The sequence below is a fragment of the Podarcis cretensis genome (assembly GCF_951804945.1).
Source record: "Podarcis cretensis genome assembly, chromosome: 11".
NCBI lineage: Eukaryota > Metazoa > Chordata > Lepidosauria > Squamata > Lacertidae > Podarcis > Podarcis cretensis.
The window spans coordinates 50,800,599-50,943,312 of NC_137180.1; the positions used below are offsets into that span (position 1 = coordinate 50,800,599).

The 142,714-nt window shown below is 44.5% G+C and overlaps 3 protein-coding genes across 16 annotated transcripts; all 3 read right to left on the minus strand.

Annotated features, from left to right (window-relative positions):
- Nucleotides 1-2,306: 2,306 nt before the first annotated feature.
- On the minus strand, nucleotides 2,307-17,921 carry SEC11C (SEC11 homolog C, signal peptidase complex subunit). Of its 4 annotated transcripts, none has more exons than XM_079995151.1 (8): nucleotides 17,820-17,921; nucleotides 14,259-14,312; nucleotides 10,732-10,841; nucleotides 8,717-8,866; nucleotides 7,445-7,564; nucleotides 5,872-5,929; nucleotides 5,330-5,406; nucleotides 2,307-4,428 (listed from the first exon to the last, which is right to left on the minus strand). In XM_079995151.1, the coding sequence occupies exons 2-8, from the start codon at nucleotides 14,298-14,300 to the stop codon at nucleotides 4,389-4,391; spliced, it is 597 nt and encodes a 198-aa protein (XP_079851277.1). In that variant the 5' UTR covers nucleotides 14,301-14,312; nucleotides 17,820-17,921; the 3' UTR covers nucleotides 2,307-4,388. The 4 variants fall into 4 exon arrangements, with proteins under 4 accessions (XP_079851277.1, XP_079851276.1, XP_079851275.1 ...); XM_079995150.1 differs by having other exon boundaries at nucleotides 17,794-17,911; XM_079995149.1 differs by lacking the exon at nucleotides 17,820-17,921 and having other exon boundaries at nucleotides 14,259-14,341.
- A 23,573-nt stretch (nucleotides 17,922-41,494) lies between these two features.
- LOC307226514 (O-acyltransferase like protein-like) lies at nucleotides 41,495-64,546 on the minus strand (the record flags this gene model as incomplete). The annotated part of the gene is made up of 15 exons (XM_079995210.1): nucleotides 41,495-41,931; nucleotides 42,934-43,076; nucleotides 43,609-43,792; nucleotides 47,536-47,665; nucleotides 48,188-48,301; nucleotides 49,779-49,858; nucleotides 49,968-50,133; nucleotides 52,195-52,296; nucleotides 53,503-53,605; nucleotides 55,158-55,328; nucleotides 56,212-56,438; nucleotides 56,549-56,687; nucleotides 58,497-58,575; nucleotides 59,514-59,653; nucleotides 64,489-64,546. The coding sequence occupies 15 exons, from the start codon at nucleotides 64,544-64,546 to the stop codon at nucleotides 41,809-41,811; spliced, it is 1,959 nt and encodes a 652-aa protein (XP_079851336.1). The 3' UTR covers nucleotides 41,495-41,808.
- Nucleotides 64,547-67,097: 2,551 nt separating this feature from the next.
- ZNF532 (zinc finger protein 532) lies at nucleotides 67,098-121,424 on the minus strand. 11 transcript variants are annotated; one of them, XM_079994699.1, is made up of 10 exons: nucleotides 115,507-115,588; nucleotides 115,102-115,166; nucleotides 96,683-99,049; nucleotides 84,136-84,317; nucleotides 81,852-82,028; nucleotides 78,920-79,082; nucleotides 76,159-76,437; nucleotides 72,626-72,738; nucleotides 70,817-70,964; nucleotides 67,098-69,497 (listed from the first exon to the last, which is right to left on the minus strand). In XM_079994699.1, exons 3-10 carry the CDS (start codon nucleotides 99,020-99,022, stop codon nucleotides 69,003-69,005), a joined length of 3,897 nt encoding a protein of 1,298 aa, XP_079850825.1. In that variant the 5' UTR covers nucleotides 99,023-99,049; nucleotides 115,102-115,166; nucleotides 115,507-115,588; the 3' UTR covers nucleotides 67,098-69,002. The 11 variants fall into 11 exon arrangements, with proteins under 11 accessions (XP_079850825.1, XP_079850820.1, XP_079850828.1 ...); XM_079994694.1 differs by lacking the exons at nucleotides 115,102-115,166; nucleotides 115,507-115,588 and adding an exon at nucleotides 121,170-121,424; XM_079994702.1 differs by lacking the exons at nucleotides 115,102-115,166; nucleotides 115,507-115,588 and adding an exon at nucleotides 120,076-120,184.
- Between the last annotated feature and the right edge of the window lie 21,290 nt (nucleotides 121,425-142,714).

Sequence of the window (142,714 nt, forward strand, 5' to 3'; positions counted from 1 at the left end):
TCTCTCGCTTGTTTGGTGGCAGCCATGTAGAAAGTGACAAAATAGGTGTAGGCTGGTTGTCTAGGGCTACTGGAGTACAACCGTTCCATGGAGAACGTCAAGAGATTTTTTTTAAAAAAAAAAAACAATTCCCATCTACCCCCCGATTTCTTCACTCAAGACTTAGGCCACTAGGCCTCCAAATTCCTGGGGCAGGTACTGTGCTTATGGCATCCATTTAAAATTAGTCCTGTTGGACAACCACAACCCTGATATCGACACAGAAGTAAAAAGTAGAGTTCAAACTATCAATGCCTTTCATCAAACATCTTTATTTGAGCCAGTGGACAGTGTGAAGAACTGAAGCTATGCTGACAGCCGTAAATGTCAGCCAAGTTATAACCTTGGCGTTTTCTTCCGCTTTGGGCAGTCTTGGCTAGGTCATGCTGTCCAAAATTTACCACCCAACCCAGGATTGCTTTCCTCTTGAAATTCATTCTCAGCTCAGGTAATGCCAGGTCCTCTGCTGATATCCGCAAGGCTGTGGATATAGGGAGGGGGCCCTCTCAAAAAATGTTCGGAGATGCATCTAGTGGAAAACAGCCTCTGGGAAAGAAAGGCACCTATTCAATAAAAAAAAAAATATTATTTTTTATTTTGGCCAAGCAAGAACTTCTGTTTGATCTTCTGTTTGAAGGCAGGAAAGTATTAAAAAGCCAGTGTATGCTTCAGCTTTCAACAGTATAGTTCAGGCAGAAGAAACAGATTACTATCTATCTGCTACTTTCTATACAAAGGATGGGGAATTGGTGGATTCCGTTATTGGTGAGCTACATCATCCCTGGCCACTGGGACATGTACTCAGGCACAGCATTATGTACAAATATATGACATAACTCCTGAAATACTATTTCTGTCGCTCTCTTAAGGTGTCCTTTTATTTTTTTTATTTTGCTGCTATTGCATTAACTTCCGACTGATATGCTCATTCTCTGCCGATGTTATAGACTGCACTTTAAATTTCCCATCACCTAGAAAACTCTGCTTATGGACTAATGGTATGATTAAATAAATGCTACATACACCATCAAGGAAAACAGGGAGAGTGAACTGGGAAGGGTTATATGACCTCAGCAAACTGCCAACTCGGAACTGTCCAAGGTCCTGCGATGAGAGAGTCCTGGTAGTAGATGACTCAGTCAAGGAAGCCAAGTTGCATGCAGCTGGGTGGGGGTTTCTAGAAACACCACGTTCTTCTGGATTTTTGACCATTTCAGATGCTATCCCCAAGGAGATTCTGACTCAACATTAGGAAGAACTTTCTGACAGTAGGAATAGCTGCTCGACACTGAGATGGACTCCCTCAGAAAGTAGTGCACTCTCCTTCCTTGGAGGTTTTTAAGCAGAGGTTGGGTGGCCATCTGTCATGGATGATGTCAGGTGTATGTGCAGGAGCCAGGCCCTGTGACCATTAGGACTTTGCAGGATTGGGGCCTTCCTAAGTTTGTTTTGAAGAGGCAAGGCGCGGCCTCACAGATGAGGCTGCTTGGTAACTGATCTCAGCTCCTCACAGCTCCTGGTGGCAAGAGCTGGGAAGGGTTATAAGGTCAACATGTCCCTTCAACTCTTTGCCACAGCACAGCAACATGTTCCCTGCCTTGGGCTTCCTGATCCTTGAACCTCAGCTTCTTGACTCCCTGCTTCTTGATCCTTGGACCCTTGACTTCATGACTCCTTGCTTCTTGATCCTCGGACCCCTGACTTCGTGACTCCTTGCTTCTTGATCCTCGGACCCCTGACTTTGTGACTCCTTGCTTCTTGATCCTCGGACCCCTGACTTCGTGACTCCCGGCTCTCTGACCCTCAGACTCTTGGCTTTCTGATTCCCGTTCCTGCTCCCACCGCACCATCTTGCCCCCGGTCCTGAGGTCCCCTGCCAGGACTTTGATCGCCTGTGAGCTGGACTGTGACAGATGATTTAGCTGAGATTCCTGCACTGCTCAGGGTTGGACTAGATGGTCCTTGGGGTCCCTTCCAACTCTACAATTATATGATTCTACTATAAGAAGAGCCCTACTGGATCCAGACCAAAGGCCTGTCTCGTCCAGTATTCTGGTGTCACAGTGGCTGACCATGTACTCAAGGGGAGTCCACAAGCAAGACTCTTCTGTGTCCATCCCCCCGGCCTAAAAGTACAGAAAGGGGAGGAGGGGAAGGGGGCTGTAACTGGGTTTCTTTTTGAATCATCACCATCATCAACCATAAAGAGCTAAGCAGAGATGACTCCAGCAGAAATGGGGGGGGGGGGAGAGAATAACCACAGTGAATCATAGACCAAGACAGCAAGTCTTTAATGATATTATTGCATAGCATGATAAGACAAATGAATGAGATGTTTTCGGGGCCACCACATTTATTATGTCCCATGTCCCAAAGACCCAGCTGAACTTCCACTTTTCACTTAACGCTTCTCTGCAGGTCCTTTCACACAGATGTTACAAATCTTCGTAACAGTGAACTTTCTTTACTTTTAAAGGCAGGCAGATTCGTGGAGCGGACAACATTTATAACCATGATTATGCAGAAAGGCAAAAGTATTCTTCAAGATTAAAAAAATAAAATAAAACCACGCACAAATATTATTCACATTGTTAAAGTGACTTCTCTAAGGCCATGAAGGGATCGCAAAAAGCCAAAAATGGGCAGGAGTGCTCTTAACATGGGAGAGTGTGAACAATCGGAGATTCTGAGCACCAATACAAAATGGCATTTTCCGGGAGAGATTTGGAACAAGCCACAACTGTTGGACAGGTTTAAATCACCCACAAGAAATCTCTTTACGCTACATTTCTGCAGGTCTATTAATTTCTACAGGTGAATCTTGGAGCAATCCATAATACTCGTACCTCAGCATCACATTCCACACTATAAAGCCAAAGTTTTGGTCCATAAGAGAAAAACTTGGTTTGGGTAATGCCTTTTATTTTACCTCGTGGATGCAACGTTTTGCCTTTCCTTTCCAACTCAGTCCTACTGCCTAGTTTTGGGTGACATCTTGCCTAACCAAGAGTTCCAGGTGACCCAAAAGTTCCCCACCTTTTGGTTGGTCCCAATCCAGGTTTTTCTCAAGAGATGGGCCTTGGCGTGTCCTCCAAACTATGGGATTCCTTCCCCTTACTCCTGAGAGAAATAGCAGTCTGCAGAAGATGTACACAACTGCATGTCATGTAGCTCAGAATGTGGTGTTTCTGGGTTGTTTAGTAAGCATGTATATTGATCCTCCTCACCCAGTGTTTTACTCCTGGGGGAAGGAGAGATCAGTGATGTACACTGACATCCTGAGATGCCACATCAGCTTCTCAGCAGGCTTGAGTGGACCTGATCAGTCTTCCAGAGGTTTAGGATCTCGTGGATCACAGACTGCAAGACGTGAGCTGCATCTGTTGCTAATTCGCACAAGGCGGTGTGGGTGTCTTCAAACACAGGAATGTTCCTGGTTGGTTACTGGTGACAATTTTCTCATGCATCTGCACCTTGTGTGTGGTCCAAGTTCTCATGGGCAGAATGATGCAGATGACTGCGCTACCCAGGGAGGAGCAGAACCAGCTCGATGAATCTGCACGGGGCTCTTCCTCGTCTATGACAGAATAACACAAGCTCATCTCAAGCCACTGAGAGCCAAGATTGTAAACCTGCTCTTCTCAGACAAGCCCAGTCCAGCAGATTATATATATATATATAATCAGAAGAATTGTGATAGGATGCTGGAATACTTGGTGAACCTACTTACAAGAATGAACTATGTGTGGCTTGACAAAAATACCTAGTGAAGCTCTGGGTTGAAGCAGCACAGGGAGAACCGCATCAATGGGCTTCTTAGCTAAGATATAACCAAAGGGAACTCAAGACTCAAACACCATTGAGTTACTGTCTAAAATGCTTCCAAGCAACCATATCCATGCAGTGCAGATCTGTTTCACCTAGATGGCCTAGTTCTGGAACGTTTAACCAGCCCCCTGCCCCACCCTGAGCGCTGAAATTTCCATGATATTGAACCCTCCCCCCCAGTCATTCTGCCCATTTATATGCCTTGCTGAAAAGCAACCGTGAAAACATGAAGAAACTCAAAACAATATTGTAAACAAAATACCAGTGGACAGTGTTTGTAATCCAGTTATAAGAACACTTAGAGGTTCGTTCAGATGCAACCAGTAGGACTTATGCACAAAAAAATGGGTTTTTAAGATTGTGGCACGGACAGGAAAATTCATTGGGACAGTATTGTCTGCGGACCATGAAATATTTTGTACAGACACAGGGACGGTTCAAATATATTAGTATCTCTTTGTATATCTACGCTCAAGAGTTGCGCAAGGCAGTTCCGTGTTCAGTCTTTTATGATTCTCGTTTCAGGAGGACATACGCGCCCATGACAGCCAGGAGAGCGTACTGCAAACAAAACATATAGATTACTTTGGTATCTAACATAACTCTTTGCATCTCAGATGTCAAAAATCAGATCCTGTTTCAGAATAAGTTTTCAAAATAGCACTGGCACCAGTTTCTGAAAAGCAAAGGATAGGCCGAAATTGTCTGCAATGTGAACGAACGTGGATCCCCAACTGGCTAATATCCCTTCCAGTGGAGTAATTCACTCTCGCCTGGTTCACATATAACACTAAACCATGGTTTATTAAACCATGGTTCGGCATTATGTGCAAATCCTGCCCAAAGCTTAACTATGGTTTGTAAACTGCCAACACCCATCCTTGAAAGTGATTCAGCCACCAGATTCTCACTAAACTACGAAGAAGCTGGAAACAGACCAATTTTGGAGAAGCAATGTGTTTCATTCATGGCTGGTTAAATGAACCATGGCTTCCAATTAGGTATAAACCCAGACTCTATGTACATCCCTATGTGTGAGTGAAGCTGCACTCATGACTGAAGTGAATGGAGCAGGAATTTTGGGCGCCACTGGAGGGCACATGGGGCTCTGAATAAGAGTGCATATACTTATGAATGTAGATGTATTCTTACTTGATTAGAGATCTAATATTTGACTCTTGGTGTGTTTCAAATAATGATTAAAACTGAAATCTAACGGAGTCACAGAACGCACAGTATTACCGCATGACTAATTATGTGTGGAAATTATATCTACAGCTATACAAAAGCAAGGTTTATTTTAATACTGCCTATAGCAACATTGTCGGGAATTTAAAAGCATTCTGTTGAGCAAAACAAAAAAGAATAAAAAGCTTATTTGTAAATGTGACACATGGCTAGTTTTCTCTGTGGTGTTTTGAGAACAGGAAAAATAAAAACACTGCTCTATTTGAATACTCACGCTCGCAAAAATTCTCCAACATGATCCTTGATGCAAAGCAAGATGCTGCCCTCAGAAATATGAAACGGGAATGATATCTGCATAAGGCGAACATTTCCTTGAGTATAGTTTTAAAAAAATCAGGGAATTGAAGCTTTGTACATTGACAGTCGTGTGCTAGGGACCTCTGCTTCACAAACTCCACTGAAATTAATAGGAGCTACACAACAAGACGATTGGTAGTTTTGCACAATTCCCATTCACTTTAATGATACTGGCTGTCGCTGCGTCAGCATTTGGTTTTTCTTATTTACCATCAAGCGGTTTATAAATTTTATGAAATAAATCCGCCAATGCATTGAACCCACTGTGTGCAGACCAAAATTATCCCATATCTGAAACATGAGCCTTTAGTGGCAAAAGGAAGTAGGCATGATAAAATCTTCCAAGCACAATCTTCTCTCTACCAGGGAATCTGTTCATGCAAGTTTGCAGACTGGTTGGCGAAAAAATTGCTTCTTTGCCAAAAAAGTTATTGGCCCCAGAGTTAAATCTTTACTTACCTTAAATTTTGGATAGTCATTCATGATTATGGTCACCATTCCAACATACGGCAAAAATCTGATTCGTGGAGGTTAAACAGAATAGCATAAAGTCATTTCAAAATAGCTCAACTTAATGTAGCATTTTATGCTTTTATTTTTATTTATTTTTTTAAGCCAGACCGGGTGCAAGCCTTAGGAGCTTCAAGTATCAGAATTCACCATTAAAGGAGAAAAAGGTTTCTAGCCCTTTTGGCTAGTATAGTTTGAGAATCTGACAGCTAAAACTGAAAAAAGTAGAATAAATAAAGACCAAAAACGAACAGTCCATTTGAATGTATTTAATGGCCTGGAAGTCAGGGTTCAGTTGGCCCAGAACAGCCCACATCCTCTCTCCAGAGAGACAAGCGCTGTTTTGAGCAAAATAAATGCACACAAGAAAAATAATAGTTTATGTAGCACTGCAGAAAGCTTTGCACGGTGCAAATGAGAGCGGTGTATTCACGGGCAAAGGCAAATACGGCAGTGCAATTAAGACGTGGCGTGGAAAGATTTTTTTCCACAGAAATCAGAAATTCTGACACGGGGGGGGTGGGGGGGGGACAGTCCACACAGCATGTTTAGCCTGGAAAAGAGGAGATGGGGAGGAGATAGGACAGCTACCTTCAAATATCTTAAAAGACTATCACATGGAAGATGGAGAGCAAAAGCTTGTATTCTCCTGACCTGGAGGGTAGGACTCGAACCAATGGCTTCAAGTTACAAGAAAGGAGATTCCAACTCAACATCAGGAGGAAGTCTCTGAGTGTAAGAGCTGTTTGATTCCCTTGGAAGGCGATGAACTCTCCTTCCTTGGAGGTTTTTAAGCAGAGATTGGATGAGCACCTGCCAGGGATGCTTTAGCTGAGATTCCTGCATCGCAGGGGGTTGGACTAGATGACCCTAAGAGGTCCATTCTGATTCTATGCAGAACGCCTCTGCTGCAGGGGTGGGAAGGAAGATGCAGCCCTCCAGGCCTTTCTACCTGACCCTCAGGAAAATCCCCAGGCTGCTCTCCTTACCAGCCCTGCTTTGAACCCTCCCTGAGTATTTTTCAATTGCTGAAATAAGTATGTGAATGCTGACAATGCCTCTTGCTTGACTGGGTGCAGGAGGGAGAGGGGAATGTGAGGATGTAGAACAGGGGTAGGCAACCCAAGGCCCGGGGGCTGGATCCGGGAATCAGCGTGTTTTTACATGAGTAGAATGTGTCCTTTTATTTAAAATGCATCTCTGGGTTATTTGTGGGGCATAGGAATTCGTTCTCCCCCCCAAAAAAATAATATAGTCCAGCCCAGCACACAGTCTAAGGGACGGTGGACCCGCCCACGGCTGAAAATGGTTGTAGAAACTAGACATTCATACAATGATAAAAAAATTATACTTTTTGCTCTGGCCGCTTTTGCTTCTGGGTCCTGCCTGCCCCCAGGTAGTAGCCTAGAAAGGAACGGGGGCTGTGATCTGAAAAAGGCTTCCCACTCCTGCTAAAGAGGTTTGTTCCACCTATTGCCCTTCATTTCAGGGGCAGCACAGCCCACCCTGCAGCCACACTCACCCTCGTGCCCTGCCGACAACATCCTTCTTCTCGAGCCAGTTCTGGCCTTCTTTATACAAGCCTCTGTCGTCAACTTCGTTATTGTCGCCCTTGGTCAGAAATTTGATGTTGCCGTTTTCCCTGCAAAAACAACAAGATGGCAAACGCGTTGTGGAGCCACACCTGGAAGTCGCCCATTAGACCGTTTGCAAAACAGGAACAGAACGGATAAGGTACCAACCTGCCCTTCCAGTTGCCTTTTAATAAATATCGAGACCTTCATTTCTGACTCTTACTGACAGATCTAAGCACCTATTTCTCCCTGGCCTGTTAATAATTTACTTTGGGCAAAACAAAGAGTTATCTGTTTAGTTACTAGATGCCTGCCCTAATGTGATTAAAGAGAAATAAGAGTGTTTCTTGATCTGGAAAACAGGCACCTGCACATGGGAAAGTAACAAGAAATTTGGAGTCCAAGAAAGAGGTCATTTCAATTCAGAAAAGCTTTGAGGGAATAGCAACCAGACTTACATTCTCTAGGCTAGAGGCAGCAGCCTGGGATTGTGTTCTGCCCATATATTTAACCACAACTCCCATAATTCCTGATCACTGGCCATGCTGGCTGGGGCAGAGGGAAGCTGTGATCCAAAAGGTCTGGTGGTGCAAACCACAGGGGCAAACTCCCTGGCTGAACCCCTCAGCACCTGCTGCTAGTCAGTGTACATTAAGTCTGCTAGATGGACCAATAGTGTGACTTGGTGTAAGGCAACCTCCTATGTTCCAAACATTGGTTTCAGCTCGTGATTAAGTCTGGAGCACAAGCCTGGGTTTGAACCACACACTAAGCCAAGCCATGGCTTAGCTCAGTACAGGGAAGCAGCAGAATGCCTGGCGATGAGCAAAAAGGCCATGGCCTCCTTTCCCAGAGCTTGCACATTTGCATTAAAGAACCCCTTCATCTGCAGTCCTCTGTGATAAACCACTTTATGGAGCTGATGTTTTAAAAAGCGGTTGAACAGCTGCAGAGTGAAAGAAAGTACTGTAGGTGCTTTCGAAACCCAATAATTTGGAGAGCTGAGGCTGACTGCATTGACAGCACTCATTCAATACATACATGCACCAAATACGTCCTTTTTTAAATTAAGGAATGTACATTTAGCTTCATTTAGCCCAAGTATTTCCTGCCCAGTTCACCCTCCCCATTTCACTTCAAATGCAAATCTCCATTCCTTCTAAGCATTCTGCATTCTAACAGCCAAGCAAGTGACAGCACTGAATTGTTTTTGCCATTACTTTTCGTGAACTTTGATTACTCTGTGTACAATCGGAATATCTCTGCCTTCGACTTTAAAAACCACTATTTCCCCGGCCCTGATGGGGTCGTCCCGGAAGTTTGTTAAGAACAGCAGATCTCCTCTGTGGAAGGCTGGCTCCATGCTGCCACTATAAAGGGAAGAAGAGAAACAGGAATTAAAAAGTCGATATCATTCTTCTGTTGGGGAGGAAGCTTGGTACCAGATTTCTTCTTATATATATATATTTTTAATATATTTTATTAAGGGTTTTCTTGTTTTACAGTGTAAGGGTAATGCCTCGTGTTTTTTTATTTTTTTTTTCCCCGTGTAACATTTTTACAAATCCATTTCATTTGTTGAGGCATTAGGGGGAGAAGAAAAAAGAAAAGAAAAAAAAAAGAAGAAAGGAGGGTGGAAGGAGGGGAGATGGATGGGGGTGGGGTGGGGTAGCGGTGTTTCTATTATGCTTAATGTATGTAGTTTGGTGTCAGCGTGCTTGTGTTGTTCACTTGTGTTCCTTTGGTGGTGAGAGAGGTTGGGGTTGGCCTAGGATGTGATTGTTTGTTTGTGATTGGCTGTGGTGATCTTTGTTTTTGTGTGTGAGTGAGGTGGGTGGGTGTTTTGGATCAAGTTAGCCATATTGATTTGTATGCTGTTGGTGGATTATTGGCATTGTCCTGTTGGGCTGTGTATGTGATAAAGGGGAGCCATACCGGGGTGAAGGTGTCTTCTTCTGTTTGTCCCCGTGTCAGTTTCAGTTCTGGTAACTAACATACCAGATTTCTTCTTTAAAAATTACTATTACAGTGGTAACTGAAGAAAAATCAGTTATGTTCACAGGCTATTGAAGCCATACCCTGATATTTGACAGGTGACGTATTTCACAATCCAAGATGCACTGTATCCCACAATGCCCAAATACATTTCAAATGTATTTGCCTGGAAACGAAATGACGACAAGGGTTAGTGTCTTGCAGGTCTCCCTTGGCTGTGAGACTTGGAATCCTTGCTCAACCTGCTCCCTGCCTTGCAGGACTCTTCCCACCTGGCCAGGGAGGGGAGGACCCTGACTGACTCCAGCTACAAAAGCTGAGGCTGCTGAAGAGACTCTTGGGCTGCAGTGTTGTTTGGGGTTTTTGTTGGGGGGGGGAGTGCTGATGTTAATTTTTTTTGCTTATTTATTTTGTTTAAATAAAAAAATATATGTGCAAATTGCTCATTTTGGTTGTGTACATCTTGATGTTACATTTGTTTATTACTACTTTTGTTGTGTTTGCAGTTATGTATTTTTTTATATGTTGCAAGCAGCCTTGAGCATGGTTTTAACTCTGGAAAGGCAGCGTACAAATAAAATGACTGACTGAGAGCATGCCATAAGGTAAAGGTAAAGGGAGCCCTGACCATTAGGTCCAGTCATGACTGACTCTGGGGTTGCGGAGCTCATCTCGCTTTATTGGCCGAGGGAGCCGGCGTACAGCTTCCGGGTCATGTGGCCAGCATGGCTAAGCCGCTTCTGGCGAACCAGAGCAGCGCACGGAAACGCCGTTTACCTTCCCGCCGGAGCGGTATCTATTTATCTACTTGCACTTTGACGTGCTTTCGAACTGCTAGGTTGGCAGGAGCAACGGGAGCTCACCCCATCGCGGGGATTCGAACCGCCCACCTTCTGATCGGCAAGTCCTAGGCTCTGTGGTTTAACCCACAGCGCCACCCACATCCCAGAGAGCATGCCATAGGCAGGGACTAAATCTATTTTTAATCAAGCTTATGTGATTTTTATTGTACTTTTTAATTTGGTTGTAAATAATTTTGGGACTTTTTTTTTTTAGTAGTACAGGATGCACAGGTTGAATAAACGTAACTAAGGATATACATCAGACAGACAACAGTTGCAGAAACCACACATCCTGGTCTCCTTCCAAGATCCGCAGATACTATTCTAGGAGAGGAATGCGGCATAAGCTATGGGTCACTCGCTAACCCAGCAACGGATTTGATGTAACATAGGCATACCTGAGCACAACAACGATAGGACTCTCACTCCCAGTGATAACAATAAGGCCTTTCCATATCATCAGCGCCGAAGACACAATCATGGCAAAATTTAAGACTTGGTAATAGAGCTGTAAGGGAGGGAAGAGACAAGTGGAAAGAAGCAGATCAAAAACCTGAGATTAAGCAAGCAAGCCAACAGATGCCAGCAGGGTCCTCATTTCCTGATGTTATAGCAGCACAGAATGCACTGGGCTTAAGAGAGATTGCTCCAGCTCAAGAGCTGGGAAAACTAGCTTGGGTGTGAATGGCAGAGCCCAAACACTTTTAAGGAACAAGGAAGCAAGCATGAAAGGAGGCGCCAGGGCAAGGGAATCTCCTGGAAAGAATGGACTCCAGTAACCCACATTTGTGCTTTTACAGCTCTACAAGTCACAGTGACCCCCACTTCTATGTTTGGGGAGGGGGGGAGATTATTATACTGCACAGAAACATAAATGGCCACAGCTGCTTGTCTTGAAAGAACCAAACCAATGCAGTCCAAACCTATTAACGGTCGAGACTGTTTGCTTCCAGGAAGGAAAGGGGAGGCACATTCTGAGATGTAAATACTGTAGGATCCTTTTATCTTCAACAGACACACGTCGAGCTTCTTCGACAGAGGTGAAGGCTCCCCAGGGCGCCGTGCCTTTATAACAGGCGGCTTGGCGGGGTTGCACAAAACAGGGCAATCAAAAACAAACTGCCGGGAAGGGGGGTGCACTGACCACAACACTGCCGCCCTCACCAGAGAGGGGGAAAGTAGATCAACGCAGAGGGGAAAGTAGGGCACTCAGATTTCACCTGCCTGCACAAGGCAGCTATGCAGTGCTCAAAAGGAACCCAAAGGATGGCCTCATTTCCTGGCTTCTTTCAGAACAGGTAAAATTGTTCAAAGGCAGAGGCTGGGGGGGGGGAGAGATAAAATAGAACATTTTTTTACCTTCACCCTCCATGATTTATTGTGGCCACCCAAAAACATATGTACTCTGCTCACAAAAGTTAAAATAATACAGTATTTTTTATAAAAAAATACACAGAGAGAGAAAAACACAACACAATATAAAGCAGCTGAGCTAGAGTTTGTTTGGACCCGGGATAAGAACATGGTGGCTGAAAGGGAGGGAGTGTTAGAAAGGAAATATTGATTTAGATTTAGATAAATTTATTGTCATTGTCCGTATATACACAGTATACACAACAACGAAAATCAAACACCCAAGACCGGATTCACATACACATTTGCACGTATCTCCAACACTCTCATCCTATTCAGACATAATCTATTAAAACATACATAATCCAGAATATAACACAACCTATTAGAAGCATAGCATAACCTATTTATAGATAAAACTTTTTATTGTTGTTACATTTTTATATGTAACCATGGGCTTTTGTAATATTTTGTTTACGATGTCTGTTGCATGATGTCTGCTGCTTCTTCAGTTTTTTTGGGTACCACCGCTTAGAGATATTTTAAATATATTAAATGGTATAGAAATTAAATAATCAATCAATATAAAACCACCCATTGGGTGGCGCCTAGTGAATTAGTTCCGTTAGCACAAGGACTTGGGCCTAAACAACTGAACCTTCCCTTCTCCTCTGCCCATACGCCGTCACCCCCCCCCAAAAAAAACTGTTCTTGAAGTTACCCCCAACCCTCCAGAGCAAATCTGGTGAGGGCTCCGAGAGAGGAGGGGGAGAGGAAGTTCTTTGCACAAAAAGAAAATCTTGCACTAGCAGAAGTACTTCATATTGACACCGTCCATTTAAATTATTGGTTTTTGTTGCTTATGCATTTTTACAACTTATATACACATCATACAATATCTATCATTTATCCCTTATCCTCAGACTTCCCAGTCCATCTCTCCATGGCATTCTTTTGTCGGTTGCATATTTTATTATTTCACCCATTTTTGTCTCAAATGTTCATCTATTTAGTGTTATCTGCTGCTTATATGTTCATTCCTACTTGTGGGTTAAATTGACTGTTGCACCCTCTAAGATACCGCCCACTGAAATTAATGGAGATGACTAACTGAGGTCCATTCACTTTCAATCATTCTATCCTGAGCATAGCTTAGTCAAATGCAAACATTATTTGGAACGGCCCAGTTCAATTCCTGACATGTCCAGGAAAAGCTGGGAATGTCCCTACTGGAAACTCTGGCCAGCTACTGCCAGTCAGTGTAGATAATACTAAGCTCAATGGTGCAGCAGCCTGACTTGGTGTTCCTATAAGTTAGCCCTTCCCTAGACTAGGTGCTCAAGTGGATCTGTGATTCTGACATGCAGTGAAGCAGTCATGCAACAGCTCTTGTGAGGCTCACCCCACATTCCCCATGACGCCACAAAGCTGACAAAAAGCTCCAGCCAAGTCGTGGGGAGTGAAATGTACACTTGGATTATATGCTGGGCAGGTGGTGGAAGAAGTGTCATAACTGCTTAACCTCAAAAAGGAAGCTCCACTTGACATACATTCTTAAGATACCAATTGGGTTGGATGAATCATCCTTTCATCAATCACCCACCCACTAGAAGAGAGACCGGAAATGTAAAAAAAGGAAAAGCTGCGTTCTACATCCTCTTTGCACACAACCCACAACTCTCCTCCATCAAAACATTCTCCTCTCAAGCACTTCCAGGCTTCCTCATTTTATCTCTCAGCATCCTGTATGCTGAAGGGGGGCGGGGTCCGCATTTATTTGCTCCTAAGACATTTTGGGGGCAGCTGTGAGGAGAAACAAACACAAAACCCCACTGATTTTAAATATGGAGGATGAAAGGAAAGAAACTGGAATTCTGAAGAGTAGAAAAACAAACCCTTTTCAGCTCTTGTTTTCCAAAATGAGAAACCTGCCATGGAATTCTGCTCAATATTGATCCAGAGTAGAATCCAATGTATAGTTTGGAATACATATACTGTACTTGTATAGTTAGCCGAGTAACAACTTAAACACGTTGCAGGATTCTCAGAAAATAGACCAGAGGCAATTGTATTTCATCCAGCAGAGCTTTACTGCTACTGAAGGCAAATGAGCATAATGGTCACAAATCCAATACATTCAGAGTTGGCACTGTCCGTAGGAAATCCAGTTGCAGCAGACTTAACTTAAACTTAAAATAAGACTAAACCTTAACACTATATACAGAGCACCACACCAGAAGGAAAAGAGCTTGAAAGAGGAAGTGAAGCCCAGGCTCCTTCTGGCCTATTATTATAGTCAGCATGACCGTGACAGAAGAGATAACAGAACCAGTCTAAGCAAGCTGTACTCAGTTTCTCGGAAGGAATAAGCCAACCATCATGAACCCCCAGTCCAACCCCCAACAAGACAGGAATCACAACTAAAGAATCCCTGATAGACCCAACCTCCATTTAAAAACCTCCAATGAAGGAAAGTCTACAACCTCCCAATATACAACTGCTTTTATAAAGGTTTATACATATATAGGTCTTGCAGGCAACAAGACAAACTGTAGTTGTGCTTTTCTTTTACCTGGCGCTTGTTCATTCGCCGCAGGTCACCAAATATATCCATGGTTGCAGCTTTCTGAGAAGCCAATAACAGAAAGAAAGAAGGAAAGAGAAATGTTATTCTTAAATTAGGTAAGGTAAGGTAAAAGGTAAAGGACCCCAGGATGGTTAAGTCCAGTTAAAAGCAACTATGAGGTGCGGCGCTCATCTTGCTTCAGGCTGAGGGAGCCGGCATTTGTCTGCAGACAGCTTTCCAGGTCATGTGGCCAGCATGACTAAACCGCTTCTGGCACAACAGAACATTGTGATGGAAGCCAGAGCACATGGAAATGCTGTTTACCTTCCCGCCACAGCGGTACCTATTTATCTACTTGCACTGGTGTGCTTTCGAACCACTAGGTTGGCAGAAGCTGGGACAGAGTAAAGGGAGCTCACCCTGTCATGTGGATTTGAACCACCAACCTTTGGATTGGCAAGCCCAAGAGGCTCAGTGGTTTATTTCACAATAATATTTATTATTTTCCATACATAAACATAGCAAAAGAAAAAATTAACAATAATAAAGGGAAAAGAGAGAAATAGAAAAAAGAAAAAAGTATATAGAACACAAAATAAAACAAATCATCACTACAATAACACTTAATTAATTAAAATCCATCTTCATAAACATATTATTTGACTTCCTCAAATCTCTTCCATCTGAATTTCTTAGTAATTATATGCAGCAGTTTCCAATATCATTATTTCATAGAACCATGTCACAGTCATAATCATATTTCAAGAGGCTCAGTGGTTTAGACCACAGCGCCACCCGTGTCCCCTTTTCTTAAACTAGGTTGAAGTGCAAAGCTGTGAATTCTACCAGGTGTATCTTTCACAGAAAGGATGTGGGCAAAAAGTATGGTTAGGTTGTAGTGAACACTGAACTGCAACCCTTGTTCTGGTATCAATTGTATGGGGAGACCTAGAATAAGAATATGTAACCTTTGGCCTTCCGGATCTTTTTGGACACCAACACCCATCAGCCAGCATGGCAAATGGTCAGGGATGATGGGAGTTGTAGTCCAACAACATGGAGGGCCACAGCTTCCCCAGCCTTCAAATACACCCCTAGCCAACTTTAATAAATTGTTGCTTTCAACTGCTCAAAGGGCATCACGGGCATTATCTAGCTGCAGTACTTACTGACTTACCTTTCAGGGAATCTTGTATCATTAGCCCTCATACTGTAGACCACCTATGCTAGTCTTCACCACCCTGGTGCCCTTCCTTCCAGATGTGTCAGACTACAACTCCCATCAGGCACAGCAAGCATGGCTGTTGGGAGTTGTAGTATGGCACATCTGGAAGGACACCAGCTTGGCAGAGGCGAGATTCAAACCACAGGCTTCCCAATTCATAACTCAGTTTCTTAACTACTACACTTCCCCTTTAGAAGCAACTAGTGATGTATGGAAGTGAGAGCTGGACCGTAAAGAAGGCTGATCGCCGAAGAATTGATGCTTTTGAATTATGGTGCTGGAGGAGACTCTTGAGAGTCCCATGGACTGCAAGAAGATCAAACCGATCCATTCTGAAGGAAATCAGCCCTGAGTGCTCACTGGAAGGACAGATCGTGACGCTGAGGCTCCAATACTTTGGCCACATCATGAGAAAACTCCCTGGAAAAGACCCTGATATTGGGAAAGATGGAGGGCACAAGGAGAAGGGGACGACAGAGGACGAGATGGTTGGACAGTGTTCTCAAAGCTACCAGCCTGAGTTTGACCAAACTGTGGGAGGCAGTGGAAGACAGGAGTGCCTGGCGTGCTCTGGTCCATGGGGTCACGAAGAGTCGGACACAACTAAACGACTAACAACAACAATATTTTCTTTAAGTGTTTGGTTTTTGGCAGAAGCATTTCATGTGTTACTTGACATGACACCAGGCCAGCAAGGCAGGAGGGTTGCTAAGGAACCAGAACTTCATACTGTTCAACAGATATATGTATGAAAACCTCACAAATCACACAATATCTGCTTCCAAAATTACTACAAAAGAATAATGCACCTTGCATGTAGTACAAAATGCAGACTCATTTCAATTTCCCAGGTTTGGGGTATCTTAACTGGAGGTGCTTGGTCAGCCTAGGACAGTATTAACAAGTCTGACAACATCTCAACAGGGGTTTTCCACGACCTGTTATTTAAGCTCCTTTTATCTGAAGATGCCAAGGACCGAGAAACCATCTGCCTGCAACACACATGCTCTGCCACTAAGCTCTGGCCTCCCCTATCCTTATAATCTAAGAAGTTAGCACATACTTTCCAACATTTTAAGTTAGCAGCAGAGAACTGCAGCGGAAATCACTTTGGACTCACACATCAAAGTTTGCAAGACTAACAGTTCAAGGATGTCTATCTGATGCCTCTCGAACCACACTAGGTATTCTTCAGCCTTTACACCCTTGCAGCAGCGTGTGGCAAGAGAGGGGGTGGCATGAACAATGTCCTCCATTGTCCCCCAGGAGACAGGGAAGCCACAAACTTGGGTGGCTTTAAATGAGGATTGGAAAAAATCCATGGAGGGGAGGGCTATCAATTCCTACTGGTCACAATAGCTATGCTTCACTTCCACAGATGGAGGAAGTAATGCAGCTACTGGAAACCACAGGAAGAGAGAATACTCTTGTGCTCATGGTTCTGCTCCCTGGTTTTCCACAGGAATCTGGTTGGATAATGTGAAAACGAGCTGCAGGACCGGATGGGCCACTGGCCTGATCTGGCAGAGCTGTTCCTATAGAGGAAATGAAAAACAACCAAGAGCAAAGGGTAGTGCATGAGACTTTCAATCTCGGGGAACTGGATTCGAGACCCACCTTGGGCATAAGATTCCTGCACTGCAGTGGGCTGGACGAGATGAGCCTCCTGGCCCCTTCTACCCCTACAAGTCTATGAGTTGCAAAAGTCTTCCCTGCCCACCCTTTGTTGCAGGGTGATGTCCAGACGCCATACGATGAGGCTGGAGAGTCAGAACCAACTGGCAGCCCAAAACAAAGCACCATGAGGAGGAGCAGGGGAAAGCAACACCCCACCCCCATATACGCTTGGGGTGCATCATGGAAAAGTAGCGTTGTAAGGGGACCACGAGGGTCAGCTGGTCCTTGCAATGCAGGAATCTTTTGCCTGATGTGAGACTCGAACCCACGACCCCGAGATTTAAGAGTTTCATGCTCTGCCGACTGAGCTATCCCAAGGACCAACTTTGGGTTGCAAAATAAAGCGACTGGTAAATTTAATTATTATTATTATTAATAATAATAATAATTCGTTTTTGAAAACAGTGCAAATATAGATATATAAGACTGCGAGCCCCCCCCCCCAGCCTCCACTGAGTTCCAAAAGCAAGCCTACTTATTTGCAACCTGGCAATTATACCCTTTAGACCCTCTATTTGTGTGTGTGTGTGTGTCCCCCCTCCTCCTACCAGCAGGTAAGGAGGGTCGCCAAGCAAGGGGGGCCAAGGCTCTGCTGGAAGAAGCCCCTCTCCTAGAGCCCCTTCCCCAAATGAGCCCCACCCGAGAGGGGCTCGCGAGACCTCTACTCACAGCAGCTGCCTCCTGCCGCCGCCGCCGCCGCAGACTATTCACATTCCCCAGAGCAGCTGGCCCAGGTGGGACAAGGCACAGGGCTCACGCTTTTTCGCGCAGGCTTCTGGGAATTGTAGTCCCGCCCCTTTCCCCTCTCGCGGCGATCCCGGTGCAGCCGCGGAGACCTGGGGAACTACGTCTCCCAGAATGCAGCTGCGCGTTTACTGTCTTGGCGGCCGCGCTAGTGCCTGAAAGCACCGATATTTTGTCACAGGGAGGGAGGAGAGTTGAGGCTTATTTTTGTATTCTATTTAAAAAAAAACAAAAACCAGCCACGATACAGGGCCTCCGCGCTGAACCAATTCGACTCGGGTTCGAGGGAAGCGGATTCGGGTGCTCGCGTCAGGCGGTACTTTGGACGGCTAAGCATTCGAGAGAGTCTGTTAAACCGTGGACGTCGTTCATTGGCGAGAGGGGAAAAGAAAGGGGCGGGGCTTAGAGGAGGTAAGCGAGCGGTAAAAAGGCGTGGCAAATTGAGCCGTCGCTGGGATTTGGAGGCGGGGCTAAGAAGGATGCCGTGTTAGAATGGAGATGCAGAATCAGCGTTACGGATATGAATGACGCTGGTGGAGGAGGCGGGGTTAGAGTGAGAAGGCGTTTGATAGTGAGGTGTCAAATATAAAATGCAAGGTGCTAGTTCTCAAACACGCTCACCTCCCTAGGCATGACCAGAAACTGCAATCTGGAGAGTTTTCTGTTTGGGCCTTATTCTCTTCCCTACATCGCGGGTGGAGAACCATTTTTTTTTCCTGTTCAAAGGCTAAAAACGAGTGAATTTCAATAAATGTGAATTTCGCTTTTGCACCAGCAGGTGGATTCTCCACATTCACACAACCCTCTTGTTAAGTTGTGGGTGAACATATCAGACGACACAGCCAGGCAAAAAACATTCAAGGGCGGGTGCAAAATACAACAGGTGAGGTGTATTGCCTGTGGAGAGTCCCAATGCCTGGACAGAGAAATGTAAATGTATCCCCCCTCAGTCTAAAGCTCTCTCACACACACTGACTGCCTACCATAGCTGTCAACTGTCCCTTATTTGGCGGGAAAGTCCCTTATCCCAGTGCCGTGTCCCGCTGCTGTCCCTTATTGATCATGTCCCTTAAATTTCCCGGGTTTCAAAGGAAGCAGCTCCTCTCCCTCCCTCCCTGCTGGCCAGGGAGGAGGGAGGCTCCAACTGTGTTGCTTGGCTGCGTTGCTCACCCAATAAGGAGTCTAAGAATGACTGGGGGGATGGAGCTTGCATGCCTTGTGCCGATCAAATTGGCCGCGTTGCCTGGGGACTCGCCTTTGCTCAGCGCTTCCCAGCGGAGAGGTGACGGTGGTTTCCCTTGCTGCATCCCCTTTGCCGGGTTGCTGCGCTGTGGGAACCACCGCTTAAGGCTTTGTTTGGCTGCTGGCTGGGCTTTCTGCCTTTGGCTCAGAGGGGCTCAGAAGTTGAACATACCTGTGCTCTGAAAATCCCTTATTTTGGCTGTTGATCCCTTATTTTCGAGGCTGCTGTCCCTTATTTTCAAATCTGTAAGTTGACAGCTATGCTGCCTACATCGTGTGCTTTGGCTCACTTGCAAGAGTTGTTTTGTTGCATTTCCTCTGGAATAAACTTTATGCAGATCATATGGAAAACATGGAAGGTGCCTAAAGAAGCCAGGGTGGCTATCTAAAGAACTTTTAACTGAGTTAAGATTAAAAAGGGATGTGTACAAAAAAATGGAAAAGGGGGGAAACTACCAAAGAGGAATTCAAACAAATAGCCAGCACGTGTAGACACAAAGTCAGAAAAGCTAAAGCACAGAATGAACTCAGGCTTGCTAGAGAGGTTAAAAGCAACAAAAAAAGGCTTTTATGGGTATATTCGTAGCAAAAGGAAGAACAAAGAAACAGTGGGGTCACTCAGAGGAGAAGATAGTGAAATGCAAACAGGGGACACAGAAAGGTCTGAACTCCTCAATGCCTTCTTTGCCTCAGTCTTCTCCAATAAAGAAAACAATGCCTGACCTGAAGAATTTGGAGCAAATGATTCAGCAGAGGAAACACAGCCCAGAATAACTAAGGAGATAGTACAAGAATACTTGGCTAGTTTAGATGTATTCAAGTCTCCAGGGCCAGATGAACTGCATCCAAGAGTATTAAAAGAACTGGCAGATGTGATCTCAGAACCACTGGCAGTCATCTTTGAGAATTCCTGGAGAACAGGCAAAGTCCCGGCAGACTGGAGGAGGTCAAATGTTGTCCCTATTTTCAAAAAGGGGAAAAGAGAGGACCCAAATAATTACCGCCCAGTCAGTCTGACATCAATACCAGGGAAGATTCTGGAGCAGATCATTAAGCAAACAGTCTGTGAGCACCTAGAAAGGAATACTGTGATCACCAATAGTCAGCATGGATTTCTGAAAAATAAGTCATGTCAGACTAACCTGATCTCGTTTTTTGACAGAATTACAGCCCTGGTAGATGAAGGGAACGCAGTGGATGTAGCCTACCTTGATTTCAGCAAGGCATTTGACAAGGTGCCCCATGATATTCTTGTAAAGAAGTTGGTAAAATGTGGACTTGACTATGCTACCACTCAGTGGATATGTAACTGGCTGACTGACCGAACCCAAAGGGTGCTCATCAATGGTTCCTCTTCATCCTGGAGAAGAGTGACTAGTGGGGTGCCACAGGGTTCTGTCTTGGGCCCGGTCTTATTCAACATCTTTATCAACGACTTGGATGATGGACTCAAGGGCATCCTGATCAAATTTGCAGATGACACCAAACTGGGAGGGGTTGCTAACACCCCAGAGGACAGGATCACACTTCAAAACGACCTTGACAGATTAGAGAACTGGGCCAAAACAAACAAGATGAATTTTAACAGGGAGAAATGTAAAGTATTGCACTTGGGCAAAAAAAATGAGAGGCACAAATACAAGATGGGTGACACCTGGCTTGAGAGCAGTACATGTGAAAAGGATCTAGGAGTCTTGGTTGACCACAAACTTGACATGAGCCAACAGTGTGATGTGGCAGCTAAAAAAGCCAATGCAATTCTGGGCTGCATCAATAGGAGTATAGCATCTAGATCAAGGGAAGTAATAGTGCCACTGTATTCTGCTCTGGTCAGACCTCACCTGGAGTACTGTGTCCAGTTCTGGGCACCACAGTTCAAGAAGGACACTGACAAACTGGAACGTGTCCAGAGGAGGGCAACCAAAATGGTCAAAGGCCTGGAAACGATGCCTTATGAGGAACGGCTAAGGGAGCTGGGCATGTTTAGCCTGGAGAAGAGGAGGTTAAGGGGTGATAAGATAGCCATGTTCAAATATATAAAAGGATGTCACATAGAGGAGGGAGAAAGGTTGTTTTCTGCTGCTCCAGAGAAGCAGACACAGAGCAATGGTTCCAAACTACAAGAAAGAAGATTCCACCTAAACATTAGGAAGAACTTCCTGACAGTAAGAGCTGTTCGACAGTGGAATTTGCTGCCAAGGAGTGTGGTAGAGTCTCCTTCTTTGGAGGTCTTTAAGCAGAGGCTTGACAACCATATGTCAGGAGTGCTCTGATGGTGTTTCCTTCTTGGCAGGGGGTTGGACTCGATGGCTCTTGTGGTCTCGTCCAACTCTATGATTCTATGATTCTATGATATGGCCCCCGCCGGAGTTTGGCTAACAGATTTGTGGAGGAGCTGATGGTGAGCGGGTGCTTTACTTCAATGGGTGGGTTTAGATCAGCAGTGGGGAACCTGTGATCTCCCAGGTGTCCGATTCCAACTCCCATCAGCCCCATCATCTAGCATGGGATGATGGGAATTGTAGTCCAGCAAGATCTGTAGGCGTCAGACAGCTATTTAGTCCATTCCAGCTACATTATTGCATGGCAACTTACTTTAACACAGAAATTCCAGGAGCCACTGGGATGGTTTCGTGCCATTTTTTGGGCCCTTGAAGCATTCAAGAGATGTGTGAGAAAGTGAACATTAAATCACAAGTTTCATCTGCCTGCTGATGTGGCCACACGAGAACAGCTGCTGAATTCAACTGTAGGAGCATTGTGTAAAACTCTTGTGCAAGCATTTTCACAACAGTTTTGGAACACTAGTCCAAGGTACACGGTGTCTGACTCAGCTTCTCATTATTGTAAGAGCAATTTGCGAAAATGCAGCATGTTCAGCCTGTCTTCGAAAAGCCTTGCGTTACAGAGGAAGAGCACTTTGTTCCCAACTTGGAAACACAAAGAAATGGTCTCTCCTGACCTCCATACAATTTCCTCCAGCTTCTCAGTAAGGGTGGATGCCTGTGTTTTATTATCCACCGTTTGTGCGGCATTTCCACTGATGTGTGTCACTGCTTGGTGCCAAAATCCTAGAACAGCAACTGGCCCGTATTTTCCAAATGAGGAATAAGAGTTACCTACTGAATGGAAGAAAACAGACCCCTGTGGGTTAATTCTTTTTTAAAACAACAACAACAACATTGGACTAGTTGACACAAACTGGTGCGTGTATACTGTATGTGTAAGCAAATAAATAAATCAGAATTTTTTTGCTTGGTTGTCAGATTTGGAGGGAGAGAGGAGAGTCTGATTATTTGAGGCCATGTCTACACCATATATTTAAAGCACATTTATACCCCTTTAAGAGAATCCTGGGAACTGTAGTTTGTTAAAGGTACTGGAATTGTAGCTCTGTGAGGGCAGCACCCTCGGTGAACGACAGTTTCCAGGATTCTCAGTTTTTTTGGGGGGGGAACCCTGACAGAGTAGTATGTGTGCTTTAAATGTATGGTGTGGGGGTGAGAGTCTCCTCACCTCAAAAAATATATTGAAAAGTTGCAGGGGGTTCAGAAAAGGGCAACCAGAATAATTTCCTGTTACTATATTCCCAAGCAATGCCGCCTGTTAGCTCCAAACAGATCTGTACAGGCAGAAACAGGAATGCAATGCATAAACCTCAGGATTATGAAGCAGATTAGGGATGAGGCTAGCAGGACTCTGGATAGATCACTTTTCCAAGGGATTTGGATAAAATAATTAATCTGAGTCTTGAAAATGCACACGGAGGTGAAAGAGGAATGAAATATACTCGGAGTCGAGAGTGGATTTCATGCTCTTTATTCAGCTCGTAGTGGTGAGGAGGAATGGAAGTTCCCCCAGAATGTCTGCTTTATATACATTATTTACACAATGGGCCCCACATGATTGGCTAATTCCGGGATTATCCTGTAGGCCAATCAGGTTGCGGATTCACTTCCACCTGGAGCTGGATTGGACCAATCAGACCTCTGCATTCTGAATCCAATTTTCTAGGACCAATCAGACTGCTGCATTTTGGATCCTATTCAACTCAGTACATAACAAGGAAGTAGGAAAGAGTGTCTCTCTCCCAACTTCCTCCTTCAGTTCTATGTCGTTTTCACCTCTCTCACCACCTCCTGGTTAACAGCATGTGTGGGTACCAGGGGAAGATCTCAAGAGCTTCCACTGCCCCCCACCGGGTGCCTTGCTGGTGTTCTCTGGACTAGGATATGACTACCCTAATCTGATTGTGAAAAGACAATCTGTTCTCAACTTGTTTGCCAGAAGAAAGGGAGTCATTCTGCAGAGTCGCATCTAAACCCTGAAGAAACAACAGTGCTATGGCATTTGATGACTAAGGCATGCCCATAGCTGAAGCACCGACTTGAGACGAAGTGTCCTCTGTTTTATGTGGTATTTATTCTCTATGTTTCCACTGGGCCCGTTTCCAGTCAGGTTGTTTTATCTTGTTTTTTGCCGTTCCTTCTGATTTACTCCGTCCTTCGTTTCAATATTCCTTTCTACTCTTTGCAATGTTAAACACGCAGCAGGCGGTCATCATTTTGCCATTAAAGAAATATCCCTTGAGAAGGCTTCATGTAAAATGGACATCAAATACAGTGTTACCGTATCGCCTTATTGCCTGCCCTTAAATCGATATTGCCATTTCTTATAAACCTTTGGAGTGTCCTCTCTAATTCACACCAGCCTTTTGATACTTGGCGATAATCCTACTACTAAATCACTCCTAAATGTCACTTTCCTTTACCACCTGGTCTCCCTTCCTCTCCTTTCTGCGTTGTCTTCAGATTAGTAGGATGAGGGCACAGCTGGTGTCTTAATTCTGATGTCCAGTGCCTGGTTCATGGTAGGGAAGTGAGAGCTGGACCATAAAGAAGGCTGATCGCCGAAGAATTGATGCTTTTGAATTATGGTGCTGGGGGAGACTCTTGAGAGTCCCATGGACTGCAAGAAGACCAAACCTCTCCATTCTGAAGGAAATCAGCCCTGAGTGCTCACTGGAAGGACAGATCCTGAAGCTGAGGCTCCAATACTTTGGCCACCTCATGAGAAGAGAAGACTCCCTGGAAAAGACCATGATGTTGGGAAAGATTGAGGGCACAAGGAGAAGGGGACAGCAGAGGACGAGATGGTTGGACAGTGTTCTCAAAGGTACCAGCATGAGTTTGACCAAAGTGTGGGAGGCAGTGGAAGACAGGAGTGCCCGGTGTGCTCTGGTCCGTGGGGTCATGAAGAGTCGGGCACGACTAAACGACTAAACAACAACAGCAGCAACAACAATGTATGTATCATCAACTAAATGTCTGCCCTCTTTAAGAGAAACTGCTCCAGGAGAGGTGTCACCTGTTTGGAGAACTTGGTGACTGATCTATGCCCAGGCCTCGCCTGAAATAAAGCTTTTTTAACCACTAACTCGGTTTCTACATGCACAGCTGAAGACAGCACATGGTGTCAGAAGTCACAGCCACCACAGAGCACTACGAGAAAAGTGCAAACCATGGATTCATTTGAAACTGGAAGCACCTCAGAGAAGTGGGCATGGCAGAAGCTGTGAATGGAGCCGATATTTGTAGGACGAGAGACAGTTTTAAGCGATCTGCAATCCCCAAAGCTGTTCAGTTTCGAATAGGTATTGATCAAAGGGGCAGGGGCATCTGCAGAGCTTGGGCCTTTAGTGGTAAAGCTTACAGAAGCAGCAAAGAGAGACCCAAGCAGGCTGCTTGAACTGTTGTAGGCCTGCTAGAAATATTATTACTAGCAATAGCAGCAACAACAACAATGTAAAAGAAGGCCCTTACCCATGACTCCAAGCCACCGAACCAGGGTGGAATACCAGCGGTGCAGAGAAATTGTTTCTCAAAGGTGACTTTTGACAGGTGGGTGGTGCTGTCACCTGTCAATCATCTAATGTCACTATGACATTGAGTGACATTGCGCTGATGATCCGATGTTCCCCTACCATGGCCCACTGATGCTCGTTCTTAATTCTTTTGCCTTTAACTTTTGTTTTTCTCAGCAGTATATACATGATTGGCAGTGCCTGCAGACCTCGTTTTTAACCTGCCACGTTTAGGCCCTGCCCCAGACTTGACATCATATATGACATCATGTTGGCGTGGCACAGCCAAACTATCCTAGTGTGCCAAATGGGGAAGCCTGAGAAACTCATGGGTCGGAGGTTTTACACCCCTGGTGTACAAGCTTTAAACTCTACATGCATAACAAAAACTGCTGGCTTTACTTTGTGTCTCCCCAATTCATTTTTTGCTAGTTATTTTTATTGATATTCCATAACTTTTAACAAGTTGTCACCAAATTAATACAAACTCAATACAAATTTAAAAGTTGACTTCCCACCCACCTCAGATGTCCCCTCTATTCTCCTCCCTCCTTTGTTGCCCCCAATAAAATAACTTTTCCAACTAGCATTTCAAAATACATTCATCCCTTCTCCCTATGCGCCACCTGTTCATTTACCAATTTTTGCTATTGCTTTTATACATTGTTATAACCTGTCCTCTAAATAATCGAGTAGAGCAAATCCTCTTCTATCTATCGATAATAGTCGTTCAACAATTTTCAAACATTTCCTTCTGATACCTCTTGAGTAACACTTTGCCTGAGAAAAACAGATCTTGCTTCTTCCCAGACAAAATACCGTGCACACATTCCTCCCTAACATGGCCTTGAACCTTGCTGTCTGACATCTGGCCCCAGTAATCAACAACTCAGCCTCACTGGTGCAGCATGCAGAGGGTGAAAATAAAACCCCTAGAATATTTTTTGTATAAATATATAATATACATCCCCCCCCCAACGCTGCCAATCTCCCAGCATCACCCACCCTTCACATTTCGCCAAATTTTAATCCTCAATTTTACATACAACCAAGTCAAATGTTTTTAAAACCCACAATTATCAGTTGCTCTCATTGTACATACTGAATGCATCACTTACGCTTCTGGATATTTAATGTGGGGGATTAACGAGGCATCGATAAGAAGCCAGGAGGCTGATGGAGTTTCAGCACATGACAGCTGGAGAACCACGTAGCCTGCTGTGTGGCTGGCGGAGTTGCGAATAAGAGAAATAATAATAATACCCCAGATTTTCTTTGAATAAAGGAGGTGAAGCCACAGGTCTGTCCTCGGCAGGCAAAACACCATTGACACAGATGAGAACTGTGTGATAGCGCATGGCCTATTGCTGATATCCAGTGCCCTTCCCCAACAGACTGCAGAGGACCATGACTTTCTACATCCGGCTTCCTCAACCTCGGCCCTTCAGATGTTTTGGGACTACAATTCCCATCATCCCTGACCACTGGTCCTGCTAGCAAGGGATCATGGGAGTTGTAGGTCAAAAACATCTGGAGGGCCGAGGTTGAGGAAGCCTGTTCTACATCCTTCCTCCCTATCCTTCTCCTCTACCTTTGCTGTGTTTCCCCTCTCCTTACCTTCCCATCAGGCCTAACCTTTGTCTCATTGCTCTGATGACTTTGCACCCCTGCGGCTAGTTAGGATAAGAATCCATCCACATTGCTGGTTCAGAACAGGGATGGCATCTTTCGAGTGAGAAAGAGATGAACAACAAAGACATGCCAAGTCCTACCTGGAGATGCTGGGGATTGACTCTGGGACTTTCTGCATGCAAAGCAGATGCTCAACCACTGAGCTGTCACCAAACAAGGGCTGGGGAAGAGGACATGGCCTTGGTTTGGCCATGTCCTAAGGCCTGCCTGGGGGAGGGACTGCAGCTCAGTGGGTAAAAAATGTGCTTTGCATGTTGAAGGTCCAAGCTCTGGCATTTGCAGGTAGGACCGGGAATGTCCTCTGAATGTCCTGGACAGCTGCTGCCAGTCAGTGCAGACAGTACTGAGCCAGAAGGGCCAAAAGGCCTGACTCAGGACTTATGAGAGAGCCAGTGTGGTGTAGTGGTTAAGAGCGGTGGACTCGTAATCTGGGGAACCGGGTTTGCTTCTCCGCTCCTCCACATGCAGCTGCTGGGTGACCTTGGGCTAGTCACACTTCTCTGAAGTCTCTCAGTCTCACTCACCTCACAGAGTGTTTGTTTTGGGGGAGGAAGGGAAAGGAGAATGTTAGCCGCTTTGAGACTCCTTCGGGTAGTGATAAAGCGGGATATCAAATCCAAACTCTTCTTCTTCTTCTTCTTCTTATGTCCTATGTTCCAGCTTCCTGTGAATTGCATCAGGGGGGTGGGCAGCAGTCTGAGTTAAAAGGTGGAAGCAGACTGAAATAACAGGAACAAGAAACCATGAAGCAAGTCAAGACTATAGGACAGAGCAGGAGTTCAGGTTGAAAAGCAAATCAGAAGCTGAGAAGTGTCCAACACATTCTGGATGGCTACATGTTCCCCATCCCTGATCAGGGAAACTGAACAAATGAGGGTGAACCAATCAGTAGGTGTGTTCCAGAATGCTCTTCCAACCAAAATCTGTGCCAGAACTTCAGAGTTCCAATCATGGCAGAAACATTTCTGGAGCACACCCAGGAGGACCTGATGGCTTTCCTGCAGGTACTACTCTGAAAACAGCTGTGCTGCTACATCATTGCCACCTTGAGGCATGCTTGGCAGGGCCTAACACAGCGCCGGATTCTACAATCCACTCCAGCCATGTTGGGGATGTGGGTTGGGCCAGCCCAAGGCATTTTGCTGCCTGCGGCAAAGGTGGTGCCTCTAGCAGTCCATGTGCAAAAGCTAAGGGGGCTGGCAGTGAATCTTACTTCAGCACTGGCAACAGGACAGAGCTCTTCACCCAAGGCATTTTGCTGCCTGCGGCAAAGGTGGTGCCTCTAGCAGTCCATGTGCAAAAGCTAAGAGGGCTGGCAGTGAATCTTACTTCAGCGCTGGCAACAGGACAGAGGTCTTCACCCAAGGCATTTTGCTGCCTGCAGCGAAGGTGGTGCCTCTAGCAGTTCATGTGCAAAAGCTAAGGGGGCTGGCAGTGAATCTTACTTCAGCACTGGCAACAGGACAGAGCTCTTCACCCAAGGGCATGGGGCAGGCTGCGGAACTTGTACAGCAGGGATCACTCTCTTGTTATTGCCATCTGTTGCCAATGACAGCTGATTCAGCCTTCTTAGTTGTAGGGCCAGCCCTGAGTACAGGATTCTGGTTTCAGGAGTTTGCAAGGATCTTGGAAAAGATGTAGGTTCTTGTGGGCATGACAGATGCCCCCTTGTAAATCACTTGGCTCTTTATTTGCATACAAAGAAGGATAAGATTCATTCCTCAAAGCAGAAATGGTGCATAAACAGAGTGAGCAGCTCACACAGCCTGAGACAGAATGTCCTTCAATTATGGATGATTTGCCTCCTTTGGGAGCTGCTCTGCATTTTTAACGTGGGAGAAAGTGGCAGTAAGTTGGAGCAGAAAATACGTTCCCCCATTGACCCCAATTACTAATATGGCCATGCCAGGCTTACAAGTTATACCGCAGAGCTTCAAGCAGAACTCTGCTTATTATGTTAAGTGCATCTTTATAAGTCTAACAATATTGGAATCAGCGAATACAAAAGAGGCAGCCCGGGAGTTATAACATTAGCAAATGCGGTGAAAGCTTCCACAGAATTGCATTACGGGCACACATTTATGACTACCAAGTTCAATTTAGTCCAGCAAGTGATTTACGACCGAAAATCATTTATTTCCCCCCCCCCCACTAAGTGTATAGCAAACATACGCTAAAGGAAGCAAAAGAAACCAGGTCATTCTCCACGCTTGGTCTGTCTGCTGGTTTTAGACCTGGTTACCTAAGGTGGCAGACATGAGGCTGCATTTGGATGAAACAATAAGCCACAGTTTAGTGTTAGAAGAACAAACGTAGCTTCCCCAGCATCATGGACTTCAGAGACTCTTCTCCAGCAGCAAAAACTCTGAGAAGGACCCTTCATCTCATCTGCTAAAACCTGGGGAAATGCCACTCTCCTGAGATGCTAAGTGATGTACGTCTAAGGATGGGAAGGTCCTGGGAGGAGTTCATCAACCAGGTCATCACTGTTCCAACCCTCATCTCCAAGAAGGGGCAAGAGACTGCAGACATGATGTGGGCTCTGTAAGAGAGCCTGCTGCAGCATTTGAGAAAGAGGGAATTTCCAGAAGGACTTCCCTGGTCAAGCCACAAGTTGTCCCAGGCTGTGATAACGATGTCAACCAACATTTGATGATCTCCTTCTACCGGTCCACAATAGAAAGTGTCATTTCATGCTACATCATGGTGTGGTACGCTAGTTTGACATCAACTGATGGAAGTGCCTACAGAGGGTGGTGAATACAGCACAAGATATTATGGGCTGTCCTGTGAATCTGCTGGATGAAATCATGGAATAACGTTGTGTCAGGAGAGTGAAGAAAATTATCAGGGATGATTCACACTTTCTTGATCTCCTGCCCTCGGGCAGAAGATATAGAAGCATGATTAGTCGCACCAACAGGGTAAAGAACAGCTTCTATCTGTGGGCTGTTAGGCTGCTGAATGAAAAGGTAACAACAGGGCAACTGACTTTTGGGTTTGGTGAGTGTGCGTCAGTAAACGAGGGGAATTAAGACTAAGAGAGCTGAGTGGGGGGTGCTCGTGTAATCTCACTGTATACAAGTTGTACAAGTGACAATAAAGTAAGGTAAAGGTAAAGGTAAAGGTACCCCTGCCCGTGCGGGCCAGTCTTGACAGACTCTGGGGTTGTGCGCCCATCTCACTTAAGAGGCCAGGGGCCAGCGCTGTCCGGAGACACTTCCGGGTCACGTGGCCAGCGTGACATCGCTGCTCTGGCCAGAGCCAGAGCCAGAGCCGCACACGGAAACGCCGTTTACCTTCCCGCTGGTAAGCGGTCCCTATTTATCTACTTGCACCCGGAGGTGCTTTCGAACTGCTAGGTTGGCAGGCGGACAATAAAGTATTTCAATTCAATTTCAATAACTTGCCTCCTACTGGCAAGGTTGCTAGCCATGGTCCTGAACTCATATCAAGAATCTCTGGGAGAGCACTAACTAGGATCCTGAACGTGCCTTGCTCCAGATCAGCACCAACACACCACCTTACTCCATGCCCTCTTGCCTGAGCATGTTCACCCTCCCCATTCCTTATCCGCTGTGACTGTAAGAAAGAGACTGGATGCTTTCATTCCAGTTTTAGATTAACCACAGTTTAGCATGTTGTCCACAACCTAAATTATGGTTAATCCTAGCTGTGGCTGGTGGGTGGGTGGGGAGCCAGCTTCCTAAACTATCACTTGAAATTGACTTGTTTGAATAAGACATAGATTGACCATAGTCTGTCTGGGTCCTAACATTGCCACTAGCTGCAGTTATTGAAAAAACAGAAGTTTGCTCACTCTTATAATGCAAAACTTTGGTTTAGCTTGTTATTCCTCATGCCAGTAGCCAAGAAGTTATAATGCAGTTTAGCTTTACCTTTATAATGCAGTTTTGAATGTAATTTGCTGGATAACTACAAAGTCCGTGGAAATCATAACTCCAGATTCAATAGGATTGATTTTCTATTGCTCTATAAGGCTATCCACGATCTATGCCAATCTTCTCCAACCTGATATTCTTCTGGTGTTGCTGGACATCAGCTTCCAGCAGTCTGAGCCAGCACAGCCAATGGTTAAGGATGACTAGAGATGAAGTCCAACAACACCTGGACATAAGTATTTCATATTTGTAATGTTGGTTTTTCCTGTTGTTATTTTATTTTCATGGTGATGTAAGCTGCCTTCTGAGGGCTATGCTCTGAAAGGTTGCCTAAATAACTACAACAGCAATAATGACTACTAATCATGATGGCTGTGTACGGCCTCTGGGATCAGAGGCCTGGTCAAAGAAGAACGTTTTTTGCCTGGTGCCTAAAGATGTACAATGAAGGCACCAGGTGAAGCTCCATGGGGAACAAATGGGGAACAACTGCAGAAAAGGTCCATTCTCATGTTGCCACCCTCTGGGCCTCTCGTGAAGGAGGCACATGAAGAAGGGCCTCAGAGGATGATCACAGAGTCCAGGTTGGTTTATATGGGGAGAAATGGTCCTTGAGGTATTGCGGTTCCTAAGCCATTTACAAAGGTCTGTATAGTTAAAGCCATGGTTTTCCCAGTAGTGATGTATGGAAGTGAGAGCTGGACCATCAAGAAGGCTGATCGCCGAAGAATTGATGCTTTTGAATTATGGTGCTGGAGGAGACTCTTGAGAGTCCCATGGACTGCAAGAAGATCAAACCTATCCATTCTGAAGGAAATCAGCCATGGGTGCTCACTGGAAGGACAGATCGTGAAGTTGAGGCTCCAATACTTTGGCCACCTCATGAGAAGAGAAGACTCCCTGGAAAAGAGCCTGATGTTGGGAAAGATGGAGGGCACAAGGAGAAAGGGACGGCAGAGGACGAGATGGTTGGGCAGTGTTCTCGAAGCTACAAGCATGAGCCTGACCAAACTGCGGGAGGCAGTGGAAGACAGGAGTGCCTGGCGTGCTCTGGTCCATGGGGTCACAAAGAGTCGGACACAACTAAACGACTAAACAACAACAAGCCATTTATACAGCTGGATGAACCAGTCTGTCTCAGTATAGGACAGATTTCTTAGTTCCTAAGTAGAAGAGGAAGAAATTAACAGTTGTGGGGTGGGAGGGGGGCGGGGGTGGAGAGACCAGACATTTCACCTTCTATTTGCTTTCACTACAGCCTGCATATGGTGTGTCTCTGAAGCAGGTGGACTGGTATTCAAAGTGCAAGACATTTGCAACCGTATTCTGCTCCTCTCATCCCTTCTACTTTCCTTGTGGGAGCTTAAGACAGATAACCTTTTAATAGTAATCTGAAATGCAAATAGAGCGAAATCCACTCCGAGCATATCCCAATATTTGTGAATGGTTTTAAACAAAGTAGCTTTTTAAGTGCCCCGTTATTGGTCTGGCATCTAAGTGTGTACTCTTGGTGCTCAGAGGGGAAGTAATATTAACAGAATGAAAAGGTCAGAAAATTGTAGGAAATTCTTTTTTAAACTAAATACGACTGGCACTCCAAAATCCCAGGACACATAGCGAACACCGGTGGTTTGTTTTTGTTGTTTAACTAGCATATTTTGGGACCCTGATAGGCTAAGGTATGCATGAGTAAATGCTCAGTAAATGGATCAGGATTAATTAATACCTTACTCCACAAGTATTCTCATTAGCTTTCCTGTCAGCAATGGGAAAAGCGAGCAAACTCTGTACCTTTAACAACATTGAAAAGTTGGGCAAGTACTTACGTCACAAAGTAAGCTGGTACCAAAAAAAAAAAAAAAAAAATTGGCCTTTCCATGACCTTATGGGAGTTTCCTTTTCTTTTAAATATAACCTTTGGTTCCTGCCTTCAAATATTCCATTTTCTCATTTGGCTGTCTCGCCTTTGGAGTATAAGTTCATTGTCTCAAACCATATTTAAAGAGATTGGGAAAAAAAGATTCGGCTCTGATGTTCCCCTTTCTCTCTTCTTCAGCCTCTCATTGTTCTCAAAAGTCTGTTCCTTTCAAGGAGGAGTTTAAACATCAGTCAGCTTCCATAGCTCGGACACAGCTTGAATAATAGAATGGTAGAGTTGGGAGGGATCCTGATAGTCATCTAGTCCAACCCCTTGAAATTCAGAAATCTCAACTAGATCATACATAACAGATGACCATCTAACCCAGGGCTTCGCAAAAAAATTGAGCCACAGGCCGGTCCACTGTCCCTCAGACCTTGTGGCGGGCTGGAGAAGCAGTACAGGCGAGGGGGGCTAGTAGTCCTCCTCCCAACCCCCCAGCCCCAGCCCCAACCACTGTGCTTATCTTCCCAGGGGCTGCCGCCACCATCACCACCACCTCCACTGCTGCTTCTCATGGGTAGGCAGAGGGAGCTCGTTCACTCTGCTCTCTGGATCACAGGAACACCAGGGCAGCGGCGGCAGGAAAATGAGTGGCGCAAAAGGGCTGGCTCTGGAGAGGGGCTGCTTAAAATGGCACTCAGCCAGCTCAGCCCAGCCCCCTTCCTCCTCTAGGCAGGGCAGGGAGAAGCCAGGAGGAGGGAGGGAGGAGGCGCCACTGTTGTGTGTGTGAGTGAGGGAGGGGGTAAAAATGGAATGGTGCTGGGGGGGGGAATAGCACAGCCCAAATGAACAGAATCCCCATGCCGATCCACAGAAAGTCCGCGGGCCAGATCCTGTAGGCAATTGGGCCTGATCCGGCCCGTGGGCCTTAGTTTGCCCACCCCTGATCTAATCACTGCTTATATGGATTTTACATAAAGCTAATTCTAGGCAAATCAGTTATCTTCTGACTGGCATGGATACACAATGCTTAAATAAGCTTACCCATCTCAAGCCTTTTCATCTCAAAGCCTGTGACATAATTGTCTCAGAAAGTGCACAATAGATAGGTTTTGTCCATAAATGCAAATACATTTTCTCCTCCATCCCTAGATTTGATGCTGTTGCAATCCTTTTCCAAGCATTTAACAGTGTAACCCTATGCAATGAGTTCCTTGGGGCTTTCCCCCAGGTGAGTGTGCATAGGATTGCAACCTCGGTTTCCTTTTGCACTAAAGTAGCAGTTTGCATCCATACAGGCTATGGCTCATGACCCACTCTTGTTGAGCTCTTCCGCCCCACAAATCATTACGCCATTGTTGCTTAGACATCTGCAGCTCTTTTATCTGCAAATTGAAAATGAGCCCCTGTTGTGAAGTAGGAGCAACACCGGATATTGTAATTTTGCGGTCCTTACCTGATTTTGGTGCATTGCCCCCTTAACGGAACAGTGCTGGCCCAATTACATCATAAGTAGCCCAGAGCTCTACATTGTTAAAGGAGCAACACTTAAACGTGCTTATGCGCTAGTTTATGCATGCCAAAGGCACAAATCGATTTGCTTACAAAGAAACAAAGCAGGGTGACTTGACCTGTTTTGAAAAATAATAGAAACAGATCAAATTTTCTTAAAAATATACTGCATTAAAACAGTTCTGAAACATACTAAAATAAAAGACCCAGTGTCCAAGGGTGAATTAACAGGGTCTGTTGTTGTTGTTGTTGTTGTTGTTGTTGTTTAGTCGTTTAGTCGTGTCCAACTCTTTGTGACCCCATGGACCAGAGCACGCCAGGCACTCCTGTCTTCCACTGCCTCCCGCACTTTGGTCAAACTCATGCTGGTAGCTTCGAGAACATTGTCCAACCATCTTGTCCTCTGTCGTCCCCTTCTCCTTGTGCCCTCAATCTTTCCCAGCATCAGGGTCTTTTCCAGGGAGTCTTCTCTTCTCATGAGGTGGCCAAAGTATTGGAGCCTCAGCTTCAGGATCTGTCCTTCCAGTGAGCACTCAGGGCTGATTTCCTTCAGAATGGAGAGGTTTGATCTTCTTACAGTCCATGGGACTCTCAAGAGTCTCCTCCAGCACCATAATTCAAAAGCATCAATTCTACTTTCTTTAGCCTTCTTTATGGTCCAGCTCTCAGTCTTGGTCTAGTCCATCTCAAACAACAACAACAACTGAAAGTGCCCTATCTAACCATCTGTCATGGACTGGTTGGACCCAGAGGAATGATGGGAAGAACCAGCTGGAGAATCCACAATGGAAGAAGGTTCAGAGCCTGGGAATTGGTGGTGGGACTATGATGAGTGGTCAGAGGGAGAAGACTGGGAGGAGGAGGTGTCAAACGCTGAAGAGGTAACAGGGCTGTGAGAGGGGGGAAGTCTGTGGCAGAGAGAAGTCCAGAGGCAGAAGCTGAAGCAGGAGAGGGGGACGAGAAAGGCCAAGAGGCAGAGAGGAGTCAGGCTGGTGAAGAGGCACAGGTGTCTCTCCTTCCTGCTGTGAGCCTTTCCCCCTCATCTCCCAGGAACAGTAGAGGCATGAAGTGGGAGGAGCAAAGGCGGGCATCCTGGTGCAGTCTCAGATTGCTTGGGGGTAACCCTGGAGAGGAGAGGACTTAGGCAGCTGTGGAAGGCAGGGAACTTCCATTGTCTCTGCAACTGCCTCATAGGGGCAAAACCTACTGAATATGAATTGCTGTGCTTATTAAGGCCTGGCATCCCTATGCAGATCCTGTTTTTTCTAATAAAGAGTTAACTTCACTTACTCTGTGTGATTTACTACTGGCTTGTTCCTGCCACCACCTTTGTTTTGTTGTAATTCATAGACGAAGTAATCAGACAGCAATAGGTTATCCATCCAGGTAGTGAGGCAACATTAGCTGCTTCTAGAATTGCACTGCAAATGAGAATCGGATCCCAGGAGGAATTCCATCCCTCTGCCCTTTGGCTCTTGAAACAAGACCTACACATCTCCCCAGAAGAATCCATTCTTTGATCCGGAGGGAACGTTTACACAGGTTATTCTCATCAATGTTAGATGGAGAGTTGATCTGATCTCCACCCATGTCAAACGAATCTCTTGAGCCTTAATTAAAAGTTGCCGTTTCCTAGTGCTGAGTCACATGCCAAAGAATTAAAGAGAGTGCCATGGATTCTGCAAACGGAAGGAAGAAACATAGTGGAGAACACATTGCTGGATGCTGGGACTAATTTCAAACTCCTTAGTCGAAAGCCCCACCAATACAAAGACTGCGTACCTTATGATCACTGCCTTACAATGTGCGTATAAAGGAGCATATGTAACATTGTGTGCAGGATGGTAGCAGATCAGAGAAGTGTTGTTGGTCAGTGGTAAAGCATCTGCTTGCATGCACAGACTTGGGGTCAACATATCAACATTCTGACCCCTGTCCAAACTAGGAACAGAAACTTGCCTTATAGTAAGTCAAACCATTGACACATCTAGTTCAGTTCTACTTATGCCAGGGATTGCCAATGTGGTGCCTTCCAGCTGTTGTTGGATTCCCAGTTCCCATAATCCCTGACCGTTGGCCACGCTCGCTGGGTACCACAATGCCTACCCCTGATGCACATTGACTGGCAGCCAACTGGGGACTTTTTATTATTATTATTAATACTTTTCAGGTTTATGCATTTCACCAGTTATACAATCATTTTGACATTTCAAAACTTGACTTCCTTCTCCCTCTTTCTGAGGTTCCTTAAATTTATTTTTAATAATATTTTTAATATCTTCTGCATATCCAAATTAGCTGTACTTGTCCATTTATTCATCTACTTTAAAATATATACTCTTATGAAACTGCACGTTATTACAGCAATCCTGCCAATGTTCTTATCTGTTTACAATTCATCTGTAAATATTCAATAAACCATTTCCATTCTTTTATAAAAAGTTTGTTATCTTGATTTCTTATTCTTCCTGTAAGTCTCACCATTTCTGCATATTCCATAAGTATTTGTATCCATTATTCTTCTAAATAATAATAATAATAATAATAATAATAATAATAATAATAATAATATATTTATACCCCGCCCATCCAGCTGGGTTTCCCCAGCCACTCTGGGCGGCTTCCAATAAAATATTAAAAATACAATAAAACATCAAACATCAAAAACTTCCCTAAAATGGGCTGCCTTTCCTGGGACTTCTGCTTCTTTCCATTTTGGGGCAAGTAACATTCTTGTTGCTGTAGTAGTATACATGAATAAGTTTCTAAGTTTAGGTAGTTTTGTCCCTATAATTCCCAAAAGAAAAGCTTCTGGGTTTGTTTGTTTTTACAAACGTTATTTTAAACACCCTTTTCATTTCATTATATATGACTGAGAACTGCAGACTGGGGACAACCTTACCTGGAGACGCTGGGGATCAAACCAGGGACCTTCTGCAGGGAAAATGGATGCTCTTCCACTAAGCTATGGCCCCTCCCCAAAGAAACTTCGATGGAGGGTTGAGTGGTGTGTGCAGGTAGCCCGACTCCATGGAGAGGACTGTGCTTCCAGCCATAATGGGGCAAGGGCAATTCAGCTCACTGCTCACGTTATGTACATTTGGACATGCAGTTAGTTGTTATGAAAGCCCACCCAAAGCAAAGGGAAGTTGCTTCGCTGCTGGATGAAACTGGATTCTGTCTGCGCAGCTCATTTGCATTCCTCCATCCAGGTGACATTTGCAAAGATGAGCAACCATGTTTCTGGGGGAGCATGAACTGAGCAGAACATTTAGCGAAGCCAAATTATTCTGCCTTTTAAATCAGAGTTGTGCATTTTTGTTTCCAGCTAAGGAAAGAACTTTATTCTCCAGAATATTTAATCTATATGTACATAATAACAGAAAATACCAATGCAATGACCTCCAGAGGGTTTTTTTGAGATTCCAGCTCCCATCATCCCCAGACATCATGGCCAATGGTCACTTCAATGACATCTGGAGGGCAGACGTTTAATAGGGGAAAGGTGGGACTTTCAAAAGGGGTGGAAGCCTTGCTGTGGTTTTGTGAGCAGGGTTTTAGTATGACAATGGCTTACCATACAGAAGTGCCCTTAGGAAAGCAACCAGCAGCTTTTCAGAAATATTAGTGCGGGGTATAGGGAAGTATAGGGAAGTATAGGGACGCGGGTGGCGTTGTGGGTTAAACCACAGAGCCTAGCCTAGGACTTGCCGATCAGAATGTTGGCGGTTCGAATCCCCACAACGGGGTGAGTTCCTGTTGCTCGGTCCCTGCTCCTGCCAACCTAGCAGTTCGAAAGCATGTCAAAGTGCAAGTAGATAAATAGGTACCGCTCCGGCGGGAAGGTAAACTGCATTTCCGTGTGCTGCTCTGGTTCACCGTGTGCTGGCCGTGTGCTGCTCTGGTTCACCGTGTGCTGGCCACATGACCCAGAAGCTGTACACCGGCTCTCTCAGCCAATAAAACGAGATGAGCGCCGCAACCCCAGAGTCGGTCACGACTGGACCTAATGGTCAGGGGTCCCTTTACCTTTACCTATAGGGAAGTTATGAAGAATAAAAGAAAACAGCTTCAGCTGTGGGTTCTGCTCAGACGAAGAGCCCGTCCATACCTTGTCTTAATGCAGATTGTGAACCCCTAGCCCAGGCTTCCTCAACCTCGGCCCTCCAGAAGTTTGGAGACTACAATTCCCAGCATCCATGACCACTGGTCCTGCTAGCTAGGGATCATGGGAGTTGTAGGCCAAAAACATCTGGAGGGCCGAGGTCGAGGAAGCCTGCCCTAGTGCCACCTTTAATTCCCCCTTGTCCATGTGGTGTTTCCGAAATTCCCAAGGCAGTCACATATCTCTCCTATTTGGATTTTCAGAGCATAGGGAATTATCCAGATTTAGGGAGGAGAAAGTGTGGGGCAGCACAACCAGTTCTGACACACTGAGCACTAAACCTAGGGGGCGCTGCATGGCAGCACAACTACACAATTGAGCAGAGCAAAAGGGAAGGGTGGGTGTGCCAAATTGCGGCCTCACACAGGTTGCCGCTGAAATTTGAAAGACCAAAGTCTGCCCCCAGTGCAGCACAGGCCATTGGGTTAGTATCCACCCCCATCATTCTGCCCGGACGCTGAGGTCCAGCGCCGAGGGCCTTCTGGCAGTTCCCTCATTGCGAGAAGCAAAGCTACAGGGAACCAGGCAGAGGGCCTTCTCGGTAGTGGCGCCCACCCTGTGGCTCCCAGTACGTTTCCGAGCACAATTCAAAGTGTTGGTGCTGACCTTTAAAGCCCTAAACGGCCTCGGTCCAGTATACCTGAAGGAGCGTCTCCACCCCCATCATTCTGCCTGGACGCTGAGGTCCAGCGCCGAGGGCCTTCTGGCGGTTCCCTCAAAAGGGGATGGTTTGATACAGGACAGCCATAATCCCTTGAGCGTACCACTTACGCAGGAGCCCTACCCAGTTGGCATGCCAACCTTGATGGTCCTAGACAGAAGACCATCAAGGACACAAAGAACTTGCATATGGGAGTGGATTCAACACGGACTGAAACAAAGGACAGTGATCAGCTCTTCCCTCTGGGGGCAGGAAACTGCCAGCTCCCCTTTTCTGCTCTGGAAAATACTCATGGGGAGGGGGAAAGGAGGGACCAGCCAGGTGACAAGATACTCAGGTTACCTCCACAAACCCCTCCCGCAACCCCTCCTTTTTGTGATGTATCAATGATGTAGTCATGATGTAGTTGTGATGTAGTTCTAGGGGTGTAGCTTGGGGGATTAGTAGCTAATAAAAGTTGGGGTCTTCTTTTGTTCTGAGCTTCCATCTTGTTCCACCTGGTGGCAGGTGGGAGTCCTGTCGCGACAGTCTTCAATAAAGACCAAGCCTACTGGCTGCTGTTTTGCTCTGGTATTCCTGGCTGGTGTCCTTGTTTTTTTGTCCAAGGGAGCCCTCAGATTTCTCCGTTAACAGTAAGTAAAAGTGACTTTTGTTTTGCTGAATATAAACTCCACCCAGCCAGAGAAAAAGATAACACCAAGCTGGAAATCAGGACTCTGCCTCCTTGACAACTCACTGCCTGAAGTCCACACTGTCCTGTTCGCACCTCCAATCAATGCAGGCTAAACACACGGGAGAAGATTGTGCCCAGTTGATCCCACATGCGAAAACCTAAGGGCAAAGTTTGACCTTCACAGGAATGCTTGGCTCTGGGGAGGCGAGAAGGGAATGCTTAATAATGCAGTTGAGAAACTTGTTTTAGTTTTATTTGTTTCGCCAAAACAACCCACGTTTAAATAGAAAACAAGCTGAAATATGCACTAAGCTGTATATATTTCCAAAGCCAGTTAGGATGGGAGACAGAACTTTGAAAGGAGAACTGAAGAGGACTGGTGTGGATTGGGCAAAGTCCAGGGCCCCACAGACCCCAAAATGACCACCCAGAGAGTGGCAGGTGATTAGGGGGGCAGCAGCAGCAAACAGGCCCGTGAAAGAACTGCTGGATTAGGCCAAGGGACTGAGCAACGTGTTCTCACAGTGGCCAACCAGACGCCTGCAGGAAACCCACAAGCGGGACCCAGGGACAAAAGGACCCTCCCCTCCTGCGGTTTCCAGCGACTGCTATTGGGAAAGATACAACCATCAGGGCTAGGAGCCTCTACAAAGTTGCCTAATCGTCATCAGCACCTGGGTTAGGATGAGTGTACAAGGGCCCTCTGGGACTGATGTTAGTCCAGGCATAGGCAAACTCGGTCCTCCAGATGTTTTGGGACTACAACTCCCATGATCCCTAGCTCACAGGACCAGTTGTCAGGGATGATGGGAACTGTAGTCCCAAAACATCTGGAGGGCTGAGTTTGCCTGTGCCTGTGCTAGTTCCTATAGCATCCTTCCTTCCTCCTTCCTTCCTTCCTTCCTTCCTTCCTTCCTTCCTTCCTTTTTTCTTTCTTTCTTTCTTTCTTTCTTTCTTTCCTCTTGTGGATAGATAGATAGATGATAGATAGATGATAGATAGATAGATGATAGATAGATAGATAGATAGATAGTCGGGATGACCAGCCAAGTGTGTACCTGGTTTCAAGATACCCTTTTTGATATTTTTACTCTAAAAATATATATTAACCTTTTCTACATGAGTTCGATCCCCATGAGACAGCTGCATATTTCTGCATTGCAGGGGGTTGTCTGAGATGATCCTTAGGGTCCTTTACAACTCTACAATTCTATGGTTCTACATACAAAATTCCATTTATTCCCAAGGCAATGTGTTTATTAGCATCAGGTCAAGAGGAGCAAACTCCTGTTTTATTCCTGTAGCCAGGAGGGTGCTATGATTTAAATTGGGAGTTTCTAAAGTGGGAGGAAACATCCCCTAGTGAGGGGTGTTAGGATTACCTGGGGGGATGTCTTGCCAAAGGCAAGGTAGTTCTTTTAAAATGAGATTCAGAAGCAATACAAAATACACAAGTGAGTGCGAAGATTAAATACTTTATTCTAAAACAGCGGGGCAATGTATAGAATACCAAGCAAGCACTTAAATCTGCTACTTGGAAGCCCTCAAGAGGCGGCAAAGTGACTCCCCCAGGTAGCCTCAGTTTGCACAGCCCTGTGGCCGATCAGTCCATGCACAAGCTTTCAAGAAGCTCTGCCCAAACCATCTGATTTTATAGATAGCCTGTGTGGTTTCCAAGAAGAAGAAGAAGAAGAGTTTGGATTTGATATCCCGCTTTATCACTACCCGAAGGAGTCTCAAAGCAGCTAACAATCTCCTTTCCCTTCCTCCCCCACAACAAACACTCTGTGAGGTGAGTGGGGCTGAGAGATTTCAAAGAAGTGTGACTAGCCCAAGTTCACCCAGCAGCTGCATGTGGAGGAGCGGGGAAGCGAACCCGGTTCACCAGATTACGAGTCCACTGCTCTTAACCACTACACCACACTGGCTCTCTCATAAGTCCTGAGTCAGGCCTTTTGGCCCTTCTGGCTCAGTACTGTCTGCACTGACTGGCAGCAGCTGTCCAGGACATTCAGAGGACATTTGTTCACTGTAACAAAGCAGGAATGTAGAAGTAGTTGCAAAGCATGGAACAGTGGCAATGAAGAGAAGAGGGGTGTTAGCTGTGTGCTTCACAATTGGCCATCTAATGGGGAGGCCTGGCCAGACCATTAATTCCAGATTCTGAAATTTCTTAGCCGCATCACTCCTCAAGAGCCTGGTTCAGATCTTCATCATGCAAAAGTTCAGATCTTCATCACTATACAGTTCTTCTGGAGCACAACAGAAGGGCCTCTTCTTCAAAGGGAATGGGTATGGTGGGGAGGGTTAAAGACATCACACCTTTCCTGCTTCCTCCTTCACAGCTGAACCACTTGTCGTTGCACAGCCCGCCTTAACGCTTGCAGAGGCATCTCAACCATCACCGTCAACGCCAGCCCAACCATGAATGTCATCAGGCAGTGTCCAAGGAACAGATAGAACTAAAAAGATAAGTGCAAATGGAAATAAGGGCAGATCTATTAAGCATAATTGTTCAACTGCACACTGAAATGGAGAATGGCTGTATGTATATTGCTGAAAGGGTTTAACATTGGGACATGCCACTGAGGTGTACTGAAGCTCGCTGAGCTTTAACAGGTTGATAATTAATCAACTAGTGTTCTCTGCTAGCTCTCACATGAGTGTTTAACCTTAGATAGGGCTGCCATACGTCCAGAATTCCCAAGACATATCCAGGATTCGTACTTCGGAAATTGGGTCCGGGAGGAATTTCCAAAAATTGATTAAATGTACGGGGAAACCCAGGCGTATGGCAACCCATGTCGGAAGTGTGGTTATTTTGATGAGTTTCATAGAAAAATAGTTCACAAACCTTCAATTGTGGAGGTTTTTTTTTTTCCCAAAAAAAGGTCACTAAGTTTTGTTTCCAGATTTGAAATATGACAACTGAGCCTTAGATCATGTGATTAAGGTATTCCATTTTAAATCTCCATTTTGAAAAGGAGTTGCCTCTTAGCCTTTTGTTCCCAGGCACAGGCAGAGAAAGATGTGATAATGAAGCCTCACCAGGAGCTACATAGCCTTAGGCTGGAAGGCTAATGCAAGCTTTGGGAGAGACAGAGCTTTGGTTTTTCTCTCTGATCATAATACAGTTCTGCTGCCAAGTAATGTGCTCACCCCCCCAAAAAAAACATACTAGGGTAAATGTGCATAAAAGTGTATATATTAGTGAAAATAACATACCAAAGTGTACTAGATTATGGAAAACGCTTTGAAAGAATGTGTGTGTTTGCAAAACTTCACACAAAAAATGTGAAATTTGCACTTAAAGGCTGACAAATTTTCAAGAGGAGTTTAAACACACACACACAAAAAAAAATTCAAATTGCTGCAGAAACGCAAGGAATTGAATTGAAAATTTGGAAAATCGAGATCCTGAAGAGAACCAAAATTGACAGATCCATCTATCCTTAATCACTCACCATATTCATGTCCGAGTAGTGCATGGACGTTTCTTGAAGTCCATTATACAACAAAATCAACATTGGGTGGACCAAGTAGCAGGCGTAGCTGATTTTGGCAACCACTGACCAGAAGCCCCATGAAAGCATCCAATTGATGACACCTAAAAGGTAAAGATAAAGGTAAAGGTACCCCTGACCGTTAGGTCCAGTCACGGACGACTCTGGGGTTGCAGCGCTCATCTCACTCTATAGGCTGAGAGAGCCGGTGTTTGTCTGTAGACAGCTTCTGGGTCATGTGGCCAGCATGACTAAGCCGCTTCTGGCGAACCAGAGCAGCGCCCGGAAACGCTGTTTACCTTCCTGCTGGAGTGGTACCCATTTATCTACTTGTACTTTGACGTGCTTTCGAACTGCTAGGTGGGCAGGAGCCTGGACCGAGCAACGGGAGCTCACTCCGTCACAGGGATTCAAACCGCGGACCTTCTGATCAGCAAGTCCTAGGCTCTGTGTTTTAGACCACAGCAAATAACAAACCTTTAAAGACCCAGTTGTGGTATAGTGGTTAGAGTATCGGATCGGGACCTGGAGACCAAGGTTCAAGCCCCACTCCTGAGGCCCGATGAGGAGGCTCTGAGAGTGACATTTGCCCCACTGCCCGGGCGTGAGGTTCCCCATTCCTGCTCTGTAGAGTACCTCCATAGCCTTCCTCACACGCAAAAATTATCCACCCCACAGCAATAGCCCACACCGTCCGGTGAGTAGCTTGGTAAATGGCTGTGGCAGGTGAGTAGTCGAGGGGGTCTTGTAACGCATAGGCCAAAGCAACTACCATAAACATGGAAAACATTGCAGAAAGCCATCCGATGGAAGCCTGCACCTGCGGAAACACGAGAAAGAGACGTTTGATTGCATCTTAGTTCATTAGGACAATTCCACCTGACTCTGGTCATTTTGTCAGATCTGGGACAGATCTTCTCTTTCAATGGAATGTTCAGGCCTTCTCTTCCTGTCTCTTCTGTCGTGGACAGACTTTGGTAACATCATCATCATCATCATCATCATTATTTTGTGCCCCCTCAGCTCAGTGCCCTGTGCGGGGCAATTGCATGCACTGCCCTAAATCCAGCGCTGCCTCTGTCAACTGTTAGACCAGAGGCAATTTCATCCAGCAGAGCTTTACTGCTTCTGAAGGCAAATGAGCATAATGGTCACAAATCCAATACGTTCAGGATTGGCCCTGTCCGTAAGAAATCCAGTTGCAGCAGACTTAACTTAAACTTACAATAACTCACAATAAGTCTAATCACTATATACAGAACACCACACCAGAAGGAAAGGAGATAGAAAGAGAAAGTGAAACCCAGGCTCCTTCTGGCCCTAACTTTTATAGTCAGCATGACCTTGACAGAAGAGATAACAGTACCAAGTTTAAGCCAGCTGTACTCAGCTTCTCAGAAGGAATAACCCAAACATCATGAACCTTTTGCTTGTTTCTTTCACACAGAGAAGCTTCCAGAACCCTCTTGAATTAATTAGAATAGGAAAGATCTCTACACATCAGATCAATACTTTCTGCACTAAGAAATGCAAACTGACATGTTTAGATTACTCGGTTCAGTTACTCAGCTTTCAGGCACTTAATAATAAAATATACATCATAACCAGTTAGATTAATGCATCATAACCAGTTAGATTAATTGAACAAAATAAACCAAACAATGTAGAGGAGATTTGTAAAAAGTGCTTATTTTATTCCAAAAAAACTGCAGATGAAAGATACTTCTCTCTCATAGGAGGGAATTTCTCTTCTAAAACGATGCTTACTATGATATATGCATGCATTACCAAAAATCAAAATGAATTTAGCTTCTTCCTTCATAAATAATAAATAATAAGAATTACTATTATCCCAGCCTCCCTCCCTAAGACAACAAACAACAAAATTGCAAAGACAAAATTTTAACAACATCAACAACAACGTCTTGAAACAGTCACAAATCCTCACAATAGAGTAATTTCAAGGTTGTCAGGAACAGAATATTTCAGCCACCAAATACCTGGGTGAATAGGAAAACCAAGGACTCTCCCTGGGCCTTGCATAATAACCACAAGTTACAAATTTAGTTCTGAGGAAGTGGCATGCAGGACACAAAAGGGAGAGGAGACAAATACTTCTCACCCAGCAAGGCAGCTCCACTCAAAACTGGAATGTGACATGGCTGTTTTAAAGACTGTGGGTCCCTCGTGTTTTTATGGTGTTCATTTTAACTACAAAGTCTCCCTTAGATGCTGCAACTGCATCTTGCTCTCCTCTCGAGGCTGCTGCTCCCCTTGCCAAAACCTTCCCCATTTATTGTGTACCACAAAACGCGCCAACTTCTCTCGTTGGCTGATCAAGGCTGCTTTCACTCTCTCTCTCCCCAGGTTGCAGTGGAATCACTTCAAGGCAACACTCGCCCCAGTGGTAATATTTTGCACAGCATTTCCAGGTGGCTTGAATATTTGGAATCAAAGGGGCTCTCTCATTTGTCAGGCCAACAAGCAGTGCCCCAGGAACCCTTCATCAACGGCTCACAGCAGTAGAATGATGTTGCTTGTGCAAAATGGACTCGTCCCTTCTTGGTTTCATCATATATTGTAATAGCAAAATTAATTCCTTGAGCATGGATCCATCAAGGCACAAGAAGGGAAATACCAGTCGGTCTGGAGGGACTCCAAGGTTTGTGGAAGTATACTTTTTAAAAAAGAAATAAAAACCTTCAATTTGTATGGCTACCTGTGAAGGCAGGGAACCAAAGACAGGGAACAGAATACGAACCAACTTTTGGGAGAGGATAGAACATTGGGGAGAGGAGGAATGGCGTATCTTGGAAGAGGGCATGATTGGCTGCTGGAACCATGAACAGGAGCACTCTGCACTGCAGCATTTTTGTTGCAGTTCCTGCTTGTTTTTATTTTTTTATTCCTCATACTGGAAGGAGCCCCCATTATGAGGGTCAAGTCTTAGTGATACCTTTCTGCCTTCTAAAAGAAAAGTGTGGATAGTATGACACACACAGCACATCATCCAATTGCATTACAGTGGATGGCATTATCCCCCAGCTGTTGGCCCTGTAAATTTGCCAGTAAGGAGGTTTTGATTGGCTCTTCCAAAGCCCAGAGGATACAAAATCTTTCAGAGCCTTATGAACTACCCTCAGAGCACGAGGGATACCTTAATAACAGTGCATCTAACGTACGAGGAAGATCTTCCAGAGAAATAACCTTTTAAGATCAATGAACTTTAGAAGGAAAAGGGGGTTACGAGAAAGCAGAGGAAGGAAGGAAGGAAGGAAGGAAGGAAGGAAGGAAGGAAGGAAGGAAGGAAGGAAGGAAGGAAGGAAGGAAGGAAGGAAAGAAAGAAAGAAAGAAAGAAAGAAAGAAAGTCACACATCTCCACCATCAACTCTGAGTGGAAGTTTGGCATTTCAGAGCATGCACAGAATTCCTTGTAGGACAAGATACCGTATTTTTCGCTCTATAGGGCGCACCTGACCATAGGGCGCACCTAGTTTTCAGAGGGGGAAATCAAGGGGAAAAAAATGATTTCCCCCCCCCCCCAGCTCTGGGAGCAGCGGACAGGCTGCACACAGCCTGTGCACTTCTCCCAGACCTCCCTGCCATTGTGGGATGTGGGGGAATTCCCCCATCTCCCGCAAACGCCCACATGAGCCACGCACCCTTTAAAGAGCGCGTGGCTCCTGCGGGCTTTTCGACCGAGCCTGTGGGGCTGGCAGTGGGGGGAAGCACTGCTTTTCCCCCCCCCCAGCCTCCAAACCAGCTCCAGGAGTAGCGTGAAGGTGTCACGCGCCTTCCCGCTGCCCCCCGAGCCTGTGGGGCTGGCGGTGGGGGGAAGCGCTGCCTCAAAGACCAGACTCCAGAGTGCAGGCTTCGGAGGCTTCGCATTGCTATCGCTGAAGCCAGGGAGCCTGCGTTCGCTCCATAGGACGCACACACATTTCCCCTTAATTTTTGGAGGGGAAAAAGTGTTTTTTTCCTATAGAGTGAAAAATACGGTAGTTTGAGAGGGTATTAGTCTCTTGCAGATCATATTTGGTCCCCCAATACATATGGTTCCACAGGAAAGGAGGGATTGGGGTGATACCCCACATATTTGGGGGGATCTGAGACCAATTGAAGACAGTCTCCCTTCTCAGATGGAGTGGAGTTTGAGCCAATAGTTAAAGAAGCTCCATCTCCGACATAAATGGTTGAGACAGCCAATCAGAAATTGCTCAGGAGGATGGTCCCACCTTCCTAATGGGTTTTGACAAAAGAGCCAGCCAGTTCAGACCAGCTGGTTGTTGTAAATTTAAAAAGGGGTGGGTGTAGGTGGGTGGGTGTTAAACTTGGGGAAAGGATCAGAAAAACAACAACAACAAATGCATTCTCAGGAGGGATCCAGAGTTCCAGATATTCTGAATGGCACTGTTGGTCATATTGGAATACAACACAAACCTCACCAAGCCTGTCCCAGATTTCTTTGGAGGGCGCCACTGCAGTTAAAATGGTTTAAAATCAACACACATTTTGTTGTGCAGATAGGTTCCCAAATTTTTGTTAAACACGCCCTCCATTTACCTTGCTCCTTAGGACCGGGGTTTGCTGCTGGTTCATGTACAACCCAAGAAGAATGCCAGATAGAAATGGACCATATCGGCAGTAAGGTTTTGAGTAATACTCTGCGAAATACATCACAGTGGCCGTTTTCCTGCAAGCATATTGGAAACAGGTTATAAAAAGATTATATGAAAGGCTTGAAGGGAGAGAAAGAGCATTAACTGATAACTATTCCTAACTAAAAACATTTGGCAGATGACTCAAATGGAACGATTCTCCTGAGGTAAAATATATGAGAACCAAGTCTGAATGTTGCTGCTGTTAACAAACGTGGCATAACCCAAGTCTTCTGCTCTGAAAGGAAGTGTGATAGCACCACCTGTTTATTTGCTTCTCAAAATTCACAGGTTTTGCCTTTTTTTAAAATAGGTTGGGGAAAAAACACATTAGGCAGATGAAGTGAGTCAGTCAGATGAAATCTCCATTAAGGGCAATTTTCTTCTCAGGGTGCCATTCTAACTTCTGTTTCCAAAAATTCAAGAACCTCCGACATACCCCATAGCATGCAGAGGGTTACTTTCTTTTGGTTAATTAGATTCCTGACTGCGCTTTGGATCTCTCCCAGCATATTATTGTGACCTATTTTTGAAGGGGGAAGTTTCCAGAACCTTACCTCATATCACGAGGATTTGCAACAGGAAGCCTGTAGAATGATGACAGCAGGGCTGTCACTGTAAAAGTCGTCAGGAACAGCAAAGTCCCCAGAATTATAATTCCTTGCTTGCTCCTGCCAAAACAATAGAAATATAAGCAAAAATAGAAATATAAGCAACAGATGGGGCCTTTTTTGGGGGGGACTTTACATTATCCATTTAAATGATAAAACACTTAATAACTAAAATCTCTAACCTTTATATTCAAAGGGTTGCTTGAGAGAGCATGTATTTCCCTGTTATAACTGAAGTGATACTAGTTTTCCAAGGGGAAGCAGAATAATTCACACTCTAATTACCCACAGGCATGCATTCAGCTTGGAAGAAACAAACAACAGACTAAATGGGTCCCATTTGGTACAGTTTTCTCATGTTCTAAAACAAATTCACAGAGATACGAATGCTAAAAGATAAGGTAAAGGACCCCTGGATGGTTAAGTCCAGTCAAAGGCGACGATGGGGTTGCGGTGCTCATCTCGCTTTCAGGCTGAGGGAACTGGCGTTTGTCCACAGACAGCTTTCTGGGTCATGTGGCCAGCAGGACTAAATCGCTTCTGGCACAATGGAACACCATGACGGAAACCAGAGCGCACGGAAACGCAGTTTACCTTCCTGCTACAGTGGTACCTATTTATCTACTTGCACTGGCGTGCTTTGAAATTGCTAGGTTGGCAGGAGCTGGGACACAGCAATGGGAGCTCACCCCATCATGGGGATTCGAACCACCAACCTTCTGATCGGCAAGCCCAAGAGGCTCAGATGAACAGGACTCTGATCCGTGCCTCCCATGTGGGGTGGAGGGGTCTTAGATCCCTCTGGTGGCAGCAACAGCAGAAGGATAGGCAGGCTTTTCTGGAAATTGCCATTCTTCCTTCCCCCACACCCTGTTTTAAATGTGCTATTTATATTTGACTTCACTTAGCAATGGTGTTTTTTTCTTTGAAATGTTTTTTGTTAACTTTGTTTGTGTTAAATACGTATTCTGTAGTTGACTTCCTTTGCAATGTTTTATTTTGAAATCTTTAAGATTCTGGATTGTTTTGTTGATGTTTTAATATGCTGCAAACCGCTTTGAAGGTTTTTCCTTGAAAATACAAAGCGGTATAAAGGTAAAGGTACCCCTGCCCGTACGGGCCAGTCTTGACAGACTCTGGGGTTGTGCGCCCATCTCACTTAAGAGGCCAGGGGCCAGCACTGTCCGGAGACACTTCCGGGTCACGTGGCCAGCGTGACATCGCTGCTCTGGCGAGCCAGAGCCGCACACGGAAACGCCGTTTACCTTCCCGCTGGTAAGCGGTCCCTATTTATCTACTTGCACCCGGAGGTGCTTTCAAACTGCTAGGTTGGCAGGCGCTGGGACCGAGCAGCGGGAGCGCACCCCGCCGCAGGGATTCGAACCGCCGACCTTTCGATCGGCAAGCCCTAGGCGCTGAGGCTTTAACCCACAGCGCCACCTGCGTCCCCACAAAGCGGTATAGAAATGAAATAAATCAAATAAATAAATTACGAGGAAATCTCATGGTGGATGTTCATTGCCGAAGAAATACTCACCTCATGGAAATATAGACCAGCAGAGGTGTTGTGAAATAAAACTGGAAATCATTTGCAAGGTACCACGTCCATCCATTACACTGAAAACGGGGTGGGAATGGAAAGACAAATATATACTTTTAACATATATTATTTAAAAGATATATTATGACACAATGCCCCAATAAATAGTCCATCATACAGACTTACTGACTCTTGCCCAGCAATAAAGTTGTTGATCAGCAGTAGGTTGGCCCACCATGTTCTTCTACAGTTATCAACCTCGAGTTTCGAGAGCTCCCAAAATGTCCCCCAAGGAGCGACAGAGTAGACACCGATTAAAAGGCACAAGGAATATATATGGAGCGGCTGAAGCCTACAAACACAAGAGCAGAAGTGGTCGGGTTGCATGCAGGCACACAATTTTCAGCACGTTGTTAAACAAATTCAAACCTGATTACATTTGCAAAGCAGACTCCCTTCCCTTAAACTTCATCCCTGCATTCCTTTGCAAGCCCAGCTCAATAGCAAACGGGAGTAATTAATAGTACAGTGGTACCTCAGTTCTCAAACTTAATCCGTTCCGGAAGTCCGTTCCAAAACCAAAGCGTTCCAAAACCAAGGTGCACTTTCCCATAGAATGCAATGCAAAATGGATGAATCAGTTCCAGACTTTTAAAAACAACCCCCAAAACAGCACTGATTTGTACTATCTAAAGAGACAATTGATCCAGAAAATGAAAGCAATAAACAATGTACTGCAGTCACAGAATCAATCAATCAGTAGCTGAACTGGGTTCCACACAGTCACAAAAACACAACAAAAAAGCCGACCTCAGTTAACACCCAAAACGGAAGTTTGGCACTCAAAACAGAGCACGTTCGGCTTTTGAAAAAAGTTCCCAAACTGGAACACTTACTTCCAAGTTTGCAGTGTTTGGGTTCCAAGTTGTTTGAGTACCAAGGCGTTTGAGAACCAAGGCACCACTGTATGTCTCATTTTTAAGAGAGAGAGAGAGAGAGGGAGGGAGGGAGGGAGGGAGGGAGGGAGGGAGGGAGGGAGGAAGGAAGGAAGGAAGGAAGGAAGGAAGGAAGGAAGAAAGAAAGAAAGAAAGAAAGAAAGAAAGAAAGAAAGAAAGAAAGAAAGAAAGGATCTTTCTTGCATTTAGACTTCCTGGGAATCAGAATCATATAATTGTAGAGTTGGAAGGGACCGTGAGTGTCTTCTAGTCCAACACCATGCAATGCAGAAATCTTTTTGCCCAACATGGAACTTGAACCCAAAACCCTGAGGTTAGGAGTCTCATGTTCTAATGACTGAGCTATGCCAGGCCTAGTGGAAAAAAAATACTTTGCAGCTGAACTGTTCCATTTAAACCATTAATCTAGCTTCCCTTCTCAGGCGAATGTTACGTTGCTGATGGAAAATTCAATGTTTTTTAAGTTCAATGTTTAAGACACAGTTATCCAACGTCATGCCTTCCACTAGAATTGCAACTTCCATCACCCTCAACCATTGGCTGATGGGAGTTCTGGCCCAACAATATCTGCAGGGTGTCACGTGTACTATCTTTGGACAACGGTAGAGGCTTCAGACCCAGGCGCCAAATGCCCACCAGATCTCTCTATATGACCCTTTAGTCTCTCCCTCTCTTCCCAGGACTGGCTCATTTACCAGCCCTACTCAATTTGCCTAGTTAGAATGTGTCCTTAAACTGTAATTAAGCCTGTTGTGTGCCATGATGGAGAGTTGCATGCATGTATGTGCGTGGCCTCGGTCCAGTATATCTGAAGGAGCGTCTCCACCCTCATCATTCTGCCCGGACACTGAGGTCCAGCGCCGAGGGCCTTCTGGCGGTTCCCTCACTGCGAGAAGCCAAGTTACAGGGAACCAGGCAGAGGGCCTTCTCAGTAGTGGCGCCCGCCCTGTGGGACACCCTTCCACCAGATGTCAAAGAGAACAACAACTACCAGATTTTTAGAAGACATCTGAAGGTAGCCCTGTTTAGGGAAGCTTTTAATGTTTGATGCATTACTGTATTTTAATATTTTGTTGGAAGCCGCCCAGAGTGGCTGGGGAAGCCGAGCCAGATGGGCGGGGTATAAATAATAAATTATTATTATTATGTTTAAAAAAAAAACCCGCTGATTTCTGCATAGCTGGAATGTATTATACTGCACAAAGGGAAGAGTCACACTCATTGCTGCACCCATATTTGCCTCTAGCTCCACCCTGTGACCCTTGGAAATGGGGCTCTCAGGATGAAGAATGTTCCCCACCACTGGCCCAGGCTATTAATATGCTAATATACCCACAACTCCCTCAAACTCTTAAATAGCGGAGGCAAATATCACCTCAGGTACCAGCATGGCTAATGACAAATGACTTTCTTCATGCCCATTTTGCTAAATGGATCAAACCCTCACAAACGGTTACCGGAAAAATCGGCGCCACAGGTACTTTACTGTGAGGCGAAAGGTGATCCGTTTTTCAGAGAGATTCAGCATGTTCAAAAAGGACTGGCAGCTCAAAAAGCCACTGAGGAGAAAAAGAACTGAGGTTTAATTGCCTGTTCTAAAATGCCTGTCCTTCAGTTTCCTTTCCAAACAGAGGTATTCAAAGTAACGAACAAAAACAAGCCCCCCCCCCAAATTAAAAATAAACTCAAATGCAATAATACAGGAAAACACACAGCGTTACAATGTTGTAATACCCAAAACTAAATAGCCAGAATGAAGCAGAATGAAGTAGACATCACAATGTAATAAGCAACTGACTCAAAATCCTGTTGAAAAATATATGTCCTCAGACATCATGAAACAGACAAGGAGGGGGCGCAGTTTGTGTGATCACAGTAGTTGGTGGTGAAGGTGCCAGTTCAAACAACCAGGGATCCCACGCAATCCTGGCTGTCTGAGCTCACCAGCAGTCCCATGGGATCCCTATGGCAAGGGATCCCATAGGGGCAAGGTGTGAGCCTATGGGGCAAGGTGAGGCAGTTGCCTCAGGGCAGCAGGCTCCGGATAGATGGGAGGGGTAGCAGATCTGGCCTCCCTCCATGGAGTCTGCCCTGGGCTTGTTGGCCTCTGTTGCCGCCATGCGCCTTCTCCCCCAGGGGCAGGGCAGGTCAAGTAGGTGAGCAGCAGAGGCAGGCAGCATGGACTACCAGCAGGATCTATTGTCCTACAGATCCTGCATGAATAAAACACCTGTTGTTGTCCAATGCTTCTTCAAATAATTACCAGGGAATAATTCTCATGTTCCATCTTTATAGACTTGCAAGGTTCACTACCATGAGATGTTAGATGGTTATTTTTTTATTTAAAAATAATAATAGAGGGAGAAAAATGTCTAATAACATCTGACTTAAAGGTAAAGGTACCCCTGACCATTAGGTCCAGTTGCGGACGACTCTGGGGTTGCGGCGCTCATCTCGCTCTATAGGCCGAGAGAGCCAGCGTTTCTCTGCAGAGAGCTTCCGGGTCATGTGGCCAGCATGACTAAGCCACTTCTGGTGAACCAGAGCAGCGCACGGAAACACCGTTTACCTTCCCGCCAGAGCAGTACCTATTTATCTACTTGCACTTGACATGCATTCAAACTGCTTGGTGGGCAGGAGCTGGGACCGAACAACGGGAGGTCACCCTGTTGTGAGGATTCGAACTGCTGACTTTCTGATCGGCAAGCCCTAGGCTCTGTGGTTTAGACCACAGCGCCACCCGCATCCCCTAACATCTGACTTACCTGATGAGAAAAAATGTGTCAACGCCTAAATAAAATGGTCCACTTAGAGAAAATACGTAAACAGGGCTTTTAAGCACTTTAGCTTCCCATTCCAACTCATTATCTGTGGTAACATATAAGGAAGAGAGAGAGAGAGAGAGAGAGAGAGAGAGAGAGAGAGAGAGAGAGAGAGATAAACAGTCAGGAGATATTTGGAAATCTACTTAACTCAAGCATATCTCTGCAAACGAAGAGAAACATGGAACAAATCAGGTCCAATTGTGTCTATGTTTTTTTTAAAAAAAATAAGTTCCCTTCCTCTCACTTAATACCTTTCCAAAGCAGTTTACAAATATTAGGAGTTCAAATAATGAGTCTTTGAATGTTCAGGCTATGGCATTAATACTTTATGTTAGGCTAGACTTTGCAAATACAGTGCCCTACTGACGTTTTCATGTCTCTTCGAAGCTTACAGGAACTATTTGTTAGACAGAGGATGTTTTGAAATGTTAGAACTGCTGCTCCTCTGCAGCTAAAAGGGATGAGTGTGTGTGCCTGTCTTGAAGATTGAAATATTGTATTGAAATTGGGGCAACCCAGAAAACAATCACACAACCTCCTGTGCCCATTCAAAGGCGAGGAAGAAATGAAACAAAACACACTGTAGTGTGATTGTCCTCCTTGAAGACTGAAGTGCTGGAATGAAAATTGGCATGTGTCTGGTGTCACTAGATGGAACTAGATTTAGTTATATCTGGGACACTGAGTCAGCAGTGTCCTGTTGTTGGTTTGTTCTTGTTCAAGATAGACAATGAAGTTATTGTCAAAGTTCTTAACTGCTGTGTCCTTAATCCTTCTTTTATAGAATGTGTGTTCAGGAAACCCTTCCAAATTTTATTGATTTACAACATTTATATCTCACATTTCCAAAATGTCCAAGGCAGCCAAGAAAGACAAAGAAACACACTATATCTCAGAGGTGAGGAGAACTCATGGGCTTCTAGATATTGTTGTACTCCAGTTCCCATCAGCCCTGGCTAACAGCTTCAGTGGATGGGAATTATGGGAGTTGGAGTTCAGCAACATTTGGAGAGCCACAGGTTCCCTGCCTCTGAAATTACACACACACACACACACACACACACACACACACACACACGAGGGAAGGAGAGAAACACACAGAGAGAAATAGAGGAAAGCTGTGAAATCCTATCAACCAAAGTTCAGAAGCAAATAGGTCTTCCACAGTGTGGGGGAAGAACATCAGATTCTTTTCTCTGAAGCAGAGAATCACAAAGTTTTGGTTTGGTCACTGAAAAGGTCCTTTCCAGTTCAAACAGCAGCTCAGCCTCCCTTTAATCATTCTTAAAATATGTGAAATGCACTGAATGAAATATGTGAAATGCACTGAATGAGATATATCAAGTGAGGACTCTCGTTCTTCTTTACAACTCTCTATTGAACAAATTGCCTCTACATAACTGATCACCCTGTCAAAAAAAAAGAAAAAACCCAAAGCCAGGGCTATTTAGCAGCAAGTCACAGCCCATGAACTGCAATCCCGAGTGTCAAATATGGAATAAAACAGCAATTGAAATGAGTAGTGAGTTCATTTAGAGAACACTGTGTTTCCTTTAAAACAGGAATATATCTGCCTTTGTAGCTTCAGCTCCTACCTAAATTCTGCCACGCTGTCATTTGACTTGTATGCCCAGAAATTACCCACAAGAGACTCAGCGCTCTGATACCATTTAGAGACAAGGAGACTTCTTTACAGGGTTTCATCAGCCAAATGGCTGGGAGATGGTTTTGCAAGGAAAAACACTTCAGAACGCAGTCCAAGGTACCTAAGAATATTAAAGCAGCAGAAATTAATTCATTATACCATGTAGATTATACGTGTTCTGCCATGTACTGTTCAGGGAAGTTTTTAATCTGTGATATTTTAGTGTATTTTTGGTTTTTATGGAAGCCGCCCAGAGTGGCTGGGGAGACCCAGCCAGATGGGCGGGGTACAAATAATAAATTATTATTATTATTATTATTATTATTATTATTATTATTATTATTATTTAGAGTGAAGAAATAGCCCTTTTTTGAAAGCATGTGTGGGGCTTACTTCTGAGTAGACATGCATGGGATCGCATTTTAAGACTGGCAGATGATGGGGGATAATTAATGGACAAACAGCTTCCAAAACAAATAACAGTGCTTTTCTTCCAATTTCATAGGCTGCACTTGGAGTCCCATTCATCTGCAAAGGGGAAGCCTGTGCAAAGATTATTGCTAGCCCCACAGGACTTCCCTCTTCTCTGCTCCGGAGGGTTGGGGGGAGAAACTCAGAACAGATTTGGGGGGGGGGTGCGAGCGGAGGAGAGATGAAGATGGTTCCTTGGTGCTACACAGAATACAACTCAATACCTTTCAAAATTCGTTTTGTGTAGATTGCCACAGAGAAACCTGAAATGGAATTTTTAATCCTCCTAAAATTATCCTGAACCTGAACCCAAATGAACCCTGTGGGAGTTGAAGATTTCAGGGCTGGCTTCCTCCTGCCTCCTTGCCCTCGATTCCCTCTGTTGCCTTTCCTACTATCTCAAAATAGATTGTAAACACCTCGGGACGGAGACCTGCCATCCCCACGCCCCGCACTCTGTGATGCTTCCTGCTCACAGTAGGTGCCATAAAAATAATTACCAACATCACCATTAATAATAATGCAATGCCTACTTTGCTTTGAACCATCAAATGCGGCCAACGCTGCTGATACAGGTTCATGACTATGTTTCCTCTCTGCTTTTGATTCGCTTGCATCTCTTGCAACGAAAGATGTGCTCCCGTAATTTGCGGGAGGCAAACCGTCCGATGGCAATTCATTGCGCTTAGCCTTCTCCCATACATCAGCGGTGTAAATGGTTCCAATGATTGGCAAGATGATGAAGGAAACGCTAACGAACCTGGAAGGGAAATAGAAGTTCATTACTGCAGAGTGATTCTTGCTCCTGAGAGGCACGGTCTTCAGGGTCAGTTTCATGGCTGGGCTGAGACGTCCGCGGTCAGTACTTACAAACAAACCGCTACAAACACATCAATAGGGAAAAGGTTCTTAGCGCATCTGGCCACAGTCGGGAACGAGGCCGTTGAATTCACAGCGAACAGAGACGGAAAAGGCAATAGGAAAGAGATGGTCTTGAATTTAAATACACCTGTCAAAGGAAGAATAAGTTAATAATTTCACGGTCAGGAAAATGGAGCCTTTTGTGATCACAATTTTTACCAGCTTGTTCAACGGAGTAAATGGAAACATTTGCTCTTTTAAGTCCCAGAAAGCGTTTCTATTCGGCACAAAGGTTTTAATGCACATTTTCCAAAAAATTATAAACTTCTAGTGGCCTTAGGAAATGAATCTCTCACATGAATTCCCTTGGTTGTTTCACCTTCCTTGCAGAAATATGGAAGAAAAGGAGTTGGTATAAGCCCATGAGAGGTCAGTTTAAGGGCCAAATTGCAGGTGACCAACAGTGACCTAGGTCTTAGAACCTGAGGTCTGCTAAATGCTGTTGGACCCCAGTCAGCATGGACAAGGGTCAGGGACGATGGGATATGGAGTTCTTCAGCCGTTGGAGGGTGACAGGATGGGGAAGGCTAGCATACAGCGCAATCAGAAAAATAAAAGTATCCATTCTCCCTTTCAAAAGTACTTATAATGTTGTTTTTCCTGTTCTTTGTAAAGAACAAAGAGGCCAATGAAAAATGAGAAGGAAGAAAAATAGGAGTAAGGACTTAAGCACATTGCAGGATTCCCCAAAAATAGACCAGAGGCAATTGTATTTCATCCAGAACAGCTTTACTGCTCCTCGGTGCTTTTTAATGGGGGGACGCAGGGGTACTCGTACCCCTAAACCTTTTGTGAATCTAAGTTTGGCCTCATTTTGGGGCAGTATTTCAATATGAGTAGGAAAATGAGAGTACCCTTAAACATTTTTTTAAGGAAAAAAGCACTGCTGCTACTGAAGGGAAATGAGCATAATGGTCACAAATCCAATAAATTCAGGATTGGCACTGTTCATAAGAAATCCAGTTGCAGCTTATCTTAGACTTACCTTAAATTTACAAGAACTTATAATAAGACTAAACTTTAACATTAAGCATACAGAACACCACACCAGAAGAAAAAGATAGAAAGAGAAAGTAAACCCAGGCTCCTTCTGGACTATTAATATAGTCGGCATGACCCTGACAGAAGAGATAACAGAACCAGTTTAAACCACCTGTACTCGGCTTCTCTGAAGGAATAACCCAAACACCAGAAACCGTCCGCTTGTTTCTTTCACATAGAAATAAACCTTTCAGAACCCTCTTGAACTAAGCAGAACAGGAAAGATCTCTACACATCCGATCAATACTTTCTGTACTAAGAAATGCAAACTGACAGTTATCTGTGGAAATGGGGTGTTATTTATTTTAGATAGTAAGCATGGGAGCTTTGAAGGAGAGCAAAAGTAGATCCGTCTAGGTACACACTCTAGCCTGTTTGTAATGTCATGTTAAACCACAAACAAGGTTTGACTATGGTTTATGAACATCATGCTGGTGCACGAAGTCTGCACTATTCTGCTTCGGGTTGCGCTAGGAGCAACAAACCATAACCCTTGGCTTGCCATGTCATCTGAATGCAGACCCGTGGTTTGTTTCTCTCCAAACTTATATGTTTAATTACCAGATGCATGTACTGACATTAATGTGTCTGTGGTGTGAATGGATGGTGGCTCATGGTTACTATTAGTATTCTCCATATATTATTTCCTTTTCTTTATTATATTCTTTAATAATTGCCCCCTTTGTTTTCTTTGTTTAATCTGCAAATAATAAAACTCATGTTAAAAAGCATGAGTTACTGTTTACACACGGTGTGTAAACTCAAGACACGTTTCATAAATCCACACACATTGGATCTTCAGTTTCACCTACAAGATGTTATACAGCAACAAGCAACAAAATCACAGTCAATTTACCTAGCATGGCCAGTGCCGTAATTTCTTCTTCGTGGCAGGAACTGGGGGCACATAATCCATTGTAGTAATCAATTCCGTCCTAAGAAGTAACAATGCTTTTCAGTTCTCTTGTTGCAATAGGTTTAAGAGAAAATAGAGATACTGGCAAAAGTAGACAAATAGAGTAGATACCCAAGATGCACTGATTCTGGCAAAACTTGAAAAATACTGAGATTCTGCACATCAGCGGGACAAGAAGATTCACCAGAGGCCAGGCTGTCATGCAGCGGGGGACAGTTACAGATCTGCTCTGGGGTTTAAAAGTACAGCCCAAGACATTTTGCTGTCTGTGGTGCAATAAGAAATGGTCCCCTTGCCCACTCCCTGCCAGTAAAAATGCAACCCCAGTATATTAAAAAAACTAACAATTCGCTGCTCTTCCCTGACACTCAAAATGAGCTGTCTGAGGGGCTGAAGTCAAAGTAGGAAAGCCTGCTAAAAATCCTTCTTTCTGTATAATTATTAAAAGTTACAGGACTTGCCAGTTAGGTATGAATTCCATTTGTATCCTGAGCTTTTTATCCTCAGAATAAACCTGTAGCCTAGAAGGCAGTGCTTTGCTCACGTATGAGTAGGCATTTGAGACCAGGTATTTAAGATTTTAATTTAGCAGAGCTCTAACAAACAGCAGAGATAATGACTGCTGTTAACTTCTTTAAATTATTTTAGAATTCCTGCCTAATTTTGGATTATACCCTCTCCCCTAGAAGTCCCCCTATTTCATTCCACGTTAGTCAGCGTGTGCCCCAACCTTCCAGAGCAGTTTTTAAGGAGTACAGGGTGCGGAGAGGAGGAGACAGGACACTTTCCACCTATGAAATTCCTTAAGGTAACTTATCCTCGCCTTAGAATATTACCTCTGTCTTCACCAATTTTACTTCTATCTTCACATGGAGTCTCTCTCTTTTTTTGCTGAAGAACCTTTGGGAGTTGCCCTTCCAACACAGTCATTCAGCCAACCCAAAGTAGGTCACACACCTGCTGTACTTGGAGTTTGCAGTACTGCCCTCGGAATCTTCCGGAAGGTGCCTCAGCAGAAATGCATTCAGTGTAAGATCCCAGTCTGTCCACATTCCCACCAAGGACATTGCTGCCAGGTTTCCCAACAGAATCGTACACTGTGAAATCAAAGCAAGGATGCTGGGCAAACTACACATGGTCCACCCATAAACTGACCAAAGGAAGGATGCAATGAAAGGAAGGGGACCAGAGGCATTTTGGGGGAAATGAGAGGGTTCAGCTGCCTGCACCCAACGCTACTCTGCCAAATGCTTTGGTTGGAATGGTCCTAGGTAAAGGTAAAGGGACCCCTGACCATTAGGTCCAGTCGTGGCTGACTCTGGGGTTGCGGTGCTCATCTCGCTTTACTGGCCGAGGGAGCCGGCGTACAGCTTCCGGATCATGTGGCCAGCATGACTAAGCCGCTTCTGGCGAACCAGAGCAGCGCACGGAAACGCCGTTTACCTTCCCGCCGGAGCGGTACCTATTTATCTACTTGCACTTTGACGTGCTTTCGGACTGCTAGGTTGGCAGGAGCAGGGACTGAGAAACGGGAGCTTACCCCGTCGCGGGGATTCGAACCGCCAACCTTCCGATCGGCAAGTCCCAGGCTCTATGGTTTAACCCACAGCGCCACCCGGTCCTACTTTTTACTAATTTGGTTATTTATACTTGCATTCTGATACCCTAGGACATGGTAGTTAAGGATGGGTTCCCCAAAGCTGGCATTAGCCTGGGGATGTAGCAAAGGGTCCTGATCTCTTACATCTGCCTTAGAGAAGAAGTTATGCCTCTCCCTGAATACACAGAGAGATGGACAGAACTCGATAGACTGACTGGAAGGTTCCGAAATCGACGAGATCAGAGATTTATAGAAGATTGGGGAAAGTTTACAGAATATATGCATAAATTAAGTGATAATCAAATAACGTTTGTAAGTTTTAATGAAGCTCTGTAAGAAGAAATGTTAGAATATGAGTAAAACTAAGAATTAATTTATAAAAATAATTGAAGAAAGGCTTTAGAAATGTATAAGAAATTAAGAAGGGAAGGAGTATCAGGCAAGTTGAGGGAAGTCAAAAAGAGAATGGATATAAAAAAGATGTATGATTTGTATAAATTTTGTATTGGAAAAATTGAATAAAAATAATCTATTAAAAAAATGAATACACAGAGAGATGGAGACAACCACTGATATTCAGCCTAGTTAATAGTTGTGTAGGAAAATGCATCAACTGGGTGATTATTCTTACCCAACTACAATGAAAAAGTAACGCCAGTAAAATTCTTCCATCCGGCAAAGAGATGGAGAATTCTGGTGGTCATTAAGACCATGATGGCCACACACACCCCAACTTCCAAAAGGTGTCAGCCTACCTAAAATGACATTATTGGTGACTGGCAGGACACAGTCTGTTGTCAGACAAGTTCCACCTGGGTCCAAACCCCTTAAAAATGGACTGCGGCCAAATGGTCCCTGTCCCACAAATCCCATCCAACGACTGCTACACGTGAGTAGACCAGAAGCCTGTTTGTAAGCAGGTGTATTTGGATAGACTTAAACTGAAAGGTTCCTTGAAGCAACATTCTGCCTCTTCTGCTTGTCTTCTTCCTTACTTTTTTATTAATAATAAACTTCATAAAATTTGGCTGGTGCGGTCTTGAGCGCATTTTTGCCAGAGCCTCAGGGTTAGTCTAACCCCGCATGCACCTAGCCCATCGGTCCAAGCTACATTTTTGTATGAGAGGGAGTTGGTTTCTGGGGAGTGACGGATGAGCCAGAAGCTATATCTGTTTCCCTTTTAAGAATTTGCCTTGGATCCCAGAAAGCATTCCTGCCTGGGCGAAAGGGTTGCTAAGAGGGGTGAGATGGTAACTTGTGGAATTCAGCTGAAAGATTGGGAGGGGGGGGGGCAAAACAAAAATTAGTTGGTTTTGCCTGTCATTGGCTCTGGCTGCACCTACTATTGGTCTTGACTCTAACCTTTCCAATGGACAACAACGACCACAGCTAATATCCCGATTGCCGCTTTAATTATATGTATTTGAAATACTTTTTAAAGCCACATCAAGAATCCCAGTTAGCAGGTGTGGAGATACATATTTCAAATAAATTAACAGGCCAAGAAAACTCAAGCAAGCACACTTTTAAAATATTCTACTTACTCTTTACGGCGTAAGCTTTGGGTTCTTCTGCATTCAGGTCAGAAAGGAATTCTGTGACGTCTTCCCAACATCCAAGAGTTATATTTATTGCAACAGAAGCAAAAGGCAGTAAAAGAAGCAGGAGGAGTTTGAACCCAGAAGCCATTTCTACACCTCGTTTACCTCTAGACTTCTTCCTTTAGGCCTGGTGGTATATATAAGGGCCTCAAGCCAGTTGCCTTAGGTGAGAAGACAAGGCAACCGCATCTTAATTGAAAAAGGATCACTTTGCCTTGCAAAACAGATGCAATGCTGTGGAAATTGCACAAATAGCGTGAAAAAGGCTCTTTGCGCCTCAGTGTTTTCTCAGGTTGGATGTCTTGCTTACTTCCTCTGTGCTTTTTAAAATCACCTGCTGCAATTTGTTACAGAGATCAAGGCAGGTGATTATTACCTTTCCATGGTGATCTCTCACCACAATTTCAGAACTATCACGAAAGTATACACTTCCGAAAATTCGACATAGGATTACACACAAAGCTACAGACCAGCTTCAAGAATATATCTGAGTGAACATATTTGACTGCCTAAAAATGTACTTGATTGTGGTGGCAGGGATAAAGCTTCTGGTTTAGAACAGTGTTTTGTCTTGGAAGACTGCGATAATGGGAAGGCCATACAAATATAAACAAAACAACAACAATGGAAAGAGTCTTGTAATAAAAAGGTAACCTTTATTATTCCATTCACTTTGTACAAAAAAACCCCCCAAAATAAAACACCATCACTGCATAGTGACTGCCCATTTGTTACACAGGTCAAAAAGTGCACATCGACAAGCGTGAAGCTGTAAGAGGTACACAGTTTCTTTTTTAAAAAAAGTTTTAAAAGGCAGTGACAAGCTAGTATACATCACTGACAGAAGTGTAACAGGATCCTGCATATTCAGCTACAGGGTAGAATCAAGACGTTGTCCATAACCTCCCGATATTTGATGAGTATAAAAAGAGGGAGAAAAGGAATAACAAGCATTCACTGGTCATCATCAACAAAGCAAAGAACAAATAATGTTCAGCTACTGAGAACTCGTTTTGCTTCTGACAGAATATCCGGAAAAAACGTTAGAAGATGGCAAGGAATCTGGAGGCACCTTAAAGGCTAACATGGCTTTCTTGCCAACAGAGTGTTTTGGCCTACAGCTCAGTCGATAGAGACTCTTAAATCCCAGGGTCGTGGGTTCGAGTTTTACGTTGGGCAAAAGAGGGTTGAACTAAATGACCCTCATGGTCCCTTCGAACTCTCCGGTTCTATGGGTTCTAACTCCCATCAGCCCCCTGCCAGTATAGACTATGCCAGCTGGGACTGATGGGAATGGCAGGCCAAAGCATCTGGAAACCTCCAAGCTGGCAACTTATGATTAAAGTGCCACACAAGGCTTTTGGATATTTTTTGCTGCAAAAGACTTAACACAGCTACTACCCCCTTTGGACACCAGTGGATCAGTATTTCCTCTGCTCAATAAATAACGGAATATCACAATTCTTTAGGGGCAAAAGAGAGGTGGGAGGGGGAGCCCCACATTTATTTACATACAACATGTGTCTTCATACAAGTAACTATGGACAAAATGTATAATTCCCGAGAGCAGCGACGCCTTCCCTTGGTTTTCAAGAATGGAACGTTTAACTACAGTATAATCATGCAGTTTTCTTTCTCTCTCTCCCCCTATACATACATACATACATATATATATTTATATATACATACATACATACGTACATACACTGAACATTTTGTTTTCAATGTGTTTCCCCCCCCCCCTAAAAAAGTACAAAATTGGGCTCAGGGAATACATATGTGGTATAAAAGCAACCCACAAAAATCCAAACTAGTGTAAGAAGGGCAGCGCATGGAACCTCTTCTGTACTTCCATAAAAACATGAGTTACTGATAGAAGGTACATTCTGAGGTGTTCCTCACCTCCAAAAGCACCATACTTTCCAAAGAGGAGATTGACAGTGTTTAGGAAATGCAAATCAAAAGGTGCTAAATTAACAGGTTTATGCCACGAGAGAAGGAGGGGGAGGAAGTATCAGCACATGGCGCAAGATCGCAAACCTGCCTCCGAAGGGTGTCTCCTGTTAACAGCCACACAAATCCAACAAGGTGGTACAGCTGGCTTGTACACAGCACCTCAGGCGCACGTTCTGTCACAAACCAGACGGAGCTTTTCGCACACGAGGGCTCCGTACGGAGCATTTGCCAGCCCAGAAGAAAACGGATACACTGGCGGCGGTTTGAACATTTAATTTCTGCAGACACCTGGTTCGTGGCCACCAGCTTCACTTTTTGCAAGTTGACTTATATATACAGTGGTACCTCAGGTTACATACACTTCAAGTTACAGACTCCGCTAACCCAGAAATAGTTATCTCGGGTTAAGAACTTTGCTTCAGGATGAGAACAGAAATCGTGCTCTGGCGGTGCGGCAGCAGCGGGAGGCCCCATTAGCTAAAGTGGTGCTTCAGGTTAAGAACAGTTTCAGGTTAAGAACGGACCTCTGGAACGAATTAAGTACGTAACCAGAGGTACCACTGTACTTTGCAGGCATCTTGGGGCTGATTTTTTTGTAAGAGGCACAGTCTTGTGGGTGTCTGTTAAAACTTGCATGGGGATGTGAGTGCGCGGCATGGAGAAAGCTGCTTTAAATGCTGAAAATAAAACTAGAAGATCTTAAGATCTAGTCCAGCATCCTGTTCTCACAGTGGCCAACCACATGCCTATGGGAAACCTGCCAGCAGAAGAGTACTCTCCACTTCTGCAGTTTCCAGGAACTGGTATCCAGAAGCACTATTGGCTTCAACCATGGTGACAGAGCAAAGCCATTGAGGCTGGAAACCACTGACAACCTTCTACAAATCCTTGCTAACTCCATAACCATGAGATCTAGCAACGTGGTGTGTATTTTTAAATACAGGCCACCAGCTTCCCCATTAATCTCAAATACTCCACCACGTAACACATTTTGGTAGAGAATTTGGGCGATCTGGGAACTGCGCAACACTGAGCTAACACTATTTGTCCCAAGAGACTCTGGGTGCAATTCAGAGTAGACGAGAGCGTACGTTTAGTGCAGAGGGTTAAGACTATGAGCTGAGAAACCCCACGTTCAAATCTTGCCTTAAATATGAGCTCTGTCCCCACACATGCAGCCATCTGCAATGTGGGGATGATAATAATAATACTGACCTACCTTACAAGGTTGTTGTAAGGTTTACTGAGATAATTTATGTGAAGCACTCTGAACACTCCAAAACATTTTCTAATTGCTGGTATGGTCCAGAACCTTTAAGAAATCTATGAGATGTATGAATTACACAGCAGGCCTCGTTCTTTTTCATTTTTTTTAAAAAAAGAAATTACATTTTAGCTGCAAAATTAGAACTACTATGTAGGTAGTATTATTCACGTATAGAACAGTTTCATTATTCAGAGTGCTTCATGGTCCTTCATCTTTATGGGATGCAGCATGCTATTATATGATGGCGCTCTGAAAAAGACTCACAGTGCTCAAATAGTACCCTTTCCATCTATCACCTTGGCAACATACCTCTCAGTTCATATTTCTGCGATTGCTTGCCCCTGAATGCATTTCCTCCTCATACATGTAAACCGAGAGGCTAAAACAAGTTGAAAGCAACAAAAAGAGGTGCTTGGCTTATGTCTGTGTTAACCAGAAGACAAACAACCTTGAAAATAGTAACCGTGTAGTTCAGAATTCCAAACTTTACTCGAGTAATTGGAGAGCGAGACCAAGAGACTGGGAGGAAGGAAGGACACGTGAAGCTGAAACTCACTAGGTGGCCAATTCAGAGGAACACACTAGAAATCAGCTCACTCCTATGTATTCCTAAGTGCACAAACCAACCATTGCAAACCAGAACCATCCTCAAATACACATTAAAGCATTGACCTGGTTTGCACATAATGCTAAACCATGGTTTGCTGAACAATGGCATAGTGTTGTGTGAAGCCTGCCCAGCAGCTTAACTATATTTTGGTTATCTATTTTTTTTTTCCTTCTGCCAGCAAAACACGGTCTGAAGCAATGGTTAGTTGCTAGCTTACGAACATTTGGTTTGTTGTAGATCTGGCTTGGCATCACATATGACTCCAGTGCCCTTCCTCAATCATAGTTTGTTTGGCCACCCTGTCTCAGAAGCTCATCAATCATTAAGAGTTCACTCAAGCCTCAGATTAAAACACAGCACCAGAGGCAAGTCCCACTGCTTGCTATGAAGGTAGCTCACACAAATTCAGGCCTGCATTATGTATACGCTGCATCAACAAAAACTGAATTCTGCCACCTGTGTAAGTGATGCAAATTACTTATACTCATATACCTTGCATGATTTAAAATGTCTCTCCCAGTCACAGCGAGTGGCAAAGAACCACCCTATACACAGGAACACCATTTCCTAGTGGCTAGAGCCTAGCTGCAGGAAATCCTGTTCATACTGTCCTTTGGCTTCTGAGAATGTAACAGCCATCCTCTGAGAACTAGAGAGTTGCTTTAAAAAGAGTAAAACAAGAGTATTTCAAACGATACAGGATTCTGTGCCAGGTGCCCTCTTTGTAACAACTGCTTAATACTGTTTATGCAACAGAACTGCTGAATATGTTAAGAACTGCTGCTTCCTACACACAGCACTGCACTAAATCCCTCTTGTTCCCACAGTCCATGCTATTCCCAAATCACATAACAGGAACCGATATAAGAACACTATGGTTTGCAAGGCTCACTGTCTTGCGGTGGTCACACTACTGGCCCGATCTTTAGAGCAGCCTTCCCTGTGGTCCAGATCATTACAACTCTCAGCATCTCCCAGGGCTGGGCCTTGCTGGCTGAGACTGATGGGACTGTGCCAGCTTTGGCAGGTGGGCAGGGCAACCCCCCCCCTGTCAATTATATGATGGACAGGTGGACTGCCCTACCCACCTGTCCAAATCCCTTGTCCTTGCTTTAAGACTTCCTATGTGGGACGCAGGTGGCGCTGTGGGTTAAAGCCTCAGCGCCTAGGACTTGCCGATCGAAAGGTCGGCGGTTTGAATCCCCGCGGCGGGATGCGCTCCCGCTGCTCGATCCCAGCGCCTGCCAACCTAGCAGTTCGAAAGCACCTCCGGGTGCAAGTAGATAAATAGGGACCGCTTACCAGCGGGAAGGTAAACGGCGTTTCCGTGTGCGGCTCTGGCTCTGGCTCTGGCCAGAGCAGCGATGTCACGCTGGCCACGTGACCCGGAAGTGTCTCCGGACAGCGCTGGCCCCTGGCCTCTTAAGTGAGATGGGCGCACAACCCCAGAGTCTGTCAAGACTGGCCCGTACGGGCAGGGGTACCTTTACCTTTACCTTTTATGTGAGCATGGGAACATGGGGACCGAGTGCTCTTTGCAGAACTCTACCCGGAAGAGGAAGGCAGCTCTAGAAAGCCTCCCAGATTCCTGGTTGTGCATTTTGGTGTCCGATCTAGTCTACGTTTCAATAAGCAACGGAAACAAAATCTGTAGGAGAGGGACGCAAATCCTTGACAGCCTCAGTTAAAGCGAATCAGGTAGCAGGTGACAGAAAAGACCCTTTTTTCTGCCTGAGATCCTGGTAAAGCTGTTGCGAAACAAGAGGAGACAATACTGGGCTAAATGGATGCATAGTCTGACCTACGGGGTGTTAGCTTTTCAATGGGGGCTACAAATTTATCCTACCCCTACAAGCACCTGATCTGACATAAAACTGGCACCGCCTACCATATTATGCAAGCATCCAGGCTTCAGCCTTCTCCGTCAAACAAAAAATACATCATTTCATGGGTTTTTCAATGTAGTGTTTAAGAAATGACACGGCACACAATCCTTCTCCCTGCCTCTCCACCATTGTAAACTCAATTCACAGTACTCTACATATTTGTTTAACTGGGAGCAGCTAAGCAGCAAAATACTGAAGCACCTCAACAAGGCTTTCGAAAGAGTCCAAGGACCTCTCTTAAAAGTGCAGTGGAGGAGAGCAAAAGAGCGTGATGCTTAAAACACAAGCAGCACAGACCCTCCAGGATATTCCTTTCACGTAAGCAGTGATGAAAAGGAAGGATAGCGCTTTGGGGCTGCTCCCATTATTTCAGGGGGGGGGGGGGGCTTTTCTGCAGGAAACTGCAGCTGGGTTCTGCAGCCAATGTGTTGTCTACACACGGAAATGCCCTCTCACATTAATACGGGAAGATCTTCCAAAAAGGCACCTCATGCAAGAGGCCATAATAAAATTATTCTAAATCCTCCTGATCTTTAAGAACGTTATTTGGGGGCATAAATCCAGTGGACCACTCAGTAACTACAAAGCAATCAGACAAACAAAAAAGCGACTTGCCTTTCATTTATCTTCTTTTAACTTTTGCTTTCTAGTGCACTTTTGTCAATCCTCCCCTGGGTGTGTGTATATATATATATTCGTAGGCTTCCTCGTGACTTCAATGCTGAGGTGTGTGAGCCACCACAATGTGCAACGTTTCCACACACACAACGCTGGAAATTTCAGAAACTCTAGATCGTGGGCAGTCCAATGACACATGGTACAGCTCCTTACCATGCCAGAATTAACCACGGTTTCCGGGAAGGATGATGGTAACATGGAAAAGAGCTGGGGGAATCATGGCTCCTCCCATGTGACCTCTAGCATGATCATAGAGTTATGGGACAGACGGGCGTGTTCCCTTGATGTTTCAGTGACATCAGAAAGGGACCACCCCCACGAAGCGGTTTAATGGAAACCTAAGCAATGCCCTAATATGAAGAACTCTGTTTTAAAACAAACTTGCTGTCCGGAAAAAACAAACAAAAACAACTGACCAAAACCGAAAAACAAAACGAAACAAGGATTTCCCACTAAATACCAATACCAACACATAACAAAGAGTATAAAAATTATCTGTTTAAATATATACAAACTCTGTTCAACTCAAATACTGCTTTATTTCACGTGGAGTGTTTTGTTTTTTTTTTAAAAAAAAAGTCTTTAGGGGGGTTATATATATCTATGTATATATATATTTCTCTATATATCTCTCTCTCTAGCGATGAGGTGAAGAAGATATTATTTTCAGTACAGAATATATTGCAACAGCGTGTGAAGGGCTGTTATCTCCATTGTGTGGCAGGTTTTCTGTACCAAAAATGAATGAATGAAAGAAAGACAGGTCAGTCGCATTCTGAAGTAGAGAAGGCTTCTTCTTCTTTCTCTCGCTTTTGGGATATGCGTGTGGGGTGGGAGGGATAGGCGGGTCATTTTTCAGACGAGCTCATTCTTTTGGATTTAATGAAGGCCATTCCATGTGTTCGCATGTGGGTGTTTAAGGCTGCTTCTGTTTCAAAGGTCTTTGCGCAAACTTTGCACTTCCTGTCGGACACGGCACTGTCAGACGACGACTCCTCACGGCTGGGCTTGTTCTCCTGTTGGCTGTCTTCCCCCGACCCATTCTGTTTCGAGACGGGCTGGGGCTCCTTCAGCTTGTGTACAATGAAGAGATGCCGGGAGAGGGAGACGTGGGAGGTGTAGCAGAGGCCACATTCCCTGCACTGGTACGAAGAGCCGTCAGATTTGTGCTGGGGAATATGTTCGTGGAACTGAAGGAGGTTCTCAGTCGTGAAGCCGCAGACTGCGCACTTGTGGACTTTGAAAACGTTGATCTTTAGCTTCTTCAGCGGCTGAGTGATGGCGCCTCGAGGGGGCCTGAATTCCAGCACAGGCTCTTCCAATTTACGCTTCGGACTGGGAACCTGAAGTTGGAACAAATCAGTTTTAAAATAAACAACCCAGCTACGATCATGTAGCTGTTCTCATGAATATTCACTGCTTCTGCACTAGAAATAAGTGTGTGCATTGAGCCAAGGATCATGTTCGGAATCAGCCAACTGGGAAGCACTTCTTGACACAATGCACAATTTAACTTATGGAATTCTCTGCCAAAGTTTGTGTATGTGTTTGGGGTGGTGATGGTTACTACCTTAGATGGCTTTCAAAAACATAGTGGTGTATCCGACACAGAGGACAGGTTTTACAGCGGCTGTTATTTATTTACAGTGGACGCTCGGGTTGTGAACATGATCCGTGTGGGATGCACGTTTGCAACCTGTGCATCTGCGCACACGCGGGTCACAATTTGGTCTTCTGCGCATGCGCTGAAACCCGGAAGTAACCGTTCCGGTACTTCCAGGCTCAGCACGGTGCACAACCCAAAATTGCACAACCCAAAGCGTCTGTAACCCGAGGTATGACTGAACTTCCATTCACACGCCACCCTTTCTTCCATTATGGAACCCGAAGCTTCCAGGCCTGCTTAGCATCAACAGGCTAATGGTCTCACCAGGGTGTGTTTTTTCCAGCCAGAGCCCCCAAACAACACCTCCTGGCGCTGAGTCCTGGCACGAACTAAAGTCCAAACGAAGGACCTTTCTCCTCCTCCTCCTTCCCCCTCACCCCCCAAACCTGACATGGCCATGCCATTGCTCCTCAACGTGGGCAGAGGCAGCGGTGGGCGATGCCAAAGCCAACCCAGAGGCAACCCAGAAGGCATCCCTTCTTCCTCCTTGCTCCGGCTCCTCTAGCAGGAGGCGGCACAGAGGCCTGCGGAGCTGGAGGAAGCGAGGAGGGAGAGAGAGGGCAGAGGGGAAGCCAGGCCGTAGCATGAGGAGGAGGAGGAGGACGAGGAGGAGGAAGAGGAGGCAGGGTGGCTGAGAGGGGGGGCCTCCCTGTAGACCTGGGGGTAAAGATGGGTAAACAAATGAAGGCCGGATAGATAGCAAGGGTCTGTGATGCCTAATAATAAAAATAAAATAATTTTATTTATATCCCGCCCTCCAGAGCCAAAGCTGGGCTCAGCGGCTAACAACAATAAAAGTAACACTTTCCAATCTCCTTAAATAGGCCACAAAACCCCTTTTACGCTGGAGGTGCTTTCTTCACTTTTCCCCTCAAAAGACAAAAGAAGCTTCAAGTCTCCCAACTCTGATTTGTTGAGAGGACACAGAAGTTTATTCAGCTGGTATTCCATGTTTCTTTTTTAAAGACCAGGACTTGCATACAACTAAGAGCTCACCTTCGCGTCTTCTTTTACGGCGCTTTGTCCTACATTGCTTGATTCTGTCATCTCTTTCACATCGGGCTCTTTGATGCCGTGCATCAGCTGAATATGCTTTTCGAGCATCAACCGCTTGGTAAAAGTACGCCTTGAATCCGGACAGTGCCTGCATGAATAAAATGCATAGCAGACCATCAACAGTTATGATCAATTAGTTGGCACTAACAGTATTTGCACAGGGGCTCAAGTGCCTGCCCTTAAAATGGGTGAACATGGCTAACTCACATCTTACTGATTTCAATGGGTGTACTCAAAAATATAATTTACTTCTGTAAAAGTCGGTGAGGCAATATAGGCCTTCAGCTTGCCAGGTCTTTATTTGGAAGGTTTGGGGATGCAGGATGGAATAGTGGGTGGTGGGCCGGGAAAATTAGTGGGAGTGGGGCCAGTTTTCCTGCTTTTTCCTTGAACCTGGTTAGTGTTGTGGGAATTTTCCTTGGTTTGTTTTGGAGGAATGGGTACACTAGAGGAGCTCTTTTTCCGATGTTATCTATCTCCATTTGCACCCATTGTTTTGTTTCGTCTTCTAGGATGTATGGGATTACATCGCACTTGTTTAGCGAACATAAACAAACTGTGGAAAAGACTCTATGAACCGAAAATGGAGATGCTATACAGTTGTGCCTCGCAAGACGAAAAGAATCCGTTCCGCGAGTCTCTTCGTCTTGCAGTTTTTTCATCTTGCGAAGCAAGCCCATTAGCGGCTTAGCGCTATTAGCGGCTTAGGGGCTTAGCGGATCAGCTGATAAGCGGCTTAGCGGATCAGCTGTTTAGCGGCTTAGAAAAAGGGGGGAGGGGAAAAAACCGCAGGAACTCGCAAGACATTTTCATCTTGCGAAGCAAGCCCATAGGAAATTCGTTTTGCGAAGCACCTCCAAAACGGAAAACCCTTTCGTCTAGCGGGTTTTCCGTCTTGCGAGGCATTCGTCTTGCGGGGCACCACTGTATGTACTTTCCTTTGTTTTGCAACACAAGTAAATCTTTAAAACACACACATACACGTTTTACTTGGATTCAACCTGATGAACAACAGGAGCACTCTCTCTTACACATACATACACCCAGGCTATTTTAACTTATTTGATGCATAAAAAGCAGCTTGACTGCTGCTACCTATTTTATCCAGTAACAAGCTACCTTAGGAAACAGCTGGGTGCATTCCAGGACACACTTCTGGTTTCAGTACTGTCACCATGCATGTGCTGAGAACGCACTTTAGCAATTGTCCCATAATCCTCTACAACCAAGGGTACATAATGTGGTGCCCACTAGACGTTTGAAACCACAACGAGTCCTCCAGACGTTCTGGGCTCCTATGGGGCCCAGTCAGCATGGCTGATGGCAGGGATGATGGGATTTGTAGTCCAGAACATCTGCAAGGCACCGTGTCGGCTATCCCTCCTCTGTGGCAGGCAGTCTTACATGACAGACAAGCACGGGGTTCTGTAGAACCTTGTTCTTCAACTCTGGGTCCTCACATGCTGAAGGACTCCAGCTTCCACCATTCCCAACAACTGGCAAAGCTAGCTGAAAATGATGGGCATTGTAGTCCAATGACATTTGGGGACCAAAAGGTTGAAGAACACTGTGTGGCTCCACCTGGAGACTCATTTCCTCTAAAGAGTAGGCTGAAATGTGAGCAGATTGTCTCCAGATATGCTACCTGGCCTCTCAATGAGAGAAGGGCAGGTTGTTGTTGTTTTTTAAAAGGTCTAAGAATTATTATAACAAACATAGTTGTGCAGAACTCTAAAAAGCAGAACTTACGAGCAGGTATAAACTTTCCTAATGCCTTTGTGCTTGATACGATTGTGGCGGCAAAGGCTGTGCGAGGAACTGAAGGATTTGTCGCACTGTCGGCAAGGATGCTTCTTCATTTGCTTTAAAGAAAGGAAGTCAAAACGTTTTTTTAAAAAGGAGATACATTACAATATGTGCCAGTTAACTTAAAACTTTACCTTAAACAAAGCAATGTCGCGAGCATGACGCATCCCAGGGCATCGTTATGACGTGATGTGTCCACCAGAGGGAGCAGGGCTGGGTTGTACAGCGAATTATTTCTAGAAAGCAATGGAAGCCACTTCTCCCTTACTAATTCTGATCCAGTATAGGTAGCCTGATGGCTCTACAAACACAATGCTTTGAAAGACCTACTTGTGCGGTTTCCCAGATTTGCAATTACCAGTTGCAGCTGCTCTGCCTAGCCCCCTAGAAGTCAATCGAGTGGGGGAAATTAACCAGGCAAAATGGAAAGCAGCTAACGAGAGGAGGAATGGCGTCGTACACAAAAGCCAGCTGTTAAATGCAGAGCAACATATGGAGGGATACATGTGCATTATTTCCATGCCCTGTGCTCAGATATTCCTGAACAGGTGGCTCACACACCTGTCATTTGACTCACAAGAGCTATGGACCATTGTGTCTGTCCCCCCTCCCCAATCCAAAATAAGTGGGGACTAGCCAATGGCTATGAGCCATGACGGATACATGGAACCTCCATGTGCAGGAGAAGCCTGCCTCGGAGTATGAGATGCTGAGGACATACAGCAGTTCTTGCACTGCTCTGTGAGTCCCAGAAGGGTCTAACTGGTTGCTGGACCGCAATGGAAGGAGGTCTGTGTCCAGCAAGTTATGTGAGGCTCTTAACCAGTCCACCTGCGGGACACAGATCCATCACTGGCATTCCTCGCCTCTGGCTGACGAGCTTGCTAGGCCCAAGCCAAACCCAAGGTTGCTAGGCAACCCCTTAAGCTCTCTCTGCAAGGTTGCTTTAGTAGCCATTCGCAACACAAATGATAAACAGCAGCAAGTGGATCTGAACAAGGCTTGCTGCATGATGACCTACATAAATGACCCAAGAAGCAGTAAAACATTTTAACCAACGACCTGTAACCGAGAATTTATCCTACTCTGGAGCAATTCACACACACACTGCTTTATTTCAGCTTCCATCTTTGAAAGCTGCTACATGGGTGTTTCATTATAGCATCTCCTACCCATGAGAGCTTGCTTATTACGAGCTTTCTTCTGTCTTTACCAACACCTCTGAGCTTATTACATTTTCACGGTATTTCCCATATGGCTTTCTCTCACGTCTCTCTCTCCTTCTACCCAAGGCAGCAAAACTGACATGATTTTTATTAGTTTTACTCCCGCCTAGAGGCCTGTGCTGAACATCAACCATGAAAAATTATGAGCTTTTAAAATTTCTTCCTTCTTTTTAATTTTACTACTCTGAAAGCCTCGTTGGCAGGGGGGAGCCTAAAGCAGGTTGGAGTCGATAAGACTGTTATTAGTTCAGAGAAGTGGGACTTGCAAGAAAATATTACAGTATGGAGTGTTCCTGCTCAGGGTTCTAGACAGCCAGTGCTCTTTCGGGACACTCCATTATATTCCCTCTCTCCACTTCTGTTTCTATTCCTTTTCTGAGGTGCCTTTTTTGTCCACACTGAGCATACTACCTGCCCACCCTGCTTGGAGTTTGGTACATATTTTGCAGCAGCGTGACCAAGGAAACAGTCTAGTAAAACTGGTGACTGAAAGAATAAACTTAAAGGTTTATTAATCATGGCAAACAAAGCAAATAGAGGTTTTTACATGTGGCCAAGATGGAGCCAAGAAACTAACACCGGAACATGCAAACTCGTTTTTGGACCAGGGATGTGAGTGGCGCTGTGGGTTAAACCACAGAACCTAGGAAAACCAATCTGTGAGGAGTAAGAACAGGGGGCCTTTCTGTTTATTGCACCTCCCCACACCACTGGTCCAAGTAACTTATTGCAAGCCCTTTGTGCTGTACAGTGGTACCTCTAGATGCAAACGGGATCCATTCCAGAGCCCCGTTCGCATCTAGAAGCAAATGTAACCAGCCACGGCACATCTGCGCACGCACGCGTCGCTTTTCGCCGCTTCTGCGCATGGCGTCATTTTGAGCGTCTGCGCATGCGGCAAAACCCGGAAGTAACACGGTCGGTTACTTCCGGGTTGCCGCAGAGCGCAACTCGAACGCGCTCATCCCGAAGCGCATTCAACCGAGGTATGACTGGACAGTGGTGCCCCGCAAGACGAACGCCTCGCAAGACGGAAAACCCGCTAGACGAAAGGGTTTTCCGTTTTGGAGGCGCTTCGCAAAACGAATTTCCCTATGGGCTTGCTTCGCAAGACGAAAATGTCTTGCGAGTTCCTGCGGGTTTTTTTCCCCTTCCCCCCCCCTTTTTTCTAGGCCGCTAAGCCGCTTATCAGCTGATCCGCTAAGCCGCTAAAAGCCGCTAATAGCGCTAAGCCGTCAATGGGCTTGCTTCGCAAGATGAAAAAACCGCTAGACGAAGAGACTCGCGGAACGGATTAATTTCGTCTTGCGAGGCACCACTGTACTCCTATTCGAAATGCATAAAAATAGATCAGACACATTCTGCTCAATAGGACCGACTAATCAGAGCACGCCTGTCATGTTAATTCATTGCAGCAGCTTTAAGTACATAAGAACAGCCTGCTGGATGAGGCCAATGGTTCAACCAGGCGAACAACCGGCTCTCACAGGGACCAACCAGATTCCTAGGAGAAGCCTGAAACAACAGCCGTCCCCCCACTGTTACTCCCAGGAAAACGGCACTCAGGAGCAATGTGCTTCCAACTGCGCTGGGGAGATCACAGCCATTGTGGCTGGTGGTGTTCTATAGCCTTCTCTTCCACGAATTAGTCTAACCCTCTTTCAAAGCCATCCAAGTTGGTGGGCGACACTTTGAAAAGCGCTTAAAACTTAATGGATCTAGGCAATAACATACTCGTGAAAATTTCTAGCGTTGAATCTCCCTTCTGCACTGTAGGAAATGTAAAGCAGGCTGATCCATTGTGTTGATTTGTATTTTATTTCCCTCCATAACCCTGTGCATGATCTTATTTATTCTCTAGATTTATGCTTACATAAAACTAAATAGTGGCCTTTTTTCTGCTGAAATTGTGTGATGGCTGGTTACTTAAAATGCAATCAAATCTGCCTGGCCTGGCTTAGAAAGAGAGGAAGAGCCCATTCCAGCAATGCCGAATTGACATCAGTCAGTTTGTCCTGGGCTTCACCATGGTGAAGGGACTTATTTATTTTTTTGCCAGGGGTGGGGTATTATCTTTTATAATAACATTTCAGCAACAGGCAAGTGTAATCAATAAACCTCACTGCTGGTTTGGTTGCAAGGTGGGCGACTAACAGCAACAAAATCTTTCCATGCTAAACAGCTTCGTCAACAACTTGAAAACGGCCCAGATCTAATCTTCTAATTCTCCGCTCAACACCCGCAATTTACCTTTCCATGTTCTTTCCTCATGTGGGATATGTAAACATCTCTCTGAGTAAACAGGCAATCACATTCCCAACACGTCCAGCCGGGATTGGGGACTTTCTGGGGCTCTGCTTTCTTCACAGGGGAGGGGGACTTCTTCTCTGTCTTTTCTGTCCCGTTGACGGATTTGGAGTCCTCCTTGTTGTGACTGACCGAGTTCTGAGTGGTGGGCTTCGTGCTCAGCGGCAAACTGATACCCAGGTTTGGAGGCCCCTCGACACTTTTCAGCGTCCCGTGCATAGACTAATTCAAAAAGAAAGAACAAAGCAAGGTGGTACTTGCTATCTAGAGAGAATACAAGGTGCGATGACCAGCAGGCGGAAGGCTGGAGAAGCCAGGGTGGTGTAGTGGTTAGCACGTTGGACTAGGACCTGGGAAGCCAAAAGGGTTCAAATCCCCACTCTGCCACAAAACTCACTGGGCATAGCTGTCAAGCGTCCCTTATTTGGCGGGACAGTCCCTTATCCCAGCACAGTGTCCCGCTGCTGTCCCTTATTGATGATGTCCCTTAAATAAGCTACTGAAGGTAATGGGGCCCTTTCTACGTCCAGCTGTGCTTTGTCAACAACAAATTGTTGCTTTTTGTGTTGAATATATGCTATATGGTAATTTATGGACCTAATAGGTATCTAAAGCCATTTGCATGCAACAAAATATGTATTTTATCAAAGTAATTGTTGATCCCTTATTTTGGCTGCTGATCCCTTATTTTCGAGGCTGCTGGTCCCTTATTTTCAAATCTGTAAGTTGACAGCTATGTCACTGGGTGACCTTCGGCCAGTCACTCACTGCCAGCTTCCCAGGGTTGATGCGAGGATAAAGTGTGGAGGAGGAGAACTACGAAAGCCACTTTCAACTCCTTGGACGAAAAGCAGAATGCAGATATGTGATAAATAAAATAAAATAAATGCTTGTAGATTAAGTTTCACAAATCCATGGCATCCATAGGCCAATGTACAGAGGCGGCAAAAACCACATGACACAGCTGGACTGTACCACTTCAAAGATGGGGGACTGCATGTCTGAATTCCCCCTACCCGCCATTACCTTGCACAGAGAGAGCTGCCATGTCGGGGGGGGGGAGTGTTCTAGACTAGCCTTTCCCCTTATATTCTGTCAAGGTTGTCTGCTACGGATAAAAATCTCACCGAGGAATCCCTGGGTTTGCCCAGAACACAAGCTGAAAGTCACTGCAGTAAAGCCAATAGCTTAAAAGCAGAAGTCCAGTGGGAAAAGGCTACTGATTGCCTAATGCCTTAGTATAATCATTATAAATACCAAAGTTCAAAAGAATGAAACTACCAGAAGTAGTAAGGTAAAGGGACCCCTGACCACTAGGTCCAGTCGTGACCGACTCTGGGGTTGTGGCGCTCATCTCGCTTTATTGGCCGAGGGAGCCGGTGTACAGCTTCCGGGTCATGTGGCCAGCATGACTAAGCCACTTCTGGAGAACCAGAGCAGCACACGGAAGCTCCGTTTACCTTCCCACTAGAGCGGTACCTATTTATCTATTTGCATTTTGACGTGCTTTCAAACTGCTAGGTTGGGTGGAACAGGGACCGAGCAACGGGAGCTCACCCCATTGCGGGGATTCGAACCGCCGACCTTCTGATCGGCAAGTCCTAGGCTCTGTGGTTTAACCTACAGCACCACCCGCGTCCCTACCAGAAGTAGTAGTCAGCCTCAAAACACCACTCCAGAAAAATCTTGTGGGGGGTTGTTTTCTTTTAACCTATAAATTAGAGAAAGAAAAAGTCTCTGATAGTGAATTCTGTAACTTCATAGTAATCTGCATGAAGTTTAGAAACTATGCAGATTAAGGGAGCGACCATAACTCAGTAGTACTATAGCGCAGAGGCTGGGACATCTCTCATCATCCATGACTGCAGGCCACGCTGGCTGCGGCTGATAAAAGCTGCAGACCAACAATATTTGGAAGGCATCGCACTGCACCCCTGGCATAAGGTCCAGGTTCAGGCTTTGATCTATTCAGTTCAAAGATTTGGGAAAGTCCTCTGCTCTGAGACTTGGGGAAGAGCAGCTGTCAGACTGAGTAGACAGTACTGGGTTAAGCAGTTTAGTGACCTGGTTCCTAGAATATAATGCCGTTTCACGGGTTCACAGTTTTATTGTTCGCAAGCCTGCTCCCTGCATCTAACCTGGTGTCAGGAACGTCCCCGTCCCCCCTGAGCGCAGGGGAAGTGTTAGACTCAGAAATCAAACTAGGTGAACGAGGGTCTGACTCTGCAGATGAGAACTGGCTGACAGAGTTGAGAAAGGGCAGTTCGACCCCCCTTCCTGGGGAAGACTCTGTTAGCTCTCAAGAAGAGGCGGAGTTGTACGGCAGCCAGAGCACTGCTAGGCAATCAGCAGATAAGCAGAGGTCTGAGTCAGTGTCAAGTGGGAGTGGGAGCAGGCCAGTCTCTCAGTCCCCATTCTAGCCGTCTGGATAAGATCAGATGGCAACGGAAGGGCAAGAGGGGAAAGGCGGGAGTTTGGTGTCCTTCCTCCTGTGGGAGGGATGAAAATTCAGACCAACCAACTATTGCAAATGCCAGCAGGCAAGAAGCTGGGCTCTGGGTGTGTCTTTTTTGTAAATAAACGTGCATAAAACTGCCGGAGAGTCATTACATTACAGGCTTGCTTGCCTGCCAGAGATCATTACACCTACTTTCATCTACTTCTGGTGGCTCCCCGTTATGGTTGCCAAACAAAGCCCACACACCTTGATATGATCCATCATGAGCTGCTTCTGTGCGTACAAAAGCGAACAGTCTGGACACTTGAAGACAGACACTTTCTGGTTTTCAATGTGTTGGTCAAAGTGGCGATACAGCAAAGGCTGCAGGGTAAACACTGTGTCACACATGGAGCATTTGTAGATTATCCTTTTAAAAGAAAAACACACAGAAAAAGGCAGTTGAAAAAATAATGTCAGTCCGTTGCGGCATTTCATTTATTCCAAAAGACTGCATTATTGGCACAGGTTTTTAAACCGTACCCCAATTTTCTGTCCCACAAAGGGGCTGCTCAAAATGAAAAGCAGGCAGGTAGAGATTTGGACCCTCGTCTCCCAGGTCCTAATCCAGCACTCTAACCACTACCTCATACTGCCTCACAGGGCAGTGTGAAATTGTAGGTGAAGCTAACCGCACATAAGCCCAATGCATGGAAGCAATGCCCGAAAAGGCCCAGATATGTAGGTCACTCAGTGGCAATCAGGCGTTTTCATTTCTAAGGCTCATAAGAACAACCTTTGCAAAACTGAAAGTAGTGCTTGCATGGCAATGGGCTTTCAAACGACCCCTTGAGGCTGTAAATCATCTTGGTGGTTTCAGTGCCTTTCCATAAACGCAGACAAAGGACTCTTGCTTCTAATAAGGAAAGCATTACCAGCCACTTATCATTAGAACTGACACTGAATTTTCACCCAGAGCAAAATTCAGCTGAAGAATTGGAGGGACGTCAAGGGGAGCCAGAGGAACGTTTGAAAGGAATGGCAAAAATAATAATTAAATTCTCATTTTGCACATTCCTCCTTTTTCTATGAAGATGCATTGTAGATGCTGTATCTGCATTATGCATTTATAACAGCGGCATACCAGTTCTGACTTAAGAAACCCTGGGAAATGTAATCTAGCAAGGATGCTTAGATTTCTCTATTAAAGACCCTTATCATTCTCTCACACAGAGTGCTCCCTTGGGAGAGGAATGGCCATTTGCATCTGGAGTGAGCACAGATACCCCTATTTAAGGAGCAGGAAACTGCAGAGTTTTTTTTTGGGGGGGGGAGGCTTCTGGCCTCTCGTGGCTCTTCCTTGGCCCTGCCACTCAAGGGCTGTTGCCTGGCTTCACTCTCCTCACATTCTTTGGCCTGGTTGGAATGTGCCTGTGAACTGCCTTTTTCCTGTCTGCATGTAGAATGAAGATATGTGTATATATGTTTGTATGTGCATAATTGGAATGTAGGCTGTCGTACAAAGTTGTACCCATTGCCCTGCCTACTTTTACCTCTGGCTCCACCCTTTTTTCTTTTTTTGTGCCTCTGGCCCTGCCTACCATTGACGTGTGGCCTCTGGAAAGCTGTCCATAAGGGGGACATACCCTTGGGCTGAAACAGGTTCCCCTAGACCAGTGATGGCCAAACTTGTCCCTCCAGCTGTTTTGGGACTACAACTCCCATCATCCCTAGCTAACAGGACCAGTGGTCAGGGATGATGGGAATTGTAGTCGCAAAACAGCTGGAGAGCCAAGTTTGGCCATCACTGCCCTAGACCATCAGCAAGGAAGTACTGAAGTGAATATGAGAAATCTGGGGAGAGGAAAACAGTGAGGCTTCGGTATAACACTGACAAAAACAGAGTGGCTTGCCAAATTATTGGAGTATTACAACATATCCAAAACAATGGGAGAAATGGGAAGGATCTCAAAAGAGAAGATAGACAGGGACTAGAAGGTGTTTAAAGGATACTTGCAATGAAACGAAGTGGTTCTAGCAATAAGGTAAAATAAGAATATGCAAGAATGGATTAATATTAGATGAGAATTTGAAGTTAGAATATGTGAGGATAAACAATTAAGGGTAAATTAAGAAGGTATGAATTTGCTGAACAAATTTTTAAATGGAATACGAAAAAGGAAGGTGTGAGGAAGTCATGAAAATAAGTAAAAGAGTGGTAAGATATTGAAAGAGGGATTTTTCTTTTTTCTTTTTACGTTAAATTTTGGTTTTTGTATTTTCTTTGTGTGTTCTTTGTTTACCGTTTACTGTTTTGTAATCCTTTTTTGTAAAAAACTTAATAAATATTATTTTTTTAAAAAATTAAAGGATACTTGCAAAACCATATTGAAAAATCAGAACTCCTATTAGAATAAACAAGTTCCGTTTTAAATACTGAAATGCTAAATAAGATGGATAACAATGTGTAATAGAAAAAAGAGCATGAAATTAGGTTAAATGTGTGTGAAAGAAAGTAATAGAAGTGGAAAGAAATTGCAACTGAGTAGACTGGAGGTCTAACACAAAGGTGGGGTGAGGGGTGGTGGATGGTGATGGGAAAAGGAATTATCTGCGGGATTGAGTGTAGGTATGTTTGAACATTTTTAAGGATTGTATGAAATGTATGCTTGTATGCTTGTATATTCGCAATATGTGTGTATTAATACTGAATTGTTTTAATAATAAAAACTTTAAAAAATAAGAAAAAAGAAAACAGCGAGGCTTCAACCGCTGCAAAATCCCTATTTGAAAGGTCGGCTCTGTGTCGGAAAACGTGACCTAAAATTTGCTTTGACGCAAGACCTTTTCAACACGCTAAAAATAAATGGATCTCTGTGCAACTTTTTCAGTTACACGGGAGCAGGGTGCTCATACACTCTCACCAATTTCACTCATAACCTTCTTGAATTAAGCGTTCTAAGCACATGCTGTCGAACATGCTGCTCTTTTGTCTCATTTATATATTGCACCTGTCCTTTAATTTTAGAAACAGAGTGGAAAGTAGGAGAACCAGCTCTTGCCAGGACTTTTCCCACTTCTCTGGTGGCATATGGGGAGTTCTGGTCATGACACACAACATTCATTTCTGAGCATGATAACCGTAGCATTGCAAGTCAATAGTTAAGTCAAGTAGGATGCAAAGACCAGAGCTGCTTACTTGGGCTCCCCTATCTTGATTCCAGGGTGCTGCGTATAGGCGTGGGAATGAGTGCTGGGCGCCGACTTGAATGCCATTGGACAAATGGGACACTTGTAGAAGACTTCACAGTGAGAACCTTGGATGTGGGATTTGAGCGCCGCCACATCAGAGTATACCACATTGCAATGGACACAGCTGCAAGAGATGGAGAGTTATGTCAGTGTTTTCTGTTGTGCAGTGCAACGCAACACCGTAGGGCAGGGGTCTGCAACCTTTAAGACAAAAAGAGCCACTTGGACCCGTTTCCGAAGAAAAAAAATCTGGGAGCCGCAAAACCATTGCGACATTTAAAACAAATATATCTCCGGAGCCGCAATCTGACAGCAGGCGGGAAGGTGACGTCGGGACGGTGCGTAACTAATGCACGCACCGCCCCCATGCGACGTCACAGCCAGTACAGCGCCCGCCACAGTGGGGAGTGTCGGGGCGCACAATGCGCCTCCTCCCCTCGCTAGTATCCGCCCCAGAGCCGCGGCAAAGGTGTAAAAGAGCCACATGCGGCTCCGGAGCCACGGGTTGCTGACCCCTGCCGTAGGGTCTAAGTGCTAGCATCCTTCTACAGCGTGTAGAAAATGGCCAAGGACACAGCTATAACTGTACACAGAACAAATAAAGTATACAAAATGTCTCCAGTATGCTACTCTTTCCAAGTACAGTGGTACCTTGGTTCTCAAATAACTTGGAACCTAAACACTGCAAACCCGGAAGTAAGTGTTCTGATTTGCGAACTTTTTCCAGAAGCCGAACATCCTCTGTTTTGAGTGTTATGCTTCTGATCTGAGTACCATGCTTCCGTTTTGAGTGTTACGCTGAGGTCTGTCTGTTTTTGCTATTTCTTTTGCATTTTTGTGGCTTTTTTGTTTTGTTTTTGTGACTATGTGGAACTGATTGATTGATTGATTGTGTGACTGCAGTACATTGAATACTGCTTTCATTTTATGGATCAGAGGTCTCATTAGATAGTAAAATTCATGTTAAATTGCTGTTTTAGGGGTTGTTTTTAAATGGATTAATCCCTTTTGCATTACTTTCTATGGGAAAGCACGCCTTGGTTTGGGAACGCTTTGGTTTTGGAACGGACTTCCGGAACGGATCAAGTTTGAGAATCAAGGTACCACTGTATCACTGAAAGATTCTCAACCCTGGGGCACAGGGCCCAAAGGACTGTGGCCCAGACCAAGGATTTTATCTTCCTCTGTACAAGGTTGGTAAGAAGCCGACAGCTCTGTTCTGCATGCAGGAAAAGTCTCACGATGAAAGAAGCAAAAGATAAAACAAAAACCACTGTGACCCTCTCTCCCTTTCTGATATCATGCCACAAAGATACTCATAGGTGGAACAAAAGCATAGTTCAGAGCCATGCCGAAGTAGCCTGCATACTTTGAGCAGCTGTGCCTTAACAAACCTACCAATATTAATGAAAATATCATCCCCCAAATTTGAAGCTTGAGGGTGCTGTACAGCTAGAGTGGCCAGATGCCAAGGCAAGGAGGTTTTTGCATCTTGCCCCTGGAAAAATTATGTGGCTAACATATTCCCACATATTTACTCATGGAACTTGTTCTAGAAGAAGCATGTTGAGAGTCAATTCAAAATATCCTCATTAAGTGGATTAAAGGTAAAGGTAAAGGTACCCCTGCCCGTACGGGCCAGTCTTGACAGACTCTGGGGTTGTGCGCCCATCTCACTTAAGAGGCCAGGGGCCAGCGCTGTCCGGAGACACTTCCGGGTCACGTGGCCAGCGTGACATCGCTGCTCTGGCCAGAGCCAGAGCCAGAGCCGCACACGGAAACGCCGTTTACCTTCCCGCTGGTAAGCGGTCCCTATTTATCTACTTGCACCCGGAGGTGCTTTCGAACTGCTAGGTTGGCAGGCGCTGGGACCGAGCAGCGGGAGCGCACCCCGCCGCAGGGATTCGAACCGCCGACCTTTCGATCGGCAAGTCCTAGGCGCTGAGGCTTTAACCCACAGCGCCACCTGCGTCCCATTGGATTAGCTACCACAAAATACCATAATGATTATTCTGAAATATGCATATAACAGATTTTGAAACTTATTTAAAGACTAAGCTTTTAAAATTTGGCAGCTTGCTATGTGCCTGTAGATTCAGGTATTAAAAAAAAAAAGTACTCGAATAATTATGTGGCACTAACAATATGCCATTTCCCCTGAAGTTTTGGCTTTTCGAAACTTTATACAGCATACCACTTCACAGTCTCAAAAGTATTTTTATTATACTGACCGAAATCCAACTCTTCGAGTGTAGTGCAGGCAGTTCTTTGTGACGTGGGTCTGGAAATGTACCGATCTACAGATTGCACCACACTCGGGACACGTGTACGGCGATTTGTGCTGATGAATTCTCTGATGCGATGCAAAGCTGCACAGGTTGGGAAGCAGCATTTGACATATACTACACGTCTTCTACACAATAAACCGGAAACAAATGAGATGATAAGCCAATTGTTTGCCCTGGGCACACGTTAACATTTAATAAAGGTAGTCACGATTCATCATCATCATCATCATCATCATCATCATCATCATAGAAAGTACCATTATGGGTGTTTCAGTTAAAAGGGATAAGAACAAAGCAATAAAATGGACCCATTACACCACTGTTCCTTTAAACTGAATTCCTGTCTCTTAGGTCCAGGTTAAGAAAGGACAGGTGCATTTTATCCTGTAAAGTACAGGTAATTGCATTTGCTAACCACATTCACTGTCACAACTCTTTCTCCTTCTCTTCTAATTAGATTAGAACCCAAGGGTTGAATCCAACAAAGTCATTCCGCTTGAGCTATGAACGTTCTCCTTCCTTTGCTTTGCATTTTCTTTTCTATATAAAGTTTTGTTAACATTTTTTCACAATACAAGACAAGCTAATCTACACCCAAAAAATAATACAGTGGTACCTCTAGATACGAATGGGATCTGTTCCGGAGCCCCATTTGCATCTAGAGGTAAACGTAACTAGCGACGGCACGTCTGCGCACGCACACGCCGCTTTTCACCGCTTCTGCGCATGCGTGTGACGTCATTTTTAGCGTCTGTGCATGCGCAAGCAGCGAAACCCGGAAGTAATGTGCTCCGTTACTTCCGGGTTGCCGAGGAGCGCAACTCGAAGATGCTCAACTCGAAGCATATTTAACCCGAGGTATGACTGTAAAGAGAAAAGAAAAGCGATAGTGAAAGAAGAATTCAAGATCCGCTCACAAATATATCTTAACTGTTGCCTCATACAAAGATGTGTCCCTTCACCTCTCCCCCCTCTCTTCTCCCAGCCTCCCTCCCCTTCCTTTGCTTTCATATTCTCATACATCAAAAAGCATAATGACAACAATAAAGAAGGGAGTAAAGGAAAAGAAATCAAAGCAAGGAAGGAAAACAAAAGAAAGGAAGGATGCGAGGAGAAAGGAGGGAGTATTCCCAAAAATGACATTATAATTCCAGTCAATTGTCTTTCGTCAGCATGTTATCCAAGAATGTTTTTCCAAAGTTACCCATGAGAAGAGGGCAGCTGCCAGTCATGTTCCTTAACTTTAATGGGTTCAACAAACGGATGCCAAACTTTAGAAAAGTTGTCCTTTTTCGGATTGTGTAGAGTTCCGATATATTTTGCAAACTTTTCTGTTAGTTCCAAGCCCCTGTAATTTGTTCGGGCCAGTAGGGAGAACCACCAAAGATGGGGGGGGGGGGCGTTGGAGGGGGGGGGGTTGCGCAGGTGGAGGAAAGGGAAAGTCATGTTGCACAAGCAGAAATCATTCCACTTCCTTGTGCAGAGTCATTGTTAGATGCAACCCTGAAGGGTTAAACTCCATAAAGGAGGAACCTTGCCTTCTCTTGCTTAAGTTGTAAATGAAACATCATGTGTTTTACCGACTGTATTGAAAGGCATGGGGCAAGTCAGGGGGGAGGCTCCCTTTTTATTCAAGAAGAAATCAGAAACTTTAGGGAAGGTGAAAAACCCAACAGGAATGAGCTGTTTTTCATAACTCATCGTCACTGCAAAACCCTGATCCACAGCTGTAGCAAATGAGGTTTGCGGATGGGTTGCAAAGACTGGTGGGGGTGTCATGGCACCCACAACAAATCTACATCAGGCTATGCTGATTTCGTTTTCGTACTGCTCTTCCTCCAGAGCTCTGGGTGGTGTTATGCATCCATACAACAATATTGGTTAACCTGAGAGACAGCAACTGGCTCAAGATCAGCCAGGAAGCCATGCAGCTGGACAGGGTTTTGAATTCAGTTCTGTCTGGTCCAGCTCGTGAACCCTCACAAACCCCATAGGTCAGTTCCATCTCCCCAAGCTTTGAGTCCGGTTATTCTCTGGGGATGGGAGACTGCATCAATGGGTAAAAAGGTAAAGGTCACCTGGACGGTTAAGTCCAGTCAAAGGCGACTATGGGGTTGCAGCGCTCATCTCACTTTCAGACCGAGGGAGCCGGCGTTTGTCCACAGACAGCTTTCCGGGTCATGTGGTCAGCATGACTAAACCGCTTCTGGCACAACGGAACACTGTGACGGAAACCAGAGCGCACGGAAATGCCGTTTACCTTCCTGCCACAGCTGTACCTATTTAGCTACTTGCACTGGCGTGCTTTCGAACTGCTAGGTTGGCAGGAGCTGGGACAGAGCAACAGGAGCTCACCCCGTTGTGCAGATTCGAACCGCCAACCTTCTGATCTGCAAGCCCAAGAGGCTCAGTGGTTTAGAGCACAGCGGCACTACTGCATCAACATCCTACATCCACACCAACTCTGAGAACCTTGGAGGAAAGAGCAGTATAGAAACAGAACAAGAGAGTACAGCAGCAATGAATGTAATGTTGACCCTGTGATGTTGAAACTGCAGAGACCCTTGCTGTCTTTTCAATCAATCAATCAATCAATCAATCAATCAATCAATCCAGCTATTATAATATTTGCAGCACTGTTTAGTCTTTTATCTGCCCCTCCCCACCAGCTGTCAATATCAGACTCACTTCTTTGGAATATAATCTTAATCATGAGTTGGCCCCATCAACACAGCAGTATCCAACACTGAGGTCCAGCGCCAAGGGCCTTCTGGCGGTTCCCTCGCTACGATAAGCCAAGTTACAGGGAACCAGCCAGAGGGCCTTCTCGGTAGTGGCACCCGCCCTGTGGAACGCCCTCCCATCAGATGTCAAAGAGAAAAACAACTACCAAACTTTTAGAAGATATCTGAAGGCAGGCCTGTTTAGGGAAGCTTTTAATGTTTAATAGGTTATTGTATTTTAGTGTTTTGTTGGAAGCCGCCCAGAGTGGCTGGGGAAACCCAGCCAGATGGGCGGGGTATAAATAATAAGTTGTTGTTGTTGTTGTTGTAAGATACCCCCTTGGAATAGGCATGGCTTTCCTGGGAAGTGTTGTTTTTTATGGGCTTTGAGAGTGGATGGAAGAGACCCCCCTTTCCACACACAGAGCTACAATTCCCAGAGCTCCCTGAAAGACTGGTTGCCCTGACTGCTTGGAGTAGCGTGATACTGGTTTAAATGTATGTTGCTGGTGCAGCCACAAGACACAATGGGGCTTTCTTCTGAGTCAATGCACATAGGCTTGTAGCACCTAAAACCCAGTACATAGAGCATGTAAGAGGAGCAGCAGCAAAATGTTGCAGTATATCCTCCCTCTATCAGAAGCACTCCTTCCAACTGATATCCGACATTCTGCAACTACCAAGCATGCTCAGTCTTCGCTGGAAGGTTGAGGGGGATGTCCACCAAAATTTATATACCGGCAAACCTCAGGAATCCCATTACAACGCTGCAACCTTCCTCTCTTGTTCCCCAGTGGCCTCCAATCCTGTCAGCACTTAACCACCTGAGTTCGCCATTATGAGGTTCTGCAGTTCTGGACTGAATCACTTCAGACCTTCAGGGGCCGAATTTTGGAAAGCAGCATCAACTGGGGGGGGGAGGGGGAGGAAGAGAATATGCCTTATATGCAACGAACTAACATTTGGAGAGACGTGCGCCACACATTTCTCTCAGATATTCTATTTCATTATTACATGCAGGGATTGAGGGAGTATTCAACAATACAAGCCCTGCCCCACCTGAGGCCTAAAGTAAGTGCAAACCAGAATGTTAGTGTTTTGCGTGTGCTTGGGCTTTTCAGTTTGGAAAGAAGAGATAAATGAGGTTCTGCAGTTAATCCATGGGTAACCTAGCAACCTGGAAGGAATTTCACTCAGCTCCACAAGTACAATTTGCCACAGAAGCTAGCTATTTTTTTTTTAAAAAAAGAGAGAGATTTCTAGCTTGTTTGAAATTATAACCAATTCATAAATCACACAAGATGTGTACAAGCTCAGATTTAAGAGTGTGCTCTGCCAGGAACAATTTGCATCTATATATGCACATCCCGATCTACATTACACCGAATTGGCCAGATGTGCCTTTTGCTGGGAATGGGGGTGTGCATCAGCAACTTAAGCCACCCAGTTCTTTTGCTGGGATGTGAGCCAATATTTTATTTTGCCTCTTGCTTTTCCCACCCTAAAGCTGAACATGCACTAAGGATCTGTAAATTCTCTTTTTTCCAGAAATGTTTCCTTGCTGAAATTTACATTTAAAATATAATCGTGTGTGTTAGTGGTTCTGCTTTCATATCAATTAATAACAAAACAAATAAGAAAAGTAAACCAGAGGTAATATTAACATTTTGAGCTTACAAAAAAGCATTACACAATTTATGACGAATTCTATATTTCCAAAAGTGGTATTGCTTGATTTTAAATGCTACCAATATATAAGACATAAGCCCCAAAGGGTGGTAAATATTACTTTCACAAATAAACTTCACTCCTGCAACCCATTCACGCTGTTTTGTTCATTTGGCTGATCTCCCCTTCCTCAAAAATTGTAAGTGTTCGAGTGATGGCAGGAAGCATGGCCCTTGCTCTGATTTGGCTTTCTAGATTTTATTAAGATTAGCAACTATTATTACATAGGATTTCTAGAAAGAAAACGGGAGCTAGTTTACTGTCTATTGGTGGTGAATAGCTTGCAAAAAGGCTGCTCTATCTCACATGCACACATTAAAAAGCAGAGACATCACCTTGCCAACAAAGGTCTGTATAGTTAAAGCCATGGTTTTCCCAGTAGTGATGTATGGAAGTGAGAGCTGGATCATAAAGAAGGCTGATCGCCGAAGAATTGATGCTTTTGAATTATGGTGCTGGAGGAGACTCTTGAGAGTCTCATGGACTGCAAGAAGATCAAACCTATCCATTCTGAAGGAAATCAGCCATGGGTGCTCACTGGAAGGACAGATCCTGAAGCTGAGGCTCCAATACTTTGGCCACCTCATGAGATGAGAAGACTCCCTGGAAAAGACCCTGATGTTGGGAAAGATGGAGGGCACAAGGAGAAGAGGACGACAGCGGACGAGATGGTTGGGCAGTGTTCTCAAAGCTAACAACATGAGTTTGACCAAAGTGCGGGAGGCAGTGGAAGACAGGAGTGCCTGGCATGCTCTGGTCCATGGGGTCACGAAGAGTCGGACACGACTAAACGACTAAACAACAACATCTCACATGCTGGCTCGTTTAAGAAGTTCAAATAATAATTCAGCTCCACTGTAGAGACCTCATCTTCCACAGCCTCTTAATCCCCTGGTAAATTTCCATTCTAAACAGGAGCAGCTAGCTAGCCAGCTTTGGAAATGCCTAGATACTCACTGTAGGGACCAACTCTTGCTTTGATCACAGTTTGCAACAGAGCTAGGAAAGGGTTGGGGAAGACTTTTTTTCCAGCTGGGGTAGATTCTTCTACTTTAGAAAGCAAGATGTCAAAAGTATATTCAGGACAGAAACATACACATTTTCTCTTAGCCTTTCTGCTCCCAAAGCAAACCGCTCTTCAGACTTGGGAATCAGGCAACAGAAAGGCACAAAAAGGCAGCCCAAATTCTTGAGCCCCCAAACCCCAAGAGTAAACCCTAAATAAAGTATGCAGTCAATTCCAGAAAGCAGCTGTTTATTGTCAACAGTATATCTAGAATCACAGGTTGCTCCATAAACCAAAACTAATGCAATGCAAATATAACAACACACACACACACTGTCCCAATAGTCCAAAAAAAGAGAAAGAGTAATATACTGTACATGGATCCAAACAATCCACAAGAGAATGATATGACTAAAAATCCCGAGCAACATGAGCTCTGGATAATGAACAAACCACTTTTGAAAACACACACAAATGAATCTACCTTATGCACAGGGATGGGTGAAATCTACGAATTTTGGTTTCCCTCTGTTTATCGTTTTTCCAATCTCAATTTCAGTTCTCTACATACCCATATCAGTTTGCAATGTATTTGTTTGTTTTAATTCATTGACATTTTGGTGTGAATTTTGCCTAATATAATTTTTTTGCAGATAAATTTTCCCTAATATAATTCACTTTTGTATGTTATTTTCACTAATATAGATATTTGCGTGCATAATTAACCCCAGTATACACATCTATCTAAACATTACTTGGCTGGTGAACTGCAGAGCAAAATTTGGTTAGTGTAGATTTCAAAGGATAGCAGCATTCCAGTTATTTTATTGGTTTCAGAAGTGCAAATTAGGTAACTTTGCTTTTAAATGTGAAATGAATCATATTTCTCTCCCACCCCTACTCATATGTAGATATATCTTGGCTCAGGAGATGAGGCAAAGGCTGTTTACTAGAACCTCCCTCTCTGTAACTTTATGAGTAAACATGATGTAAAATATGGATTTCTCACTGATGAGCTACAGATCTAGTTACCATGCCAGAGTCTGGTTCGTTAACTGCAGTTAACTGGACAAATTGCTTCACCATCTGAAGCACAGCCATGTTAATTGGCTATGCTTGTTCAGCAGTGGTTTTAGCTACATCATTCTCCTGAAGACTGTTTGGCTACATAGTTCAGTTGGTAGAGAATGAGACTCTTAATCTCTTGGTTATGGGTTCAAGCCCCACGTTGGGCCAAAAGATTCCTGCGTTGCAGACTAGAAGATCCTTCCAACTCTAGGATTCTATGACATACATTATCTTGTTTTTGAATGAACTTTTTGTTGTTGTTATGTATTTCATGTAAAATGTTATTGCTCTTTGACCTAGAGAAATAGGGGGATATAGGAAGCCCTGAACACATATTTTTTAGATGTCGCTTTTACGATGAGGCACGTAGAGAAACCATTGACCCCCTGCTGGCGAGGCTTGCCGACCTCCCGGTAAAACAAAAATTTGATCTTCTCCTGTTAGGCAAAGACCACAAGACGACCCGGATCGTCGCCAGATTCTGCGCACAGATCATAGCTGTCAACTTACAGATTTGAAAATAAGGGATCAGCAGCCAAAATAAGGGATCAACAATTACTTTGATAAAATACATATTTTGTTGCATGCAAATGGCTTTAGATACCTATTAGGTCCATAAATTACCATATAGCATATATTCAACACAAAAGAACAGCAACAATTTGTTGTTGACAAAGGACAGCTGGACATAGAAAGGGCCCCATTACCTTCAGTAGCTTATTTAAGGGATATCATCAATAAGGGACAGCAGCGGGGCATGGCGCTGGGATAAGGGACTGTCCCGCCAAATAAGGGATGCTTGACAGCTATGGCACAGATCTGTAGGCGCAGACCATCCCCCGATTCAATCTAGTTTGTTAAGAAAATTCCCAAACCCAGATCCACGGGCAACTTTGGGTCATTTCACTAAGGTAGTCTATTTTAAAGTTTTTATGTGTTTATATGCCTATCACACTTTTAAACTTAAAATCCATCATTGTACATAGTTTTAAATGTCTGTTTTGCTTTTGGGATTGTAGTTCCAGTTGTGTTTCTCAAGATGGTCTCTGACCGTAATAAATTTCATCCATGATTCATGACCTAGAGAAATAAAAGAAGAGATCTATCTATTCATTTATGTCCTGCTTTTCTAATCTCACTGTGCTCAGAATCTCAGATTCTGTTGGCACAAGGATTTCTCTTTGCACAACGAAATTACTCTGTCCTTCCCCTGTGTACCCTCTAAATCTGTTCTCAGGGTTCCCCCACCCCTCTAGAACAGATCTGGGGACAGTGTGTGACACTTGGGGTAAGTGTGTGTCTGTTTGTGCTAGTGTTAATCCTTGCAGTAGCACAACAGTCAGTTGAATACCACACATTTTCATTTTAACGTAAGCAGCTTTGGAGACGTAACAATAAAATGCAAAATAAAAAATGAATGAAGTACTGAAATACTCTCGGCTGCAAAACCCAGCACTGCCACCAGTTGCGGAGATAACTCCCCTCAGAAGCAGAGCTGGCCCTGGCATTGCTCAGCCTTTGTTGCCACCTCTTCTTCCAGGATTTTGGTGGTGCAGAAGGGGCTCTGGTATTCAGAAGGAGCAGACAGAACAATTCTATTTGTAGGTTCTTCTGGGGTTTTTTTAAAGTTACTGTTATGGTGTACATTTTATGTGGATGATGTAACCTGCCCTGGAAATGCTTCTTGATGGAAAGGTGGCATGAAAAGGAAGAAAGCAAAGCCCAACAAAAACATCCAGAGTCCATCACAAAACGACTTCTGGAATAAAAATGTGTTCAAGCGCCATATAAAAATGGGACAGAAGGCTTGCAGGATCTATGAGGGGGCAGATTTCCACAACTGCAGCACCACCACGAAGAAGGCACTGTCCCAGTTGCTCATCAATCAAGGATTTGCTAATCACAGACTAAAAATCCCAGACAGTTTTCTATGTCCGTAAGCTTGGGATAAAGTTATTCTCTAACCGTAGCACTTAACTTGGGTAAGTGACATTTCCAATTTAATTTCAGTGCCTTCTTAAAACCTACTTATTTACCGTATTTTTTGCTCTATAAGACTCACCTTTTCCCTCCTAAAAAGTAAAGGGAAATGTGTGTGCGTCTTATGGAGCGAATGCAGGCTGCGCAGCTATCCCAGAAGCCAGAACAGCAAGAGGGATTAATGCTTTCACTACATAGCGATCGCTCTTGCTGTTCTGGCTTCTGAGATTCAGATTTTTTTTTTCTTGTTTTCCTCCTCCAAATACTAGGTGCGTCTTATAGTGTGAAAAATACGGTGACTGTGCTTTTGCAAATATCTGATTCTGGTTTTAGTCCTGCCTGGTGCAGCCACATTTTATACTGTGTATGATACTGCCTGGTGTGTGCACTTTTTAAATAGGTATCCTTCCTCAAGGGGACAGGCAGCACAGAAATGTTTCAAATGAAATAAAATGAACAAATATTACTAGCACCATAACCTGAGCTCAGAACCGAAACAGAAACAGCAGATCTAGCTAGCACAACTCACAAACACTTTCCCACAAACTTTTACAATACTGGATGAATGCACATCCTTTCTTCTGGATCATGAGGGAGCCTTTCAGGGGAGGTATTTATCCCGTCTCTCTGACGGACGCATAATCTCCTGGAAAGGTGAGAGCAGTAACCTTCTTCAACAACACAGGAGGACTCAAACTGTGCAGAGGTGCAAGGGTACAGATGCCATCCCCACTTCCAAGATCTGTATGCAACACCAGCCTGCCCCCTCCTCTTCCAACCTTTCTTTGCATGGAGCACAAAAATCTCCAGGGAAATTCTGACTCATTCATGTGGCCACAGACAGTATCCTCCAAACGATCACCCGGATGAAAGGGGCGATTTCAACTAAATTTAGCTAAACACTGTGAGATTCCCCCTTCTGACTGTTATGGGCAACACAGAAAGATACAGTCAGGAGAAAGGGAGGTGGGGTTTCATAGGGGTGAAGCCAGTGCACATGGCCCCAGTCACAAAAACATGAGCCTTCACACATTCACCTGAATGCTCAAACAGGGCTTGTGAGAACACCGCTGAAAACCACTGCTCCAAAACCAGTACAGCCGTACCTTGGTTCTCGAACGCCTTGGTACTCGTACGTTTCGGCTCCTGAATGCCGAAAACCTGGAAATAAGTGGTTTTCCGGTTTTCAAACATTCTTTGGAAGCCGAACGTCCAACGCGGCTTCCGACTGAGTTGCAGGAAGCTCCTACAGCCAACTGGAAGCTGCGCCTTGGTTTTTGAACGGTTCCAGGAGTCGAACGGACTCCCAGAACAGATCAAGTTCGAAAACCAAGGTACCACTGTACTGAAACTGTGTATGTCTTGGTGCCATTCTATAGGTTTCACTCCTCATTTCTCTTATTAGGCAAAGATACTAGGCTGGGGGATAAACGTCAGGTCAAGTTGCACACATGTTGAGAGGGACTGTGTTGTTTTATAAAGGACACAAGAAGAAATGCCAAGATTTGGAAGCTTTTCAACCATTCTGACGAGGGGTGCCAGGAAGGTCTTATTGGCTATAATATCTGTCACAGACAAGTAGCTGAAGAATGGAATCAGCCCTAAAGGATCATATGCGCAGAGTTTGCCATGGCTGCTAAAGTTGCTTTCCCCAAGCAACGGGCTGCTCCACTCTGCAGATAACTATGTTATACTGCGAAAAATGTGCAGGCAATTTCATCCTATTCGGCTTGTCCTGAAAGCAGCTCTCTTCACCTCTCCGCACCCAACAGCACAAGAGGGAATACTGAGGAACTATCCCTAAGAGAATTTAATTTCATTTCGCCCTGCACCAGAAAGGGGAGCGAATACTCATGAGCAGAAACACGGACACCAGAAGTTCATGCTGGTTCACACATCTAAACTCTCTGCACCTCTTCTATCCAACAGTATACAGCCTTTTCTGCCCCAAGGCTTCTTTCTTCTAAATTTTACATGAGCAGTTAAAATGTTTGTCAAAATTCCATGGCATCACAGCTCGACCAATGCTTACGAAGGACTTAAATATTAATACGTAATAGCTGGCCTGTTTTAGCTCGATTGATTCTTTTTTAAAAACTTCCTAACCTTTCATATTTTTTTTTTTTTGCAAAACTATATTTTTGGGGAAAGACCATGCCTGTGCTTTACTTTGATACTATGCTATGTATCTTTGCAGCTGCAGTAAAATACATGGACCGCCACTGGGGAAGAACGATAAATCTTTAACAGCCAGTAAGTACAATCAAACCTTGGCTCCCAAACGGCTCCATTTTGGAATGTTTCGGCTCCTAAATGCAGAAAACCCGGAAGTAAATGCTCCGGTTTTTTAGAACATTTTTCGGAAGCCGAACGTCTAACGCAGCTTCAACTGAGTGCAGGAAGCTCTTACAACCAATCAGAAGGCGCGATTCAGTTGTTGATCATTTCGGAAGCCGAACGGGCTTCCGGAACAGATCACGTTTGACAACCAAGGTTTGACTGTATATGAAAAGCAGTGTTAAGCACACAGGCTACGATGGAGCAGAAAATGAGACCTATTAATCACCACTTTTCAGCAGTATTTTTGACACAGGCTTGCAAACCATGGTGGGCATGTCTTTCCATGGACTTCACACATTAACAAAGCTCAGAAGGCAAGCGCCCAATATGGCAAGGAAACTTCAAACAGGAAATTTAACTACGGGGGGGGGGGGGGACAAAACAAAGATTGTGTCTGTCAACTGGCATGACCATGAACCTTTCAATTTCACTTTCTCATTTTCCAGTTCTAATTGCAGTTCTCCACATCAGTTTGCAAAATGTCTGTCTCTCTCTGTGTGTATATATGCACACATATATATACACATATGTCCAGCATCTTAGTGTGAATTCCACTTAATAGCCACATTTCTGTATACAATTCTATGTGACACATGATTTTTGCAAAGCAATTTGCAAATATAATGCATTTTATAGGTTCCATCTATCCATCATCTATCATCTATCATCTATCATCTATCTATCATCTATCATCTATCTATCTATCTATCTATCTATCTATCTATCTATCTATCTATCTATCTATCTATCGACCTGCACATCTTAGGCACATTTTAGCCTAGTTTATGCATTTTTTGTATACATAACTTGGCTGAAGAAGCAAAATGCAAAACTTGGATAACTGTGTTTTGTTTCTGATACCATTTTGGAAAATGCAAATTAAGTTGATTACGGGGGGGGGGGGGGGCGGGACTGATGAAACCCAACACAATCCGGAGTCTTTTCTAGATGCCTCCAGATTATTTCTGGAGCAGATCAGGATAGATACAGAACATGTGTGTGCGCATGTTCGTGCATGTGCACACTCACCACTAGAAAAACAAAGTCTGTATGAGAGTGCTACATGCAGGAAGACATATGGACTGAAAGTTCTCTATCAGGAACCATGCTGCTTCCAGACCCCAGAAAAGTAACACACCAGTAACCTCAATGGCCTCCTTCACAGCTGAGCATTTAACCGGAACCCTTGAAATTTGAATCTCTCCACCAGCATGCAGAACACTGTTTCATAGCAGTCTCCCGCAACTTGGTACCTTCCAAATTTGAACTATAACTCCTATCCCACCACAGGCTATGCTGGCTGGAGCTGATGGGAGTTATAGTCCAACAACTTCTGAAGGCGCCAGGCTATGGAACACTTAACAGTTGAAATACTTTGCCTCATTATTATGTTTAAGTAGCTTAAGGACTACTTAGGAATTCCTATGAGCACTTTTCTTCTCAAAAAGCCGTTTTTTGCTTCCCTCCCAGCCCACTTTAAATTTACTTTTCTCAATCTTTTGCCACTTAAAAAATAAAAGTTATGACCAAAAAAAAGGGATGCCAAGGAAAACACACATTTATAAAGGGGAGGGGGAGGGGAAGCACATCTCAATCTCCTTTGCTAGTACCAGGAACATTGGAATTTAAATATAAGATACTGTACTTGTCCGCTTGAGTCTGCAGCCTGCTGGAAGTGCGTTGCTAGAGACGTCTCGTCCTGGAAAACTTCGTTGCACTCCAGACACTTCAAGCTATGCCTGCACAGCTTTGGCGAGTCTTCGTCCAGCGGCATGGCTGGAGGGACAGTCGTGCTTGCAGGAGCCGAGATGACTGCTCCGGTGATGTTGGACTGTATCTTGGCAACAGTATGGGCACCCATCCCGATGGAACTCTGAAGGACGGACGAGGCAACAGAACTATTGCTCGTCGGAGAAGCTATCATTTGATCCGCCGGGACGGGTTTCAAAATCAAGTGGGAGCACTGCATCACCACCCCTTTCTCCTTATGCCCGCGGGCGTGAGAGAGGAGGCTGCACTTGTTGTAGAAAACAAGGTTCTTTGTGCAGTGGTTGCAGGTGACCTCGATCCGCACGCTCCTCCGGTCGTAGTGCTGCGTCAGGCTCCTTTCCAGGGCGAAGGAGTCTCCGCACTCCAAACACTTGTAGCCACGCGGGGGCAAAGCGATGCCCGCGTTGGCGGGGGGGCTGAGGTTCGGGATGTAAACAGGGACGGGGTTAACACTGCTGAGCACCTTGTTGAAAGCCTCGACCACGGAGCTCTGCAAAGACGACACCACCTGGACTCGGGACACCTTCTTCGAAGGCTGCGAAGCCGCCGCAGAGATTATTGCCTGCTTGATCTGCTGCTGAGGTTTGGTGAGCACCTGGCGGAGTTCGGAGGTGGCCTGAGCGCTTTGAGGCAGTAGGTTAAGGTTGGCAAGATGGACTGTCTTTGGCACGAGTTTGGCGCTGGCAAGGCTGGACGCTGGCACCACCACAGTCTGCTGCTGTATGGCGTTGGCAGCTTTGATAATGGCACTGCTGGCACTCTGCACCGAAGCAGCAGATATCACGGTGGCTTTCACCGTTGTGTTGTTCGCGAGCTTCAGGTTGATAACTTGGGATCCTGCTGTCTTAACAGCCGACACTGGAAGGAAAGCAGTAGCCACGGGTTTAATGGTGACCTGCTTCGGGGCGAGTTCTGCAGACGCAACGGCGTTGGTGACGACTGTCGACTGAAGGGGTGCCCGAGGGGGAGAAGAAAGGACTGCGGCGGACGTTGGGGAGGAGAGCAGCGAAGTCATGGACGCCACCATGGAAGTGGTTTGTTCTGCTTTGCGTCCGCCGTCCAAATCAACTTCCGGCAACACTCTCGTAACCGTCCTCTTGATTTCGCCAGACGACGTCTTGATGGTTTTGATGCGGACTTTGGGGATTGCTGGTGTCGAGCCTGCGGGTGACGGCGGAGACCCTTTGCTGCTGTTTTCGCTCGATACGCTCCGGGGACTGTCAGGTTGCTTAACGGAGGGTTTCTTAGCACAGTCAATGAGACTCTGAGATTCAGGTGATTTGTCAATGGCCCTAGGGCTTTCATTCATATCTTTTGGCAAGGGAGACGGCTCTCTTGAAGTAGACTGTGGGTCTTTCACAGGGTCTGTTGCTGCTTTTTTAGCACTAAGTGCCGCGATGGCAGCAATACACGAGGAGAGTTTTGCTGATGACTTTGCTTTCGACTGTGAAACACTGCTGAGGTTTGCTTCAACTTTCTCGGTGCCTATTTTTCCATCAAGTACCCGGTTTTCATGTACCTTTTCGGGATTTTCTTTGTGTAGCTTATCATCTGTTTTTCTCGCTTTAAAGGGTTCGTACATACCCAAAGGCGTAGAGTTTGTTTCTGAGTCTCTTTTAACAAGTTTATTTTTATCGGCATTACCGGAACCTGCAACTCCAGGTTTCATCAGGTTTTCCCCTCCAAGTACCTTTAATTTCTCATAATCCTGCTGAGAGACGGACCCCGTCAATACGTTCGCTCTGAAGCTCCCACGCATCTCTTCCTTATCAGGGGGGTCATCCACCTCAATTTTTTCATCGTCGTCGAATTCTTCAGCACTTGAGATAGGGCTAAATTGGTTGAAGGTAGACTCTTTCAGTGTTGTCTCAGAAACAGAGCCCTCGTCTTTGTGAGATTTGCAGTCTTCTTTATTGTAACCATCTAGAGTTGAAACAGTTAAAAACCCGTTATGCAAGCCATTGCCTGTAGAGGGGTGGCCTTCCTTCTCCGCTCCTTCAGAGGAATCAATCGTCCGCACGTTTTTCACGATGACGCTGACGCCAACATCGGATGACGACGGTGCGTGAGAATCGTCATCAGCATGCGCATTCTGCTTGATGTGGCTTTCGTGGTCATCGTGTCCTGACTCAATAGCAGCTTTAGGGTCAACCATATCTGGGATGTCAAATGCCGCAAGGAGGTCGTCAAAGTCCGGGGTCTTCATATCTCCCATGGTCACGTTAATGGCTTAGAAGCAAATCTACAAAATGAACAGAAATGTTTCCTATCAGTGCTGTGATTTTTAACATGCAAAAATACCCCATACCAGTGGGAAATGAAGCCCACTAAAGTTGTTTCGTTCTGCCAAGAAACTTACACAAACTTTCTAATTACTTTGAGGACTTGCAAGTAAGGAAAGGATTTTGCTTTTTAGGCCAGTTGTGAGGGAAACCTTTCTTCTCAAGGACCGCCTCTTTCCATGTGAACCTACCCAAACCCTGAGATCATCTTCTGAGGCCCTCCTTCATGTGCCGCCTCCTTGAGAGGTCTGGAGGGTGGCAACATGAGAACAGGGCCTTCTCTGCAGTGGCTCCCTGTCTGTGGAATGCTGTCCTCAGGGAAGTCCCTCTGGTGCCTTCATGGCACACCTTTAGGTGCCAGGCAAAAACGTTCCTTTTTAATCAGGCCTTTGGTTGACCTGATCAATATCCCATACCCTTTTAAAATGTGGCTCTTTTGGGGGGTGGTATTATTGGGTTAAGGGACGCGGGTGGCGCTGTGGGTAAAACCTCAGCGCCTAGGACTTGCCAATCGTATGGTCGGCGGTTCGAATCCCCGTGGCGGGGTGAGCTCCCGTTGTTTGGTCCCAGCTCCTGCCCACCTAGCAATTCGAAAGCACCCTTAAGTGCAAGTAGATAAATAGGTACCGCTTTATAGCGGGAAGGTAAACGGCGTTTCCGTGCGCTGCACTGGTGCAGGCTCGCCAGAGCAGCCTTGTCACACTGGCCACGTGACCTGGAAGTGTCTTCGGACAGCGCTGGCCCCCGGCCTCTTAAGCGAGATGGGTGCGCAACCCCAGAGTCGGTCACGACTGGCCCGTACGGGCAGGGGTACCTTTACCTTTACCTTTATTATTGGGTTATTGCTTTTATTTTTATTTTATATATTGTGATATTTTTATGTGAACTGCCCTGAGACCTCCGGGTATAGGGTGGTATATAAATTCAATAACAGGGATAGGAGGCGAGCAAAGTATGTCAGTGCTAGTTATTTACCAAAACTCCAGGGCATTTCATCCACAAAAGACCAGTATCTCAGTTATCATAGCAGTACTGGATGTAGCATGGAAAAGAACAGGCACAGAGCGTCAAGAAAATGTTATGGAGTTCCATCAAAACATTCCATTCACATTTTCCACCGAGTTTAGAGCATATATGGCATCATTAAAGTTCTAGTGGAACATGAGGAGCCTATCTTCTCTATGCTAAAAAAAGCTTTATCTGCCCAGCACCACACACACTGATTTAATCCTGCCTCTTTGCTAGGAAGATTCAATATTTTAGGTGTGTTGACAGTTTTATACAATCTTATTTAGGTTTGTGAAAATATTATTCATTTTAGATTTTGTTAATATCATTACAGATACGAAGCACCCTTTTGTTTAGTTCTAGCTTTGTGATGGTCTGGTGATGAGACACAAATAAACAATTCTGAATCTGGTAATATGTGGGAATCAGTTTAATATCCAGGTAATATAAAGTTAGAATGTTGTAGATAGTGGGGGGGGGATTTGATATTTACTGGGGAAACTGCTTCTCCCCCCCCACCCCACTTTGCAGGTGGACAGTCTCAAAGCAGAGACCCTCCCCAGGGCCAGGGGGGGAAATTGAATTTTAACAGAAGGGACACACCCACAGGTCTCCAGATAAATGGCAACTCGTGCAAGAGAAAAGTTCAAAAGGAAAACTCTTGATCAGGAAAAAAACTAAGAATGACGGACAACACTTAATATAAAAAAATGCATTCAATTTTCAGTTCTGAACACAGAAGGAAACATGACTGAATAGACATACGTCTTCAAGAACAGCTAGGAATCATTCACAGAGGGTCAGGCTTTCTGCCTACAAGAAAAAAAGGGTGGAAATGGTTTCCAAGAAGTACCAAATCTTCCCCTTGCTGCGCCTTCTTGATGGATAGCCAAAAAAATATAGTGGGATATAAAAACATGATAGCCTACAGGGTGGAATTTCCAAGGAAAGTCTTCCATGTACCTCCAAAACTGTGTTTCAGAACCAGCAGCCCAAGTCACCAGTGGCTTCATTCACATGTAACACTGGCCATAAACAGCTCAAGCACCCTGCCCTTTGCTCCTTTCTTATAAAGGGGAAACAAACCACAGTGTTATGTGCAAACCAGTGTTTGTAGTTTGCTCTTCTCAAGGCAAACCTTGATTGGAAACCAAGGTCTGTTCTTGGCTTCCCTTCTAGGAAGGGAGGAGCAAAGCAAGGACTGCTCAAGCTGCTTGCACCGACATCAAGCTTGTGAACGGGCTAGCTTCCTATTCATGGATAGCAGCATGTCTGGAAGCAGTCAATGAAAGGCAAGCATGTCTGGAAGCAGTCAATGAAAGGCAAGAGTGGGCATGTTAACTGCCATTTGCTCTCCAAATCTCGGGCCTCTGGGGTGCAATGTCACTGTGACTGACAGGTAGACAACTCTGCCCACCTTTCAAGCTTGGCCCATGAGGGGTGGGAGAGATAACTATCTCCCCATACCTGACCTATAGTATCTGTCATTCCACATTGGTGCCTTGGACCTTTACACAAGAGTCCTACTTTTCCATATTCAGCTGGGGCTGGCAGCTAACCATCCATTTGGCTATTCAAGGCTGAATTTAATCCTAGTGATACAGATCCCAGTTGAATCGGTCTTCCTATTGACCCCCAGAGAGTGTCAGGGTGCAAAGAGTGTAAAGAACTCTCTTACGGATGCCCGGGTACATCATCTCTGTACTACTGTGCTAATATGCCCACATTAGCCCCAAAATATACACGAGAAATCAAGAGGATTTAATAGGGAGATGAAAAAAGGACAGAAACCAAAATCCAACAGGAAGTCAACACTGGAGGCAATTCAACAACTCTAGAAATGTGGAGGCACAGAATGTAATTCTAATTCCAGTTTGGGCCTACAATGTTTATTTCACAGCACCTCTGTATCGACCTAATGCAGTGATCCAATACCGAACCGAATGAAAACCAACTGAGAGTGCACTAAAGTCACTTTTGATACAGTTGAAGCACCACAAGGAGGCTAGTATAAAGCAAAACAAAACAAAAAAACCCAGCTATGAAATCTCTTTATATCTATCATAAGTATGTAGTAAAATAAGCTGAATACCAAAGGCATTCAGATTGCCTGAAGCCATAATTCACATGGCAAAATAAAATGCTGGGATCACTAGCATTCACATACCAATGACTCAAAAGCCCTGTTAACAGCAAACAAGTCACTTTTTATCCACTTATTATCCCTATATCCAATTTCTAAATCTCTCCAATACAAACCTTCCCAAACCAAGGCACTTTCTTCCAAAAGTTCATAGGTTCTTATTTATTGCCTTTAAATTAGGCAAACTGCTGAGACCAGTCACTAATCTTGAAATACTGAAAAGATTTCGCTCAGCTGAGTTGCTGCAAATGGATATGCATCTTATCTTCATCAGAGATTATTGCAAAAGCTAGATTATCATAATTACATTTGCTGAAGCACGAACTCAGTATAAGATGCACAAAATATTTTTTTTCTTTTTTTAAAAGATATTATTTCCTCTATGAAATAATATCCTTTTAAGCAGCCACAAGCTAGCCATTCCTGGAGGGGTTTTTATTTTAAAACAACAACCTCAAATTCAAATTCCATTAAAAGTGTTGCTCCACAGATTCCAAGATAATTCAAGGATGAAAGCCCTGAAGAGTTAGCTAAATAATTAAAGCATGGGGCTAGACAAATGCCAAAAGTCGCATGGAGTTGGAACACTGTGCACAGTATGGAGCTTTTTTACAATCACACCCTTTGGCTGGAAGTAAGTAACATTTCAATTGTCCCAAGTTGTGGGCAGTCCTAGATTTCTCCAAGGAAAGAGATTTAAAAACCCAGGAACACAGGGTTGAGGGAATTCTGCCTTCTGGGCCCACTGACAACTGTAGCATCCAAAAAGAAAACACAATACAGTATATAGGAACCTAGGAAGCTGTCATAGTGGGGTAGGAGAGCTGAAAATAATGTCTATATATTTCACTCGATTCTGACCAAACTTTGCCTCCTAGAGCACGATATACATTAGAAGGCTTAGTTTGGTCAGAATTGAGTAAACATTTCCAGAGCTAACACTAAATACATTACTTCTGGTAAAAGAGCCAGCATAACAACTAGAGGGCCTTGAAAAAATTGTGTCCCAGGCTTCTTAGACTCCTCTACCCATGGACTATCTGAAACCCAAGGGGCACACTGGTTGCCAGATGTCAGGTTTTTTTTGCAGCTCCTCTACCCCACGAGCAGGTGTATAAATCTATAATTAAAATACAAAATAAAACAATTCCACCAAAACGCTGAAAGTGTCCATAATTAAAACTTCATCAAGCCTTTTAAGCAGAGATCTTTCCCAGGACTGCATCTGTACTGGAATTATCTTTAAGATGTTTGTTGTTAATGTTTTGTCACTGGGTTCCTTTGGGAAGAAGGGCAAGACATAAATTTAATAAGTAAAATTGCAATGGGGGAAAAATCGCAATGAAAGAAGCTGGTTAAACAGCATTTAGAATAGTTAAAAGAGGAATTAAAACAATTCCAGGTCAAGAAGTTCCAAGTTCAGGGGAAAGCTGCAAGTATCAGGAAAACACATCCTGGTGATTCCACCCCTCCTGGCCATCTTGAATCTGATTTCTTGGTGAATCACAGAAAACAATCAAGCTCACTAACTCAGCCAGGATTGATTCAGCTCACTTCCTGACATGTCATGGGAGCTGTGTAAATCAGCCCATATAGTTTTGGGGGAGGCGGCTAGGGGGAAGGAAGGGGGAAATAGATTCTATCGAACACTCATCCCTCTTCACCACCTTTCAGAAGTACCACTGCTCTCCTCCAAAACCACAAGCCAGCCAGAGCTGATCTCACACAAATGCATATTTTATGAAAACGATAAAAGTGAACATTTAACTAGCATTTCCCTCCTTTTCTCTTCAGTCTCTATCTGCCCGTCTCTGCAGCCGGTAATAAGTTTGCTAATGGGTTGTGATTACAGAACACACCTACCTGTGGTGTTAAACAATGAGGAGGAAGAGCAAGGATCTTAAATTGCACCTAGATCGGAGTCGGGTCAAAACTAGCCTTCTTCCAACTTTACACCTACAGACGCTTCAGATTACAACACCCATCTGTTGGCTGCCAGCACAGCTGGGAGTTGCAGTCAAAGACATGCAGAGGGCAGGTCAAGGCCAATTGGGAATCTTCTGGCATGCAAGGAAAGGGAGAAGGAAGCCATTCGCTCTCATTTCTGGAGTCAACATGCCTGCATCAGCCGCCTCCCCTGACCCATGAACATCAGAACAAAGATGAATCTATCAATGCACGCTCTGGCAACAGCAAAAATGCATTACTTATGGGGTGGTCCAAGAGTTCCCTTTTTCTTTTTTAAAAGAAGAACCATTTAAAGCAGTGTGGTACAATGCATATATACCATCTCTGTTAAAATGCTCCAGGAAGCGATGAGAGCATTCAGATGGAGGGGTTTGAGTAGGGATTTCCTTTTTAAAAAAAATAATTTTTATTAACCGGCCAATCAAATCAAATTAAATCACATCACATAAATTCCGAATTACAAAGCCGAATTTTAAATTTTGTTGGGGGGACCCATATTTCAAGATCCGAAGGGGATTTTCAACAGCACCACAGAGTAAGGTGACAAACAGTCAAAGCACAGGCCCAAGCGTTCCTCAGCCTATAGCTGCCATTTACATTCAAGAGAGAGAAAATACATGTTTACCGCGTCCATAAAATAAATGCCACATGTTGTTTAGATCTCAACCTTGCGTCTCTTTTTCTGGTTTGTGTATGATGCAACTGTAGCCTCTGCACAATGCTTCAACCCTGCAGGCATTTAAGATTCTGGCTTCTTGACAAATCACACTTGGCAGATTCTGGGGACACCACCGTCCAATCCTATAGAGAGACCATCTACCTAGGAATCCAGATTTGCTTATGTTTGTTGCCAACAGCCCAATGCTGACAGTCTGGCTAATTCATTTGGGAAACTGCGGTGTTTGCACTGCACTGTGTAGTTTGATGGATTCAAGTCCAATAGCTTCGTGACAAAACGCAGCTTGGAAAAGAGGGCTGCCTCTTTAACCCAATTCTTTTTGGCGTCTTCTCAATGCCCCTTAACTATGCTTTTCGAAATCGCCCTTGAGGATGATCAAATCGCAAACTTGCGCAGAGAGAAAGAATAGGAGCAAAGTCTGTTGCAAACCTTCTTGGACCAGCTCCACCTTCTCCCTCAGGAACAGAATTACGAAAGCCAGCTGTGAGGCAGAGCTTTATATACACAACTGCTTATGATCACCCTCGACAGATTGCAACCAGACATTCACTTGGCCTGTGTCTACATCATTTCCTGCCTCCCCTGAAATTCCAGGATGCAACGTGGTTAACCCTTGTCCTAATCTCCTGCTCGCCTTGTAGACTCTGCTTCAAAGGATGAAGTTGTCTTTATTCCCAATGAGACAGTGTAAAGAGGGACAGTGGATCGGGGCAGAGGCTACCTTGCAGTAGTGCCTCTTGGAAACGACTATCATTCCTGGGTTTGCAGGCAGTAGTGGGAAGAAACAGAGGGTGGGGCATTTGATGGGAAGAGGGGCTCTGCTCATTGTGCCTCAACTTCAGCCACTTTGGAAAGGGGAGCAGGGATGCCCACTCCTCTCTCCAACAGAGAGGAAAGTCTCAGTGGAGGCTAAGCCTGTAGGCAACCCAGAGAGAAGGTAACTCAGGAAGTGTCATCAACTGATTAGGAGCCCGAACAAAAGGGTGTAGCATTGCTGACTAGAACCAGGTGCCATTTCTGCAATCGGGACTCACTCCTGAAGCACACACTTTGCAACCCTGTTACAGATAGGTAGCCGTGTTGGTCTGCCATAGTCAAAACAAAATAAAAAAAATCCTTCCAGTAGCACCTTAAAGACCAACTAAGTTAGTTCTTGGTATGAGCTTTCGTGTGCATGCACACTTCTTCAGATACACAGAAGAAGAAGTATCTGAAGAAGTGTGCATGCACACGAAAGCTCATACCAAGAACTAACTTAGTTGGTCTTTAAGGTGCTACTGGAAGGAATTTTTTAATTTTGTTTTGACTTTGCAACCCTGACATTCTTGCAAACTGAGCGAGTCTCTTGAGTGAGCACGCCATGCCTTGTCTTTAAAAGCTTGGCAAGCAAGTCATGGAAGCTGTTGAGACATCTTCGTTGCTTCCGTCCAGTTCTGAATGTCTTGCGTGATTCCTGAATCATGACTCCCAAACTCTGTGTCTGCACCATTATTTGCCTGAAGAAATATCCATTTCTTACTTGCATGTAACAGCTGCTCTCTACATGTGTTGGGCATGAAGCAAGACACTTAACTCTGGAACTAGATCCAAAAGTCCCCAATGAGACGCTCCAGAGACCACTGGGAAACTCCTGCATCAGAACATGGACCGAATGATGATGCCTATCACTAGGCCCTCAATGGAACTTGGTTTAGTAAGCATCTCCAGATCCTAAAGTATAGGTGGCCTAGTAGTCAATGCCCTCCATAAATTATGGTCTCCACAGCCCATCAACTAAAAGCCAGCACAGCCAATGATCAGGGATGATGGGATGGGTGTTGTAGTCCACTAACTTCTGAAAGACGTGGGCCTTTTTAAAGATGCTGCAGGAATTCAGGAAAAGGGAGGAGTTACAAGGGTTTAACACTATTATATAGTTATTTATACCAGTGTTTCCCAACCTTGTGCCTCCAGCTGTTTTTGGACTACAATTCCCATCATCCCTTGCCACTGGTCTTGCTAGTCAGGGATGATGGGAGTTGTAGTTCAAAAACAGCTGGAGGCACAAGGTTGGGAAACACTGATTTATACCCCACCTTCTTCCTTGACAGGACCCAAGGCAACATTGCTGTTTGGGCCTATGCCTGATGCATGTCTTCAACATGCCTTGCAGTCTCGGAGTCTGTGACTCACATCCTCAGTCAAAGCAACACCGTCATTATATAAAACTGACTGCGGCTTAAATCTTAACCAGTGATGCATTATCATCAAGCCTACTCAGACACATAATTAAGTTATCTAGATCTGGCTGAAAATATATGCGTCTCATTGATAATTTTATTATGTGCAACAGTCAAGAAAGTTTTCTGATTAAGGGGTCTACAGTTTCCCTCCCCCCTAAATACATACAGGGGCAGCCAAGTTCTGGTCAATAAGTTGCACAAGTCTCTCAAATAATTCCGATACTGAGCGAAATGAGCAGGAAAACAATTAAGCTGGGGGAGGGGGAGGTAGCTTTATGCATGCGCCAAATGCGCAAATGCATGGTCACATGCACATCATACATTTAAAGCATGCTGCTTCTCCCCAAAGAATCATGGGAACTGTAGCTTACCCCTCCGAGTTATGGTTTACAGCACCCTTAGCTAACTATAGTTCCCAGAATTCCTTGGGGGAAAGCCATGTCATTTAAATGTATGCTACAGATGTGTCCCAACAGAGCAATGGTTCTCAAAGGGTGTGGCAGGAGAGGATGGAAAGTGTGGCAGGAAGATTCAAGGACAATCCAAGAAACATTTAAACATTTCAATGCAGCATGGATATACAACTAGAACCAGTATCCACAGCTCTCCTCCAGAGCACTGGCTATTCTATTAAAGTTCTCCACAACACAGGAATTTTCAACTCCCGACAAATATGGAAGATCAGAAAAGAGAAAGGCCCATTTGTGTTGATGAGCAGATGAGGGTTTCTCTCAAATTAGACCTAATATAAATGAGATGACCCGGCAAAAGCAAGCTCATACCTCTCACTGTGTTTATAGATCCTTAAAGTTCATGTGTAAGAGGCTCATTTATAATTATTTTGTGGGAATGATTCTGCATTGTTTCATGCTTTCTGGCTGTCCCGCGATCATACTATAAAGTTGCTGTGTTCTGTGTTACGAATCAAGGAGTTGATTGTTTTCCTTTTGCAACGTTATTTCTTATCAATATAAAAATTCGGTGTGGTGAGAGCAAATTTTTATTCTGAAACAAGAGGAAACAAGTTTGAGAAGCACTGCAATAAAGAGACTTCACATTCATTCCTTTTCCCCATCATCTGTCAAAGCCAGTAAGAGGAGACGACTGCAGGGGCACTCTGAGCATCTCAAGCCAAGCTACCAAGCAGGGAGAGCTATGTCTTGGGTGAGACGGAATGGAGGACAGAGAACTGAGGTTTGTGCTGAAGAGAGCTAGAAGAAAACTGTCTCGGGGATGCGATGATGGTCAGTAGCTTAGATTCCGTCAGGCTGTATGGTAACTAGAGGAAAAGAAGAAAACAAGGGCCTCTCCATCAGCTCTGCCGAGACAGTAGCAACTTTGGGCTCCTCTTCCTGTTTCGATTCCTGTTAAAGTAAGTTTGTAGACAATATATAGTGCCTGGGTTAGCTTGTTTCCTCTGATTTCCTTTCCCGTGGCGTCTTTGTAATCTTGAGGGGAAAGGGAATACCTTATTACTGTCCTGTAGGTTGCACTGGGGTGCGATGGGTCTCTCTCAGCTTCAAATAAATGACTTTAAAATGGTGGGTAGGAATTGAAGGAGGTCTGTCAACATTTGAGCAACGGTGGCTCAATGGAACTTCCATGTTCAGAAGCCAAATACTTAGGAACATTAGATGCACTAGTGCAGGGTTTCCCAAACTTGGGTCTCCAGCTGTTCTTGGACTACAACTCCCACCTTCCCTAGCTAGCAGGACCAGTGGTCAGGGATGATGGCAGACCATGCTGGAAATACAATGCTGAATGAGATGGACCTTTGGTCTGATCCAATTAGGAAAAATTGTAATAATCACATATAAAAGAAACAGTATACAAGAAGTAAATAAGAGGCCATTTACAGGATAAAGGAAGTCTTTTATTTTTATGGTATGCTTTCTTTGTGTAAGTGGATAGGAGTTTAATTTTGATAATTAAATTGTCAATAGTAGTGGGTTTGTTTGTATGTATCAGTTGTTGTGGACTATGTTGTAAATAAAGTTTTTTAAAAATTGCTTTTTTTAAAAAAAAAAAAAGGATCTTCTTACGATTAAGTAGCAGGGCTGAGGAAACTCTGGCCCTCCAGATGACAAAAGATGCCTTCATCCCCATCCAGGATGGCCAATGAAAGGCATGGGATGATGTGAGTTGTAGTCCAGCCAAAAAGAAAAGAAAAGATATATATCAAAGCTTATGATAAATTCCTCACCAAAGACACCTGAGTATGCTTAGTAGCCGTGGAATAAACAGAAAGGTCCAGTGTGCTGTAACTGCGAAAAGGTGAAGCGTGTTGCTAATAGCACCAAGGTCACAGGCTTGATCCTCCTATAGGACAGCTGCATATTTCTGCATTGCAGCAGATTGGGCTAAATCAGGGGTCTGCAACCTTTAAGACAAAAAGAGCCACTTGGACCCGTTTCTAAAGAGGAAAAAACTGGGAGCCGCAAAACTCGTCATTATAAAAATAACTTTTTTGTCACTTTTTTATTATTTCTTTGTTTGACCCCTCAGAATTACTCCTCATAGAAATAAACGCTAAATTAACAAGTTACCTTTTTGTGTGTGTGTGTGTTTCACTCCCCTTCAAAACAGTGACCAGCGTACATGCCCCCTTTCAATGCAGTGACCAGCGTACATGCCCCTGACAATGTAGCAGGCGGGCGGGCAGGAAGGTGACATCGGGTGCATGACTTAACGCACGCACCGCCCCCATGCGACGTCACAGCCAGTACAGCGCCCGCCACAGTGGGGAGTGTCGGGGCGCACAATGCGCCTCCTCCCCTCGCTAGTATCCACCCCGGAGCCGCAGCAAAGATGTAAAAGAGCCACATGTGGCTCTGGAGCCGCGGGTTGCTGACCCCTGGGCTAAATGATCCTCAGGGTCCCTTCCAAGAATTGTGAAGAATCGTGAGAACAGAGATGCAGAATGCAGTTGTCAATATAAAAAATTAATAAATAATAATACTCGGGGGAGATCATGTTTTTGTTCGTCATTAAAAGTATGTCTGTTTGTGTTTTTATATTGCAAACCATTCTGTGATATCTAGATGAAGGATGGTATTATTAATAATAATAATAATAATAATAATAATAATAATAAGGCAAGCCTGCACGTGGAATGCTGTGTACAGGTCTGAGCAAACAATATTGCTGAGCTGGGACGCAGGTGGCGCTGTGGTCTAAACCACTGAGCCTCTTGGGCTTGCTGATCAGGTCGGCGGTTCGAATTCCCATGACTAGGTGAGTTCCCGTTGCTCTGTCCCAGCTCCTGCCAACCTAGCAGTTTGAAAGCATGCCAAAAAGTGCACAAAGATAAATAGGTACTGCTCCAGTGGGAAGGTAAATGGAGTTTCTGTGTGCTGCTCTGGTTTTGGTGTTCCGTTGCACCAGAAGCGGCTTAGTCATGCTGGCCACATGACCTGGAAAAACTGTCTGTGGACAAACGCCAGCTCCCTCGGCCTGTAAAGCGGGATGAGCCCCACAACCCCGGAGTCGTCTGCAACTAGACTTAACTGTCAGGGGTCCTTTACCTTTTTACCTTTTTAGAAAAAGTTCAGAAAAGGACAAATCCCCTTGTGAGGAAGGGTTAGAAGAGTTGGGGCCTTTTAGCTTAGAAAAAAAAGGCAAGTAAAGGAGAACACGTTAGAGAGCCAGTGTGGTGTAGTGGTTAAGAGCGGTAGTCTCGTAATCTGGGGAACCGGGTTCGCGTCTCCGCTCCTCCACATGCAGCTGCTGGGTGACCTTGGGCCAGTCACACTTCTCTGAAGTTTCTCAGCCCCACTCACCTCACACGAGTGTTTGGTGTGGGGGAGGAAGGGAAAGGAGAATGTTAGCCGCTTTGAGACTCCTTAAAGGGAGTGAAAGGCGGGATATCAAATCCAAACTCTTCTTCTTCTTCTACGAGATTTACACACGGTAAGCGGAATCTGGATAGAGACGCTTTTCTCACTTTGTTGCAATGCTAGAACCCATGGTCAACCAATGAAGTTGAACACTGGAAGATTTGGGACAGAAAAAAGGAAGTCCTTCTGCACACAGTACAACTAATCCAGAATGTGGCAGCCAGACTGGTGACTGGGAGCAGCCGTCAAGTCCACATAACACCGGTCTTGAAAGACCTACATCGGCTCCCAGTACGTTTCCGAGCACAATTCAAAGTGTTGGTGCTGACCTTTAAAGCCCTAAACAGCCTCGGCCCAGTATATCTGAAGGAGCGTCTCCACCCCCATCGTTCTGCCTGGACACTGAGGTCCAGCGCCAAGGGCCTTCTGGCGGTTTCCTCACTGTGAGAAGCAAAGCTACAGGGAACCAGGCAGAGGGCCTTCTCGGTAGTGGCACCAGCCCTGTGGAACGCCCTCCCAGCAGATGTCATAGAAATAAACAACTATTTGACATTTAGAAGACATCTGAAGGCAGCCCTGTTTAGGGAAGTTTTAAATGACTGATGTTTTAATGTATTTTTAATCTCTGTTGGAAGCCGCCCAGATTGGCTAATTAATATTAATAATAATTGTATGGTAGTATGGAAATGCTACAGGACGCAGGTGGCACTGTGGGTTAAAGCCTCAGCGCCTAGGGCTTGCCGATCGAAAGGTCGGCGGTTCGAATCCCTGCGGCGGGGTGCGCTCCCGCTGCTCGGTCCCAGCGCCTGCCAACCTAGCAGCTCGAAAGCACCTCCGGGTGCAAGCAGATAAATAGGGACCGCTTACCAGCGGGAAGGTAATCGGCGTTTCCGTGTGCGGCTCTGGCTCTGGCTCTGGCCAGAGCAGCTTCGTCACGCTGGCCACGTGACCCGGAAGTGTCTCCGGACAGCGCTGGCCCCTGGCCTCTTAAGTGAGATGGGCGCACAACCCCAGAGTCTGTCAAGACTGGCCCGTACGGGCAGGGGTACCTTTACCTTTACTATGGAAATGCTGCCCTAAGAAGCAGTGGTAGCCACCAACTCTGATGGCTTTAAAAGACTGGACAAATTTGTGGAAGATAAAGCTATTAGTGGCCAGTGGCCATGATTACTATGTTCCACCTCCACTGTTGGAGGCAGTGGGACTCAGAATACCATGTGCTTGGGACCTCAGGTGGAGAGAGCCTTGTTAAGACTCCATTTCTGCTCATGGGCATCCAAGCTGGCTCTTGTGAGAAGAAGAAGAGAAGGAGGAGGAGGGGGAGGAGGAGGAGTTTGGATTTCAGATCCCGCTTTATCACTACCCGAAGGAGTCTAAAAGCAGCTAACAATCTCCTTTCCCTTCCTCCCCCACAACAAACACTCTGTGAGGTGAGTGGGGCTGAGAGACTTCAGAGAAGTGTGACTGGCCCAAGGTCACCCAGCAGCTGCATGTGGAGGAGCAGGGAAGCGAACCCGGTTCACCAGATTATGAGTCCACTGCTCTTAACCACTACACCACACTGGCTCTCAGAGCACTGATTAGATGGGCCTTTAGTCAGACCCAGCAGGACTTTTTTGATATTCTTAGCATCTGGAACCTTCTACTATAGAGGAACAACATAATATGTAGGGGGAAATACACGGGGGGGAGGCCTTGACGTCCAAGGCTTATGAAGCTGTGACACTGCAATGCATGCTCCCAACTCCTAGGCACCCATTTCTGGGGTTTCAGTGGTGGTTTTTAGATGCTTGCATATAAAGAGCTAAAGAAATATTTCGGTTTCCTGGATGCCAACATCAAAGGTTCCATGCTTTCAGTCAACGAGAGTGTCAGGAGTATTCTAGCACTTTGTTGGAATCGAACGTTGTGCTGTTACAAACATTCCATGTCTGCAAATGGACAGATCTGCTACCCATCACCGCCACGTATGGTTCTGGGGGTTCTTTCACCACTGGCCCAAGCCAATTTGGGTGGGGGGGGGTGAGGATGGGGGTGGGGGTGGGGGAAGGCAACTGCACAAGAAGAAGTCTTTATGCAGGGGTTCCGCTGAGGTCCATGCCCCTTGGGTCTGGGATTCTTAAACTTCAGGAAGTTTTGCCTATCTTTAGCTTCAGTTGTGGTTATAGAAGCATCAAGAGAAACAAAGGGAAATGAAATCACTTTGCATATCAGCAAAGCGGGTTATCTAAAGAAATGCAAAATAAAACTGAAAAAAGATGGAGAAGCCATAATACGTTCAAACCGAAGAGGGTTCAACGCCCAAGTGCTGCATTGCTTTTGATCACTTCTCACCTTCACCAGCCCTATTTGGGATATTTCCTTGAACCAATAACCTGGTGCAAACTGCTTCACACATTCAGGTTGTCAACTCTGATGTACGTGCTGTGTGCAGATACCTTTAAGAAGAGAATCAAAGCATGTGCACCAACCCTCTAGCAGAAATTGCCAATGCATGCTACCAGTTTAAACGAAATAAGAATTTATTTAGAAATATTTCTCAACTGCCCTTCAGACAAGGATACCAAGGTGATGTACAATGCACATAAAAAAACAAGGTACAAATGCAACACAACATCACACTGGGTAATTAACATAGTGTCCTACACATGTTGTTGAACTACAACTCCCATCAGCCACAGCCAGGATGGCCCATGGAAAGGGATGGTGGGAGTTGTAGTCAAGTATCATCTGGAGGACACCACTTTGACTACCCCTGGCAAACAAGAAGGATAGGGAAACTGTGACCCTCCTGATGTTAGGAAGAACTTTCTGATGGTAAGAGCTGTTCGACAGTAGAATGGGCTCCCTCAAAAGATGGCGGACTCTCATTCATTGAAGGTCTTTAAGCAGAGGTTGAACAGCCATCTGTCATGGATGCTTCAGCTGAGATTCCTGCTCTGCAGGGAGTTGGATTAGACAACTCTCCGGGTCCCTTCCAACTCCACAATTCTATGCTGTTGGATTATAAACTCCCATCATTCCTCATCACCAGCAATCCTGGGCGAGGCTGCTGCAGCAACATCTGCAACTCTTCCAAGGGTGTTGGACTACAACATCAGGCCTACTACGCTGGATCAGAGATGACGGATGTTGTGGTCCAAGCAACTTCCAGAGGGACACAGGTCCCCCATCCCTGGCATGAATATCGGATTGATGGAGCACTCAAAGGATAATTTACTTCTGCCATTTACTAATATCCTGGACCATGTTAAGGCGCTTCTAAAGCTCAGGCTCCTTCCTGAAAGTCAGGAGACCATCAGGAACCATCTCCTAGGAAGAGTAGGGTTCCTACTGGAATGGAAATTGGGAAAACTCTCACACATGTGTCAAAGTAGTTGGTCACACCCATGGGATTATTTGGATCCAGAAATAGTATTCTATTTACACTGGGGTTGGGTTTTTTTTGGGGGGAGGGGAGTATTTCCTTTGCTGCAGCAGTGGTGAACGGATAGCACTGGCAATTCATTGTTCAAGACACCCACACGTAATCCCAGTGAACTAGGAAGAAGTAGGCCCTGGAAATGTTTGTGTCAACGTTTTCACACTTGCACAGACAAATCAATATCCTATGTGTACCCAGGGTAACACTTCCAGTGAAGACAAAGCAAATTGCTTTATTTCCGAGAAGACCTAAAAGCCATGAACTGATTCAGAATCAGCTACGAAGCAGATTCCAACATGAGCTCCTCCTAAGACCAGCTCTCTCTCTCAAAAAAAATCATCTGCATTTTCAGCTTAAAATGATGGCCTACATGTGCAGGGGGTGGGAAGGTGGGTGGCACAACACACACACACACACACACACACACACACACACACACACACACACAAACCCCAATCCTCAAAAATCTCTCAGAGAACAGAATGTTTGAATATATTATACAGAAACATCCAAAGAATCATAAACAATTATCTGTTCGGGTTTCTTGAGCTACAGCAAACAGTTCCAGCACAAAATGTAACTGAAAAGAAAGAAGGAATGCTTTGCAGTAAGAAAAAAAATAGAGAGAGCGCACACACGACACAGACACACATATCCATGCATAGTGCAATGCCTCTTCCAAACCCCAAATCCAGGAAGAACACTGCCACAAAATGAAGTGTTAGTACTTACAGTTTTATAAAAACCTTACAAAGCAGAAAGGTGATCTCATGTAACCCCAGGGATCTCAGCTGACCCTAGGGATGAGAAAGACCCAAATGCAGACTAGCCATCCATATTCTCCCCATTATGTTACATGGGCTGGTGCTGCCTAAAACAGCATTATCTACAGCCCAGCACCGAACCACTGTATATTGACATTAAATTCAACGCACAAAAATGGAATCACAGCACAGTTGTCCCTCTCCCCACCCCCAGCCATGCAAGCTATTTAATGCCCTGTCAGATCTGAGACGCACAAAACAGTATTACCTGGTGGGTGTTTTTTTTTAAAAAAAACACCTCCATATCAAATGTCTGCAGGCTTTAAGAGACCACATGCAACTTTCAATACACTGCAATTTATTCCTTAAATACCTTATGTCATCTGCAGCACAATCAGGAAATAAAGAGGTTCCTTAATGCTTGTGTCACCCTCTAAATGCAGCCAACCTTGTCTGTCACCAGCCTCCATGGAACTTACCCAATCAAAATACTCCCAAGGCTTTTAAGATTGTCTACTTTATTCCGCTTGAATACAATGGACAACCTAAATTTCAAACTAGATCAGGACAATTTTTTTCATCCTACTGTTTATCCTCCATCTTTATTTGGGTTCCTTCTCTCCGCACATCCCCCCCCCCCCCCGTTTTCTTTTTTTTCCATGACTGCAGATTTATAATACCATCTGCCAGCTAGGGCAGGCTGGATTTTCAGAAACATCATAATGCACGTAAAAATTCCAGCGTTCCTGACGATTTCCTGTTTTAGGAAGTCACAGTTTTCTAGCCACAGAACCCCCAAAGGCAAAGAAATGTTTAGTGCTCCAATATAATCTCTGAGAGCCTTTGTTCTTCCTTTTGCCACATTCATTATTGCTTTCTCCTACCTCCCCCGCTCCCTTTCTCTTGAGTCTCCAGCTTCAGTAGAAGATGCAAAATGCCTGCTCTAATCCAAGCAGACATTTATTTTTTAAGGAAGGAAAACAAATCTTATCCATTATCTAATGCTCTGAAGCTTTGAGTCAGGAGGAGACATTCCTTACCAGCTGATGTACTGTCCATCCGGTTTCCTATTTGTATGTAATTAATTCTCGAGTATTGTAATTCATGCTACTAGTAATCCACTGGAGTTCTACACAAAACCTTTAAAAAAAAGCATCCTCTCTGCAAAAGCCTCCATTTACAATACAATTTAGTAAGCAAAATGCATAGCTTATCTGGCATTTGTACACACACTCAATGTCTGCCTCAAAAACTCCTTTCCCTTACCTCTCAAAAAGAAAAAACGAGAGAGAGAAGGAAAAGGGACAAGGTTATTTAGTTTGGCCGAAAGAGGAAGGACATAAGAAATCATCACTTTTTTGATGATTAGATGGAAAATTATAAAAGTTCAATGGGCCAGTAATGCAAAACAGCCCTCTACCATGTGGTCCATGATTTATGATTGTCATACAGGGGCCTGTTCTTTTATGAATCAGCAGAGGAAAGAGAATTCCTGCTTTTAAGGTACTGTACACCAAACAAATGCAGTACTGTTAGCCTGGCTATCAATATAAACCATAGCTTTAATCCTATTAAATCTGGACAAATTTAATTGCGTTTCTTCGCCTAATTTAGACCACTGCTTTTTTTTCCCACCAAGGTGCCTGTGTGTGCAACCACAAAACTGCATTCAGGCTCTGCATACACGTTCCTCAATGCCATTGTGATCATAGTCAAACAATACCATAGCTCACCTTGTGTACCTTGGGCCTGTGGATTTTTGTTTTGGGGTTTTTTAATGCCAATGATCAGCTATGCAACCACAGATGCATAGCCACTGCAAACCTGAAAGGGTTAAAGGCAGCCCCAATCAATAGGCCTGCAAGGAGAAAAAGAAGAGAGAATGCCTTCTAAGCCTCTTTGGAAAATGCTTTCATGAGCAATTCTACAACAACACACAGGGTTCCTCTTGGCCTTTAACAGTGACACAACACACAGAGAGACATATAGACTTAATAATGCTATTTTCTTTCCTGAAAAGAAACGACAGCAGCACCCTGTAAATACAAAACAGCATGCAAAAGCAGCAATCCTGACTCACAAGCATAGAAATACAAATCTTTCAATCCATTTTTTTTTTATTTTGTGCAGCTGGAAAAAACAAAAACACCACAACCCAACACCTACATATCCAAGTGTGCCACCTAGCAAAGCAAACCATTTTTTTTCCTTTACAAAAAGGGTGATAAATCTCAGTTCTTGTCCATTACTTCAGCAAAAGCAAACAAAAAAAAAAAGGAGATTAAAAAAAGGCATGAACCAGCCAAACGTAATCTCAGTTACTGAAAATATGTACACAGATACACAGAATCCTTTATGACTATTACAGTAGCCACATACCAGTGCTGTGTGTCTAAAGTGTGCATTCACATATTGTTATGGGATGGTATCTTTCTGCAAGATCCTCTGCTTTTGGCTGCCATGAAGGGAGGAAGCTCTCCCACTGTAGTAGCTCAATGACTGCATTGTGTTCAGGAGCTGATCTGCCTCAAACCAGTTTCAGCCGGTTCTGGTCACCCTACATAAAAAGCTATGGCAACCCTCGCTGAGTTGCCAACAAGTCCCTGAAAATCAGAGGGACTCGGGTTGTTTTCTTCTCTGGTGCAAGGGCAATTTCTGCCCTGGATGCCCTCCTGTTTTCAATCGCAGACCCCCTTTCCCCCCCCCTACACAAGCACACAACACCACAACAGCATCACACCCCCAGCCTCCTCCTTTCGTCTTCCTCCACAACTTACCTCCCCCAGAAACCTGGCCGAAAAGCTGTGTGTGTGTCTGTAGCTAACAAAAGAGAGACCGCAATAAAAATAAAAAGAAATCCCCACAGGATCTCCTTTTGCTGCACAAAGGATTCTCGGACAGAGGAGCAAGAGGGTGGGCTGCTGCCAAGCAGAGTTCCCCCCCCCTCCCCCAAATCGCGGCTCCCCAAGAGAATAAGATGCTTCTAATGAGAGCCATCGCTTCTCTTACTGCCCTCCTCACCAGGGCATCTTCAAAGCAAGGTTTCCTGACTCAGAAACCAACCCGTCCTTGCAATGTTTGGGGAGACTGAAAGGAATCCTTTGCCCCGGTTCAACCTCTTATTATGGGTCTGTTCAACCCATCCTGGTGGTTAGAGCAACACATATCTAAAACCCTGGCCTTGTGGAGACAGGGTCCCGTCCCTCCCTTCTCACTAGGTGATTGAAGATCAAGGCCTTTCCCTCACCTACCAACATCTCCATCCTCATGAAGAGCTGTCTATCCTTTGCAAATGGATGCTGGAGTCCACTGGGGTTGGTGGGGTGGAAGGCAGGGAGCCAAAGGCAGAGAACTTATTCTAGTTCTGCCTTCATCCTCCTGCCTGTTGAGGTCTACAAGGTCAACAGTGAGACTAAGGAGGAGAAATCACAACAGGCAGGTAGGCAGGAGTGGGCTGGCTTGAGAGCTGATTCAGGTTGGTGGAGGCAGTGCCCCATTCACCCTAATGGACCAATGAGGGATGCTATGGCATAAAGTGCAACACCAAACCATGGTTTTCCACACGTCCCCTGGACACAGGCTCCAACCTCTGCCTTTAACAACCTTAGGGGGGCAAGTTTGATCATTTCTTCCACTACATCTCCCGTCATCCATTGCTACTGGTCATTCTGACTGGGGCAGATGGAAAATCAACAACATCTGAATTACCCATGAGGGTAATTCAAAACCATTTTTACCAGTTTCTTTGTTTGTATTTGCATAGGCTTTTTAAAGGATTAATCCATTTCATTCAATCCGGGATGGGGAAGCTGAGCTGTTGGGACTCCAATTCCCATCATTCCCAGCCAATATGGTCAACAAGCCATCTGGTGAGTCCAACATCATCTGGTGGGTCACTGGTGCCCCATCCATGACAGGGCAGAAGGCTCAAATTTTCTTAATAGCTTATTGCCAACCCTAGAACAGAGCAACTACCATTGACTTGGTTTGCAAACCAATACAGGAGTCTCCACCATCCTGACACAATTACAGCTTCCTTATCTTATCTTATTTCCCTCCTATTTCTGTTTCATACTATAACAGCTTAGCTGCTTCCATACTGGGAAGATATGCAATTCTGCATTGCCCAACCACTAGAAGACCTGATCATGCTAGGATCCTCTTGATACCATCTCACTATCACCCACCCCCACTTTCTTCTCAACAACGTGGGTCCTACTCACATTTTCTCTACCACACTCTTCCTCATCTCCTTCCATACTCTGTCACATGCTGCCACCCCTTGCTCAAAAGTCCCTCACCATTGTTCCTAGGTGAAGGACCACAGCTCAGCAGCAAACCACACATTTTGCATGCAGAAGGTCCCTGGCATCTCCAGTTTAGGTAGCAGGTGATGTGAAAGGCTTTTGCTGGAGAGCAGACTGGGCAGGTCTAGATGGACAAATAAGTCTAGCCTAGTATAAAGTAGCTAACCAATAGTCCTAAGATCTCTACAGAGGTGAGGCCCTTTTGTTATCTTGGCAGCACATGAACACTGAAAACCTACCCCCTTCCGAAGAAGCACAAGTAACATAGCTTTCGCTACTCCCATACTGGTGCAACATCCAGTGAGTAAGATTTACTACCCCTTGCTGCAAGAAAACCATGTTTACTAAGAACTCCAAAATCCATAGCTGGGCATTAACTTCATTGGGTGGCACACTTTTGGGCTGGATGCAACCCAAACATTGCTCAACTGTGGATCTGCACCTCCCCACTCCTCCTCGCCTTTATGGACCAACATAGCAACCTTTCTTGTTCCTATTTACTAAAGGATGCCTTCAAGGTATGAGCGACCTCACCCTGTGGCCCCATCGGACAGCAAGACAATGATTCCTGGCCTTTGGGTCGTTTCAATCCAGCTTCACACTAATTGGGGCTGCGAAAGTTACGCACCCATTACCTGGGAGTAAGCGCCACTGCAGAAATCCTGAGTAAAAGCGCGCAGGCCTGCGCTGCACCAAGAGGCCCAGGAAGGGCGCCGCGGGCGAGAGCAGGAGGCTGCGCCAGTTTTGGAAAAACAAAAGAGGCCCAGGAGGTATACATGGAAGAGGCCATTGTGCTGCAGTCTCCTGCGGGTTCTTTCCGCACGCAAGAAATACCCACTTACGGGCTGTGTGCATGGGGCCGGGGGGGGGGAGGGAGCGGACATGGCCTCCTAATGCATTTAACGTTAAGAGACACGCACACAAAGAAAGGCCCTCCGCAGGAAAATCGCTTGGCCCCATATCCGGCTGCAAAGAAAGCACTTTAAAGGGGGGGGGGGCTGTTTAAGCACACACGCTTTATTTATTTTTAAAATGCACACAACGGCGTTTGAAATTCAGCCAGGAGAAGGCCTCCCTCCCAAGGCTTGGCGATGCAGGCCAGCTCCGAGATGCCCCCGGCAGCAATCCCTTCTCCCGGGTCTGCAGCGCGCGGCAGAGGCCTAATCTCCGGCGGCTGCAGCAGCAGCAGCAGCAGCAGGCGCCTTGCCTGTTCCCGGGCCAGCTCCCGGGCTGCAGAAAGGCTCCAGCGGCCTTCCTGCCTGGCAAGCCCCGGCTTCCTTCCCTAGCTTCTCCCGCGCGGCTGCTGCAAGTGCTCTGCAGCTTTGCCTCGCTTCACCTTCACCACCACCACCACCACCACCACCCGGCCAGGACGGTTCCTCCTTTCCATGCCGCGTAGGCGCTGCAGCGGCAGCTTCGGAGAGGAACTAAAGCTTTTGGATTTTCCTTCCCTTGCGAGCTCCTGCAAATATCCAGGAGGGAGGGAGGGGGTGTTAAAATAGCATGTGCTGTGTATTTTTTTTTTAAAGGGTTCTCCCGTGGGAGGTGCATCAGGCAGAGGCCCCACCAGGGTGGGAAAGAAAAGAAGCAAGGAAGGGGAATCAGCACCCTTATCATCATCGCCACCAAAAAAAAAAACACCACCGCCTCTCTCCTTTTTTTTCTCTCTCTCTCTCCCCGGCTCTCCCCGCACCGCATGCAAACTGCTCACACCCCCATGCAAACAGACCTGCTGCTGCTGGTAGCCTTGGGCAAGAGGCCAGTGTGCTGCCACCCGGGGAGGGGCTGTTCCTGCAAGGGGTGCTTTCAGGCAGACATGTTTAAGAGCTCACTGCTCTCTCTCCTTTGCCAAGAGGAGCCTGCAGAGAGGAGAGAGAGCGAGCGAGAGAGAGAGGCCTGGCTTTAAAAAAGATGGTTGCACATAATGGCAGGCAAGGCAGGCAGAGGGGGAGAGCGCGCGCGAGGCTCTTGCAAGGACTAGGAGGGGGAAAGGTGGGGGTGGGGGATGCCTCTGTGGCTTGGAAAAAGGCATGGATGGATGGATGGATGGGGTTGGGTAGGTGGGTGGGTGGGTGGAAGAGATCTCCCCTGTGGATTCAATTTAAAACTTGTCACCAGAGTGTGAAGAAAACGGAGGCGAGGGGGGAGAGAAGGAAGGAATTTATTTTTTCCCCCTTTTATTGGTGGTTCGTCTCCAGAAGCTTCTCTCCCACCCCCACTTTAGAAATCAGGGGTTCCCTCTTGTGGAGAAAGGAGTTAAAAGCCATTCCCCTCCCCTGGCATGTTTTAATTACAGGCAAGGAAGAAAAGGCGAGGCTCCTGAGGTGAAGAGGGGAAAAAAGGCTGCAATGTGCAGGGATTGCGATGCTGGTTGCGTTTTGCAACCTTCCTCAGGAAACTAGATTGAGCAGGCCGGAGTGGGGCTGACTAGGAAACAAAAGTAGATTCCCGCCGCCCCCCCTTTCTCCCCTCCACCCACCTTCCTTGAGGTAAAGCTCAATTAAAATGTGTGTGTCTGACATGCGTGTGTAGTATAAATCGGAATAATTTTATATTTTATACCTTAGGTTGGAAGGCGGGTGAGATACAGTAGATAGATACACACACATCCACGTACATAACAAACATGGATATATAATTCAGGTGAACAAAGAATGATGGATTTTCCTCAGACTGATATTTTCAGGAGTTTGGGGCGGGACAGTTTTGCCCTGTTTTTAAAAGGCTCTGTCTAGTGTAAAGAGTAAAATAACAATCTGGTATGGGAGCAAATAGGGATGACAAAGGAGAAAACGGAAGCAGGTTTGGCTTCATCCCTAGTTTGGGCCTCATGAAGAAGTCTTGAGGAATAAGGGCAGAAGAATGATGTATGTGAGCTAGCCCACCACTGGTTCTAATTTTATTGGCGTGTCCACATTAAGCGTGCTCACATTTGCTGCTAACAACCTGTTTCTGTGGAGGGTTTATCTTGGTTCAATCTTACCTTGCTTTATACAGCAAATGTGCCAGTGTTAAAATCATAAGGATGTCTTTGTTTGCGAGCATAATTCATGTGGCTCAATAAAAACAGAAAACATTTTAAACCCTTGATTTAAACCCCCCCCCCCCACACACACACATGTACGCAGATATTTTCAACTCTGCACCATGGAGGCAAGGAAATAATTTCACTTTTATTTTCTTGGCCCATTCTCAAGTGAGTCTCTTGACTACTTCACTGATAAGCATCTGTATTCTTGGAAAATTAGGTTTTCTTAACTGACAAAGCAGCAGCATCCATCAACCATGCATCAAGCAGTTCTCAGTGCTTTTGCAATAAATCTGCATGTCAACACCTGTTGCCTGTTTTTCCATAGCATAAATGCAGTGCCCATTTCCCCACCGCCTCTTTCTATAGGTGCATTTTTCTCTCTCTCTCTTGGGGTCATATTTGCATGCATACCATGCATTAGGAGCCAAGGAAAATTCCTAGCTTCAGGCCATGAGTGTAGGAGGGGCTAAGGGAGCAGCTGCCCCCCATCAATAAAATTCAATACAAACACGTAGCAAACAGGTTCTGTCCCCCCTTAAAAAAAAGCCCTGCCCCCTCTAACAAAAATCCTGGCTACACCCATGCATTAGGTCGCCATATTTGTCAATTTTGCCCAATATTGTCTTATTTAGCAGCTTTCCATGGAATCAGGCAGAGAAGGTTCTTTCCTGTCGCCTGACCCTTCTTAATAAAGAAGCTGAAGATTGACGCTGGGACCGTCTACATGTAAAAGCATGTGATTATCACTTTGCTAACAGCAAATTTGCATCTGCAAATTGGAGCCGGTCAGTCTCAAAACTTCAGTGAGTTACATTTTCTGCATGTGAAAATAGGCTCTGGCACATTGAGGGGGTGAGATCAATGTGGGTTCAGTGGTCAAGAAGGTGTCACTGCACATGCAGTAGAGGGAAATGCTAACTGGGAATGACGGGCATTTGAAGGGTCTCTGGTTTCCCACCTCTGAGTTAAGACCATATTCTACTCAAAGCTGTTTCTCTATCAATACCTAATTATTATGAGACTCCGTCAGACCCACTGCGACCATTAGGAATACTTGGGTAAGGTCAGCAGTTCAGATTGGTGTGATGGGGTGAGCTCCCGATGCTTGGTCCCAGCTCCTGCCAACCTAACACTTTGAAAGCATACCACCATGAGTAGATAAATAGGTACTGCTGCGGTGGGAAGGTAAACAGCATTTCTCTGTCCAACACGGTGTCCCATTGCACCAGAAGCAGTTTAGTCATGCTGGCCACATGACCCAGAAAAGCTGTCTGCAGATTGCTGTAAACAAAATCTACCCTTTTTCCCTTATGGAATATCCGAGAGCCTGTATAGCGTCCTTAAGTGGGTTCCCTATCGGTAGGAGAAATTAACAGAGGCCAACCAGAGAATATTGAGAAGCAAAGCAGCTAGTAAGCCTGATCTTTCTGTTGCAACAAGGTGCTCACTCATCACATGCAGGAGGGAGGAGGAACCCAGAACATTGATGTGCAAGCTCTTATATAGAAATTGCCCACCCTGTAGCCCAAGACCACCCCCCCAATACATCATACATACATTACTGAAGGGGCAGTCTACAGCAGAAATTCTGTCTGCCAGGACCTGATAATGGTCACTGATTGCATTACTTGGGCAGTCTGGCCATTCTTTTGTGATGGTAAATACTCAGTTCCTGAATCCAGGTCACAGGCTCATACGCCCTTAAGACAGGATTTGTGAGCAAAGAGACAATGGGGAGGTTTTCCCATTTCCTTCCTCCTTGCAGAGAAACATTTGAGGTCAAATTGGGAGAGTCAAAATGGTTTCAGGCCTGATTTCCTGTACTGTTTCAGACGTGGTTTATATATTTATGTATGTGTTTGCCTGGTACATTTATGAACATTTAATTTATATATTCGAGACCTTAAATTTTTATAACAAGACAGGCTCCCTTGGCCTGAAAATGGAGATGAGCGCCACACCCCATAGTCAAATTCGACTGGATTTAACCACCTAGGGATCCTTTGTTGTTGTTGTTTAGTCGTTTAGTCATGTCCGACTCTTCGTGACCCCATGGACCAGAGCACGCCAGGCACTCCTGTCTTCCACTGCCTCCCTCAATTTAGTCAAACTCATGCTGGTAGCTTCGAGAGCACTGCCCAACCATCTCATCCTCTGTTGTCCCCTTCTTGTGCCCTCCATCTTTCCCAGCATCAGGGTCTTTTCCAGGGAGTCTTCTCTTCTTATGAGGTGGCCAAAGTATTGGAGCCTCAGCTTCAGGATCTTTCCCTTTTACTACCTGGGTAGCAGCCAGCGCCAAGGTAACTTGGGAATGGAGCCCTTTTGGAAGGTGAAATAAATGAGCATATTGTTGTCCATTTGAACTCTAAATTAAAACGATTCTTAAAAAGGAGTCTATAGACAACCAAACCCTTAGATTTTCCCATTTCAGTACGTCAGATAAACACATAAGGTTATTAGTGACAGCAACTTTCTCGAAGCTGTATTTTAGAAAGAAAACCCTCCCCTCATCTGCCCCCGCATTTTTGGTGGACTAACAAACCTGTATGTTTCATTAAATTTTACCTGGAAGTCATAAATATTTCTATCAAGCATCTTTAAAGCTTTTATTAAAACAGCAGTAGACTAGAAGCTTAATTGCTAACTTGGGGCATGTTCCCAAAGCGATCCGCGTTGTGTTATTATTTACAAACTTAAACAATATATCCACTACTGTTTGTGAGAGGCCTTTAATATGATTTTTAATGTGCTTTGTATTACTTTCTAAGATTTCGGAAAAAGACAAGATTGCCCTTAACTACTGATTTCCCCCTGTAAAGGGTATGGTGTGAAGACATTAAGCAACAACCTCGAGCTGTTCAGTGCGTAAGTGTGAGGTGATCCAAGAACTCTATGGAGTCTGTTTCATAACAACAGAAAAGTGGATCACAAACATGACCAATCCTTTTTAGGATGAACTCCCAGTACATTTGCAGTGGCAGTAAGACCAAAAAGGTTTGGCCAGTGCTCCGAACAGAATGTGCACACTAGAACAGATTTTCCCAAATTGCGGTCCATGGGCCAATCTCTGTTCAGGTGGTTTGCAACATGTCTGTGGATTTGTGGTGAAGACAATATGGCACATCCATCAGCTTAGTTAATATTGATTTTTAACTGTATTTTAATTGCTGCCGTTATTTCTTAACGCTGCATTTTATTGCATTAAGGTTTGAATTATTTGGAATACAATAAAATACAGCATGTAACAAATAAAAGCAGCAATAAAAATTTTCACAGTTTAAAACCATCTAGCATGGTGCATTGCAATTGCTATACAGTAATAGGCAGAAAGATTGAGGGCACAAGGAGAAGGGGACGACAAAGGACGAGATGGTTGGTCAGTGTTCTTGAAGCAACAGCATGAGTTTGACCAAACTGGGAGGCAGTGGAAGACAGGAGTGCCTGGCGTGCTCTGGTCCATGGGGTCACGAAGAGTCAGACACGACTAAACTACTAAACAACAACAAAATAGGCAGAAAAATCATTAAGTGGTCAGCCGCGTTTGGTTAGAACATGGTGCTGATAATGCCAAGGTTGTGGTTTTGATCCCAGCAGTCCTGCATTGCAGTAGTCCTCAGGGTCCCAACTCTACAATTCTATGATTCTATGGCCCTTGGCAATCTCGAGTCCATGGAGGGGGGAATTTGGGAACTAAATGCTAGAATATTCTCTGAATGAGCAGAGGTTCTGTGACATATAGTCAAGGGTCCCTTGGTAGATGAGTTGATGTGTACATGGGTTGTGGTTCGAGGACCCGACCCCCGTGAAGTGAAATGAAGACACAGGGACACGTGATATAAGAATGGGCTAGAAAAGGCCACAACTTTATTGATTACAGCAATGAAAAGGTATTGGCTTAGGCATTGGATCGCGAAACAATTGCTAGGAGCGGTGTTCGAGCTCCCGCCCACAACCACTCCCCTCTCTTTCAGGGAGGAGAGTCTTTCCCTCAATGTAGGAAGTTTGAACACTACTGCTCTAGAGTTCTGATCTTGGTCCCTAAAAACTAAATTATTCAGCCTCAAGAGGGCAGCACTCTGATATACTGTAATACAGGCTTCCTCAACCTCGGCCCTCTAGATGTTTTGAGACTACAGTTCCCATCATCCCTGACCACTGGTCCTGCTAGCTAGGGATCATGGGAGTTGTAGGCCAAAAACATCTGGAGGGCCGAGGTTGAGGAAGCCTACTGTAATAGCTAACAGCAAACCTTAGAGTTGCAGAATGATAGACTGGACTGGCCCAAGGCATTTTGCTGCCTGAGGCTAAGGAGAAGAGAACACACACCTCAAATCCATGTGCAGAAGTCAATTGTACTGGCAGATAAGACATTTATATACTACTTAATCATGGACATTTCCATGTGGTGTACAGAAAACCAAGCCACACAGAAAATGAAATGGCAAAACAATATCACAAAACCGAAGATTACCTTAAAATGAGCAAGAAATTATTAGTCACACACCGGAAGATTAGTAAGGAGGGTGTCTGTGCAATCTCTTTTTTTTTTTTTATAATAATTTTTATTAATTTTCCACACAAATAATAAAGAACAATATAAAACAGTATAACTTCAAACTCATCGGTTCATGCCCTTTTTTCTTTGACTTCCCCATACCTCCCCAACCCTGCATCCTTATTTAATAATTCTTTAGCAACCCTTAGGTCCATTGTCTTAGTTCCCTTTCATCAAAAATTTCTTAAGTTTTTTATTTACTGCTGCAATTCTTTACTTCTTACCCCCTGACATCTTAACATTCCTCAATTTTACAATTATTTTTAAGATATATTTTGAATTTCTTCCAGTCCTCTTCCATTGTCTCTTTCCCCTGGTCCCGGATTCTGCCCGTCATCTCGGCCAGTCCCATAAAGTCGATCACCTTTGTTTGCCATTCTTCCAGAGTAGGTAGTTCTTGCGTCTTCCAATACTTTGCCAGTAGAATTCTTGCTGCTGTAGTGGCATACATAAAGAAAATCCTATCCTTCCTTGGCACCATTTGGCCCACCATGCCCAAGAGGAAAGCCTCTGGTTTCTTAGGAAAAGTCCACTTAAGGACCTTCTTAATTTCATTATAGATCATTTCCCAGAAAGCTTTAACCTTTGGGCAGGTCCACCAAAGGTGGTAGAAAGTGCCTTCAGTCTCATTACATTTCCAACACTTATTATTAGGCAAATGATATATTTTTGCAAGCTTGACTGGGGTCATGTACCATCGGTAGATCATTTTCATAATATTTTCTTTTAAGGCATTACATGCAGTAAATTTAATACCGGTGGTCCATAACTGTTCCCAGTCAGCAAACATAATATCATGACTGATATCTTGTGCCCATTTAATCATAGCTGATTTCACCATTTCATCCTGTGTATTCCATTTTAACAGCAAGTTATACATTTTTGATAAGTTCTTAGTATTGGGTTCCAACAATTCTGTTTCTAGTTTTGACTTCTCTTTCTGAAATCCTATTTTCCTGTCCTGTTTAAACGTCTCATTTATCTGATGGTAATGCAACCAATCTCGAACCTTAGGCTTTAGTTTCTCATAACTCTGAAGTTTCACCCTTTCGCCATCGTATTCTAAAATCTCATGATATTTTGGCCATTTAGAATCCATATTAAGTTTTTTTACTTCCCTAGCTTCCATTGGTGACACCCACCTAGGGGTTTTACTTTCCAACAAATCTTTGTATCTAATCCAAACGTTATACAATGCTTTCCTTACAATATGGTTTTTAAAGCTTTTATACACCTTTACCTTGTCGTACCATAAGTATGCATGCCAACCAAAACTATTGTCGTACCCTTCCAGATCCAAAATGTCAGTGTTCTCAAGAAGTAGCCAGTGTTTCAACCAGCAGAAAGCTGCTGATTCATAATAAAGTCTTAAGTCCGGCAGGGCAAACCCCCCTCTATCCTTTGCATCAGTTAAGATCTTAAATTTAATTCTGGGCTTTTTGCCCTGCCAGACAAATTTTGATATGTCTTTCTGCCACTTCTTGAAACAGTCCATCTTGTCCACAATCTGCAACGTCTGGAATAAGAACAGCATTCTAGGCAATACATTCATCTTAATAGTAGCAATTCGGCCTAACAAGGAAAGTTTCAACCTTGACCATATTTCCAGATCCTTTTTAACTTCTGACCAACATTTTTCATAATTATCCTTAAATAAGTTCACATTCTTGGATGTTAAGTTTACCCCCAGGTATTTTACCCTTTTTGTTATTTCCAGGCCTGTTTCATTCTGAAAACTCTCTCTTTCTTCCATTGTTAAATTTTTTTCCAACACTTTCGTTTTTTGTCTATTCAATTTAAAACCTGCTACTCGACCAAATATATCAATTAGTTCTAATACTCTTTTAGTACTAGTGTCTGGCTGTTGCAAAGTCAATACCAGATCGTCTGCAAATGCTCTTAATTTGTAATGTCTAACTCCGACCTGAACTCCTTTAACCAACTGGTCCTTTCTGATCATGTTTAACAAAATCTCCAGGACTGATATAAAAAGCAAAGGGGATATTGGGCAACCCTGTCGTGTACCTTTTTCTATAGGTATTTCTTCTGTTACCACGTTATTTACAATTAATTTGGCCTTTTGTTGAGAGTATATTGCACCTATACCGTTTTCAAAACCTTGGCCTACCCCCATCCCTTGGAGATTCTTTTTCATAAAGGTCCAACAAATGTTATCAAAGGCTTTCTCCGCGTCCACAAAAATCAAAACTGCTTTCCTGTTAATATCAACGTCCAGCAGCTCCAAAATGTCTATAATGTTTCTCACATTGTCTGACATATGTCTACCTGGGAGAAAGCCTGTTTGGTCCTTATGAATCTCTTCTGCTAACACTCTTTTCAATCTTTTTGCCAAAATGTCTGCAAAAATTTTGTAATCCACATTGAGTAAAGATATAGGGCGGTAGTTTTTAACCTGGTTCTTCTCAGTCTCTGTTTTCGGTATAAGTGAGATGAAGGCCTCTTTCCACGATTCAGGTGCCTTTTTCCCCTTCAAAATTTCATTGCAAACTTCCTTCAATGGTTGTATCAGCCATTCTTTCAGCATTTTGTAGTATTTGGCCGTCAGGCCATCTGGTCCTGGTGATTTTCCCAATTTCATGTTTTGAATGGCACCCTCTATTTCTTGTTCTGTTATTTCCTCATTTAAGATCCTTTTACTTTGTTCTGAAATTTTTGGTAGACCGTATTTTCTGATGAATTCTTCTATTTCTTGTTCGTTGATTGGCCCTTGTGCATACAATTTCTTAAAAAAACTTTGAAAAGAATTGTTGATCTCATTGGGTTTGTGGATAATTTTTCCATCCATTTCTAGACTTGTTACAGTATTCATTTTCTGCCTTTTTTTCAGTTGCCATGACAGAAGTTTCCCACATTTATCCGCTGATTCAAAAGTTCTTTGTCTCATTTGCTTTATCTTCCATTCTATTTGTTGGTTCATAAGCTCCATGTACTGCATCTGATAAAACTTTATTTCTCTCAAAATCTCATGGGACTTTGGTTTAGACCTCAACTTCTTCTCTCCTTCCTTTATTTTTTCTAAAATTTTTTCCTTCTTCTCATTTTGTTGCTTCCTCTTTATAGAATTTTGTTGAATTAGGAAACCTCGCATCACGGCTTTGCTTGCGTCCCAGATTATTCTTTTTTCCACATCTGTTTTCCTGTTGATCTCAAAGTAATCTTTTAATGTTTTAAGGGCCTTCTTGTGGATCTCTTCATCCTTAAATAGGGTGTCATTCATTCTCCATCTAAAGGATCCAGTTGTTGTTAGTTTCATCTCCATCTTCACCGCGTTATGGTCGGAGCACGTTTTTGGACATATTTCTACTTTTTTTGTTCTTGGCGCCAGACTGCTAGAAATCCAAATTTGGTCTATTCTTGTCCATGTCATTTTTGCTTCAGAGAAGAAAGTTCCCTCCCTCTCTAGAGGATTCTTTGTTCTCCAAATATCAATCAAGTCCATTGTTTCAGTCATTTCGAAAAAGATCTTTGGTAGTCTCCCTTCTTTTGAAATCACTTGTCTCTGTGCTTTGTCCATATTTGTTGAGACAACTCCATTCATATGTGTCTGTGCAATCTCACTTAGCCAAGAGTTCCTCATACTTGAGCTTCCTACACTGAATTTACAACTGCATCTTAATACAAATCCGCTAACAGGAAAGTAGCACAATATCCTCCAGGAAACCTGAAGATAGCAGGCACATTTAAGGGTTGCAGAGCAGGCCGTGTGACGTGCACAACTCTAGTCTGCAACAGAGGTGCTTGGCTGGGGACTTTGGAGGAATAGCCAGTGGGCTGGATTTGCTGCTGAAGAGGTCACTGCCTAATGGTAGAGCCGGCCCTGCATTTAATTGTGCCGGGAACAGACATTCCAGCACCACTCAGGACTGTCCCAGGACATTTGTTTCCTGAAACCAAGCAGCAAATGATGCCTACCCACAAGTCAAGGTGGGTAGCGCTCACGGCTGGTCAAAGCTGAAGACCACTTGAGTGCTCTCCCACTCCCTGGCAGGAAAAAGTATATAATTGTTTCCCTTTCGCAACATCCCAAATCATCTGCCTGAGGCAGCCAACTCATTTTACCTAATGTTGGAGCCAGCTCTGGCCTATAGAAAAACCTCTCTCACACACAAAATTTCCTTTTTACCCTGTTGTTTCATACCTTCCAACATTCCTAAGAAGATGTTTCTCTTTGTGAAACATGGGGTTGTATCAGAATATGTTCTGCTCAAAGTATTAATGGACCTCTATTAGTCATGTTTGATGCTTTTTTGTCATGGTTGGTATTCATCAGTACAGAATACTATCACCTCTTTTTTGCTCCCTGTGGCAGCCATTTTGTGCTGGCCTCCTTGGCACTTTTCTCAAGTTATGAATACTGGCACCTCATTTTTTTAAACCAAAAAAAGCAATGCTTGTGTCCATTAATTTCAATGGGTCTGCTCTGGGGAATGAATAACATTGGACGCAATCCACACCCTCAAACTGCGAAACCAGTGTTCAAGGGCGAATTTCTGAGGTGGAAACATGAGTGCAGGAGTGTGGTGGCAATTTTAGAAACGAGATTTCATGCTGCTGCTCCCATTGTATCATTTTGATTCCTTCGATACCTTTAACTCTACAATCAAACTTTTCCGGAACAAGCTCTTCTAGGATAATTACCTGGCCTTTGAACGTATGACTCAAATTTGGTGAGTGTTAAGTGCACACACAATTAATGCCTTGTCTAATCAGGCTCATCCGCTTAGGAAAACTTGAAAATGCCAGTTTCTCCACATCTCTTTGTTGTACCAGATGTGCGGTTTTGCTTCTCTTAATATGTATTAAAGATATGCCGGTCACCGCTGAATAATTCATTGCACACACGCCTGATTAAATAGCAGCTCGTACTGATTAATAAGCGTGCCGTTAGCCTTTTGCAGATGGCACTGTCATCAGCTATTTAAGCCCTGTATGCTCACCTGCATGGAAACATAAAGGGAAACGGTTGGCATTGAACTCTACATACAGGTTGCTGAGTGTATCATTTATATTAATGGCATGTCATCTCTCTACAGCCAAGCCCACACGATGCTAAAGCTGTTGGGTGATTTTGCCAGCTGGGAATATATGGGTGGCAGTGGGGAACCTTTGTTCAGGTCAAATTTATCCTCGTCTCCATTGCTATATGGGTCCTCAAGGCACTTTCTAATTTTAAAATTTACATTTAGCAATAAATACAGGCAACCACCATTTACACATGCTCAATATGTGTGCAGCAAGGCCTCCAACATTTCTCCAATGAAAATAGGGATTTCCTATTTAATAATAATAATAATAATAATAATAATAATAGTAATTTTATTATATATACCCCACCCATCTGACTGGGTTGCCTTAGCCATTCTGGGCACCTTCCAACATACAGTCATACCAACGCCTTGCGACGCAAATGTTTTGGCTACCGAACACTGCAAATCCGGAAGTGAGTGTTCCAGTTTGCGAACATTCTTTGGAACCCAAACGTCCAACCCAGCTTCCAATTGGCTGCAGGCAGCTCCTGCAGCCAATCTGAAGCCGTGCCTTGGTTTTCGGAAGTCAAACGGGCTTCCGGAATGGATTCCGTTCGACAACCAAGATACAACTGTATATAAAAACATAGTAAAACATTTTTAAAAACCTTCATTATACAGGGCTGCCTTCAGATGTCATCTAAAGGTTGGCTCAGGTGTTGCATAACCATACCCTCCAACATTTTGCTGATGTCCTAAGGAAAAGCAGGAAATTCTGGGGTCAAATCAGAAGCAGGGACGGCTTCTGTAAATCTAGGACTATCCCTGGAAAATAGGGACACTTGGATCTTTAAAAACAAAAAGACCCCACTGATTTTCATTTAGTAGGAGTGCTAAGGTAACATTATGAACTCTCTGAATTTTCATTTTAGGATGAAAAATGTGCCTTGTTAGTGCTATTATGAAGAAATCAAAATTGGATATGTGAAAGTGGGTCCCATATTCCAGGCTTGAAGTCAGAGGTGGGTATCTGGCCTGGGCAAGTTCATTAGAATAGTGAAAAAGTTGGGCAAGCCCCATAAAACTGTGGTTTGCTCAATAGTACTTCATCTTTCCTTTCCCTTTTGTCCCCCAAACAGGAAAACATTGCCATGAGGTGATGATTCTCTGCCACTGTCTTCTGGTGAAGATTAATTTTGAATGAATTCCCCCCGCCCCCAATGTGAATAAGGATCTAACCACATCCCAGAAAAAAGAAAAGGAAAACCGTAGATTGCAGTCTTTCGGGAACTGCTGGACTGACATTGTGCAAACTAATTGGATATTTCTCTCCAAACTCTTTAAAAAGCTCATGGTGTGTAAATAATAGATAATTCCATTTCTATCCTCTGTGTGTGTTGGAGGGGGGGCAGGGGAAATTAAACCAAGAAAATAATAGAACTGATCACAGCTGAGGAAGTGTTTTTTCCAAGTGTGTAGAACAGCGACATCTAGGAGCTAGCTAAATAATTGCACAGCGGCTCAAAATGCATCTTAAATATCACTGTAGTAGCCCTGCTGGTATATGCATGCAAGGAAGACTGGTAACTGCTTAACCACTTTTACTATCCATTTATTTTTTAAAATTTTACTAACCACTCAAACAAGAAAAATGGATTTCAGGGCAATATAAAAAGAAATTTAAAATATAAATCCTGCCAGCTTGTTCCTGACAAGGATTTGACCCCCCCCCCCCCCTGTCATTCACTCTGGCTCCAGCTACTGTCAAGTTCCCTGTCTTCTGGCCTACAAATCCCAAAGAACACCAGCCACGATTGCCTAAAATGGCATATGGAGAGGGGTTTTCTACCAGCCAAAGACCAATGGAATAGATCAAGTTTGGAATATCCCCACATAAAACTGCTGATGTTTGTGATGGCCCACTTAATGATTTCTCCCCTACCAATTGTGGCAATTGTATTGCTCTGTGCTAGATGCTGTATTATTTTCCATTGTATTTTTCATCACACCTTTTATTTCTTTAAAGATAAAGGTAAAGGACCCCTGGACGGTCAAAGGCAGCTATGGGGTTGCGACGCTCATCTTGCTTTCAGGCCGAGGGAGCCGGCATTTGTCCACAGACAGCTTTCCGGGTCATGTGGCCAGCATGACTAAACCGCTTCTGGTGCAACGGAACACCGTGACGGAAACCAGAGCGCACGGAAACACCATTTACCTTCCCGCCACAGCGATGCCTATTTATCTACTTGCACTGGCATGCTTTCAAACTGCTAGGTAAGTAGGAGCTGGGACAGAGCAACAGGAGCTCACTTGTGGGGATTTGAACCACCAACCTTCTGATCAGCAAGCCTAAGAGGCTCAGTGGTTTAGACCACATTGTCACCCGCATCCCAATATTCTTTATAAGAAATGAAAGATTCAATAACTGCACACTGGGCACCTGATGAGGTTTTACGGACCATAGGTTTGGGAGCAATCGCAAGAGATTTGGAAGTTCAGAACATATATTTACTTTCTGGTATAATTAATGTGGAATGAGTACCCTCTAGTGGAAAAGTTTGGGAACAACCACATTTGTACTTTGTGTCTCAGAATTGGTATTTGTTATTTTTTTGCACAGCTACCAGGAGATCCCTGCTGGATCAAAATTAACACCTATCCAGATGAGCATTGTGTTTAGTGCAGTGGCCAAACAGATGTCACCCAGGAAGTCATGAGAACAATAGCAGTGTTGCTCCGTAGATTAATAATTTGGAAGCATGGTTCTCTCGCACCAGAATTAATATACAGCCATCTTGGCTAGTAGCAATTTGATGACGACCCTCCCTGGATTTGCCTAATCCCATTTTGTTTTTTTTAAAGAATATTGTTTTTTCTATATATACATCCTCTAACATTTCTTTAACAATTTTCCATATTTCCTCCCCCTCCTCCCCTGGACTTCCCTCATATTCCCATTTTGTTTTATTTCCATATTACTCTCCCTGTGTGTTGTTTCCCAAAATTTGTGTGTTGTTTCCCAAAATATAGTCTTACTTTTTGTTATATACAATTGTGTTTGTTTATTCAAACCCTGCCAGTGAGTCCAATTCTTTATGTTGTCTCTTCATATATGTTGTAAATGGTTCCCATTCTCTTTTAAAATCTTTGTTATCCTTTTCATGTAATTTATCTGTTAATTTTGCCAGTTCTGCATATTCCGTAAGTTTCCCTCGCCATTGTTCTTTCATTGGTATTTCTTCTGTCTTCCAAGCTTGTGCTAATATAATTATTGCCGCTGTTGTTGCTGCCCATTTTAAAGCCATCCAACTCGGTAGCCATCACAATGTGGCAGCAAATTGTATATATAATGCATAATTTTATTTGCATGTTGCCTTTCCACAGTTCAAACCATGGTCAAGGCGGCTTACAGAATGGGTAAAAAAACGCCTAACTACAACATAACAAAAGTAGTCATAAACAATAAATAAAACATTAAAAAAATACACAAACTGAACGATTTCCTCATAAATCATAAGATCTAAAATATACCAAAAACCCCAGCTACAACCCCCACCTCAAGACAAACCCCCAATTCCATAGTTTTACAATGCACTGTACTTCCTCTTGCCTGTCCTATGCCCCCCCCCATCTTTAATTATCTTCCTTGAATTCCATGGGGCATAAAATGGTTAGAAGAAGAAGAAGAGTTTGGATTTGATATCCAGCCTTTCACTCCCTTTAAGGAGTCTCAAAGCAGCCAACAATCTCCTTTCCCTTCCTCCCCCACAACAAACACTCTGTGAGGTGAGTGGGGCTGAGAGACTTCAAAGAAGTGTGACTGGCCCAAGGTCACCCAGCAGCTGCATGTGGAGGAGCGGAGATGCAAACCCGGTTCCCCAGATTACGAGACTACCGCTCTTAACCACTACACCACACTGGCTCTCATTGTGTGTTAATTAGCTTTGGCTGCATCGTGTGTTAATTATTTTTTGAAGAGTGGCTGTATAAAAGAAAAGTCATGCAAAGTGGGGAAAAAATCTGATGGATCGGGGAGGTTTCAGCGGAAAGAAGAGAGTGTTTTTAAAGATTTGAAAAAAAGGAGGAAGGGTGTTATCAGTATCTCATAAACATATGGTCAATTACTCAGGGTTTTTGGTTTTTTAAGTGCTCTTGTTGTATTGTTTGATTTATTATTGCTTAATTGTTATAAAAACGTCTTAATATTTCTTGATGCGCAGTATAAGAAACTTCTAATTAAAACAAAACACGTTCTTAGTCATTAACGATGTGTGATAGTATTGACAAATTCAGCAAAACGAACCATTTCCGCCTAGTGAAAGGCAGGAAGATAAAACCTAGCCACATTTACCATTTGCCACATACATCTGATTTGTGGCAATCGATAGATGTTAAAGCAACAATGCTCCAATACCATTTTATTGCTAGATAATACCATTTTATTGCTAGATAACTCTCCTGAACTCTTTTTGTCTCTTACTGAACCTAATGCAAATTGCAAGACATCTGGGGAAGGGCCCATCTCACTTCTGATTCATGTACACAGCGTTCATGAATAGCTAAGAGATACTTTCCATGCCAAATGTTAAGGATTAACTAGCAGTCTTACATTTTGTTATTGTTTTGATTGTCCTGCTCTACTTCAGCCATCAAATCAGAATTAACTTGTCAGGATTGCTCTCTCAGGATCTCATTCACTAGGTAGAGGAGCTAGGCTGATGTGGAAATTACTTTGATCTAATTCTCCCAATGCTGATCTCATTTATCTTCTTTGGCTGTGCCACACAGGATGGTTTTAGCAAGGTGTGCACAAACAGGAATGAGACACAGTGAACCTTGGGTTTGCCCGCTCTCTCAGTCCCATCCCTTCCTTCCATGCAACCCATAAGAGTTCAGAAGATTTCCTTTCCATTTTAGTTAACCACAGCTTCTCCTGTCATCCAAGCCCAGAACAGTAATTATTGTTTACCATGGTTAGTTCAAATAAGCCAGCTCCAGAAACCATGGTTTGAAGTTGGCTTGTTTCATGCTAACCATGGTTAATATTAACCAGATTGCCACTTCAGATGACATAACTAACCACTGCTAACCAAAAGTAGGTTTAGGAGCTTCTGAACTCTTCTGGGTGATGCGGGCAGAGGAGAAGGGAATACACAATTTGGGGTCTCATTGAAGCCCACTCCTGCACATCGCCCTGAACATGGTTAAGTGTGACATGCAAATTCAGCCAAAATCTTGTAGCAACATCGGCAAAACTGTCCTCAGCAAGGATATTTCAAATTTACACTATAGATGACAGAACCTTTACAACGTGGGATGGGGAACAAAAGTTTTATCTCTCAGATCACCAGCTTCACAATTTAATTCCAGGACTCACTCAGTTTATATGCTAACAAACTGACATGTGTATTAATGTCGATTAGAGCTCTGTAATTTCACTAAATACCTTCTGGTGGTGCTGGGAAATGTGTCAGTTTTAGTCATTAGGAAAAATTAAACCAATAAAACTGGGAGGCAGTGTTCTGTCAAAAATCTTGTGCATCATTCTTTACTTTCCACTTCAGTGCGTTGCAAGCGCCAAACTTAATATGGAAATTAATTTTCCGGATAGGGGATGCAGATTATTTGTTACAGATTTGCTTTTAGATTATACAGAGGCAGACTGCATACTTACTGGTTCTCTAAGCAACAGCAGTTTCCACCCCAAAAGAATAAATGAAAGAAATGGGATATTAATCTTCAAGTAAACATTGTGAAATAAAACAAAACCTTTAAAAGGAACCATACCAAACAGAGTGGACAACAAAAAGAACTGGATGTCAGTTTCAGACTGGATCACATAACTGGCACTAGATTCCTTTTTCGGAACCTGCACCTGACTTAGATGGATCCCACACATCCATTTGATACTCACGACAGTGGATTACTGGGTTCAGAGAGCTCATGCACATTTAAGAGTTGTTAATTTTTAAATTAAATTACCCTTGATTTTTATTATTTATTTTATTCCATTTATATTTATTACCCACCCTTCACCATGAGGTCCCAGGGTGGTGGCAACAGCACAGTGCACAGTTATAAAAAGAGAGGAACCATTATAATTACCAAACAACTGTTCTTTATTAGAGAGGAAACAGTATTCTAGTCAAAAGTAGCGAGTGGTTTGAGAATTCCAGCTCAGAAAAAGACGACTGTGCATTACTCTTTACTTTCCTAAATGATGAAAAGTGCCAGGGGCAGTGTTTCTCAGATCTGACTTCCTTCTGAAGGAGGGGCCACTTCCAGACGGTTGCTATTTGCAGGAGGGCCCAGTCACAAACTGGCAAATCTGGTTTATGCAATTGTAGTTGACCACGCTGTCTTGAGCAACAAAGCTACTTTCACAAAAGATCAGACTTTTTGTGATAAGGAAAGTAAAGGGGGACTGCACTGGAAGGTGTGGAGTAACACTTGCTTTACGCAATGTCATCTAACCTTATGCTTATTAAATAGCCAACGTTGTCTTAATCTCCCTGCAAACAAATCAGGATGAATGCTCAATAAACAAGTTGTCTGGAAGCAACCTTTGTGTATTTTTCTAATATGAATTTACAAATATACAACAAGAACGCCTGCCTTGTTAAAACACAATGCTGAAAACAGTTTAGAGCAATTTACAATCACAAAATAAGGGGACTCCTCCCATATTCCTGGCCATGGTACAACAGCTGTGACCATAACTCATAACTGGCTAGCTGACAGATACTTCTATGGAGCTGATGAAATCCTTGCCTTGAACACAGAGAAAAGCAATCGCTCATTATCATCTCCTATGCACATCCTTCTGAGAACGGAAGGCAATGCACAAGAACATCTGGTGCCTTAGTGCAAGTAAAATATAATAAGCTTGCTCTTACAAGGATTGCATCTCTCTCTCTGGAAATGTATATGGTTGTCATCCTCTGTACCATACTGATGGAGCTTGAATCCCAAAGCAAACACGGTGATTTGTGGAGGTAAAACACAGATTCAATCAGAGATAGCAAAGTTGCCAAGCTTGCAGCTGATGGGAAACTGGGGAGGGCTGGAGGCCTTTACGGTTCACATTAACTTTGAGGAAGGCGGGGGCTCATAGCATATGGTGATGATATAGAAAATCCATGCATGGTGTAGCCAGGGCACAGAGGTGTTCATGTGCTTGTTTTTAGTCTAGCCAGAGACTAAATGTGCCCTGGGGAAGTCACTTCAGTGCTGCTAACGCAGCGGTTTGACTTCCTGCCATTGTCTTTCCAGACAGATGATGCCAATAACATTCATTGCACTGCCCACTGTATGCCTGTCCTAGAAAAGAAACCATTCTTTTATATTGCATGCAATGGAGTGGGTGACCAGTGCAAAACAGAGTCACTGACCTGTTATCCAACCCATAGGAGTACATATACTATCAAACTGCAATATATGCAACTGCAGCAAAGAAAATCCAAGTGAGAATCTTTCAACGAACTGTTAGTGACTTGTTAATTTGAGCAAGCTAAATCTAACCCCAGGAAGTTTCAATGTTGATTGCATTTTAAGCAGAGTGTATACTTATTCATGTTTTATGCCTGTGCTAATAGGTCTTTTACTGCATTTGCAATGGTCTATGGCTACAAGCAATAAATATTTATTGGCCATTGGGCTTGCAGGGTTCACTAGAGCAGGAAGTTCAGTGCAGTGCAAGATTAAGGCCTGTAGTGACAGAAGCAATCTCTTTGTTTCCATCATTACAGACCTAATCTTGCAAGGGCACTGAACAGTGCTCCAATCTCTTGGATCGTGGGAAGAAACCAATGAGTTTTTCCAAGTGCCAAAAAGTATGTGAAGAGAATAGTTACCATGGCAATACAAGCTCCACACAAATCAAGTGTGCGTGTGTGGGCCTCTTGAACTGATTTGTGACTAGAGATGGAGAAGTGCTTCGAAGAGCCGTTCTTTTGCTCTGAAAGCAAAGGACAGCATCACCGACTTGCATCTGATGATGCAGTGCTATCAGACCAGTTGCATAGCAGCCCCTTAAGTTCTGCATTGTCACAAAACGTACTGCTCATTAATGGTTTTACGTTCCACCTAAAAGCATGAAAGCTAGAAGTTTGTCCTGATCTAAATGAAAAGGCAACCCTTTTTTTCTGAGGAGCTCACAAGGTTTTGCCCTGGATATCACCTAAATACGTCACATAGTATAGTTCCTCCCTGCTCAAATTCAGGGGTCATAATTCACTGCTAGAATATACAATTTCTATATGAAAGGTCTGATTCAACCCCTGACACCTCCAGGCAAGATTTATGTATGAAACCCTGGATGGCTGATGCCAGTTGCTGCAAACAATACTTATCTAAGTGGACCTATGGTTTGCCTGGGTTTACAAAACTCCATTTCTGCAAAACCTTGCCACTTAGGAGGCTGTGGAAATGCACAGGAGCCATTTAAAGGGCTTCCCATTGGACCAGATCATTTTGGAAATATTTAACCATTGCGTTAGTCTGAAGATGTAAAGGTATTTCATGGGGGCCAGTTCAGAAAGTGACAACTACCAAACTACGGAACATTTAAAACTTGCCTTTACCATCAACAACAAATCTCTTATTAACTCAAGCAGCAAACCTGCTCATAATGTGAAGGAAATAAGTAGCTATCCTATTTTTAAAAGACATCTGAAGGCAGGCCTGTTCAGGGAAGTTTTTAATATTTAACGCTGTATTGTTTTTAATACTTGATTGGGAGCTGTCCAGAGTGGCTGGGGAAACTCAGCCAGATGGGCGGGGTATAAATAATAATAATAATAATAATTATTATTATTATTATTATTATTATTATTATTATTATTATTATTATTTGCAGTAGTCCAAGCAGGAGATAACCAGAGCATGCACCACTCTGGCGAGACAGTCTGCAGGCAGATAGGGTCTCAGCCTACGTACCAGATGGAGCTGGTAAACAGCTGCCCTGGATACAGATTTGACCTGTGCCTCCATGGACAGCTGTGAGTCCAAAATGACTCCCAGGCTGCGCACCTGGTCCTTCAGGGGCACAGTTACCCCATTCAGGACCAGGGAATCCTCCACACCTGCCCGCCTCCTGTCCCCCAAAAACAGTACTTCTGTCTTGTCAGGATTCAACCTCAATCTGTTAGCTGCCATCCATCCTCCAACCGCCTCCAGACACTCACACAGGACCTTCACCGCCTTCACTGGTTCTGATTTAAAAGAGAGGTAGAGCTGGGTATCATCCGCATACTGATGAACACCCAGCCCAAACCTCCTGATGATCTCTCCCAGTGGCTGCATGTAAATGTTGAAAAGCATGGGGGAGAGGACAGAACCCTGAGGCACCCCACAAGTGAGAGCCCAGGGGTCTGAACACTCATCCCCCACCACCACTTTCTGAACACGGCCCAGGAGGAAGGAGCAGAACCACTGTATGACAGTGCCCCCAGCTCCCAGCCCCTCAAGACGGTCCAGAAGAATGTTATGGTCGATGGTATCAAACGCCGCTGAGAGATCCAGCAGAACTAGGAAACAGCTCTCACCTTTGTCCCTAGCCCGCTGGAGATCATCAACCAGTGCGACCAAGGCAGTTTCAGTCCCATGATGAGGCCTGAATCCCGACTGGAAGGGATCCAAATGGTCCGCTTCTTCCAGGCATGCCTGGAGTTGTTCAGCAACCACTCGCTCAATCACCTTGCCCAAGAATGGAAGATTTGAGACTGAGCGATAATTGGCCATCGTGGCCGCATCTAAAGATGGTTTTTTAAGAAGTGGTTTAATAACCGCCTCTTTCAGCAGGTCTGGGAAGGCTCCCTCATGGAGGGAAGCATTCACCACCCCACGAGGCCCATCGCCCAGTCCTTCCCGGCTAGCTTTTATAAGCCAGGATGGGCAAGGATCCAGGAGACAGGTGGTTGGCTTCACTCGTCCAAGCAGCCTGTCCACATCCTCGGAGGTAACAGAATGGAATTGATCCCACACAACTTGACTAGACAGGACTCTAGCACTCTCCCGCCCTGGCCCTGCTCCCACGGTGGAGTCTACTTCTTCCCTAATCTGAGCGATTTTATCTGCAAAAAACTTTGCAAAATCATTGCAGGAGATCATGTGGCCCGTACTGGGCCCCGATGTCGCAGGTGGTTCCGCTAAATTGTGAACCACCTGAAAAAGTCTCCTGCTGCTGTTTTCTGCAGATGCAATAGAGGCGGCGAAGAAAGTCTTCTTCGCTGTCGCTATCGCCACTTGGTAGGCTCGACGTTGAGCTCTAACCTGTGTCTGGTCAGATTCGGAATGAGTTATCCACCACCGGCGCTCTAGCCGTCTCAACGATTGTTTCATTGCCCTCGGATCCGTGGAAAACCACGGGGCTGCCCGGGCTCCATGCAATCGGAGAGGGCGCTTCGGAGCCAAACAGTCAATAGCCCTGGTTAACTCCACATTCCAGCGGGCCACCAGGGAATCGGCTGAAAGGCCATCAACATAGGATAAAGCATCCCCTACCACTCTCTGGAAACCATTTGGATCCATTAAGTGGTGGGGGCGGACCATCCAAATCGGTCCCAAATCAGTGCCTAGTATTCCTTTCCCCCAGAAATGCAGGTAAGAGTCTAAATTTAACATACCACAGGCCCTTTAGTCACATAAGAGAATGGAATGCTGAACTTTTAAAAAAATCTTATTGAATATAGTACATATAT

Excerpts from the sequence above, each read along its gene's own strand:
- SEC11C (XM_079995151.1), bottom strand. The coding sequence starts at position 14,300 with ATGGATATATTTGGTGACCTGCGGCGAATGAACAAGCGCCAG. Across the intron at positions 7,565-8,716 it reads GTAATCAAAGTTCACGAAAA|GGAAAACGGCAACATCAAAT; the intron begins GTAATGGCAAAA and ends TTGTTTTTGCAG. Across the intron at positions 5,930-7,444 it reads GTTGTCGGCAGGGCACGAGG|ATTTTTGCCGTATGTTGGAA; the intron begins GTGAGTGTGGCT and ends TCCACGAATCAG.
- ZNF532 (XM_079994694.1), bottom strand. The coding sequence starts at position 99,022 with ATGGGAGATATGAAGACCCCGGACTTTGACGACCTCCTTGCGGCATTT. Across the intron at positions 82,029-84,135 it reads ACTCGAAGAGTTGGATTTCG|CTGTGTCCATTGCAATGTGG; the intron begins GTCAGTATAATA and ends CATCTCTTGCAG. Across the intron at positions 72,739-76,158 it reads TGAGGAAAGAACATGGAAAG|CAAATGAAGAAGCATCCTTG; the intron begins GTAAATTGCGGG and ends CTTTCTTTAAAG.